The sequence below is a fragment of the Lygodium microphyllum genome, chromosome 9 (genome assembly GCF_053477565.2).
Source record: "Lygodium microphyllum isolate KBCC chromosome 9, Lygodium_microphyllum_v1.1.10, whole genome shotgun sequence".
NCBI classification, from domain to species: Eukaryota; Viridiplantae; Streptophyta; class Polypodiopsida; order Schizaeales; family Lygodiaceae; genus Lygodium; species Lygodium microphyllum.
In genome coordinates, this window is record NC_141143.1 from 151,767,498 (window position 1) to 151,911,676 (window position 144,179).

Here is a 144,179-nt window from a genome sequence, read left to right on the forward strand (position 1 = left end):
TCAATGTCAAGAGTTGCTTGTAAGCATGACCCATTTTGACCCCACCTTGTAAGAATAGCCAAGCAATGATTTTCTCTAAGATTGAAAAGATATTAAATATCATTAAGCAAAACATATATTCTTTTGTTTACAAGGTAACTTGGAAATGTTGGGATACAAAAAAGATAGTATTTTTCAACCTTTGCATTCAAATCTATATACTTTTCATCTAGATTTGTGATGTTCTCACTCTTAAACAAAAAAATATCAAAACCTTGGACCAATTGATTCTCACTCTCCTCTTGAAATATCTTTGCATTCTCTCCAGCCTTTTCATCTAAAGATACATCTTCATTTTCCTCTTGCACTTGAATTGAAGATGAATGATCTTCAATATATTGATGGAACACAAGAAAACCTATCTCCTTCTCAGTAAGAAGACATTGTTGTCATTCATTGTGATAAGGGAAATGAACTTCATACATATTGAACTCTTCACCAAGGAGGTCCCATTTGGTAATAAGAGTTTTCTTAGGAGCATTGGTTGCTCAAAGAATATCAACATAATGCACATAACTATCAATTACAAGACTCTTTATATGCCTACTATAATATTCTCTATACGCTTTAATCTTGTTAGCGAGGTCCCCCACAAGCTCTTAAGATCGAAAGGAACATTCAACAATCTTCTATAGCTAAATTTAGAGAAATTCCTTATTTTGTGAAGTAAATCCAAAAGCCTATGATCACTTGTATCAATATTTTTCTACTCCATCCCTTCTAAGGATAATCTCCCTTTGTCATTTTTAATAACAAACGGTATTTATGTGTTTTTTCTTTGTTTTAAAAAAATCAAACATGTAAGAAACACAAAATTATTAGAAGGAGCACACAACATTGACATAAATTTATGTTTCTTAAGACAAAGGGAGAAAAATGATTTTTGAGTATGCTAAATGGTCAAAATATTCTCGTAAGATGTATGAAGTATCAATGTAAACCATCAATAAGGTAAATCAGACTTCACATTTGATAAAATGACCTAGCTTTTCTTTTAATTTGAAGATTTTTTAAATGTTTGGATGAGAAGTTCCTTTGACACTAGTTTGAAACATGTATTGCAACAAAATAACTTTCCTTCTAGTTCAACATGGAAATATTTATTCCAATGTGTCTAGAGAACAAAAAAAGTTTGATTCATAGCTAGATGAGCAAATACACACACTTGAGAGGAGTTGAAAATAATGTCTTATCTAGAGATTAAATGCCTCAAGTGTGTACACATGGCTATGATGTGTGAGTGCTTGGAAGAAATAAGCTAAGAAAGAAAAATGAGGGTTTATGAAGAAACCCCAAAATAGGACAAAGTATGAGTCATTTTTACCTTGAAGAATGTGTACATATCTGAAAAAGTGATTAATCCTTTTTTCAAATATAGGTTGTTGACCACCTTTTTAGAAGTCTTATATAAAATAGCTCTATATTTCTTCACAAAGACAAGTCGTGTTTTCATAAATGCATGCATACAAATCAATAGGTTTACCGTTCACCTTTCAAGTTTTGTGTACCATTGATGTTGATAATTCTTAAATAAAAGAAATTTGATGGTAAAGAAACCATGATTTTAATGAGTTTGAATAGTAAGAAGTCTCAAGATGCTTGATTTTGATGTCTTTATTTAAAAACTTCCCCCCTCCAAAAGAGCTACGTGGCCAAGCCTTGTCGCAAGAAACCAATCTTTAGCCTATTGGAAATCCTCTCAACCACATTTTTTATCTTTTCTTACAATAGGACCTATAAGAAGCAACTTCAATAAAAAATATTTTTTAAATTCTCTCTTACAATTCTTACTTTTTTGTCTCAAGAAATGCAATTACTATGTGTCCCATTACTCAATTTGCTCTCATTTTATTGCTTCTTTAAGATAGTATACATCATAAGTAAGAACTTTGAAAAAATTTCATATGTAAATTTATAAATCATTTTCAATATAGCAAGGCTAAAATCAACTGCTATGAAGCACAAGTTTGACCCTATGTAACTACCTCAAAAGATTCACCAAGCCTTAAAGCCAACCAAACTTTCTAGGCCAAGCAAACTAAAGACCAAGGTTTTATTAGGTGGTATGACAATAAAAAGGCAACTCTTGAAGGCATCCAAGAGACCACAAAGGATCTTTTGATTGAGTTTTTCCAAGATGCCCACATTTGCAATGTCCATGCACATAGATCAACTCTCATGGCTAAGGATATAATCATGTTAAGAAGACTAAGATAAATATTTTTTATATTCGTAACCTAATCCCTTTAATAGATAAAAATATGCAACCAAAAAGCAATAAATTTTGAAGAACAAGAAGTGGAGCTAGATTTATTCAAAAGTGAGCTTCCAAGTTTGCTTACAAGTGTTAATCTAGAAGGCTTTTAAGAATTGCTTTGTGCTTGATAACATAAGTAAGAGAGAGGATCATATAACCTCGTAGAAAGGCACCATTGTGCCCTGCAATTCAACAAGGTTAGCAAAAATATTGTTAACAATAAAATAGAGTGCTCTATAAAGAAGGTTTCTCAAAACTACATTTAAAAATCCATATTTAAAAAGTTAAGCAAATGATTTTTTACTTTTTCAAAAATACAAGTTTTGTTACGAAGACAATGCTCCAATAGGTCCAAAGCTCGCTCTCTCTCTCTCTCTCTCTCTCTCTCTCTCTCTCTCTCTCTCTCTCCCCTAAAAGGTAGACTCAAGACCTCAAGACTCCCCTAATGCATAAGGTTTAATCTTAACCAAGTCAAAGTATTGTCCACTAAAGAAAGTCTTCAAATTCAAGGCACTCTTGCCAACATAAGTAGAGATGGTGCTCAGTGATGGATAGAAGAGACATGTGGAGTACAATTGGAGGTTCACTCTAGAACACCCACTATGTAAAGAAAAAACATACATAGTTAATGAGGGATAGAAGAGGCATGTGGAGTACAATTGGAGGTTTACTCCAGAACACCCACTATGTAAAGAAAAAACATAAATAGTTAATGAGGGATGTGGAGTACAATTGGAGGTTTACTCCAAAACACCCACTATGTAAAGAAAAAGCATACATAGTTAATGAGGGACAGAAGAGGCATGTGGAGTACAATTGGAGGTTTACTCCAGAACACCCACTATGTAAAGAAAAAACACACATAGTTAATCTAGTAGGAGTTTGAAGAGGTTGACTAAATAAGGGTATGTAAACTATTTGAGTAGCCAAAGAATAAGAGATAGGCATATAAGAACAAGGTAGACATCTTGTCTGAATGGTTGAGAATTAGGTGTAGTGTGCATGAGTAAAATGCCCAATAAAATAGCACTAAGAGTCAAATTGGCATTCACTTGTATGTAGATGGAAATTACAAGATGGAGAGTACAAATCCTAGCATAAGGTGGTACACACCTAAGGGAAGAATGAAACGTTGTCATAACACCTAGAAAAGGACCTAAGTTAGTCTACACAAAAGAAGAACCTAGAGATGAAGAGGGATCTAAACTTATTTTAATAAGATGGTAACAAATAAAACCTTGATGCAAGCTAGAGAAGAATTAGAGTAGTAGGGTTGAGAATTCAAGGCACCATAGCCATGCTCATATTTTAAAAAAGGGGCTAACTTTTAAGGGGAAAATGTCTAAATTCTTTGATCAACAATGAGAGAATTTGGCTCATACAAATCAAGGCACCAGAAAATGGTTACATGCTCTGTTGCTTGTTTCACCTACTCACAAACTCTCAAGGCACCAGAAAATGTTGGCAGTTGGCTCCTACATATAACTAACTAAATGCATGCTCTTACGGGCGGGGGCGTTCTTCCAACTGCTCTACAATACCTCTTTTGTTTTTTGGCCGCAATCAATCTCGTATTGTCTTGTACAACCCTCAACCGCATATAAGTATATATATATATAGTTTTTGATGATAACCTATCTTCGAGTTGCAGCACTGGATCCTCCAAACCAACATAAAATGTAAATGTCGTTGAGCTTTCCCCCGCCCACTCTCTTTACGATGCCCGTACTGTGGCAGCCAACTCTTTGATCTGCTCAATCGTCTGTATACCAAAAACGTTATCGTCCGTCACAGCCTTGATCACAGCATAACCAACATCATCAACACTGACAGGAGGAGCCAAGAGGAGATCTGACGCAGGCAAAGAGCTTAATGGCCGTGTCAGCGATTGCGTTGCAGCCAGAATCTTTTCGAATGGCTCCCCAAGAAGATCAAGGGGTACCTCAACGCCATTTACTCGCCTTTTGCCATAAATGAAGCCAGGTCGCAGTACAGTGCCTGATTTTCAACGTCAAAGTTTACAAAAGCATCCCAGGCAGAAACTTCAGTACCACGATTTGGGACCAAAACTTTATTAATAAAGCAACTGGCAACAAGCGCCTCACTCTGCATTGCTGCGAGCACGTGCTTTATAACAAAAAAGGGTAGCACTACTACCTGTGGTAGTGAACTTAGCAAGAACCTCTGCCTCTGCTCGCTTCTTTCCCGTGAAGTACCCACTGTTCTTGAATATATCTGGTATGTTGTAGTCATGCACTGATATTAAGACGAACTTTTGAACACCTAGTTGGGAAAAGCACGTCAGTTCTTTGGCACCCTACACAATGATAAAAGCCTTAATCCCTGGACTCTTAGATTCTGAGTCCTGACTAAAGATGCAAATGCCCATGAATCAGACCAAAAAACCACAATAAAACTAGCCTAGTATGCACATTCGCTCCTCATAGGCATTGAGGTAAAAGGGTGCTATGGCAGCCTCAGTCTCCCAATAATCATGTTTTCAAGGAAGCCCATAGCACAAGTTAGGGCCGGAACATTTCATATACTCTCTCTAAAAGAATGAGGACTTCCATATATGGACTGAATTACCTGCATTGCTTGCAGCATTGATTGCCAGCACATTTGCTTCACCATTCAGCTTTTCCATTTGTTCATTGGTTCCAAATCCACCCAATGTGGAAACAACAGCAGTTGCACCATTAAGAAGCCCATCCCAGTCCGCATAGAACACATCACCTATGACATCATACACCTTCCTAAGCTCAAAACATACATTGCATCAAGGTAGGTAAAATGAACAGCAAGGCTGTGTTGATAAGCATGCCTGCAATCCAAGTCACTTGATCCACCCATGCATCACCATATGAAGGCCGCCCTGACCTGCAGCTCATCATATTGTCAGGATCTGTCCACCAAATACAACCTAGCATATGTACAGTCTTGGGAATGTTCTTTATACCTGCTAAGAGAGACAACATCAATCCCTTGACTGATGGCAGCTTTACATATAGCAGTTCCAACAAATCCACTACCTCCAAGTACAACTATCTGCAAGTACAGCAGAGAAGTTATTTCAGGCACGTTTCAGATAGCTGGCATAAAAGAATCCGTAAAATCAACAAATGTCTTAACAGCCAGAAATCCTGATATTTAAATGAAGAACGGACAGTGAAACACAAGTTGGGGCTATGGTCAGTTATAGGCTTTATAACATTCTCCGATCCATTGGGAAATGAACAACCAACAGGGTTCTGTATATGAAAATTTGAGAATATGCTCCCAAGGCATGCCTTGTAATGTGGTTAACCAGCATGCATAAAAGGGCCAAAAGGATTATATCATGTAAAGCAAAAACAATGGGAAACTCCACATGCATCTATCGCTTGCTACAATTGGAGGAACCCTCTCCTTTCAAGCTACGGCATACAGGGCAATGTGAGAGTTACTAGCATTCTGTTCCGACTGCAGTAAAAATTTGGAGGTGATGCATGTGTGACTGTCAGTAGCAGGTCCTCCAGTGCTGAGTGGTCCAATCTAAAAATCCCAACCTGTTTGACGGAATCAAGGGAAGGGCAGCATGACCACAAATTGGCTTGCAGTATTTGCTTTTGAAAATTTGGCCTGCATAGTACCTTATTCAAGGGCTTTTAACAATCTAAAGCCTGGTAGCCTCACTCTCCAGGGGTCTCCACCATTAATCACAAGCAGCTTGTGTTTGTGTGCATACGAGTGTTTTCAGATCAGTGCACAGCAGATTTGGGCATCATCAGCCCTCTTCTGTTTCTCAATGATTTCTTTTGTGTGTACCCATCCGCTTGGAGTGCCCCCTGCCATGTGGGTAGCAAATTGCAATCCTTTTCCTTGCAGTGTGTACTCGTGTCCACGGAGTGTTCCCAGATGAGTGTTTAGCATATTTCGGCATCAGCCCTCCTACTTCTAGTTTCTCAATGGCTTCTTTTGTGTGTGCAGGCTCAAAGTGCCCCAGATGTTTCATGCCTTCCCAACCTTGCATATTGCTCTAGCAACAAGCTCAAAATAAAATGTCAGCAAAACCACAGAAGTCCTGTTGAGCCACCAAAATTAGAGGACTGCATTAACGTACAATTATCATCCAGTTTGTCCTCATTTAGATCCATCAAAAACAGCCCCAAAAAGATTTTTTCTTTAAATTGCATTTTATTTTGGTAGTAAGACAAATGCCCAAAAGCCTTCTGCCTAAGGAAATGTTGTGGCCCGTGGGTGTCCAGAATAATCCCATATCCATACTGTACCTAGTTCCTGATCATCATTCCTCTTCATCAGGCTGCTGCCCTGCCTTGGAGGTTCTCTGACATCTTCTCCAGCATCTGCAGCAGTCGCCTACTCTCACATCCTCTCAAGTTTGCTGCATTTTGACTGCCAGCTGCTGCACACACCATTAGAGACTGTCCCCAAGGTGTATACTGCTGCATTTGGTCATTCTAGCCCTGAGAGTGCTGTGTTTTGACACCCATCCTATTTCCCTGCTGTCTTCAGCTCTTTACATCAGATTTCTACGCCAACATTGGTTGTTTAATGCACTCAGGATCCATTTTCAAAGGACAACTCTCTCCGACACTCCCCCTCAGCCCATCCCTGTGAGAGACAATGATTGTTGTCCTCGGGCATTCTTCATCAGTATCTATTTCTTTCATTCATTCAATCAATTAGCATTCATTCATTCATGTATCGATTTCCTCTTCTTTTCCTTTTGCACAAATCAGAGCCATGCTCTTCTAAAGAGTATCTTGCACAGGTATCATGGAAAGGTTGGTTTGCCCAAGCAACACAGAACTAACTGATAATTCTTTATCTTGGGATCCTATGGTATCTAATCAGGCACTCCATTTGAGGCCTTTATACAACATTATAGGGTTGATGTGGAGGACAAGGAAATTTTTGCATGCGCAAAGGAGTTTCCACGTCTCACAAATTTAAGTGCAAGAAAGAGTTCCCCTTGGATCCTCATTATTTGTAGTAATGAGCTTTCCCATACCGTATGTCAATATGGGCTTTACTATGGATGCTTGAAGCATATACTGAACAAAAATTTCATCCATGGCAAAAACTTTCCACTGTATTTGTATCATGGGAGTAAAACTGCAGGACGTTGAAGTATAATGTTAACAAGAAGAAGAGAGAAACTTAAAGTTGTCTCAAAATATCAAACAGTGCTGCTCCCCATATTCAAGGGTCTACCAACCCACAATCTTAGGTATTCCATTGCATTTTCTGATTCACAAATATCCTAACATACTACCTCTATCTTCTCCACTTAAAAGTGTCATGAACATGACAAGAACTTGATGAGAATGAGAATTATAGCTTGTACAAATCTTCTAGAGATACAAGATAATGACTTGATGGAGAATTGACATATCGAGATAAAATCTAAGATCGTCTTTTTGATTACAAGATTGATACACAAAAAGAGAAATACAAGACAAGACTCAGACATACAAGACTAGAGTACAAGACATGAACTAGAAGAGGACTTACCTTGCAAGAGCCTAACAACTAGCATTGGCAAGATTGAAGGGCTTGTAGCCCAAGACCCTATTGGTTCTAATGGGTGGGAAGCTTTTAGATAAGAACTGGCATAAGCAATGACACAAGCATTGATGTGAGCCTTGATGAGATCAGCAATAACACGAGCATTATTGATATAAGCACTTACATAAGCAACATTCTATTGACTTCTACCAAGGAAGCTACTATCAATTTCTCCTAGAATGTTTTAAAACTTTCTATGGCAATCTAGAACCTTCTAGAATCTACATTTTGATGACATTACCCTCCGCTAGCAAAGAGTTCCACAAGGAGTGGTGCTGCTTTTTTTCTTAAGAGAGTAGGTTTTGATGGATGTTACCGATAAAGGCCCTAATTTTAATAGGTGCTTGTTGGAGGTTGGAGGAAGGTTCCCACATTGTTCGCATGCATCATAGCCTTTCCAGTGCACAAGGTACTAGAGTCATTCATGTGACATCCTTGAATCAAGCATTTTATCAACTCCATATTTTAGATGGCCATCCATCTATATGGCAAGCGGTGGTTGCAAGAATCTTCTTGGGATCGTGGACATGATTCCAAGATTGAAACATGGAAAACTAGATGAATCTTCATAGAATGTGGTAGTTGGAGATGGTAATGAAATGGATTGACTTGGCCAATAATCTTAGAAGGTTCTGGTAGTTGATAATGCAATTTCTGGGATGGATGTGCTGAGTGTAGATACTAATGAAGAACCCAAACTTAATCTCCATCTTGTACAACGCATGTTAAATATGATGGCGATCTTCCAAGATTGAAACATGGAAAATTCGATGAATCTTCATAGAATGTGGTAGCTGAAGTTGGTAATGAAAAGGATTAACTTGGACAATAATCTTAGAATGTTCTAGTTGTTGATAGTGCAATTTCTGGGATGGATCTGTTGAATGTAGATCCTAATGAAGAAGCCAAACTTAATCTCCATCTTGTGCGGCGGATGTTATATACAATGGTGATCTACATTGTGCTTGTATTTATCTTTGGCTTGTTTGATATGTATGCCTAATGCTTCATGAATATTCAGTAACTTTCATGCTAGATTTGTGACGGTTGGATGCTTTATCTGATGATATGTGTGAATTGAATGCTATAATGTTGCCTGTATTGGCAATTTGCAAAGAATGGGGTATGTTGGGTAGAAGTACAAGTACTATTGTGGTAGGCAAACATGGCTAAGAGTAGCAATTCCATCCAATCATCTTGATGGTAGTTGATTGTGCAACAAAGCTATTGCCCTAAGACTTGATTTGCTGAGATATCTCATTTTGTCTATCACTTTGTGGGTGATAGATTGAAGAGAAATTGAAGACATTTGGCAGCAGTAAACACAGCAATGTGGATGTGGGAACAATGACAAATAGGCAAAGGAGAGAGAAAAGCTGCTAACACAACCTACTGATGGTGTAGAGAAACACAGCCTTCTGGTGGGTGTGTAGGGGCTGGCGGCTGCAGATCAGTACCAATTGGCAATCCATATAGGTACAACAGCGGCAGACACAACCTGCACGCTGTTCACCAAGCTGAAATGCAGCCTCTAGAAAAATTGGTGGCAGTTGGCGGCAACAACTATGGGTGTAGGCAGCATCAAAGGGTTGGAAACAAGTGCCAAGTGGATGAAGACAATGTTGGGCAGCTTCAATTGAGATATCCTCCGCAAATGAGGTGTGGGCAATGAAGCTAGAGCACTTGAAACCTGATAAATAAGATTGGATGAATGGGAGGGCAGGCTGTCTATTTATAGAAACTTTGGGACCTCCCAAATTAGGGTTTACATGTGGGATGCTGAAACTCTCTTGAACCACTCTTGGTTTAGATGAATGGTTAAATTTCATTAACTTACTTGAGTTTTGGGGCTGTTTAACACATGCTAATAGTAATTTGCTCAACATCCCCTCTCATGTCTAAAAATGGAACCAAAAAGAGACTGTGAACACGCCCAAGCCCTTTTTCTTTTCTTTTCTTTTCTTTTCCTGAAGGTGTTTCGATCCAAAGCAACCACAGCATCAGAAAAAGTGTGCACGAGGGAGCCCAAGTGTTCACCCTAGAGGGACAAAGCATTGGAGAGTGTGCGCATCACCTACCCAATGGCCTACTAAGTCTTGCAAAGGAAAATGGAAACACACTACATGATCTTTTTTATTTTGAAGGGCTTTTGCTTTGTTTGTCAAAAGTTTTATCGTGGAGTGAGAGTTTTCAAAAAGGCTTTGATTGATTAAGTAACAGTGCCCCAAGGGAAAATAGGGATGGTCACCCCAAGACCTTCACAAAACAAACAAATCTATCCCAACTACTACTGGGTATTGATGACCAAGGAAAATAGGCTATGTGGGAAGAATCTATAGTGAGTATGTGGAGAGGCAAAAAAGAAGTGAGGAAAGCAAACTAGACAAGCTAAGCAAGCAAGGGAGACTACCTCAAAGACTGCCACGTGCAATGCCACAAATATGGTGGATCTAAAGTCCACCACTCCAAAGGCTAAAAAGGGATGAATGTGCACAAATGCATATTTACAATAACAAAATGCCAATGCATTAGAGTTATACAAGAGTCCATGCAATTGTGATCATGCTCATGTAAAATGCGATGCACCAGTGTCACTTAGACAGTGCCCTTGTAGGGAAATTGTTTATTTGCCCAAGCGTCTTTTTACAATCGTGATCATTTTGATGATGGGGATGAAGATACAAAGTACAATATACATAACGTCTAAATCAAAAGTTGTAAACAACACCCTGTCACTATCAACATAAGAAAGCTACTCCCTCTCAACTTGGAAGGGAAAGTTGGAGGGAAGCACCTTCTCCTCGTCAATCTGAAGTAGAGAAGGGTGTACCCAAGCTGATCTTGTCAAAGTGCAGCGATGCAAAAGCGTAGGACAAAGACTAAGAGAGAGTGAACACAGAGAGGAGAGAGAGAGAGAGAGAAAAGGAGACAGTGTAAACGCAGAAAATCTGCAATGTAGTATGCTGTATAAGAGTGCAGAAATACACGAGGGGGCAGAGGAAATATCTCGTATGTCTCGGACTTGATGACCTCGATCTCCGTCAGCTTGAGCACAGTCTGTCTCAGCCAACAGATCTCAAGATCAGAATCTGAAATAATGAACGTTGGAGTGTGCCACCAACTGGCTATAAATAGCCAAAAAATAGAAAATAAATGCACCAAGTCGGCTGCATGCAATCGGCTGCATTACATGCAGCTGACTGCAGTAAAAACCTTTCCAACTGTAGTAAACTGTTCGACTGCAGGTGCTGATGTGGCATTGCCGTACTCACAATCTAAGAAATGACTGGCTAACACCCCCTCTCAAATCCTGGACGGGTCAAAAGACTGAGGGATCTGGAATGCTACCGAAGAAGAGCTTGGGGAAGCACCTTCGTAAACAAATCTACAAGATTATCCTCCGTCTTGAAATACTCCACATCAATGGTCCCATCCAGAAGCTTCTCCCGAATGAAGTGATACTGGATCTCAATGTGCTTTGTCCGGGCATGGAATACAGGATTCCGTACCAAGGCAATGCAACTCTCATTGTCACACCGCAAAAGAGTAGGACGATTTTGGGGGAAGCCAAGCTCCTCCAACAATCTCAGATGCCACACGACCTCACATGTGGTGAAAGACGCAGCCCAATACTCTGCCTCAATAGAAAAAAGGGCTACCGTGGGCTATTTCTTGCTACTCCAAGAGATAACACCTGTACCCAAGGTAAAACAGTAGCATGTAGTAGACCGTCGGTGGTCCACATCGCCAACCCAATCTGAGTCACTCCAACCTGCAAGAACCAGATCTAAAGCATCTCAACCTGCAGGATAAGAAATCCCTAAGTCAGAGGTCCCCCTCAAATATCAAACAATCCTCATGCCAGCCTACCAATGCACCTGTTTGGGTTCAATCATGAACCCTGCCAAAAGACCCACACATCAAAACAAAGATCAACAAGAGTGTTAAGAAGCCAAATCAAGAATCCAATCAACTGACGATAGCATGAAGCATCCATCACGGGAGAATCTGAGTGTGAAGTGGCCTTCCAATTCGGATTCATAGGAGTAGTAATTGGCCGACAAGTCTCCATCTCAAAAGTCACCAAGAGCTCCTGTATGTACCTCTGCTGAGAGATGAAAATCCCCCACTGAGACTAATAAATCTCGTGACCCAAGAAGAAATTAAGAAGCCCCAAATCCGTCATCTCGAATGCCTGATGTAAAGCTATCTTGGTCTCTCGAACCTTCTCTGCATGATCCCCTCTCAGAATCAAATCATCAAGATATAACACAAACAACACACAACCAACCTCGAAAGTGTGCACATAAAGCTGCTGATCGGCCTTAGAGCGCCGATATCCCAACTTCGACTGACGAAACAGGTCAATCTTCTCATTCCATGCACGCCGAGCTTGCTCAAGGCCATACAAGGCCTTCTTCAACCTATTAACTTTCCCTTTTGAGGATCCAAAGCCAGGAGGCTACTCAACATAGATCTCCTCCTGCAAGTCACCATTCAAAAAGGCCGACTTCACATCCAACTAATACATAGGCCATCTCCTATGGCCAGCCAAGGCAAGAAAAGCTCGAATAGTCACCATACGAGCAGCGGGGGCAAAAGTCTCCCTTGGATCTCCAAGGACGGGGTGCTCCTCACCCCTCTCTCTGGCCGGAACTTCCACGAACCGCACATCTCGGCTCGTGTAGACATCCAGCTTAACGGGATCAAACAAACGATAACCTTGGGACTAGGAGCTATAGCCAATAAAAACCTGTCGTCGGGAAGCCGCCTCAAACTTATCACGCTGCGTCTTCGGAATGTGCACATAAGCGTCACACCCAAAGATCCTGAAATAAGAGACATCAGGCTTGGTCCCGAAGTAAGCCTCAAAAGGTGTCATCCTGTCAACGGCCGAAGTGTAAGATCGATTGAGGATATGAACTGCGGTAGCCATTGCCTCGGTCCACAAAAATTGAGGTGTTTGTCAGTGCTCCATCATGGTGCTCTGGTGAATGCCCCTATCTGCACAAAAACGAGCCAACTCATTAGACATAAATTCACCTCCCTTGTCTGAACGCAAGGTCTTCAAAGAGAAGCCAATCCTTAAAGTGAGAGAAAGCCTCCGACTTCTAAGTCAAAAAATAGGCCATGTCATCCTGCTGTAGTCATCTACGATCAACATGAAGTACATGCTCCCCTTCAGGGACTCAGTCCTCATCGGGCCACAAAGATCCGTAGATACAAGCTCCATGGGTGAAGTAGACCGCCTAGAAGCTTTATTGGGAATCGCATCCCGATGCAAATTCCCACGAATGCAAGAGACACATGGCTGATGGCTCACCACTATGTTCAACAATCCTCAAACAAACAATCCTCGCAATGCCTTTCGAAGGTACTCATAGTTCAGGTGGCCAAAGCGACCATGCCAAACTCGGACTGTGTCTGAGAAGAAAGAAGAAGAGAAATAAGAGCTGAAGAAGACTTTAATTTATAGAGGCCATTCTCCTCATACCCTGCAGAGAGAACCTTCCTCGATCCACGATCAAGGACTTGAACAGTATCACTATCAAACTCCACCAAGAGGCCAAGAACACAAATCTTATGGACCGAAAGTAAATGATACCCCAAACATGGCACATGCAACACCTCAGAAGTGTGGGTACCACCATGTCCATCTGGAATAAGCTGCATCTTACCCCGCGCAGCAATAGACACAGAAGAGCTGTCTCCAATGAGAATCTTCCCACGCGAAGGTCGCAAATGGGCAACACCAGCGGAAAAAGCAGTCATGTACCGTAAGGCACCACTGCTCACAATCCACTCTCGAGCTTGGGGAGCCGTCATCGCAGCATCAAAAGTCTTCGATGTAGAGTCCTCAATGACTACTAAGTGTATAAAAGCAGCTGATGAGGGTGCAACCACCGCTCCAAAATTCTTCGTGTCCTTCTTCTTGGTATCCTTCTTGTCTTTATCGGGGCAATCTTCTTCCAGTCACCGGTCTTTCCACAAATATGGCAAGTCGATTCCTTCTCCTTGTCCTTCTTGGATTTGTTGTCCTCCTTCCTTTGGTCCTTCCCCTTCTTCTGAGAGGCTTGACCAACCAATGCCTCTGATTTGAAAGCATTCTGGCCCTTTAATTGTTCCTCCTGGTCCAAAACCATAAGAACCAACTCTTCCCACCGAAGAGTCTGTAGCGCGACGATCATGACCAAGCACCGCCAGGCAATGACCAAGCGATGACAGCCGTCAGGGCAAGGTCAACAAACTCCCCTTTTTCGTGACTTCGTCAATTTCTTTTTAATAAAAAGAAATAAAAAATTTCTTTAATTTCAAAGTTACCTTCTTCCTCTTAACAAGGGTTCACCCGCTGGAGGCACAGAGCTCAGATTTGTGCAGGTTTATGCCCAGAAATTTGGGGCTTTTCAGATTGAGTGTTGCTCATGCAAGATCGAGGCATCTGCATCAAAAATTGCAGACATTGTGCGCATTTGAATTGGGGATTTCACCAAATTTACTGAAATTTTACTCATCCAAGCGAAATTTCTCAACCTTGGACCCATAAAATTTGGGACTTTTGCTGTATTGGCGAAATTTTGGTCAGCTGAGTCAGATTGGCTAACATTGGTGCACAATTGGACCCGAGAAATTTGGGGCTTTTGCAAAATTTTGTAAAATTTTGCTAAATTTGCCCGTTTTATGCTTTCAAAAACATGTATTAATGCAATCGAGGCAGATTGTCAGTGAAATTTTGGGCTTTTTACTGAAATCTGTGGATTTTGGCAAAGTTATGCATGAAATGCACTTTGGGAATATTTATGAAGCAATCTTCTTGCATTAAGGAGAGTGATTTGAGCATTTTTATCTCCCGCTTGTGCGATTTTGGAGAAATTGCAGAGAATTCTTGGTGTTTTGGGGTATCACAAGTTGATACGAGCACATATGTATGTAGTACACATGTTGGGCAGCTCCCATTGAGTTGATGTATTGCTGATTATTCATGTTGCAGCAGTCTTAGTGATCATTTGCAGATCTAGGATTGGTGCAGATGTATTTTTGGTGATATTGCTGAAGTGGGAGTTATCTGGTAGTGATGTATGCATTTATTATATGCTGAAATTGCAGTCATACTGCTGAAAGTCATTCATTCTACTGCTGTACATGTACTTGGACTGAATCTTGCTATTATTTGCTGAAAAATTGGCCTGAATTTAGATTCAGGTCATTTTTGCTGTCATAAATTGCAGCATTGAATTTTTGGTGTATTGCTGAAAAATGGCTACAAATGCTTCTAGCAGCAATGACACAAAATCCCTCTTTGAAATCAAGAGGTTTGATGGCACTGGCTTTGACTTGTGGAAGGATAGGATGCAAGGCATTTTGTTTCTCAAGGATTGTGAAGATGCTCTCTTGGAGACTAAGCCTGCAGCTATGACAGATGTGGATTGGGCTAGACTTAATAAGAAGGCCATTGCATACATTAAGATAGCAGTGTTTGATTATGTACTTACAGACATCAAGTGTCTTGATACACGTTATGCTATATGGAAAAAGCTTAAGAACACTTATGAAAATACAACTCCTGTGAATCAAGTGCATCTTATGCGTAAACTTGTGAACATGGAGTTGGATGAGTCTAAGCCAGCATCTGAGCATTTGAATTTTGAATACTTTCACAGGGGTTTTGAGTCAGTTGCAGGACTCTGGTTTGACGGCTTTTGATGATAAATTGAAAGCTATTTTCTTATTGATGACTTTGCTTGACACTTGGGAATCTTTAGTTGTATCACTCACCAACAACCCCACTTTGACTTTTGATGGTGTTAGAGGTTCAATCCTCAATGAAGAAATCGAAAGAAAGTCTAATGGTGAAAGCAGTGGCTCCACTTACCATGTAAAAGGCAAGTCTGAAAAGAGGGGTAATGCAAGCCAGTAAAGGTAAAAGCAGAAGCAAAAGCAAGGGCAAACAGCAGGATGTCACATGCTATCCATGTGGGCGTAAAGGGCATAAAAAGCCCGATTGCTGGTACTTCAAGAAAGAGCAAGAAAGAAAGAAACAACAGGGTAAGAAAAAGAAAGATGATGATAGCTCTTCCTCAAAAGCAGTTGCAAAGGCAAATGTTGCATCCAATGTGGTCATTGAAGAGCTTCCTGACACTGAAGAGATACTTGTTGTAGCCTCATCTAATGATGCAGATATTATGGCAGCAACAGGTGATATGCACATCACCAAAAAGGAGGTAATTGATGCCTTACTTTCAGCTCATGATGGGCTGTCACAATCATGGATAGTGGACACCAGTGCTTCTTTTCATGTTACCCCCTCTTTGGAGTCATTTTCTGAATACACTACAGGTTGCCTAGGCAAGGTTTACTTGGGTAATAACTATGCATGTGAGATAGAGGGTGTTGGCACCATTCACTTGACTCTTGAAAATGGCCAAGAACTAATTTTGCAGGATGTCAGATTTGTACCTAGCATAAAGAAGAGTCTACTATTAGTTGGGCAGCTTCATGCTAAAGGGTACTTTACTACATTTGGTGGTGGATCTTGGAAGGTCCATAAGGGCTCTATGCTGATTGTTAAAGGCAGCAAAAGGGGGACTTTATATTACTTGCATTGTAAAGCATTACTTGGCAAGTTCTTGGCTGTGGCTGAAGTCCATTCACAGATGGAGCTTTGGTACAAAAGACTTGGTTATATGAGCTAGAAAGGCCTTCAAGTTTTCTCCTCTTTAGGGAGATTTGATGTAAAAGGCTCTAGTCTCGAATTTTGTAATAATTGCTTATATGGAAAAAATGTGAAGTCTCCTTATTACTCTGGTGTCATTAAGAAGTCTAATGCTCTTGACTTAGTACACTCTCATGTGTGCACTATACCTGTTAATTCGTATGGGGGTGCACGGTACTTTGTTACTTTCATTGATGATTTCGGTAGAAAGTCATAGGTGTATGTACTTAAGAGCAAAAAGGAAGTAAAGGATTCTTTTAAAAATTTTCATGCTTTTGTTACCACACAAAAAGGGCTTAAGTTGAAAGCCATAAGAACAGATAACGGGGGTGAGTATATCTCAAAAGAATTTAACAAGTTTTGTGAGATGCATGGCATTAAGAGGGAGTTGACAGCCCCTTATAATCCTGCATCAAATGGCGTGGCTGAAAGATTTAACCGCACACTTTGTGAGAGAGTCAGATGCATGTTGTCCACAGCTAATCTCCTGCACCAGTTTTGGGGAGAGACTCTTAAACCTACAGTTCATATATGCAATCTCTCTCCCAATCGTGCATTGGAAAATGGCATTCCTGAAGAGGTTTGGTCTGGCAAACCTACTTCATATGACCATTTGCGTGTCTAAGGCTGTGATGCCTTTGTGCATGTACCTGTAGAACAAAGAACCAAACTAGACATGAAATTCATCAAGGGCATCTTCATGGGATATGGAGATGAGGGAGAAATGGGTTATAGAGTTTGGCTTCCTCAGGGCAGGAAGATAATATGCAGCCGAGATGTAGTATTTAATGAGGCAAAGTTGCTAAAGAATGCTACACATGGTGATCTTGATAAACAAAAGGTCAAATTTCGGCATGAACAGCCAACCATTCAGCAACCATTAGCTGAAAATTCTGTCCCTTTTGATGCTAAAAATGAACAGCAACCTATTGTGCTACAATCAGAAGATCATGGACAGCAAATAGATGCACAGGATGAAATAGGACAGCAAGAAGAACATGTTGAAAACAGATTACAGCAGCAAGAAAATGCTGAAAATCAGCCACCTGGTGATGGTGTACACATTCCTCAGGATGTAGGCCCACTGCCTAATAATACAGATCATTGGGTAAGACGGTCTACACGTGTCAGAAGGCAGCCACAAAGGTTTCAGCCATCTTTGGATTGCATTTTGTTGACTGATGAGGGTGAGCCTCTGACATTTAAAGAGGCACGGTCATGTGAAAACAAGAGAAAGTGGGAGCTTGCTATGCAAGAAGAGATGAAGTCTCTACATGAAAATAACACATGGGAGCTTGTACCTTTACCCAAGGATAGGAAAGCTATTCCTAATAAATGGGTTTACAAAGTGAAATGTATTGATGGGACGCCCAAGTATAAGGCACGGCTGGTTGCTAAGGGCTATACACAAAAGGAAGGCATAGACTTCCAGGAGGTCTTTTCACCAGTGGCAAAGATGACTACGCTCCGTGTTTTATATGCTCTCACTGCATCCTTGGATTTAGAGCTGGATCAAATGGATGTGAAGACTGCTTTTCTTCATGGTGACTTGGATGAAGAGCTATACATGAAACAGCCAGAAGGATTTGCTATTCCAAAAAAAGACCATTTGGTTTGTAAGCTGAAACGCAGCTTATAAGGGCTGAAACAAGCCCCTAGACAATGGTACAAAAAATTTAATACCTTTATGCTCAGCCATGGATTTAAACACAAAGGATTTGCTATTCCAAGAAAAGAGCATTTGGTTTGTAAGCTGAAACGCAGCTTATATGGGCTGAAACAAGCCCCTAGACAATGGTACAAAAATTTTGATACCTTTATGCTCAACCATGAATTTAAACGCAATCATGCAAATCATTGCTTATACACTAAAAAGGATGATGATGGCAGCCTTATTGTGCTGGTTTTATATGTGGATGACATGCTGATTGCAGGACAGCATAAGTGTAACAATTCCAATCTCTAAACCGCACTCCTCACGAGAACCTCCACTTAGGAGGCCAAAAGGATAAAATTTAGGAATAAATGGCAATTTTTTTTATTATTCCCCTTTTTCCCCCAGCCGACTGTCGGGCTGGAGGAGAGGGGAATAGCAAGAGTGAATAAGCTCCTTGCTGGAGCTTGCAGGGGGGGTGAATGCCATGCAAAATGACGCATGGAGGGAGGAAGGTACCTCTCCCTCTCCCATATAAACCCCCTGTGGAGAAGGGGAGCAAGGATGGTGGTCGTGTGAAGAGGAGAAAGGCTGTGAGAAAAGACGTGACGCTGCCCAGGAGCTTGAAGCCGCCACACTGCCAAGAAGGGACGTCGTTGCAAACGCCGTGAGCTGCCGCCTGTGGACCAAGCGTCGCTACCATCCGTCAGCCGCCGTCATACGCCACTGCCTGCTTGTATTGGCCGCCGTCCTCAGTCTGGCCACGTGCTGGGCCACAAACCTTAGAAGCTTCCTAAGGGGAGAGGGGGGGGGGGGGGGGGGGGGGGGGGGGGAAGGGGGTCCTTTAAGCCCCCTTCCCCCCCCTTTTGTCCACCAAGTGCGTCCTAAAACTATCCCCTCCCCGGGATTTAAACCCCATTCCCGTGGGTTTTCTCCTCCCCCCCCCCCCCCCACACGAAAATATCCCTCTTTAAGGTCTTTTACACCCTTTGCCCCCATTTTTTAATCCGCCAAAGTCCATTTAGTACCCCCTTTGCCGTGGAGTCCTATCCGAGGCCTTTAAAAAGGCTCGTTAAGCCCTTTTTCCCCCCTCAAATTGCCCACAAGCTCCTAATAGCCCGAGTGCTAAACCCCTTCCCGTGGGCCTTCCCTATTGCCCTCTCAAGCGGGTTCTTGTTACCCGGGTTTTTTTTTTAAATTGCCTTCACAAAGCAAATCTTTTACATCCCTTCTTCCTTGAAGTTTAAGGAGGAATCCTATAAAGCCTTCTAAATCTGGTTCCAAAAGACGGAGAAATTAATCAAGGAGGCCAAATCACAAAGGAAGTTCGCGTGCGAAGGAGAAGGCCAAGATCATAAATCTGCATCCAAGACGAAAAGGCCGCATTCGCGATGGCTCCTAAGAAGGCACAAGGCACAACCGCAAGAGGATCGTCTCCTAACATCCATGTGGACATTTCACCACAAGTCCAGGTTCTTCTTACTAAAATTGATTAACATCGTAATATTTCAATTATGCATGGATCATTTGAGGAATAAGGATACATGGTTTTTCAATTGAAAATACTTTGGCTAATAGATCACAATTGAGAGATTCGATCATTAGTATTTTTCAATAAAACGAACAAAATAAAGTGAGCATAAGATTTCTATGCATTTCTAGTAAGTCGTTTTTATGCATTGCAAAGTAATGAAATTAGATTAATTAATGTCCATTTTTACAAAACGGAATTATGATAGTACACTTCAATTAAGCATGAAAGGAATAAACCGCATATCGCATTATTAAAAATCTTTTTTTGAAATGATTCTTAAAGAAAGTTACTAGCAACTGTAGGAAATTGCTAGGGCTGCATGAAGAAGATTTAACTCTAGGCAAGTGGCCTAAAAACTTAAATCAACGAAAGGGTGTGTAGGTTCAACATACGACAAATTCATTCGGAAAAGAAAGTAGAAAAAGACTGCATGTTTAAACATAAAATCCTAAAGCTTAGTAGCATGAATCTTGTTTGCATGTTATAGGATGATCAATTGGAATTATACTATAACTTAACCTATGCTTTGATCTTAACCCGAAAAGTTAGGGTTTGTAAATCAACTTATACGTAGACAATGAATCATGTGGTTACGGAAACGGTAGCGTAATTATCTTCAAGAATAGACAAGTTAAATTGGTTTAAACCTAAACACCTAAAACCGCAAGGTACTCGTTTAGGAAGGGTTAATTCAATGCAACATATCCCAAAGAGCTAACTAATGTTAGCACGTTGAGGACATTACCTAATTGCTCTTATTGCCAAAGCTAAAACTCCTATATCCTAAAGACTTGCCCACATTCACGGAATGTAGGGACAGTAGAACATACTTGCGAGAAATGATCTAGGGTTTTTACCCTAAGGATCTCTCGCTAAAAAGATAAAACTCTGTTTGACTTGGAACCCTAGGACCGACAATGTCGGCCTAATGCAATCAGGAACAGATTGTTATATCTAATCATGATTTCGTGATTATAAGACTCCATTCGAAGGGTAAATAGTCCCATAGTTTTGATGCGACACTTGTGCAACAAGTTGCAGAGTCACATGATCTTGTAATTTGATCACAAGGGAATGGCCAATTCCTCGAAATGAGATTGGCAGATTCTTACGCAAGTTATCTTGCAAGAGGATGAATAATCATCCTGATATAGTACCTTTCTTGGGTAAAGTGACCAAGAATACGGGGATTAGATATTTGCTTGGAAGCAAAGGACAATCAATAAATTGAAATAACATATTTCATGCTAATAGCACTTAAGGTATTGGTTAAATCAGGTTAATAGGGTAGGGCCCCAACCCAAGGATAAGGGTTAACAAACAAACCCTCAAGGATCTTGCCAAGTCGCAATTGACCCCAGATCGAGTGCTGGATGCATTCGGAAAGAAAGATTCACTCCTTAGCAGTTGGCTAAAATAACGACCACTGGAAATGATTGTGCTTGTAACAGTTTAGAGAGCACTGTTTTGCTTTGTTTACTCAAGGAATTAAAGGATGAAAAGATATCTAATGCTTCAGGTTGAAGGCCTGAAGGGAGAGGCAGTTCAGTTACCCCCGACTGCCTGCCTGACCCTAATCAAGGGGGTTATTAACCGCGCCGGGAAGGTGGACTGAACCTACCGCGAGAGGTCTCTCCGTTGAGCGCTACTTAGAGGAGGAGAACGCTTGGGTGCCAAGGGAGGCTCTGGCCATAAATCCCTCGCCTTCCGGGCCCTGCATAAGAGGCTAACATGACTCGGGATTGGATCTCGAGGCCCGCATGCTAGTCTACGGGCGGAACCTTGAATTAGTAATCCCTGTGGATTGTTGGATAGCCTTCGGGCGGATTATGGATAAGTCTACGAGCTAGACTTTATGTATTTCAAAGATAGATATGATAACCTGTTGAAAAGGAACTTGATTGACATTGCTTTTTTATGTCAAGTGCTATGATTACGTGAAGGAACCAGTGCCTAATGGGCTAATTAAGGAAGCTGATTGATACATGTCCAACTAAACGTGTTAGGTAATTAAATAACTAAAACAACCTCAGGAAAGTGCGGAGGATGTGGCCATGGGTCCGTCCTACGAATGGGTGGTCGCGGTTGGCCAGTAACTTTTCTCAAATCACGACGGACAGCAAGAAGATCGTTTCAAAGGATACGAACAACAAGGGTGCTGACCTAGAATCTAAGTTATAATAATCCCGATTTACGTTGTTTTAGGGGAACGGAATGGAACTATGCCTTATGGCAGAGAGGTCGAGCCTTGCATCTCTCTCATTTCCCATTCTCCTTGAACCAAGTGCAGCATGAATCCGCTTCGGACCTGGCGTTTTTGCGTAAAGTAGTTCGCTGGAGTTTGACGCCAGTTGCCGTTTAGGAAATGACCAATAGGAAAAACCCTGATTCAGGTCGGTCTTAAGTGGAAACGGCCAGAATACTTCCACTACGTGGCAGACGCGGAACGTCCTAGATCGCAAATCCCGTAACATTCCATGGGAATGCCGGGCGGAGATTTCTAAACATCCTTTCCGATGGACTGCTAAGACGTGTCCTGAAGACAACAGGTAGACACGTTACAGTTGGTATCAGAGCGAACCAACAAAGAATTTGTTTTTAAGAAATCTTAATAAGATGAAGTAAAGCAAATGTTGTTGTTTCAAACATTTCCTTACTTTCAATGCTGTCTTGCAGAATTATGAAGCATGGAACAAGTTCTTAGTGTTCCGAGTCATGTGTATGACTGCGATGCATTCCCTGGATTATCGACAAAGGGTGGAGATGATGAACATCCTAGAGCGTATTTATAACCCATCGCCTTTGTATATGGAACGAAGATGAACGGGTGCCTCAGGAATCTACTATATAGCTGCCCACCGGTTTCCATACCTTCAAACCAACCTAAAGAGGATCAAGTGGTTGGAAGACCTAAAAGTCGTGAAGCTGTTCATTTTTGTGGAGGCTCATGTAAACTTAACTTTACATATTCAAGGTCGAAGGGTTGAGCTGAACTCATATGTATATGAGGAAGTAACCTGTGTAATCCCCGCCGACAGGATCAAAGTGCTGGGACGTTATGAGAAGAATGGGTTCTAAAGGAAAGGATACCCTGATCTTCCAATGACTTGCCGATTCCTGAAGATCCATGATCCGAAACTATACTATTATCCAATTCCTATAGATAAATGTAATACAACATTTTTCTCCCCAAACTAAATGTATACATTTTGCTTATCATCGCCAGAAATGTTGTATTCCGAAAGGGCTATGTCCATATAAATACAATAAGACTTTTTTTTATCAATGTTTGTTTGTTCATGAGAATCGATAAGAAGTTAAGTGGTTAGATTGCTTGGTTGATAGCTGAAATGGAGATGAAATATAAATCGTAACGATTAACGAGTAATAACGTTAAGAAACCTTTATCCAGGCACAACCCCAAGTACAGATCCCCAGTTCGCCTCCTACATCAAGTACTGCTGTAATCAAAGAGAAGAAGTTTCTTCTCAAGCAGATTAAGCCGCTCGAATTTGACGGGAGAGGCAGGTCCGTCCAAGCAGATGCTGAAATTTGGATTGAATCCATGGAGGATTACTTTGAGGCAGCCGGTACTGCACCCGCCAACCAAGCTATGCTCGCCAAGCTGAAGCTCACCGGTGAAGCCAAGCTTTGGTGGAAGCAATGGTGCAAAGATCAAGGGATCGCGGAAGGTTCCGTTACCTGGGAGAAGCTGAAAAAAGCCATGCAAGAAAGATACTTACCACCTGCGTATCGCACGTAGAAAATGAATGAGTTCTACGAGCTAAAACAGCTGGGACTCACTTTTGATGCATACTATTCTAAATTCGTCTCACTTCTTAAGTATGCGCCACACATGAACATGACACAGCAGGTGTCAAAATTTTGTGCTGGTTTAAATCCTCCTGTGAATACCCGTCTTGAATCTATGCGCCCATCAGATCTACAGGACGCACTCATTCGAGCTGCACCTATAATTCAGGAGGTACAGGTTAGACCAAGAGGTAATAAAACTTGGCCTTTTAATGACCCGAACAGAGGAGCATTTAGGCCTCAAATGAAGAGAGTTCAAGGTCAGAGTCAGGGACAAAGAAAGAAAGCAAGGACTAATAATGTCAACAACTTTGTTCCTACCCAAAGCAATGGCTGGAACTTCCGTTGTTTCCACTACAACAAGCCAAGACATTTCAAGAGGCAATGTCCCAAGCTTGGAGGAGGACATCGCCAGGCACCTTTCCAAGGAACTGGCCGTGGCTAGGGAGCCGCTCACCATGTCTTCAAAAGTGATCACCTTCCTTGCATTTTGAACCTGCATTTGAGGTTGCCTCAGTTTGTTGATATGCTCCCATATAGAAGATGACTTGTTGACACTCATGGTCCGCATCTACACTTTCAAAGAAACTCGCTTCATGAAAGTCATCCAATTGTACATTTGATCAAGCTCCATTCATATCTCCTGGGCCACCATCAAATGCTCAATATGAGAGAGAACAATTGTAGTACATGAGAGAAATAAAAATAAGTGAATGCAAGCATTGAGTTTATCCCAATGTGCTTGAGCCTTTGTCAACTCCACCTTATCACTGGAAGAGAGTCTAGACTCGTCTTGCGAAGAAGGATGATGAATAGCCTTCGTAACAAGCTCCACCAAATCATAGGACTCCAGAATGGCTAGCATCTTGACCTGCCAAATGTGGTAATTCTTGCCATCGAGCTTTTGATCTGATGGAAGAGCTGGTAAGACAAACACCTGATGCTAAAGGAAATCTCTATCAAGGACCAAGACCAAAAGCTATACGCTAAGTATCATGATTTCTCTATCAATAGTGGACTTGTCTACTATAGGACGAGAGTATGTATACCGGCAAGCCAGTCACTTAAGCAGAAGATATTGTGGGAAGCTCATGATTCCCCTTTTTCAAGACATCCTGGCTATGCCAAGACTCTCAATGCATTTAGAAAGAGCTACTATTGGGAGAGGCTTAAAAGTGGCGTGCTCAAATATGTCACTGAGTGTTTATCTTGTCAACATATCAAAGCCAAACATGTCAAGATGCCAGGGAAGTTGCAACCACTTGACATTCCCCAAACGAAATGGGAATTCATTAGTATGAACTTTGTTGTTGGCCTACCCCAAGTTCAGGGGGGATACAACTCCATCATGGTTGTGGTTGACATGCTTACTAAGGTTGCACACCTTATTCCAGTAAAGACAAACTATAAAGCCTCAAACATTGCAAGGTTGTTTATCAAGGAGATATTCAAGCTACATGGGTTACCCATAAGAATCATTAGTGATCGTGATTCTCTCTTCACATCACACTTCTGGAGAGCTATCTTTGAAGCTATTGGGACTCAACTCTCTTTTAGCACAGCATACCATCCCCAAACTGATGGTCAAACGGAGTGAGTCAATCAAGTCATCGAGGATATGCTTAGGGCACATTGCTGTCGTGAGCCAAAAAGGGTATGGTAATGACTGTTGAAGTCCCCTAAACTTCTCGGATCCAACCTTGAGGGTTGAAGCTTCAAGGCACATGTTGGAAGAGATGGATGACCAAATAAAGTCAATAAGACAGGACATCCGAGCCGCCAAGGATAGACAGAAGGCATACGCGGATTTAAAGTGTCAAGATAGAATCTTCGAGGAAGGAGACATGGTTTTCATTCGCGTACGCCCAAAAAAAAGTTCTCTATCCTTAGGGGATTGCAAGAAGCTAAGTCCAAGGTATTGTGGACCATACAAGATCCTCAAGTGCCTAGGACCTAATGCTTATAGACTGCAACTCCCTGAGGACCTAAAGGTTCATAATGTATTCCATATTAGTCTATTGAAGAAGTATGTACCTAATCCTAACCATATACTTGATGACCAACAAGTTGTAATGTCTAGTCAAGGAGTCCTTGAACTAAGGCCTGAAAGGATCCTAGAAGTTAGGGAGAGACAACTGAGATCCAGAACCTTGAGAGAATGCCTCGTCCAGTGGAAAGATTATCTCGAAAAGGATACCACTTAGGTAGATGAAAGCACTCTCAACCATCAATATCCCCAGTTTATCTCGAGATGAGGACATCTCGATTCCTCCAAGGGGGAGAAAATGTAACAATTCCGATCTCTAAACTGCACTCCTCACGAGAACCTCCTCTTAGGAGACCAAAATGATAAAATTTAGGAATAAATGGTGATTTTTTTTATTATTCCCCTTTTTCCCCCAGCCGACTATCGGGCTGGAGGAGAGGGGAATAGCAAGAGTGAATAAGCTCCTTACTGGAGCTTGCACGGGGGGTGAATGCCATGCAAAATGGCGCGTGGAGGGAGGGACGTACCTCTCCCTCTCCCATATAAACCCCCTGTGGGGAAGGGGAGCAAGGATGGTGGTCGTGTGAAGAGGAGAAAGGCTGTGAGAAAAGACGTGACGCTGCCCAAGAGCTTGAAGCCGCCACGCTGCCGAGAAGGAACGTCGTTGCAAATGTCGTGAGCTGCCGCCTGTGGACCAAGAGCCGCTGCCATCCAACAGCCGCCGTCATACGCCACCGCCTGCTTGTATTGGCCGCCATCCTCAGTCGGGCCACGTGCTGGTGGGCCACAAACCTTAGAAGCTTCTAAGCTTCTTAGAAGCTTCTAGGGTCGGGCGGGGGGGGGGGGGGGGGGGGGGGGGGGGTTCCTTTAAGCCCCCTTTCCTCCCCTTTTGTCCACCAAGTGCGTCCTAAAACTATCCCCTCCCCGGGAGGAGTGGGTTTTCTCCCCCCTCCCCTCCACGGAAATATCCCTCTTTAAGGTCTTTTACACCCTTTGCCCCCCTTTTTTAATCTGCTAAAGCCCATTTAGTACCCCCTTTCCCGTGGAGTCCTATCCAAGGCCTTTAAAAAGGCTCGTTAAGCCCTTTTCCCCCCTCAGATTGCCCACAAGCTCCTAATAGCCCGAGTGCTAAAACCCTTCCCCTAGGCCTTCCCTATTGCCCTCTCAAGCGAGATCTTGTTACCCGGGATTTTTTTTTAAATCCCCTTCAAATTGCCTTCACAAAGCAAATCTTTTACATCCCTTCTTCCTTGAAGTTTAAGGAGGAATCCTATAAAGCCTTCTAAAGCCGATTCCAAAAGACGGAGAAATTAATCAAGGAGGCCGAATCACAAAGGAAGTTCGCGTGCGAAGGAGAAGGCCAAGATCATAAATCTGCATCCAAGACGAAAAGGCCGCATTCGCGATGGCTCCTAAGAAGGCACAAGGCACAACCGCAGGAGGATCGTCTTCTAACATCCATGTGGACATTTCACCACAAGTCCAGGTTTTTCTTACTAAAATTGATTAACGTCGTAATATTTTAATTATGCATGGATCATTTTAGGAATAAGGATACATGGTTTTTCAATTGAAAATACTTTGGCTAATAGATCACAATTGAGAGATTCGGTCATTAGTATTTTTCAATAAAACGAACAAAATAAAGTGAGCATAAGATTTCTATGCATTTCTAGCAAGTCGTTTTTATGCATTGCAAAGTAATGAAATTAGATTAATTAATGTCCATTTTTACAAAACGGAATTATGATAGTACACTTCAATTAAGCATGGAAGGAATAAACCGCATATCGCATTATTGAACATCTTTTTTCGAAATGATTCTTAAAGAAAGTTACTAGCAACTGTAGGAAATTGCTAGGGCTGCATGAAGAAGATTTAACTCTAGGCAAGTGGCCTAAAAACTTAAATCAACGAAAGAGTGTGTAAGTTCAACATACGACAAATTAATTCGGAAAAGAAAGTAGAAAAAGACTGCATGTTTAAACATAAAATCCTAAAGCTTAGTAGCATGAATCTTGTTTACATGTTATAGGATGATCAATTGGAATTATGCTATAACTTAACCTATGCTTTGGGGTTTTTACCCTAAGGATCTCTCACTAAAAAGATAAAACTCTGTTTGACTTGGAATCCTAGGACCGACAATGTCGGCCTAATGCAATCAGGAACAGATTGTTATATCTAATCATGATTTCGTGATTATAAGACTCCATTCGAAAGGTAAATAGTCCCATAGTTTTGATGCGACACTTGTGCAACAAGTTGCAGAGTCGCATGATCTTGTAATTTGATCACAAGGGAATGGCCAATTCCTCGGAATGAGATTGGCAGATTCTTACGCAAGTTATCTTGCAAGAGGATGAATAATCATCCTGATATAGTACCTTTCTTGGGTAAAGTGACCAAGAATACGGGGATTAGATATTTGCTTGGAAGCAAAGGACAATCAATAAATTGAAATAACATATTTCATGCTAATAGCACTTAAGGTATTGGTTAAATCGGGTTAATAGGGTAGGGCCCCAACCCAAGGATAAGGGTTAACAAACAAACCCTCGAGGATCTTGCCAAGTCGCAATTAACCCCAGATCGAGTGCTGGATGCATTCGGAAAGAAAGATTCACTCCTTAGCAGTTGGCTAAAATAACGATCACTGGAAATGATTGTGCTTGTAACAGTTTAGAGAGCACTGTTTTGCTTTGTTTACTCAAGGAATTAAAGGATGAAAAGATATCTAATGCTTCAGGTTGAAGGCCTGAAGGGAGAGGCAGTTCAGTTACCCCCGACTGCCTGCCTGACCCTAATCAAGGGGGTTATTAACCGCGCCGGGAAGGTGGACTGAACCTACCGCGAGAGGTCTCTCCGTTGAGCGCTACTTGGAGGAGGAGAACGTTTGGGTGCCAAGGGGGGCTCTGGCCATAAATCCCTCGCCTTCTGGGCCCTGCACAAGAGGCCAACGTAAGTCGGGATTGGATCTCGAGGCCCGCATACTAGTCTACGGCCGGAATCTTGGATTAGTAATCCCTGTGGATTGCTAGATAGCCTTCGAGCGGATTATGGATAAGCCTATGGGCTAGACCCAATGCCTAACGGGCTAATTAAGGAAGTTGATTGATACATGTCCAACTAAACGTGTTAGGTAATTAAATAACTAAAACAACCTGAGGAAAGTACGGAGGATGTGGCCATGGGTCCGTCCTACGGATGGGTGGTCCCAGTTGGCCAGGAACTTTTCTCAAATCACGACGGACAGCAAGAAGATCATTTCAAAGGATGCGAACAACAAGGGCGCTAACCTAGAATCTAAGTTATAATAATCCCGATTTACGTTGTTTTAGGGGAACAGAATGGGACTATGCCTTATGGCAGAGAGCTGGAGCCTTGCATCCCTCTCGTTTTCCATTCTCCTTGAACCAGGTGCAGCGTGAATCCGCTTCGGACCTGGCGTTTCTGCGTAAAGTAGTTCACTCGGGTTCGACGCTAGTTACCGTTTAGGAAATGACCAATAGGAAAAACCCTGATTCAGGTCGGTCCTAAGTGGGAACGGCCAAAATACTTCCGCTACGTGGCAGATACAGAAAGTCCTAGATCGCAAACCCTGTAACATTCCATGGAAGTGCCGAGCGGAGCTTTCTAGACATCCTTTCCGATAGACTGCTAAGACGTGTCCTGAAGACAACAGGTGGACACGTTACAATAAGAGTACTTTGAATACTCTTAAAAGGCAGCTGAGTTTAACCTTCTCTATGAAAGATTTGGGAGCAACTGAACACATTTTGGGCATACGCATTAAAAGAGACAAAGGGCAGCATTTGTTGTTTCTCTCACAATACAAGTACATCAACAAAGTACTTGATAGGTTTAATATGGCTGATGCTAAGCCTCTTGGTGTGCCTTTACTGCCATATACAAAGCTTAGCAAAGCTAATTGCCCTAAGGATGATGTACTTACTAGTGCCATTGGATCTTTGATGGATGCCATGGTTGCAACTCGCCCTGACATTGCTCATGCAGTGGGAGTTATTAGCAGATTCATATCTAACCCTGGCAAGCCACATGGGGAAGCAGTAAAATGTATCTTCACATACTTGAAAGGTACACAAGAAAAGTGTATATGTTATGGAAAGGGTATACTAGAGTTGCAAGGATTTTGTGATTCAATTATGGCAGGAGATCTTGACACTAGGAAATCTATCAGTGGATATGTTTTTACTTTGACTAGTGGGGCTATCTCTTGGTAGCAGAAAATTGTGGCACTAAGTACTACAGAGGCTGAATATATTTCAGCCATAGAAGCTTCTAAGGAAGCTATTTGGTTTGGCCGTTTCGTCAAGGATTTTGGTCTTTCTTCACGTACTCCAATGCTTGGTTGTGATAGCCAAAGTGCAGTATGTCTGGTTAAGAATGCCATGTTCCATGCACGTACCAAACACATAGATGTTCGGTATCACTTTATTCGACGGGCCTTGGATGATAGTCTTGTCACACTGAATAAGGTCAAAACCCAAGATAACCCTGCATGTTCTCACTTATTCTCTTGCAAAGTCTCAGCATGAGCATTGCATTCATTTAGTGGGAGTTAGTTAGCTTAAAGGTACCACTTCAGGCCTTCAAGTGGAAGGTTGTTGGGTGTAAAGTCCCTTCGTCTCCGTGTAAATAGACTTACGGGTGTGAACACACCCTCAATGTACCCTAACATATAAATACATTCTTTTTATTCTTTGGGTACCATCACGTCGGTACACCTATTTTTTCTGCATTCACTCTTCCTCTAACTCTGGGCTCATCTCTGCTCTTCAGCTAACGCCTTGACCCTACACACCATTGCGCACTCTCACCCCCTTCAATATCTATGTTTTTGCATTAAGGTATTTATTTACATCGTTTTAGAGCTATGATCTCTTCAAAGAGACATAAGTATTTTATCTAAAAGCCCTTCATAAGAAGCAAGAACAACAGGAGAGCGAAATGACTTTAAACATGATATCACCATTTCATTCTCTAAAGCCAAATCCATTGAGAAATGAGTGGGAGTGGGCCACACAACTTGCTCCTCTATCCTCCAACATGACCGGAGAGACTTCCAACTACCATGGAGTCCATAAATTATACAAGATTTCAAGAATGAATACGGTCTCATCCTCACGTACAAGCTCAAGAAGAAATTCAAGGTAAATTTGAGTTTTTCCCTATAGATTTGGTGCACTAGTCTAATGATTTTGCAAGAAGGATGAAGGTTCCACAATGGACTAGCAATTCTAATATGGAAACTAACATAGAGTACAAACCTTTCATCTCTTTACCACTTCCATCTCCATCACTGCCGCCGTCATCTATGCCATTTACATCTCCATCTTCATTCACTCCTATGTCAGGTACACAAAACATCACTTCTCCATCTTTTGCATTTTCTTCCTCTTTTCATCAAAATATAGGTGATTCTCATGAAGAAGGAACTATGCAAACACGGTATTGGTTTATAAATCCTAAAAAATATCAATTTTTGTTTTGAAACATGAAGAAAGGTGACGAGTCCAAAAGATTAACTCAAACACTTGTAAGTTCTCTCCCTTCTTTACTTTAGCTTTTCCTTCTCAACATCATTTTGAAATAGATGATGTTGAGAAATCACAAATGATGTATGCTCCAAGAAGAGATGTCTTGAATCCCATATGCACAGTGAGAAGAGTGGAACAACCCAACTTCTGTAAAGCATTATACTTGACTATCACTTTCATAATGATGAATACAATATCATGATGCTTTCCTCTTTCAGTTAGTGTCATTGTCAATCCAATACACAAGATTGTCTTTATGAGTCTAAGATTCCGTCCTGGAACCTAATTAACTTGTGTAACAGTTTCCTACTCATTGTTCATGTCAACATGAATTTAGTCTTCATGTTCCAACCTCCATAGCTCCTGCCATGCTCTAGATTTAACATTCTAACATGGTATTAGAGCTCAACTGAGCATGGTCAGCTACTCACTCTACTTCTCCACCTCTCTTTCACTTCTGCCTAGCTTGGTATCAGCTCAAGTCTTCATTTCCTACTCCAGCTTCACCTTCACCTTCACTGGAGCTTTTATAGCTGCCATGGACAGCAGTACCCTATCTGCTTGCAACACCTAGATCTCTCTCCACAGTCAATATCTCCACATGATTTCTTCTGGAGATCTTTTCCTCTGCTCAAGGCCCACCATCCTATCACTTCACACATCGACATTGCGTACTGCACAAGCCGGCATTGTCAAAATTTTTCCTTGCTATCCTAAACTACGCCCCTGCTGGTCGTATGGCTGTCATCATCTCCACACTGCACAATCTATGTGGCCACCATAGGGCTCTGGTAGCCCCCCAAGTGGGCTGACCTCACCCAAGAGGGTTCCCCAAAATACTCTCTCTGTTGATCACAATCTGAGAAACCCTAATTGTCATCTCTATGGGCAGCCATAGCCATTGACCTTCAAGGTCATAAAACCTTTCATTTTTTTACTCATCTCAGTCCATTGAAGACTCTATCACTCTCGTCTTACTAAGCACTTAATTTCGAGCAAAGCATCACACTAAATCAGCAAGCAAGAAGAAGATCAAGCATCAACATCCGACATTGAGCTCCAAGATAGTATCTTTTTAATACTCATACAATGTTGTTAAGCACTAATCATCTTGTGTCTCTTGACACATTGAAGTACAACTCTTTTGCTGGCTGATTTTATGCTTATCAAAAATGGTAGAGCTCAAACAAATAGCAATGTTCGATGGAGAAGGCTTCCATGCTTGGAAGAAAAAGACCATGTACCACCTCATGAGGAAAGACCTTTGGGATCTCTTTGAAGATGATGAAGGTGATGCGGATGGCAGGAAAGAAGATTCAAAAAGTGGGATCCTTGTAGTAGCTCCACCAAAAACCAAAGAATGGAAGAAGATGAATAACAAGGCACTAGGAATCATTGCCTCAAGACTAAGTGATGATGTACTATATCATATCTATGGCATCAGAGATGCTAGAATTGCTTGGGAGGAACTTGATAGGATCTTTGTTATCCAAGCAAAGAATTCAAAGGTAAAGTTACTCATGCAGTTTTATCAACAAGATATAAAAGATAGTACTTGCATGACCATACACATTAACAAGTTCAAGAGCCTAAAAACCCAGCTTGCAACTCTTAAGAAGAGTATTGATGAAGATAAAGCAATAGTTATACTGCTTGCAAGTGTAAATAAAGATCCATATGAGAATCTTCTGTCCACCTTAAGTAATGTTCAAGTCTCTCACTTAAAGATATTGAGCACTCACTACTTGATGAAGAAAGCAAAGTTAAAAGCAAGGATACAAAGGAACACGCCACCAAAAACAATCTCTTGTACACCAAGGGCACTTATGGAACAAAAGGCCGTGGTTGAGGACTCAGCACCAACAACAACAAGAATCGGATTATATATCATTATTATGGCAAGACTAGCCATACAATCAGTGAATCTTTCCACAAGAAAAAAGCACAACAGATGCAAAACGATCACCACCAAAACTGGTTCATGAATGAAAAAAATAAAGAAGAAGAAGATACTTCCGCTACCATCAAAACTTTGACAGATTGTTCTAAATAATTTTCATTGTATCTTTCACATGTTTTTCCCACAGTGGATCTCTATATTTCCCTTAATGGATTTGCTTTGTAAAAACCCTTGCCAAAGATGTAAAGTTTCAAGCTTTAACTTGACTAGGCTGCCTATGAGAGCTAGTCTTCCAAGCCATGTCACCATGTAGAGGGGACAAAAGCCAGCAAGTGTAAGAACTCATCATTTGAGGAGGGGTGTTGAGAAACAACAAATGATGTATGCTCTAGGAAGAGATGTCTTGAATCCCATATGCACAGTGAGGAGAGTGGAACAACCCAACTTCTATAAAGCATTGTAGTTGACTTTTACTTTCATAATGATGAATACAATATCATGATGCTTTCCTATTTCTATTAGTGTCATTGTCAGTCCAATACACAAAATTGTCTTTATGAGTCCAAGATTCCAACTTGGAACCTAATTCACTTGTGTAGCAGTTGTCTACTCATTGTTCAGGAATTTAGTCTTCATCTTCCAACCTCCATAGCTCCTACCATGCTCTAGATCCGACATTCTAACAGATGAACCATCTTCATCTTCATGTATTACATTTTATGAACAAAAGAAACGAAAGTCATTTCCAACAACTACATCAAATAAGCTATTTAATCTACTACCAATCCCACCCTCTACTTCCACTACACCTTTCTTTTCATTTGCATTAAGTGCACATTATATGTCTTCTTACCTCACATTGGAGGGACTTTTTCTTCGATGGGTGTGTACACATGATGGAGGCTCGTTCTCCATACCCCACACTTTCAAGATTTTCACAAACTAGGAATGCCACCTAACCATTACTCAGTGTAGATCAATTGGTTCCACAGTTTGCCTCCATAGCATTACCTAGTGGGCCTTTTGATCAGCCAACATTTGGATACACTTCAAGTCTCTTGGTGCCTTTACCTCCACCGACACCTTATGGAAACATTCATGTTCCACTGCCTCTGCATCAATCAATGCCCATTGGATATTTCCAGTCTATTTTTGTCTATCCATCTCCTCCTCATATCCGCCTCCACCATCACCTCCTTATCCATCTTATTCCACTTATTAGACACCTCATGGTTCTTCGTCCTCATCAACCAAACATGCCTTCAATGACAAGACTCGTTTCAACAAGTCAAACTTCACTACTTAGTCCAATCTGATGAGCCATATCCTTGACTCCAAGAATCTGTGAAATATTCAAGGATTGCAACCCCAACCCAATCCTGCACTTGCTCTATATGAGGTCGTCCGCTCTTGGAAGGCTAGGAATGCCTCCACTATTGTTGAGCTGTTGCAAGGCTTATTGCTTGACTTTCATTCTTAGCTTCAATATTTTGATTTAGTGTCCAAGCATTGGGCACACTTGACTCACCACTATGCGGCTTAAGATAGGACCCATCGCATAATATGGACCATAAGCTTCAAAGCTTTAAATTCAAAAACCGGGATAAATTGAAAGTCAAGTTGGTTAAGTATCAGCAACTTCTCGCCGAGTTCTCTACCACAACACTTTCTAAGTCCTCAGACGATCATGTCACTTTGCTCCTTAACAAGCTGCCACAAAATATTTCCATTTTGTGCAACAAGTGATCTCACAATCCACCATGCCCGCATTCTATGAATTTGAGTATCAGGTAGTGCGTTACACTCGGTTGTTTGATTAGTTTTATAGCATGACCTTCATAGAGGAAACTCTCGTTGCTTCTTCTTAGAAGAGGCACCAAGGCAAGGGTAAACAAAATCAAAACTCAAATCAGAATCAAAATCAAAATCAAAACCACGCTAGTGAGACCCAAGGAAACACCCGTTTTTCTCTAAAACCCAGTGGCAGAATGTACCTAAAAAGAATAGATATTGTCAACACTATCAAAAGGCTAGCCACTTTGATGATAAGCATCAATCAAAGGCAAGAGACACAGCGCCAAAATCCAAGACTTAGACTCCCACCCTCCAATCAAGCAACCCCCAACAAGCCAAGCAAGGTGGTGACGACCCTCAACAAGGACAGTGGTGAGGCCACACCCACGTTGCCACCGATCAGCCATCACAATCTCCATCGTTCTCAATATCAAAGGATATGTCAAATTGGTCTACAAATAACCACATCGAGGGCAAGCAAGGTGGTGGCAACCCTCAACAAGGGCAGTGGCGAGGCCAAAGCCACGTTGCCACCGATTAGCCATCACAATCTACATTGTTCTCAATACTAGAGGGTATGTCAAATTGGTCTACAAATGCCCACATCATCTCCTTAGAGACATTTGAGAATGTGAGTCTAAGGTAACCACAAGACATTTCACCCTCGAAATGTTTTATTCCTAAAACATTATATTTTACCCCAAACATTTCACCTTTGGGTAAGCCCTAAGCAAAACACCAAGTGAAACGGTTGAATAATACATATGAGATAGTTTTCTATATAAACAATGAGTTACAACTTACACATTTATACCATGTGAATCCTTTCATATCAACAAATCATGTGTATTCTATATATTGAGTGTCCAAAAATCCCAAAAGAAAGAAAAAATAAATTTTTCCATTTAATAATCATGTTTCAATCAATCGTTTCACTCATGGCGTTTCGCGTTTCAGTGAAACATTTGAGACATTTCAAGCATTTTGCATTTCAATGCCAACAAAACGCATTTCCCCATTACTATATACAAGTCTCATCCACATCTGCGAGTTGCCTTCCAATAAGGTGACTACAAAGGCCTACTTGTCACAGCCGAGTACTTCAACTACTACTTGGATTGTGGACAGTGGAGCTACTCATCATATAACCCCTGTCTCGGATAATTTTATCTCCTAAGCCCCTGCAATCGAGATAGTGCGTGTCGAAAAAACACCTCAATCAAGATTCAAGCTCATGGTTGCGTTGGTTTTGCTAATGACCAGGCGCGAATCACACTACGCTAGATGATATATACTATATCCCTCAACTTGGGATGAACTTGTTATCCATTCAGCAACTTTGTCGATTGAGATGAGCAATCTTCTTTACAGCCACCGCAATCGAGCTCCTTGACTCTCAAACTCATTTAGTGATTGCTCATAGTGAGGCACATCCTAGTGGAAAGTTCACTCCCTGAGTTGATCTCTTGATTTTTGTAAGTTGCTCCTCTAAGGTGAAGGCCAATCATTTGTTCGATACCAAGGTCACGTTAGGAGAGATGTGGATTTTAGTAAGAGGGATATTGTGTAGTCTTCTACACCGGAATCTGCATGGTTTCGTTAGATTATTCTCAACTTGGAGTAAACTTTTTATCCATTTAGCAGCTTTGTCAGTTGGGACGAGTAATCTTCTTTATAGCGACCACAATCGTGCTCCTTGACTCTCACTCATTTAGTGATTACTCATAGTGAGACATAGCCTAGTGAAAAGCTCACTATCCGAGTTGATCTTTTGATTTTTGTAAGTTACTCCTCTGAGGGAAAGGCCTATCATTTGTTCGATCCTCGAACAAACAAGGTGATCATAAGGAGAGATGTAGCTTTTGACAAGAGGGATATTGTGCAATCTTCTACACTAGAATCTATGTTGTTTCAGCCATCGAAGTTAGTACCTTTTGAGGGGAATCTATTACCTACTCTTGACCTTCCTGCAACTTCTTTAGGTCCCATGCCCCCTCCACGAGACCTATTACCTCGTTGATACTAGCCCACCATACAAGGTTTGGGGATCCTTTCATCAAATTCCACTCTAGAGAGCCCTAGAAGATCTATTGGACTTGCACCTGAGACTTCATTTGCATCATTATTTACACCTGATTACATAGCGCATTCTGAACCAGATAGTTGGCAAGAGACTCTTCAACACCCCCAATGGCGAGAAACAATGACAAAGAAGCTAGAGAGTATTGACTGAAATTAGTCTTAAACTTTGGTGGATTGTCCAAGTCACAAGAAATTCATTGGGGCAAAGTGGATTTTCAGGACCAAGCTAAAAGTTGATGGGACTTTAGACAAGAACAAGGCTCGCCTTGTAGTACAAGGATTTTGACAAAGCAAGGCATTGACTATGAAGAGAACTTTACTCCTACCGCACGGTTGACATCATTCCATTTATTGGTTGCGCTAGCCGCTCACCACACTTGGTTGATCTATCAAATGGACATCATAAGCACCTTTCTGAACGGTTATCTGAAGGAGGAACTCTATGTGGAGCAGCCACCCAGATTTTCTAATAACTAAAACAACAAGGCCTTTCACTTGTGGAAAGCTCTTTGTGGTAAACAACAAGGCCTTTCACTTGTGGAAAGCTCTTTGTGGGCTAAAGCAAGCATTCGGTCTTGGTTCCAAAGGATGGATGAGTTCCTTCAAATTCACAGATACCATTCTACTCCTTATGTCCCAAACTTATATGTTGGTATCACTTCATAGGAGTAGCTATATCCTGTTGTACGTAGCTGACTTACTTATCACTAGTTTAGATTCTGTTGCCATAGCAGAAATTAAAGCCAAGCTTTGTGCTACATTTGAGATAAAAGACCTCAGTCTCTTATCTTACTTTTTGGAGATGGAGATAGTTCGATTTGGGCGTTGTACTTTTGTGTAAGGTGCCAATGAAAAAGCCCTTTCAAGCAGACTATGTAACTCTACACTCTTGATGAAGCTTCAAAAATGAATGCATTTCTCATAGTGCATATGTGCCAACCACCTCAGAAGCGTAAGAAATAAAGCAATACTTTCATATCAGCCTGCACATGATCCACGAACCTGGGATGTCCAGGATCCAGTCTTTGGAAGCATCGATAGCACTCGGGACCGAATGGCTGATAGTAGTGGCCAAACCTTCTGCACCATGGGCAAGAAAGGAACTGATGGTGGGGGGTTTCTACAAATGTCTGACAAAAGAAACATCAACCATTGGAAATGCACCACTTGGAAATTGCCAGATGGCAGCAACAGCCATCTGGGGCTGCCAAACAGCAAGCAACAACATTTTGGGGCAAGCAGCAGATAACAGCATTTATGAGAGGCTGATCAGCAGAGGCCACCCAATTTTTGGCCCCTAATCAGCAGGTGACAGCTGGTTGAAGATTCCTCTAGTATCAGATTGATCATCTTTTTCCTCTGCTAATTTTATCTGCTGCTCTCAACAAATCCGTAAATATACAGCACTGTTTTTCTGCCACCAAACCTGATTACTGCTGTAATTAGTTTTCTCAACTACCTCGCGAGATTGTGCCCACAAATTGCATCCCAAAGGTCGCCATAAATCAGAGAATTGCAGCAAATCTGAAGAAGATTGCTCATCTACAGTTGTGGAGACCTAAGTGCAAGTGATTAAGACCAACTTGTGCCTGAATGTGCATTGGATCAAGAAGCAATTTGGGGCTTTATGTTAGCAGCTACTGGTCACTTATGACAATTCATCATTCCTGAATTTGTAGAGAGATTGATTGATTGGTTGAAGAGATCAACCTCCGTTTACTACAAGGTTTGAGGAATACAAGTTAATGAATCCACAAGAGGCACCAGTTTTGGGGCCATTCGAGTGTCGGCTCTCTCTTATGAAAGTGCTAAACTGTTAATTTCAGTCTTATGAATTTATTTCTTGCTGTAATTATCAGTTAGTCAGGTTATTTACTACTCTATCCAAGAAGGCTGGTTTCAAATGATGCTCAAGAAGCAAGTCTGCATTTTTATTTTCAAATACATCCTTATAATCAAGATACTGAGATGGTAGTGTTTCTATGCTCTTGTTCATGGAATAATCAATTGGCAAGTTTCCTTTTAGCTGCACACAAAAAGACTTTGGCTCCAGCATAAAGTGGTCACACATGCTTCTTCTTATCACTATGTGTCAGAGTGCAGCGATGTGGAAGCGTGGGACCAAGACTGAGAGAGAGAGTAAACACACACACACACACACACACACACACAGAGAGAGACAGTGGAAGATGAAGATCTGTTGTATAAGATGTGCTGTATACAAAGATATGCAGATATATACAAGGGCGCAGTGCGCGGGACTCCATGTCTCCACCTCAACAATGCAACCTGCTGTCCACCTCGAAGTACGCTGCAGTCTGCACGAATCTCCAGCCTGAAACTTGCAAACAGAAGTGTGGAACAATGTGCAGAATGTCGGCTATAAATAGCCAAAAAATAATGTGGTCAAAAATGACAGGTCGGCCGCATTAAATGCGGCCAACTGGTACAGTCCGACTGTACCAAACTGCCACGTGGCTGCCTGCTCCGCCAGGGGATGACTGACAATCACTAACACCCCCTCTTAGAGCCTAGACCGGGCAAAAGCCTGAGGGATCTGGCATGTCTCCAAAGTAGAGCTTGGGGAAGCGCCTTCGTAAACAAATCTGCAAGATTGTCCTCCGTCTTGCAGTACTCCACAGCTATGGTCTCATCCAGAAGCTTCTCCCTGATGAAGTGGTACTGGATCTCTATGTGCTTCATCCGGGCATGGAAAACAAGATTCCGTGGCAAGGCAATGCAACTCTCATTGTCGCATCGCAGAAAAGTAGGACGAGTCTGGGGGCAACCAAGCTCCTCCAACAATCTCCGAAGCCACACAGCCTCACATGTGGTGGAAGACGCGGCCCGATACTCCACCTCAGTAGACGAAAGGGCTACCGTGGGCTGCTTCTTGCTACTCCATGAGATAACACCTACACCCAAGGTAAAACAATAGCCTGTAGTAGACCGCCTGTGGTCCACATCACCAGCCCAATCCGAGTCGCTCCAACCTGCAAGTACAAGATCTGAACCACCTGTGCCTGCTGGATAATGAATCCCTAAGTCAGAGGTCCCCCTCAAATACCGAAGTATCCTCTGGGCAGCCTGCCAATGCACCATCTGAGGTTCACTCATGAACCCTGCTAAGAGACCTATAGCAAAACAAAGATCAACACGAGTGTTGAGGAGCCAAATCAATGATCCAATCAACTGAAGGTAGCGGGAAGCATCCGCCAAGGGAGAATCTGGATGTGAAGTGGCCTTCCAGTTCGGATCCATAGGAGTAGATATGGTCCGACAATCCTCCATTGCAAAAGAAACCAAGAGCTCCTGTACATATATCTGCTGAGAGATAAAAATCCCCCTCTGAGACTGATAAATCTCATGGCCCAAGAAGAAGTGGAGTAGACCCAAGTCTGTCATCTCAAACACCTAATGTAAAGCTGCCTTCGTCTCTTTGACCTTCTATGCATGATCACATGTGACAATCAAATCATCAACATACAACACAAAAAGCACACAACCAACCTTGGAAGTGTGTATATAAAGCTGCGGATCGGCCTTGAAATGCCGATATCCCAACTGTAACTGAAGGAACAAGTCAATCTTCTCGTTCCATGCTCGCGGAGCCTGCTTGAGGCCATACAAGGCCTTCCTTAACCTGTAGACTTGCCCATCGGAAGATCCAAAGCCAGGAGGCTGTTCTACATAGATCTCCTCCTTCAAATCACCATTGAGGAAGGCCGACTTCACATCCAACTGGTAGACAGGCCATCTCCTATGGCCAGCCAAGGCAAGAACAGCTCGAATAGTCGCCATACAAGCAATGGGGAAAAAAGTATCATGACAGTCAATCCCGAGGCGCTGTGCAAAACCTTTAGCAACAAGGCGAGCCTGGTGCTTGTCCAAAGAACCATCGCTAAGGTACTTGGTCTTGAAGACCCATTTGGCGCCAATCACCTTCTTATGAGAGGGGCGAGGCACAAGGTACCAAGTGCCATTCCTCTCAATAGCCTCCAACTCGGCTTCCATAGCTTTCTTCCATGGGGCGGACTATAAAGCCTCCTTCACAGAGGTGGGCTCTCGATCCTGCGTAACACGGGTCATCAAACAATAGTTAGAGCAAACAAGCTGCATAGAATGTGCCTGGTACCTCCGTGACTGCCGCGGACCATCCTACGGTCCCCACTCCTCACGGATCCCCTCGATCCCTGAATCTCGGAGTGTGTCACGGGCCCGACGAGGAGGAGGCCGGACCTCTCCTTGTTGCTCTCCATCAGCTGAAGACGCTGGGATATCCACCGGTGGTAACTCCTCGGGGGTGACCAGTGAAACAGTGGACTCTGTATCGGAAACAGAATCGGAATCAGAAGGCGCTGGCTCCAAAGGAACTATCTCGGGAGCCCAAGTCTCCCCTGGATCTCCAAGAACGGGATGCTCCTCACCCGCTGCTATGGCCAGAACCTCCACGAACCACACATCTCGACTGGTGTACACATCCCGCTCAACGGGATCATACAAATGATAGCCTTGGGACTGAGAGCTGTAGCCAACGAACACCTGTCTTCGAGAAGCCGCTTCAAATTTATCACAATGAGTCTTGGGAATGTGAACATAGGCATCACACCCAAAAACCCTAAAATAAGAAACATTGGGCTTAGTCCCAAAGTAAGCCTCAAAAGGTGTCATCCTATCAATGGCCGAAGTGGGGGATCGGTTAAGAATGTGGACTGCAGTAGCCACAGCCTCGGCCCACAGAAACTGAGGTGTCTATCGGTGCTCCATCATGGTGCGCGCCATCTCGATCACACTTCGGTTCTTCCGTTCAAGAATGCCATTTTCTTGAGGAGTGTTGGTGTTAGCAAACTCCTGGTGAATGCCTCTACCTGCACGAAAACGAGCAAACTCATGAGAAACAAATTCACCACCCTTGTCGGAGCACAAGGTCTTCAATCGCCGGCCCGAGCAGTTCTCCTCAAAGAGAAGCCAATCCTTGAAGTGGGAGAATGCCTCTACCTGCACGAAAACGAGCAAACTCATGAGAAACAAATTCACCACCCTTGTCGGAGCACAAGGTCTTCAATCGCCGGCCCGAGCAGTTCTCCTCAAAGAGAAGCCAATCCTTGAAGTGGGAGAATGCCTCCGACTTCAACGCCAAGAAGTAGGCCCAAGTCATCCTGCTATAGTCATCTACGATCAACATGAAGTACGAGCTCCCTTTCAAGGACTTGTTCCTCATAGGGCCACAAAGATCCGTAGATACAAGCTCCATCGATGAAGTAGACCACCGCGAAGCTTTGTTGGGAATCGCATCCCTATACTGCTTCCCACAAATGCAGGAGACGCATGGCTGCTGGCTCACCACTATGTCCGGCAACCCTCGAACAAGCTGTCCACGTGACGCCCTCCGAAGATAATCATAGTTAAGGTGACCAAACCGAGCTTGCCATAGCTCTTGACTGTGTCTGAGAGGTAAGAAGAAGAGTAGGGAGAGCGGTAGAAGACGTCAATTTGTAGATGCCGTTCTCCTCATATCCTGATGAGAGAACCTTCCGGGATCCACGGTCAAGGACTCGCACCGAATCACTGTCAAACTTCACCAAAAGTCCAAGTGAACAAATCTTATGAACCGAAAGTAGATGATACCCTAAACCTGGCACATGCAGCACCTCTGAGGTATGGGTACCACCACGTCCATCTGGAATAAGCTGCATCTCACCCCGTCCCGCAATAGACACCAAAGAGCTATCTCCGATGAGAATGTGCCCACGCGAAGGTCGCAACTGGGCAACACCAACTGATGAAGGAGTCATGTGCCGGGAGACACCACTGTCAACAATCCACTCTCGAGCCTGGGGAGCTGTCATCGCAGCATCAGAAGCCTTCGGGGTAGAGTCCTCAAGGACTGCTAGATGAAGAAACGCAGCTGATGAGGGTCCAGCCACCGCTCCAAAATCCTATGAGTCCTTGTTGATGTCCTTCTTGTCTTTGTCGAGGCAACCCTTCTTCCAATGGCTGGTCTTACCACAAATATGGCATGTGGATTCTTTTTCCTTGTCCTTCTTTGACTTGTTGTCCTACTTCTTCTTCTTTTGGTTCTTCCCCTTCTTTTGAGAGGCTTGACCTGTCAAAGCTTCTGACTTGGAAGCATGTTGTCCCTTCAGTTGTTCCTCTTGGTCCAAGACCATAGGAACCAACTCTTCCCATCGAAGAGTAGACTCACGCCCCGAAGCAATAAGGACGGAGTAGAAAGCACCGAATCGTGGCGGCAACTAGGACAAGAGTGTGATCGACATGTCTTCGAAGGAAATCGGCTTCCCCACATTCTGAACCTGCATCTGAAGCTGTCTAAGCTTATTGATATGCTCCCGCAACGAAGAAGACTTGTTCACGAACAATGTCCGCATCTGCACCTCCAAAGAAATTCTCTTCATAAGGGTCATCCGGTTATACATCTGGTCAAGCTCCAGCCATATCTCCCGAGCCACCGTCAAGTGCTTGATGTGGGCTATCACGGCTGTAGTACAAGACAGACAAAAAAAAAACGAATCCAAGCATTCAGTTTGTCCCAATGAGACTGTGCCTTGGCCAACTCCGCACGAGCATCGGAAGAGAGTTTGGACTCATCTCTCACCAAGGGCCGGTTGATCTCCTCCTGCACAAGCTCTGCCAAATCGTAAGACTCAAGGATGGCCAACATCATCACGCGCCAGATGCGGTAATTGTCGCCATCGAGCTTTTAATCTGAGGGAAGAGCCGGTAAGACAGGCACCTTTCGATCCATGATCGTCTGGAACTCCAAGTCAATCTCTGCAGACATCTTCACCTGTAATGCCTACACAAACGCAAAAAGCAGCCCCCTCTGACTGTGTAAACGCAGCCTGCTAGGGCTCTTTCTTCCACGTCCCGAACCTTCTTCACCCGCCGGAGGTAATGAAAAAGTAAAAACTGCACTTGAAAGCTGAAAACACAGCCTTCCTCCTTTTCAAACAGCAGCAAACAGCAGCAAATTCACCAACTAGACTCCTTTCCCGCGCGCCCACACTCGCTTCAGCCTTGTTCCGATGCGCAGCCCTCCCACTCGCCCTCGAACGCTAGAAACGCAGCCTTGTGTCACGATGGAATCTCCTCTCCAGGTAGGTTCTTCACTCAGTCAGCCCTTCTTCACTGCTCTGATACCATGTCAGAGTGCAGCGATGCGGTAGCGTGGGACCAAGATTGAGAGAGAAAGTGAACACAGAGAGAAGAGAGAGAGAGAAAGAGACAGTGGAAGATGAAGATCTACTGTATAAGGTGTGCTGTATACAAAGATATGCAGATATATACACGGGCGCAATGCGCGGGACTCCGTGTCTCCACCTCGACGATGCAACCTGCTGTCCACCTCGAAGTACGCTGCAGTCTACACGAATCTCCAGCCTGAAATCTGCAAACACAAGTGTGGAACAATGTGCAAAATGTCGGCTATAAATAGCCAAAAAATAATGCAATCAAAAATGACAGGTCGGCCGATTGGTACAGTCCGACTGTACCAGACTGCCACGTGGCTACTTGCTCCACCAATGGATCACTGACAATCGCTAACACTATGTCCTTGTCTACCCTTCGAGATCTCCAATCAATGTCTGGGTTGTGTAACTCAGGGCAAGGTACACTACTAACAACTGGATTTGTTGGGTAGCAAATAATAACAATAACTATCCTAGATGCTTGCTTACTCAAGGTTACCCTGATTCTCATTGGACACCAACAATTCACAGTTACTTAAATATAGAGATAAAGAAGATGCAATGGAAAATAGATAAGCCTTATCATGCTTCAACTTCCACTTGACCATTTGGTGTATAAATTGTTACTAGTATGATGAAATTAGGTCAATAGCTAAGAAGAAACCTTTATTGATCTGGGAATATGCACAATCCAGCTGCATAGTCTCCATTGATTCTAAGCATCCATGTTTTACTGGCTGATGGGGTCGCATTGTGCAATGCTGTGCATCCTGATTTTCCTCTATTTAGGACGATTTTGGGCAAAATGTCAATGTACCTCGCAATACATACATAAGCCATACCTATCATCATTATTTTCTTGTGCTGAAAGTGGCTTGAACCAAGCTACATCAATCGCATGGGTTCACTATCAATTTCTCCACTTCTTTGGATCTTACAAGTGGAAGAAGAAGTTGTTAAACTATTCTTGGAGATGCTCCAAGTCTCTTCCTCTATTGCTTGGACAATGAACTCATTTGGTGTAGGAACCTTTGTGTATAGTAAGCATGAGTCTTTCACATCATCCCTTGAACCCCTAGGAATGTGACAAATGAAATAATCATCATATCAATTTAAGTCACGAGTGAGGTGCCGAAACACAAAAGCATAAACTGACGCAAGGTACAACCCTTGCCGTAGGTTTCAAAGCTTGGTTTCAGCCACTCTTTCTCCATCTACTTTCTTGAAGTTAGCAAATAAGTCTTGTACAAGGGCTTCAAAATCATAGAGTAGCCATGATTCTTTCTTGAGCAAATAAGCAAGAAAGGGTTGTACCCAAGAGGAGTGCAGCGATGAGACCGACTTGGAAAATCATCAAGATAACAATCAAGCTGCATGCAGATGAATAGTTGAACTTGTAACAAAAAGCCTCTAAACTATGGTCTCGCCCCATCAAATTTCTCAAGCAATTTGACTTTTGGCTCCTTGTTTTGTTCTACAAAATTGATGGATGTTGTTGCTTGGCTTTGCCCCTATTGGCCTCACATAGTTCTTGGACTAGACATTGGAGCTATTGCATGACTAGACTCACAAATTCAGGTTGCTCTATTTGCAATACCATTGCTTTCAAGTAGCTCTTATAGTTGCTGTTGTACCCTTTGCAAGGTGGCAACCGCACCTTCCAACAACTAGGCAAGACAAAAGTGAGAGTCTTACCAAACTGTGATAAGCATAACAAGTACTTGACGAGAGTGCGAATTATAGCTTGCACAAGTCTTATAGAAATATAGGGTTCTAACTTGATGGAGATCTAATGTAATGAGATCAGATTAAGAATTCACAAGATGATCGTGAATATGTAGATTTTAGAGGGTTCCTTATTCACAAAAGTTCTAAAATATTCTAGACGAAATTTCTAGAAGCTTTCTTAGAAGAAGTCTCTAGAAGGTCACTTATGTAAGTGCTTATGTCAATAACCACTATACCATTGGCATCTACATATTTGCTTATGTCATCAATGGTTGTGTCATCACTTGTACTAGCGCCTGCATCCAAGCTTTCTACTATTAGTATAAGTAGGGGTGTTGGGGTACAAGCCCTACAAAATAATACACTTCGAGTTCATGTCTTGTACTCCAATCTTGGATTGTACCTGAGCCTTGTCTTGTATCTCTTTATTGTATTCTTATACTTCAATCTTGTAATCAAATATACATTCTTATACTTGATCTTCTTATATCAATTCTCCATCAAACCATCATTTTGTATTTATATAAGGTCTATGCAAGCTATATTCTCATTCTTGTCAAGTTCTTGTCATGCTCGTAACAAAAAGAAATGAATCATCTTGTTGGATAGGCTAACAAGATTCTAGAGATGTTAGTCCTTTTTTGATCCTTTGGAAATCCATGCATAAAACCCATGGCAATTCTTGTCAAAGATTCATGGGGATTTGTAAAGGCTATCAAAGTCTCGAGTCTTTTCCTATAGAGTTTACCTTTCAAAGACAAGTTTTCCCTCACAAATCCTTAATGTCATTTTGCATTCTTTCCAAAAGATCAAAAGGACAACTCTTCAAAGTGCTACATGATCACTCATATAACAATATGATGAACTAAAAAAATATACAAAATCCTAGATACTTCAAAGTGGCCAACTAATCTCAAAATATGTCTAGACCCAATGAAAAGGGGCTTAAGATTCAAAATAAACAAGTTGGAGTTGATGACGTCTTATTTTTAAAAATGGAGACCAAGAAAAAGAACTTCAAAAAGGTACAATATTCTACAAAAAGGGCTGCTCCTAAATTGTAGACTTAGTATGGTCTATCGAAAGAAGGAATGAACAATGCCTCCTCTCGAACTTTCAATAAATGATTGCCACTGTAAACTCTGAACTGAAAAATGTTTGACACCAATCCAAGAGAATGTTGACCACTTCAAAAGTAATCCCATCTTGCTATTAAAGTCTTCATCGCAAATGTATTCTTTGGCAAAAAACACCATGGAAAACTGTGTCTGAACAACAAATTCTACAAAGGTCAAGCATTTGTACACCAAAGCTGGACTAAGATATTCACAAAAAAGTCACCCCCTCCCCTCAACTCCCTCCACCATATTGCACATTTTAAAGCATTAGAATATTTGAATATCTATCAAAAGATATTCATTGGCAAAAACAAGCAGTTGGTTAAGCCATGAGTTATCAAAACTTATGGATTGGGAGGCAAAAAATGCAAGCAAAGACAAGATTATGCCGATCCCGAGCGACCGTTTCACCTTCAAGCACATTCATGCCACATGGCCATAGTTTGGAACAAAGTCGTACAACATCACAATGGGTGTAGGCTATAGCATTGGAGGGCATCAAACCCTTCTCCATGCACTCAAGAAAATGATCAATGTGGCCAATTGTGGTGATAAAATACAACTTGCCCCCTTTCCTTTGCATTAAAAAAGGGCACATGATGTTGTGTTTATTGATCCTGTGTAAACACCAACTAAAGGACATGAATGTATATTTGCAACATCTTAATTGATGACCAGTAGACTTTATGGAACACGTTAGATGTGGTTGATGTGTCCGAGCCCAAAGGTGAGCAAAGCTTCAATACAATAAAGAACAAACAACTAATTTCTTCAACTATTTCTACAAAGCTCTACTAGATATGGAGTTGCAATTAGTTGCCACATTATGTAGTCCACAATGCTAGCATTGCATCACTCACATCAATCAATGCATGTGTCTCAAAATTCTAGTACATTTTTTGAGGTGATTTTTATACAGGTTATTAGGATGTGCAATTTTGCTCCATAAGCTTACGACTAGTGAAGGAGTCTTTTCACCAAGTTACTAGATATCAGCCTTGTTATCACAATAGCCTCGATCAAGCTGACTTGAACTATTAGTAGCTAGAACTCAACTGCCATCCACATTCTAGTATGCAAACCTCATTGATATGTATTTATGTTTATCAATAGAAAATCTTTTCTTTGAAACCAAAACAGCATTGATATTTTTCTCTTGAGTCAAGACAAGGAAACACATGATTAAATTCTTTATAGCAATTAAGATATTGATGTCTAGCTCTCCTTCAAGTTTGAAGAAGGAACGTGTCTTGTGATGGGCTTAAGGTTTGGTCTCCCTAGGGCTTTCCAGGCCTAGAAGGAAGAATATAAGCATCATAGCTACCACTATGATAGGCTACCCTCACATAAGCATTTTTCAGCCCCCTTGCTAGCGAACTCTATGGTTGGCACAAGGGTGATCCATTGTCAATGAGCCTTGGGGCTTCTTTATGACTAGTTCATGGGAATTTCCTTTTGTGGACTATTTTTACATACTTTGAGAGTTTTATGTGCACAATGACAGTCATTGGGTTCATCCAAGCTACATTTTATTCTCTATGGACCTCGAGCTAGTGTTCATCATTTTTTATTCAAGATCAAGGGTTTGGAACTTTGAGGTGGATGCCTCGTTGTGGATAATAATCTTGTTTGTGAGGTCATTTGTTGTGCCTCTTTCGTTTATTCCCTACAGTTCCAACTGTTCACTTGCAATTGAGGCTTCTGATTGTGTTAACATAGGTTTTGGGTTGCCTTGAGCACCAAACACCATTTTTATCACTAGTACAAAAGCAATCACCATGATAGTTTATAAAAATTCATTTTACAAGGGCAAATACTTCCATCTGGAACCATCCTACTAAAAATTCATCTGCATGGTGCTATTTTTATGTCATGCATGAGCTAACTGGTCATTTCTAGCTTTCTCTTTCACGCCTTAGACCTTGTGGTGCAGGCCTTATTCAACCTTCTATTCTACTGCAGAATTACATTCAATGTTCATGTGTAAGGCCGACACAATGGTTTAAGGAGAAAACACTCTTTTATTGCCAAGCAATCAAACCTTTCTGTTGGAGCGTTTAAGTCACTTAGAACATCTGTTCTTTGGGCCAAATCTTGTGGATGTCATGAAGCATGATTTAAGCCATGCATCATTTCGAGGTGGATGTATTCATCATAAGCTGCTTCCTGACTTGTGCAGTTATGCAACAGAATAATTTCTTCATCCATGCTTAACTGCAGTTATGGTTCACTATTTTTACAACCAATTACAGAGCATACATCTTGCAAGACCTCGGTGTACACCAAGAGAGGGAGGACTAAAGGGGGGCAGTTTAAAGAGGATAACATCAACAATGATACCACACAGCCAGCTTCTATGCTAGTCTCTCAGCTAATCACAGTTTTCATGGGTTTGTAAGGCATTCTTGACTTCTCCTTACACAAGAAGACTAAAGACTTGACAAATTTGACTCAAAGCAGGATGTCCATTACTAACCAAGTTATTAAGACGAAAGAAGATGTAAGATTGGGAGAAAAAATTATCCTGCTTTAAACGCCACAACATCAAAGAGAATTGCAAAAAACGGATGAATAAAAAGAAACAAGAGTATGCTAAATGGAGTTATCTCATAGAATTCAAAAAAAGAAAGTGGACTAATGTCATTAGTCAAGGAGGCGAGAAGCAAAATTCCATCTTCAATATCCTTGGATTACAGACAACAGGAAAATAGGCCACATGAAGCTTATATAAGTCAGTATTGTTGCTAGTAGATACATCTTGAATAAGCTCTCTTTGAAGTCCTAAATACCATACAACTCTTGTGAAGGTTAATATCCACATCACTTATGCTCAATCACAGGTAATCTAAAACTATGATTAAGTAGATAAATTATATTTGTCAAATCCCTAGCCCAACTGGCACATACAAATGACACCATGATAAGATAATCTCAAAACTTCAACTCTTAAGTATTATTTCCCTTACGTATGACCTTCTATAATCTTGCAACTATTTATTTTCATTCATCACAACACATCATAATCTCAGCAAGAGCAGCTACCTCTCCTAAGCATGATTTACCTTATGCATGGCCTTCTATAATCATGCCATCCTTAACTATAATGTATTATAACATACAATACTCTAGGCAGGAGCAGACACCTTCTCTGTCTGCACCTTTGCAACCACATCTATAGGATCCGATTGATACTCAGACCCAATTCCTCCAGCAGCATAAGCAGAGCAGATTGGCCTTCTGCGCAGCAATCAATGCAAATAATCAGAATATTGCGACATGTTAAGGTTTATGCTCACCTACACGCATATGAATCCAGAAAGTTAAATCACAAAAACACTTGGCAAAAACCAAACAATTGTGGGGATACATAAATAAGATAAATCTCTGCAAGTGTTAAAGGAAAAAACAATGCAAGCAACTACTTGCAGACAAATGGCTGAAAATAATGCTCCTGTGTCATACTCCCTCATTACAGTACACCATTATGGTCCATAATTTAGCAAGAGTCAGCATTTCCTCTGTCTGTGCAGCTTTTGGGACAAAACGCAACATATTGTGGATAGAAATTTCAAATACTTAGTACAAGTACATTTGCAGATTCACCTTTCAAATACTCCATGCAAAAGTATATAATGTAACTTGTTCCAAAATTGAACCAGCAAAAGCATGAAGCCAGCAATGCTAAAATCCTTCAACACTTGCTTATGAGATGGCCTAAGTTGATAAGCCCATTTCTACATACTCTTTGAATCGTTAGCTCTTAAACACCAAAATGTCAATCTTTGAAACATTGAACACATTGAAACATCAATCTTTGAATCATTAGCTCTTAAACAACAAAATATAAGCCGTGTGATAATCACAAGTTTAGGATCTACATGAAAATGTGTTTGATAGTGGGCATAAGTGCCAAATACAGGTTGAAGGTTACTCACAACAAGGTTGTTGCAGCCTATGTTCATTCCTTTTGGGCATTGATGTTAGATATACTCAATGCCCCACCCTCATAAGGTTGCACCAATGATCCATGGTGCTTAAAGTCATAAGGCCCCCATTATGAGGAGAGGCTATGTGTGAGCTTAGACAATTGATTGGGTCTTAACTTGTATGTCAGATGAGATCTATGTGACTAGATGGCAAAAAGGTGACTTTTGTGGGTCTAGCCTTTGGATTAAATAGAGTAGTTAAGCTAATAGTAACTCAAGGCACATCGCATCGAGTTGTTGTGGGAGTTATCAAGGTCCTCTATTTTGGGATTTGAGGGCCGCAAAAGCAACCCTTGGCTAGGGAGGCCTTAGAGAGGCCAATGGCCACCCTAATGAGGGTCTAGGGGCAACGCCCTCAACTTGACAGCAAAGGAAATAGTCCTTACAATATTTAGAATATTTCTTGGCCGACTAAAAAAGGTTCTTAATATGGTCGAATAGGCCAATCAGACTACCTTCCTAGGTTACAAAAGGAAGACCCCTCCAAAGCCATCACCAATCTCATCTATCTTTCACTCAATTAGAGTTCTTCCAGCTAGCCTTAAGCTCTTTGCCTATCATTTGTCTAGATCACCATCTAAGCTTCAAAGTGGAAACGCATAGGTGGACAAAGCCGTCTTTGTATCAATTTGTTTGGAAATAAAGAAGTTTATGTTCTTCTCATATTTGTTGTGTATTGTCTACTCCTTGCTTAGATTCTATTCCATTGTGCCATGTAATTTTGACCATTAGTGTCTCAATAGCTGCAGAATCACCAATACCACTTGTATACGAACATTAAGCAAACATCAATCTCACATCTAGTCAGGCCAATGAGCCAATGACATACCACATCCAGCTTTCCACATCATCAATTCAGGTCAACTTGGTTCATTAAGCAGGTTAGCCAGACAAAAGATGTCTGAGACTGATTCTAGCATCTCACCATATTTATAGGCCCTTCATGGTGAAGTTCAAACACCCAACCCTTCTCATGCTCTCTCACATAGTGGGAGAAAGAGTTTGAGAATGGAAAGGCTAAGATGAACAAGCATACAACAAAACAACCACCACTTTTTTATAAGGGGGAACTTCCCACCCATACAGTGAGGCATATAATCAAGATGACGAATACAAGTGCAATAGTACACTGCCTACAGAATTATAAACAGGCTGTGAATGCTGAAAATAAATCATAATAGCCCAATAATCAGGCTGACCTGAAACTGACCCAGCCTCCAGAATGTCTGACCCAAAACTGGTCTGAGCTGGACACCTGAGTCCTGCCCAACATCAATGCCGTTAATCCCTCATCTACTCTGAAGCAACCTCCAATATCTCCAGCTGACTGCTGTCCCTGCATTTAGATTCTGTCGCTAAAATGTGCAGACTACCTGGATGTGATCAACCCTTGATGACCCACACTTAAAATACATAATCTCCCCAACTAGAATTGCATCTATCCCCAGTCACAAAGTCTCCTGTTAAGTCCAAAGAAGTGGTAGTGTCCACAAACAATTGACTCTCCTCAAGCCAAACTCCATCCTGCACTAGATAGCCACATAGTGAAGCTCAAGTCACCATGCCCTCCTCTTGTAGTGATGAAGTACCACTTGTTAACCTACTCAGAACTAGCCTCACATTTAAGCTCCTTTTATTGGCTGAATTCCTTGAGCCCTCATACAGCCCCAAAAAGAATTCCTAAATTAAATTCAACAAAATGCATTTCTAGAACTTTAGTAGAACAATTGGCTCAAAAGTTCTATGAAATCAGGGGCATTGCCATTCTCATCATGGTCTACGTCGTCAAGTGTGTCAGGCTACCGTAGCTGAATTTTTCTTCCAGCCTCATCTATTGCTGCCGCCCAGCTGCCAGGCTCAGTGTTTGCTGGCCACCACTTCCACACGACTGCATTTAACGTCTGCATCCCTCTCCTGTTCCAGATCTTTTACGTTTGGCATTCATTCCAGCCATCTGTGCTGCCTCAGCCCTCTTCAGCAGATTTCAAAATCAAGCGTTGGTGATTTTCAACACTCGGTATTCGTCACAGTATGCCACACTCCTCCATCCCTAATGCCACTACCACAAGAGACACAAACTATTGGACAGCACTCTGCTCCTCAAGCATCTATTGTGTCATGCCTCACATACTCTGTTTGTTCATTGAACTTCTTTCCAGCGTTCATCATTCGACTGCATTATAGTGTCTAAGTTCACGTACACTCTCGCATACTCAGTTTGTTCATTGAGTTTCCTTTCAAAATTCATCATCCGTTCTCTTTCTTCTTCATTTGCTTTCTTTTCTAAGTTCATTTGTTAGTCATGTTCATGCACTCTCTATGTTTTCTCTACAAACCCTAGTGTATTCCCACGTGATAGCAAAGTTGGTGTTCTTTCAAAGCGTATATCGAGCAAGCATGAGTGCTAGATTGCACAAGTGACACAAACTAACTCATAATGTTTCATCCACCTTCACCTTGGGAGGGCCTCGTTATGGCACCCCTACTTCTTCTCTAGAGGCTTTGAGGCAATCCTATTCTCTCCACATGGAAGACAAAACTTCCTCATCTTCTTCATCTCGAATAGGCTTTTGAGGATGACAGAGGCGGAGTACTTGGAATACATCCAAGCTTCATTCCTTGAGGCTCAACTCTACTCTTCAACCTATTCCTTCATCTACTTTGACACGACTAACAAGGTACCCTCGACTCACTGGAAGTCATGCCAGAGGGAGGTGCACTCAATCATGCCAATCAGCTGGTGAGGATGCCCACCTCTTGGCTAGGGAAGTGGGGGAGAGCAAACCATTTCTGGGCCCAAATGTTTGCAATGTCTCAATGTTTTTAAGAGGGGATTATCTACTTTTGATATCTCTAATTGAATTTTTATGTATGAAGTTCTCATACTTAATGATGCTGTGAAAACCGAATGACTTTGTAAAGCATGAAGTTGATTGAGAGTGTTCAATTAATAGCCGTACTTAGCATGCAACATTCTTGCATGTGACATCCTTTAGAACCACTTTGGTCAAACCTCAAAACCAATAGATTCACAAATCCTTCAATTTCAAAAAGGACTGCTCTTCTAAAGGAGATGTAAACAACAACTTAAAATAAAAAAGAGATGCCTCTCTTGGCTCCTTTTTGGTCAGAGCTTCTTTACCATAGTCAAGGAAAAGGGGGCCCCTTGAAGGGGGGCAGCGGCATGGTTGGTTCCTATCTCCCCCTTCCCCACTTTTGAAGCTTTGTAGGTATACTTTGGTGTTGGAGCCAAATGCACCTGTATGCAAGTAGTGGTGCACTCAAGCAAGGCATCCTACAAATGATATCCATACTATGTTGAACCCTCATATGTGCAGCATCAAAAGGATGTAGTCCAAAGGTGTGCTCTCTGTGTTGTACTTTTCCATTGAATAATACAAGGATTCCCTATTCATACATTTTGTATCCTTTTCCACGGTGCCATTTTTAGGGTTCCACTCAAAGTCCGGTCCATAACACTTGGTACCCAAGTGACTTTGTCTAGCTTGATAGGAGAGCGGGCTAATGGCCATAAGAGGAGATCCTAAAGGAATGCAAAGTCAACCTTGATGTGCCAACCAAGCTATGAAGGAGTCAAAGCTCAATAGGGGAGCGCAACATACCGTTTGAGACCACCACCAAATGGAACGACCTCCAACTATGAAAGGACACCTCATTCAAGAATCAAAGAGGAACCTGAGCTTTATCACTAGCTTGAAGGTGCATACAAATAGAAGGAGCTACTACTCATAGATTCAGCATATGGAAGATAATCACAAAAATTAAAAAGGTTAACAAAGGAACCAAGGTGCTGAGAAGTATCAAGACTAAAGCTGAAGATCTAGATGAGACTCTTACAAGATCAACTACCACCTGATCATGGTGCAAGAAAGAACTATAGCAAGTAAAGTAGGCCTAAGATCTCAATGCAAAGCTACAAGGAGACGTTTCCCTTGCATGGGACTAAGAGACTACCTTTGTCCAAAGAAGCACAAGATCGAGCTAACCCATATCTAAAGCAAATGAAAGTAGACAAGGTCCAAGAGTTGAAGACTCAAACCACGCCAATGAAAGAAGAAAAGAAAAATGAAGGTAAGTCAAAAGGAGACAAAAGGAAAGAAGAAGGTGACATTCAAAGATAACTACAAGCCAAAAGGAGAAGCAAAAGAGTACCAACAGCCAATAGCCAACTACTACCTTGAAGTTTACTAGCCAAAAGCTAAATATCCACCAAAAGAATATCCAAAAGAGTATGATCCCAACGACCACGACCAAGAAAAAGAAGAGTTCTATCCCAAAACTACCCCATCAACTACCAACCTGAAGGAGAACTCAACCAAGTTGAAGAAGAAAGAGGGGTTTGTTATCATCAAAAGAGAGAAGGAGCATAGTGATGCTAGACTAAAGCTAGAAGACATCACAAAGAACTTAGGCTAAAAGAAGAAGAATGAAGATGAACGGACGTGGGAGAAGGATGAGCCCTCGCACCCACATGTTGCAACCCAACTTGAAGAAGAACCAGTTTTAAAGAAGCAAAGATGAAGAAAAGAGAGGGCACCGATGACTGCCAGAGTCAATAAACACCTCTGCCCATAGAGATTGAGGGTGACGCCATGACAACACCCTCCTTTGAGGCGCAAGATGCCTTTGATGAAGATGTTGATGAAGTAGATAAAGAGTTCGACTTAGAATATGAGAATGGAATGGTGATAGCACCTTGTGATGAGAAACCAAGTTATTCAGTATATTTTCCTCTCCTCAATTTCTATATTGGTTTTATTTACAACCCCAAAAAGGCTTTCTGGGGGCCTTCCAAGAGAGTTGAGGCACCACACAAGAGACTCCAATGGGCACCACTCGAGACAATCTATGCCTATAAATACCACACTAACTCCACCCATTTGTCATCCCACACATTCATTCCTTCCAACATTCTATTACTCTCTTCTATCCTGCCCACTCCTATGCACACCCCACCGGAAGACATTGTAGTTCATGGTCTCCATCTTCCCCTGCACCAGGCGCCTTGTCTTCCACACCTTCCAAGTTGCGTTTTGGGCTCTACAGACACTCCCACTCCCCCAAATCTCAACATCCATCACCTAGCAACTCGCTTTCTGCCACTGGCGACCTGTGTTTCCTACTAGCATCAACTTTCCATGCTCCAAACATCTACATTTGATAGGTTGTAGCCTCTACAAGCTGCATTCACCAGTCCATTGCTCCCTCATCAAGTAACCTTCCTCATCACCAAACAACATCATCCCAATCAGCATTTTGCTCTCTGGACACTCCCTGGCATCAACTTCACCTCCAACAAGCACTTGCTATTCCTCCTACACTGTGTTTTGCAGTTCTTGGTTTGTCTCGGTTCAAATTCCTTCATCTAACGAGCTGCCCTGTGATTCATCATCCTCTAGAGTTCTCGTCTGTAGCTGGTGATCTTCTTTCTCGACTCTGATGACACCAAAGGATTCTATTCTGCTTCCTTGACAACAATCTTTCATCTTCACGATTACCTTCTATACCCTATTTTCTAGAGGAATGCGTTTCACTCCCTCTACAGTGCAAATTCCCTACAGGTGTTGCTGTCTAATCAGACAAGACATTGTAGTCACCTTCACATCTTCGGCTCCACTATATCAGCTTCATTCAGTTAGCATGATTGAGTGATTCATCATCATCATATTCTTCTTCTGTGTTTTCTCTGAGTTTCTTCTTCTCTAAGTGTTTGTCGTACACTCTGTTTCTCTCCACAAATCCTAGTGTCTCTCTCACATGGTATGAGTACATACCATTGTCACATTATTTTGACATGGTATCAGAGCATACATGTTATTTTGACAAGGGAGAGGATATGCCCTATCCAAGTCAAGAAACACCTTGTCCCCAAGAATAAGAGCTAGGAAAAGAATAAGAGAAAAAGAAGGGAGAGGATATGCTCAATCCAAATAATGGAAATCCTCATCCCTAACAACCCCAACCTCAACGACTGACCAACCCAAACAAGTTCAACTACAATGGACTAGAAGAAGAGTTCAAATATAGGATCTTAAAGATATGGGAAGAGATAGAAAAACGTGATAGAGAAGAAGAAAAAAAAAGTTGTTAGGTGGAGCCTACTAAGATAGAAGAAAAGATGAGATTAGAGAAACGAAAAAAAGAGGTTGAAGAAAAGATAAAAGTTATGGAAGAAGATAGAAAAATATAAGAAGAAAAGAGAAAGCTATCGAAGAAGATAAAAAAAGATAAGAAAAATGAGTGTGTGTGTGTGTGTGTGTGTGTGTGTGTGTGTGAGAGAGAGAGAGAGACTAAAAAACTAAAAGCAAGCAAAAAGAAGAAAGTTAGCAAGAAGAAAGACCAAAGAAGGCAATCTAGATGGGAGAGTTTGCAAAGCTAGAAAGACAAGGAAGAAAGCTAAGTTTGAAGAAGAACAAGAAAAGATGGAACTAGGCAAGAAGGGCAAGGAAAAGAGAATAGAAGAAGAGACAAACATAGAGAAAAAGATGAAGAAAGATGAGAAACAAAAGACAAACTTAGGAAAAGAACACCAAGAGGAGGAAGGAAAGAAAGAGATGAAGGAAGAAGATAATGAGAAGATCAAGGTGAAACAAAATGCCAAGAAATGGAGGCAGGCAAAGGCCAAGTTGAAGGAAGAGAAAGAGATTGCCTTCACAAACCTCCAAGCTATACAAGTCGCTAAGCATGGACAACCAATGCATTCGATCCAAGACCGCACCTAACTAAATCAGATAAAGGAAGTAAATAAATGCACTTCAACCTTGAAGTTGCAAGCCATCACTCCTTTGACCTCGATAAGGTCATCCCAACCAAATTTTATCAAGGTAGGAAACAAGTGCGCTTCAACAATAAAGTCACCATTTGTCACGTGGATGTGAATCTTTTAGATGCTTTAATCTTACCGATAACATTTGATTAAGTTATTAATCAAACATGCAAGAATCTTTAAGTACATGTGATGCACATGGCAATTATTTCATGGTAAGAGGCCAAGGACCCCGAGAATGCAGTGGGTGTCAAAGGCAAAAGTTGTGATAAGTAATGCCAGCTGGGCTTTGGGATCGGTTGGTATCAAATTTGACCTTGGGACAGTTATTTGGCCAATAAGTGTCAATGGTGATACTTAGGACTAGCACTAATTAATTAATTAATGCATGTCTAAGGGTCAACAGAGGTTGGAAACCACTCTAGGTTGCAAATGGCCAAGCCAATTTACTTATGTACGAGCACATTAATTTTGGGCAAGGTCAAAAGGGTTGAAATTAATTTTCAAGATTATTTAATTTTGAAAATTAATTAAATGGCTAGATAATGCTAAAAATGAATTCAGAAGACTACCACTTGGCAAAAATACCCATGCAAACTAAGAAAACGTTTTTGGGGGGTTGGATCTCAACCATTCAGTTAGTTTATAGCTTGGGGGGGGGAGAGAGAGAGAGAGAGAGAGAGAGAGAGAGAGAGAGAGAGAGTCTGGTCCATTTTCTAATCAGAGAACAACAATTTCCTATAGAAGATAGCCATCTGGGGGCCTCAATAGGCAAAGGATAGTAGGGAGTCAACTTCTAGGGGTTGGCAACAGCATTGCTTATTAGGTGACAGCATTTTGGAGGTGCCTGACAATAAATGACTGTATTAAATGCAGGCTTGAGCAGGCACATGCAGAATTTAGGGTTTTCTCGCAAAGGAAATCAGATTTCCCTCTCATCTTGCTTTCTCTCACTTTCTCCGACCCTTTCTCACGAGATCTCAGCATTTCTTGGCCATTTTGAATGAATCTCAGCCAAATTTGGTGGACAACATAGAGATCTCTGCTGTAAACCCTAAATTTCTGCAAAAATTAGGGTTTGACAACAACCTTGAGACCAGTGCCAATTCGTGTAGGCATTGTGCACTGAATTCAGCACCTGAAATTCGAGTAATTGTTAGGGAATTCAGATTGCAATCCATTCATTGTAATTTGTTGTAGCGTTTGGCCAGTTGGTGACTCCATTTGTGCAAGTCCTCGGTGAAAAATCAAGGGGCAATTGGCCCAAATTGATTCTTGATTGTTGCTATAGCAAAGGGGCTTTTGAAACAGTAAAGGAGATTGTGAAACTCAACTTGTACTCATTCCATCACCAATCAAGTTAAAGAAATACAGAAAGGGGTGCCAATTTTGGGGCTAACAAGGTGTCCAATGTCCGAGATTATTAAGGTAACTTGTGCAATTCAAGTTATGTCCATTTGTTGATTGTTGTAATTAAGTGCTTGATCAGGGAATTACCACGCTTTCCAAGAAGGAAGGCTGGTTTTGCCGTCTACCCCCTCTCAACAAGGTAAGCCCTGTATGCTTGAGTTGATGGAATCCAAGGAATAAGCCTCACTGAAGGCAAAGTAAAAGGGAATGCTCTAAAAATGTTCTAACCAAGGTAACTTAGCCACATGAAATAGAACCTTACTAGTTGAGCCTTGGAGAACCCTCCTACTCACACTTAAAGGTAAACGTCTTTGGGCCATGAAACCCATTGGGACCATACTCAATGTTGGTAAAGATTGAGATCTCAACTTTCAAGCCACAAGCTTTATGGAACTGTGATACCCCAAGCACTCCAAAAAAGGGTATCACCCTAAATAGTCCAATGATATCTTTACTTCCAATGCCAAGAATCCAAGCTAAGTGCGACACCTTTGTCTATATATACCTGAAAGACCTTCAACTCCCACGATTGAAGCTAAAAAGAGCCTAAGAATGTTAGCAGATATGTCAACTCATGTGTTAGTTTATGCATGCTTTAGGGCTGGGCATTATTTAGGATATTTTACTTCATATTGATCACATTTAGTATTTATTGCTCGCTGAACAGTATTAAATGCTGGCTGACATGATCATTTTGAGGACATATTTTTGTCATGTTTATTCAGGCTCTTCCTCCTCAATTAGTCACTCCCTCACTCACCATCACACATGTGGATCTTCTACTGGGAGAGGAGCCAATGTCGATGCACATAGCCCACGACTCACTGTTGTATGTGACTCTCTCGTGTTGGATATATGGATTTCATTTCTCGAGCATACATCTGAGTTCTCCTCTGTACTGCATTCTTCAATGTTCCTTCTTTCCTTTCTCTTTTGTCTTGTGTTCAGCAATTTATTTCAGCACATGTTTATGCTTCCATTGCTGCATCCACTTCTAACATGGCATCGGAGCTCAGGTTCTGTACTCTTGCTGTGTTTTCTTTGCTGATTTCAGGACTATTTTGACCATTGTTGATCAGGCAATTGCTATTCCAACCAAGCGCCCTGTTTACCTGTGTTTTTGCTGACGTTAGCATTTGTACTGCGTCAGCCCCTCTACTACCTACGCTTCTGATCCAGCCTCTGTTTTGGTGTCTCTGTATCTCCTCCTAGCTAGGCAGCAGCATCATCATGCCATTTTTGCTGTTTCAGGCAGTTTCTAGCTGATTTCTTGCCTTTTCGCAGTAGATTTCTTCTTGTTTTGGTCAGATTTGTGAATATTCCATGTGAACTCTCATTTTCTGCAGTTTATGCTTGTTGTTTGGCTATGTTTCCTCTCCAAATACTTTATTTTCTCTCCTTATCTTCTTATCCTCTACAGATGGCTCCTACGTGCACATCCACTAATGATAAGTTACATGGACCTGACTATCTCACATGCAATGCTGTTATGAAAGCTTGGTTTGTGCAGAAGTGGTTATGGTACATCGTATGTGGAGCTATTCCTCGTCCTCAGCATTCTACTCCGACATCGGATGACTTTGATGAAGACAACCATGAGGAAGTGGTGCTTACATGGAATTCGGACGATGCATGTGCCTATTCCGCCTTGCTTCAGTGTATTTCTAAAGAAGCCCTCCCGGCGGCTACCTCCTGCAACTTCCCCCATGACGGCAGTCATCCTTTATGGACAACTCCAGCAAATTACGTTCGACGCAAAAGATATTGTCTAGTATTTTCTACTTTGTGTGACTCAACTCCAAGACCAGCTTCGGCAAATGCAGTCTACCCTTCCAGAGGCACATCTTATTGGACTTGTACTCTTCAAACTCCCTCAAGTGTTTGATGGAGTGGAGAATGCTTTGAGGGCACAAATATCATCCACTCCTACCACTTTTACACATATGACCTCGATGCTACTTGAGCATGAGGTGTCTTTGCAGTTACAAGGGAGGCTTTTGCCATCTTATAGAGGTTTCAGTGAGGCTTTTGCAACTTCAAAGAGGGGTTCGAAGTAAAAGGCCCAATGTTACCACTATGGAAAGAACGGTCATTTATGGAAGAACTGCTGGACCACAGGCCCACTTCGTCTCGATAGATACATCAGAGGATATGAGCTTAGTCCAAATTTGCAAGTTATCTCTTGACAAGGCAATCAAAGAGGCCCATTCTACCCAATCGAGTACCTCTTCACCTACTTGGATTGTGGGTAGTGAAGCCATACATCACATGATCCCCATTCAGGACATTTTTGTCACTCAAACCTTGCAACCAAAAATGTCCAACATGAAAATAACTCCTCAATCAAGATCCAAGGTCTAGGTTGCATCAAGTTAGATATTGATAAGGACCCGGATCTCACTTTACTGAACAATGTGTATTATGCCCATTAGCTTGGGGTGAATCTGCCATTCCAAAAACCCTCTTGTTTCAAAAAATCATGGGTTCAATTCTCTCCTTTTCGTCATTTTGGCTTCCTTTCTTCATTATGGATGGGTAATAAAGAAGCGATACAGAGGCTGGAAATCCCCCTTCCTCATAAGAAGACTCTTTTCCAACTCTCATTAGAGAGAAAGGATTACCCGTTTCATGGGTTCCAAAAGAGATAGGGGGAACGGAAGTTATTTTGACTTTCTTTCATCCTAGCATCGAGTTATTTTTTCCACAGGGCTCCCCCTACAGTATCATTACCATGTAAGTTTCACCACCAAGCTTGGGTTCGAGGGGCATTTCACCCCTAACCACAACTCATCCGCTGATTTTTCAACATCAATCAGTTTGGACCTCCACGTAGTTTCGCCAAAGCTTTATCTTGGTCATGGATAGATCACCCAAGTTCGAGTCCATAAGTAGTGACAATTCCCTAGTAAGACTCGCCTTTCCAAAAGCTTTGTTGATTGAAGCAAGTGATCTTTTTCAACACGACCACGGTTGAGATCATTGATTCTCAGACTAGTTTAGTGGTTACTTGTGACAAAACACAATAATATGATGACTCGTTTCCTTTCCCAACCGACTGCTAAGGGATGTGAGTTCCATTGCTTCTAGGCTTTAGTCACTGCATGGAAGCCTAGGAATGATAAGCATCTTTGCATTTCTGCTTAGGACACCTTGGGTATGACTCTCTTTATGAGTTGTCATGCCGTCAAATGGTTGAGGGCCTTCCCCACCTAAATTTTTCCAAGGATGTCTGCCAAGCTTGTCTGCTTGGAAAACAACACCGCACACCATTCCCTTAACAAACTTCTCATAGAGCTAAGAAGCCCCATAGATTGATTTGCATTGACCTTTGTGGGCCAATATCCACTATCGCCATTAATGGCACATTGTACTTCTAATTGTGGATGACTTCTTTCACATACTTCTAAGCCTAGGTGCACATACTGTAGAATCATACCAATCATTGTATAGGTACTATAAGGAGTAATAGTGGTGGTAAATTTACCTCCCACGAGTTCTCCAAGTTCTTAGAAGTGCATGGTATCTCTCTCTAGCTTACCTCTGCCAACTCCCTCTCTCACAATAGAGTCATAGAGCATAGGAACCAGACATTGATGAGCATGGCATGCTCTATGTTGTTTTGTAAAATATTACACGGCGCAGCGAACAGAATCTGAGAAAGAGATAGAGAGTACACAACAGATAAGAGGAGAATCAGTAAAATTCTTTAACTCCAAACAACTGATACAAAGATGGCTCTGTCCACCCGTGCGCTTCCAATGAATGAAGCTTAGATGGCGATCTAGACAGAAGATAGGTGAAGAGCTTAAGGCTAGCTGGAACAACAACTCTGACTGGGTGAAAGATGAGAGTAAGATGGCTGCGAAGGGGTTTAGCTTTTATAGCCCGCGAAGGTCGTTAGGTCGGCCTGCTGACCGACCTACCATATGAGCCTCCACTAGTCGGCCAGGGAATATTCCAGGGAATATTCCCTTTACCATCGGGCCGGGGGCGCTGCCCCCGGACCCCCGCCAGGGGGGCCGCTGGCCCCCCTGGGACCCCCCAGCCAGGGGCCGCTTCCGCGGCCCCCGGACCCCACAATAGGGGCCCCTTTTAACTCCCTTACCACGCAACTCAATGCAATGTGCCTCGAGTTGCTACCAGCTTAACCACTCTGTCTAACCCAAAGATTAGACCCACAATGGTCACCTTTTTGCCATCCGGTCACATAGACCTCATCTGATATACAAGTCAGGACTCCACCAATGTCCGGGCTCACACTTGGCTTCTCCTCATAATGGGGGCCTTACAACTTTGAGCACCATGGATCATTGGTAGTACCTAATGAGGGTGGGGCATTGATCATATCCAACACCCCCCCTCAATGTCCACCCATAGGTGAACTATCTCCTCGGCCCAATGCCGAGTCTCTGAAGATGAACTTGAAGCAGATCCTTTGTAAGTACTTTGGTGAAGATATCTGCTCCATTCTCCTCTGTTGGACAGTAGACCAATTCCACTATCCCATCCTCCATCAAATCACGCACATAGTGATACTGGATCTCTATATGTTTGGTGCGTGCATGAAACACTGGATTTTTGGCAATGGCGATGCAACTCTGATTGTCACATCTCAGCACAGTTGGTTCTTCATCCTGCACTCCCATATGCCATAGAATCCTTCTCAACCATACGGCCTCACATGCAGCAAAACAAGCTGCCTTGTACTCTGCTTCGGTAGAAGACAATGCCACTGTTGGTTGCTTCTTACTAATCCAAGAGAAAATTCCTGAACCCAAAGAGAAACAATAACCAGAAACTGACTTCCTGGAATCAATGTCTCCTGCCCAATCTGAGTCACAGTTCCCCACAAGAGAAGTTCCGAAACTGTATGTGATACCATAGTCAAGAGTTTTCTTCAAGTATCTGAGCACCCGCATCCCAGCATTCCAATGACTCTCATGAGGTTTGTTTGAGAACCTGCTCAAAACACCAACAGCAAAACTGATATCTGGTCTGGTGTTACACAAGTAGATTAGACTGCCGACCAACCTCCTATACCTCCCAATGTCTGCTAGTGCTGATGTATCCTCAACGGATAACTTTACATTCACCTCCATAGGTGTAGCTATCTCCTTGCACTCGGTCATGCCAAATGCCTTCAAGATCTCCCATGCATACTTCTTCTGAGAGATGAAGATCTTTCCTGGCTCTTGCCAGACTTCAATCCCCAAACAATAGTGCAGCAAGCCCAAGTCTGTCATTTCAAACTCAAAACTCAAAGCCTTTCGAGTTTGGTTGATCATATCTTCATAGTCACCTGTAATAAGAAGGTCGTCCACATATAGGACAATCACTACAGACTTTTTACCATCCCTGTAAACATACAAGTTAGCATCTGAGGCACATCTTTTGAAGTTTAGGTTTAAAAAGAACCTATCTATCCGCTGGTACCATGCTCTGGGGGCTTGTTTCAGCCCATACAATGCCTTCTTTAGTTTACACACTTTGTTCTCAGAATGGGGGGCCTCAAACCCTGGTGGCTGAGCCACGTACACCTCCTCCTTGAGGTCACCATTTAAGAACGCTGACTTAACATCCATTTGGTACACTGGCCACTTCTTGTGGGCAGCCACTGCAAGTACCGTGCGAATAGTGGTCATTCTGGCAGTTGGGGCAAATGACTCTTGAAAATCAAACCCTTCAACTTGTGAAAATCCTTGGGCAACCAGTCTAGCTTTGTACTTTTCTAAGGTACCATCAGCCTTGTACTTTACCTTCCAGATCCACTTGGTGCCAATAATCTTCCGCTTTGCTGGCCGATCCACTAGCTCCCAAGTGTCATTCTTCATTATGCTGTCATACTCCGCCTGCATAGCAGCCTTCCATGATGGATCTGCAAGTGCTTCTTCTAAGTCAGTTGGCTCCTTTACTTCTCTCATAATCTCAACCATCAAGGCCATGTTGACTATGTGAGCAGAAGCCCTCCTTTGCTCCTCTATTCTCTGAGACCTCCTTGGTCCGTCTGCCTTCTCCTCAACAGATGCAGGCATAGGATTATTGTGGTCATAGAGCTGCTTCACCCAGCGCGGCAATGGCTTTTCCGGTGGAGTGATGTCAGGTTGGTGAACTTTTTCCTCATCATCTGAAGATGATGCTTCCTCCTCCTTAAGGATAGGGATAGCTCTCGGGACAGGTTCATAGTGGACTACTTCTTCGCTTGATGATAAAGTGGAAGACCTTGCCTTCTCCTCCTCCACTGTATGCGGCTCCTCCTTGAACACCACATCACGGCTCGCGATGATCTTCTTTGCCTCTTGGTCATATAACTTGTAAGCCTTCTGCTCATCACTATAACCCAAGAAGATACATTTTCTGCTTTTTGGTTGTAACTTGTTTCTCTTCTCATCTAGAACATGTGCATAACATTCACATCCAAAAATTCTGAAATGTGAAACAGATGGTTTCTTACCAGTGTAAGCCTCATGAGGTGTTTTTCCCTTGAGAGCCTTTGTGTAGCTCCGATTTAGAATGTAGACTGCAGTATTAACAGCTTCAGCCCAAAAATGGTTAGGCAATCCCTTGCCCTTTAGCATGCATCTTGCCATCTCCACAATGGTACGATTCCTGCGTTCCACAACACCATTCTGCTGAGGTGTGTGAGGCGTCGTCAATTGACGCTTGATCCCTTTGCTCTTGCAAAAGCCTTCAAACTCCTTTGAGTTGAACTCACCACCACCATCTGTTCTAAATTTCTTCACACTTTTCCCTGTTTCATTCTCAACAAGTATTAGCCATTCTTTAAACTTACCAAAAGCTTGAGCCTTATCACGAAGGAAGTACACCCACATCTTCCTACTGTAGTCGTCGACAATCAACATAAAATAAGAAGATCCCCCCAAGGCCTGTGTAGGCATCTTACCACACAAGTCAGCATGCACCAACTCTAGAGGAGCATGTGCTCTATTCTTGCTTTCTTGTGGAAATGCCTTTCTCTGTTGCTTGCCCATCATACAAGCTTCACATGGTTCCTTCAATTCAGTTATTGTAGGTAGGTGAGCAACCATACCTTGCTTTTGCATCTCCTTCAATACTGCAAATCCGATGTGTCCAAACCTTTCATGCCAAAGCTTACTTGTGCCCACTCCAGTGGTGGCTGTAAGAGCACTTAGCTCATACAGGTTGTTCCTTCTTTCTCCTTTGCCAACAATTGTGCCAGCACTATCAATAATTTCTGCACCTGTCTTCTTGAACCTCACTTCATGACCAAGATCAGTTATGGCAGCAACTGATAAGAGATTTCTCCTGATTTCGGGAACATACAACACATTTGAAAGCTTTTTGACTTCACCATTTGCAGCAACAAAAGAAATAGTACCTGTGCCCGCAGCAGGGCATTTAGCATCATTTCCAACCGTCACAGTGATGGATTCTTGTAGAGGCTGCATAGAACTGTATAGACCTTTCTTGTTGGTCATGTGACGGGAGGCCCCACTATCCAACACCCAAGAGTCAGTGGTAGATTCTTCTTGCGCCGAGGAGCACACTTCCTCAATGGTCGCCATGAATAATTCCAACTCTGCTTCAGCCGTATTGGCTGTCTCTTTCCCTTTAGTTTTAAGGGTACCATTCTTTTCATCTGCCTTCTTGACACGACAATCTGCAATTGCATGTCCTTTCTTCTTACAGTAGAAGCACTCTCCTTGAAACTTCTTCTTGCCGCCCTTTTTCTTTTTGTCACCATCATTTTTGGTGGAGGAAACACCTTTGCCTTTTGCATTGGCAGAGAATGCAGCATCTCCATTGTTGCTTCCTTCTCGGGCTTTCAGCCTCAACTCCTCCTCCATTAATAATGCACAAAACTCCTCAAAAGTCAAAGCTTGAGGTCTCACCTGAGTATTAAGGGCAGTTACTAGTCCATCAAACTTTTGTGGACAAATCCGAAGACACCTCCGAGCTAGCTCTTCGCTAGTCTTTTGTATCCCAGCGCCAGCCATCTGGTCGCGCAGATTCTTAATCCGAGTGATGAATGCTTCAACCGTCTCTCCTTCAGCAAACTTCTCCGCTGCTAGTTGATTCTCCAAGTTTTGAATCCTTGTTTGGTTTCGTGTTTCATACTGACTCCTTAGTACATTCCAAGCCTCTGACGCTTTGGTTGTATGCTGAATCAGAGTCAAAACACTGTCAGAACAGCTTGTAACTAAGGCACACAATGCATCTGCATTCCTTCGTTTCCAAGCTCGTAGAAGATCTGCATTCGGAGGAATCATCACACTAGGATTTGATGGGTCGGGGGTAGGCTGTGGTTCTGCGTCAGTCCCCAGCATAGTCTCCAGAAGCTCATAAGAATCAAGGATAGTAGTAATTTTGAACTTCCACAAGGTGTAGTTTGTACCATCTAACTTGCCTTCGCTGAAGGTTGGTGGACGAATCCTCAGTGTTTGAATAGCCGGTACAGCAGCACCACCTCCTGCACCGCTTCCTGATGCGCCAGAACTGCTTCCCGGAGTCGACATCGTTTCTCTTTGCTGTTGAAGCCTTTGCCTCTTGCACGCTCTCCGATCTCTAGAGCCCCCTGGGCTCTGATACCATGTAAAATATTACACGGCGCAGCGAACAGAATCTGAGAAAGAGATAGAGAGTACACAACAGATAAGAGGAGAATCAGTAAAATTCTTTAACTCCAAACAACTGATACAAAGATGGCTCTGTCCACCCGTGCGCTTCCAATGAATGAAGCTTAGATGGCGATCTAGACAGAAGATAGGTGAAGAGCTTAAGGCTAGCTGGAACAACAACTCTGACTGGGTGAAAGATGAGAGTAAGATGGCTGCGAAGGGGTTTAGCTTTTATAGCCCGCGAAGGTCGTTAGGTCGGCCTGCTGACCGACCTACCATATGAGCCTCCACTAGTCGGCCAGGGAATATTCCAGGGAATATTCCCTTTACCATCGGGCCGGGGGCGCTGCCCCCGGACCCCCGCCAGGGGGGCCGCTGGCCCCCCTGGGACCCCCCAGCCAGGGGCCGCTTCCGCGGCCCCCGGACCCCACAATAGGGGCCCCTTTTAACTCCCTTACCACGCAACTCAATGCAATGTGCCTCGAGTTGCTACCAGCTTAACCACTCTGTCTAACCCAAAGATTAGACCCACAATGGTCACCTTTTTGCCATCCGGTCACATAGACCTCATCTGATATACAAGTCAGGACTCCACCAATGTCCGGGCTCACACTTGGCTTCTCCTCATAATGGGGGCCTTACAACTTTGAGCACCATGGATCATTGGTAGTACCTAATGAGGGTGGGGCATTGATCATATCCAACAGTTTGCGATAGAGCTTCCCACCTCAATCGTTGCCTAATTGCAACAATCCCTCAAAAGATCCCCTTTGAAGTATTCTTTGGCACTTGGCCTCTCATTTTCTACTTTAGGGTCTTTGAGAGTTGTGCTTCCATTCACACTCCTAATGATAAAGTAGAAAAGCTCAAGCCCAAAGCTGATCTCTTGATCTTCTTTGTAGATTACTCCTCTCAGACAAAAGCGTATTGCTTGCTTGATCCTAGGACAAACAAAGTTATTACTTGAAGATGTAGCTTTTTATGAGTAGGATATCATGCAACCCACTGTATCGACCTCAAAGCCGATTTCTCAACCTACATTACCTAAGATAGTGTCATCTGAGCCGAGTCTAATGCCTACTCCTAATCCACCTGTAGAGTCTTCCACTCCCAAGCCTCCTCCCAGAAACCCATTTCCTTGCTAGTACTAGCTGACCATGAGAGACTCACTATCTCATTTACATTTGTCTTTGTGGCAGATTACATAGTGTACTTTGAGCCAAAGAATTAGCAAGAGACTGTATAGGGTTCCCAGTGGCGGAAGACCTTGGAAAAACAGCTTGAGAGCATTGACTGGATCGGAATCTAGACCTTGGTGGATCGTCCAAGCAACAAGGTCATTGAAACTGAGTAGATCTTTAGAACTAAATTGAAAGCTGATGGGACTTTGGATAAGTATAAGGCTCACCTTGTGGTGCAAGGATTTTGATCAAAGCACAGTATTGACTATGAAGAGACCTTTGCTCCAATTGGGTGGTTGACATCATTCCACCTGTTAGTTGCACTAACTACTCACCACACTCAGCCTCTCTATCAAATGAATATCAAGGGTGCCTTTTTGAATAGCTATTTGGATGAAGAAGTCTACGTGAAGCAACCTCTCGGTTTTTCTTGTTCAATCAATAAGGATAAGTTCTTTCGTTTGCAGAAAGCTCCTTATGGGTTGAGATACGCACCGCATTCATGGTTCCATAGGATGGATGAGTTCCTCAAAACTCATAGTTGTCATTACTACCCCATATGATCCACATTTGTATGTCAAAACCACTTTAGAGAGGGTTAGCTATATCCTTTTGTATATCGATGACTTATTCATTATACAAGCTTAGATTTCGCTACTATTGCACATATAAAGGTCTAACTTTGCAGCATATTGTAGATGGTTGACCTGGGTCAATTGTCCTATTTTTTGGGCATGGAGGTTATTCCATCTGGAGATGAGATATTTGTATTTCAGCACAAATATGCCTTTCAATTAGTTAGTTGAGCAGTTTCGCATTGAATAAGTTAGTTGAGCAGTTTCGCATTGATCAAACATGGCCTATAGCCATGCCTCCAAATTCCATTGTAAAACTATCTAAGAATCTCCAAGGTCAGCCCTTCAACAAGCATACTTATAGATCTATGGTTGGGAAACTTCTACAATCAATTCATACTTGGCCAAACTCGACTAATTCAATTTCTTTGCTCAATCACTATTTCAATGCACCTAAAATTTCACGTTGTATTGTTCACACACATATGTTGAGATATATTCAATGTCCCTATTTTTATGGACTAACATGTGGTCGTGGTTTGATTTTACAAGGGTATATAGATTCTAATTGGGTAGAAGATCCTCACACCTGGCATTCCCATGGCAATTATATGTTCTTCCTAGGTACAGCTTCCATTGTTTGGTCCAACCATAAACAAGCCACAATAGCTGCATCAACCACCAAGATGAAGCACATAACTCTCTATGACAACACCATATGTTGAGCTATAAAACATGCTTTATAGCTGATTAGCACCTTTAGACAGCCCCAAAACATGCTTAATTAATGAAAAACGCAAATTTAATGCGCAGTTCAAGAGAGTTTTAATGGTCCCCTAAAACCCTAATTTTTTGGAGTACCCTCAACATCTATAAATAGACAGGCTGCCCACCATTTAGCCTCATCCTTTTGTACACGTTTCTCACTCTACCGTGCAAATTTTCAGCCATCAGCCACCTACCATCTGCTGTCCAACCATCACCAACTGCAGCCCATCAGTATCCAACCCTAGGTGGCCTATTTTCAGCCATCACCCTATTGTTTGGAGGTCTCCGTCTGCTACATCATCATAGCGCATGATCGACCTGCATTTTCAACATCTCGTGCCATGCGACAAGCTATTGCCATCTCTCCCATTAGGTGACTACTGCAGTACCTGCATTTTTGCTGTCTAGCAGGCCATCTAGATCTGCAAACATCCCTCCTATGCCGTCTAACAATTCTCCACCTCCAATGACCAATTTTCAGCCTTCTCTAGTGGTACACTGCTGTGTTTACAAGATTTCAGCCTCCAACTACTGTGTTTTGGTGACCAGCTTGCTACCCTTCATTATTCAACACACTCTCGTCTCCGACTAGTGGTTACTATACTTGGAATCCATCTCCAGTGGACATCACTCTTCAACACTACATTGCTTTGCCCTTGGGCATTCTTTACAATCTTACATTCATTTACAGCATTTCACTTCAGAGTTTCTTCTCTTGGTGTTTGTCTCTATGCTTGAGTTTTGAGTTTTTTGCATTTTGCATTTTGCGTTTAGGGTTTGAGTTTTGCTTGGTTGTACATGATGTGTTTCCTCAATGCAAACCCTAAGATATCTTCACATGGTATCAAAGCCAATGCTCTTCTAGAGAGTATCTTATGGTGATTGTGGAGGCCAGTATTCGTGCAAAACTCACACGCGACTCGATTCTGACTCATAATGTCTCAAGCATCTTCTTCTAGGGATCCTATACACTCTATCAAGATTCTCCATAATTAGAGGCTCTGAGAAGGCATTATGACCTCAAGAAGGAGGTAGACACACCTTCACCTTTATCATCTTCTTCTTCTCATTTTGTTCATCTTACGAATGAAGAGTTTGAGGAGTGCTTACGCATCACGTACAATTCGGTTTATACTCCTTTACTCCGTCTGGACTAATTGGTGAGACTGGCTCTCTCTCTAATCTTGGAGAGATTATGACGTTCGGCGCGTCTAACGATCCATCTCCTTCATCACACCCAGGCCTTATATCAAGTTCGTATAACCCTTTTAAGTCATATGAGCCAAAACCCTTTCTTGTTTCTTTTTTTGTTATGTAGGATCCGAATGATTTTTAGTATGTCAACTTTAATAGATAAGGCTCTCAATGTAAATTCCCTTCATCAGGCATTTCATTTGATTAAGTAAACCACACTTCTCAACTCTCTCCCATCCCATCACTATCTTCTCCACATTCTGATCTACTCACATCTTCATTCCAAAATCTTGGATTACACCCCACTTCCGCTCAAAGCACACTAGGGGTTGGATCCTCCATCTTCGCTCCTAACACTTTCTCTTTCTCCATCCCACCATCTACCTACCCTCCATTCACTCCACCCCTTGGTGCATTGTTAGGGGAAATGCCACCCTTTAACAATGCACCTTTCACATACCCCTACTTTACCACATCCTTGGGACGGCTGTAATGGACATCCCCCTCACTACCCCTAGACACTCACAAACCCCCCACATGACCTTTCAAATGCGGGAATATCCATCCTCTGCTTATGGACTGTCGTCACACATCCCTTGGGTCAATCCTACACAAGGATTTCCATCCTCTACTTCCCATGTTCCTATCCCTCCACCTTGGGCTCCACAAGTAGTTACCATGCCTATACCCAATCTACCCTTGCCCATGTTTGGGGCCACTATGCACACTTCTCATATGCAAGGTGGGCACTCTGGGATTCCTTCCCAAGTGTACTCCACTCCCCCACCCTAACCCCCCTATTCACCCTACCCACCTTCTCTATCTCCTAGTACCACCACTCCTATTGTAACGGCCAAGAATACCTTCACGGATAAGACACGTTTTAATGGGTCAAATTTCACCACTTCATCAAACTTCACACAACAAGTGCTTAAATCTCAAGGACCATGGAACCTCGTCATTGGTACATGGCTTATGCCAACGGACCCTCGATTGGCTCACCCTGATCACATCCACAATGGTGAGCCCACAATACGACAGCCAATGTTGAGTTAATGCATGGATTGCTTTCTGAGTTCCACTCTCAATTACAGCATTTTCCCCTTGCATTTGATCATTGGAGTCATCTCATTGACCACTATGCAGCTCAAGATCGCACTCAATATATCAATCTCAACTTTAAGCTTCAAGAGTTTTCCATTAAGAAAGGGGATGATCTGACAGTCAAGCTCGCCAAGTATCGGCATTTACTAATCAAGTTTGCCACTATTGGCTCCCCAAAGCCAAACGATGATCAAGTCACGTTCTTCTTGAACAAGTTGCCCAACAAATACTTCCATTTTATCCAACACATTATCTCACTCCCTAGATTGTCAACCTTCTATGAGTATGAGTGTCAATTCTTGTATTACACGAGGTTGGATAATCAAGTCCACAAGAAGTCCTCCACATACACTTAGAGGCGCGAGGATCGGTTGCCTCTTCCTTGGAATGGAAAACCACCAGTGGCAAGAACTTGCAAGATGCGAAGACAAGCCAAAACAAGGGTGATACCACTTCCTCTAATGGAACCAAAGAAACGCGACCCCTTTGGCAACAAATTCCTAAGAAAAATAGATTTTGCACACACTGCCAAAGGTTGAGCCATGTGGACGAGGAGTGTCCAAGGTCTTTCTCCTAGAAAACCACCACAAATTGCTGCAATTGCCTCCACTTCAGCTTGCCAATCCAATGGGGCTACACCTCCCGTTGCTCGTGGCTCACCTATTGCACTTTACACATCCATTCCTACAACATCCACCGCATATTCTAGGATCACTTTCCCACCTCGCTATACATGATGATGGCCACACGCTTAGCATTTCCCCTTTTAAACTTCTGCTGCATATTTACATACTCATTGCATTGCACTTAGCTTTGCTTTCTTTTATTTTCAATTTTTTTTTAGAGCATGTCACTACTCATCTTTGTGGTTGCAGATTTTTTCTCTCTTTTGTAAGTTTTGTATTTCATTGTAGGGCTAACATGCAAGCTTGCACCAGTCCTTCCTGAGCTAGAGAGAGGAGATGCACGCCCTTCCTTTCATGGTTCCATCTACTTGGAGTTTTACTCTTCTACCAGCATGGAGGCTTCTCCTCCCATTCAACCTCTCTCTTGATGCTACTTTTATCCTTGCTCTTCTAGTAGGGATACTTCATCATCTTCAGCCACATGGTTCTCGGCACCACGAAAAAGACCAACATCCTCAAGCTCCCCTTCCTTCTTCGGTATTGACATCAAGGTTGAGAGAAGGTTCCTACCCTTGTTAGTATTCTATGAGTTTCAGCACTTGTCATTGGCATCAGCCTTTCCCCTTTGTTGTACCTTCCCCTATGCATTGCATGATTTCCTCATCTTTATACTAGGACGCTTGGGCAAGTGAACAATTTTCCCGTAAGGGACACTATCCGAGTGGCACTTGCAGCATGAGCATTCTTCAACAAGTAGCACACTATGCATCCCATTGTGCAAAGCACCACTTGATGGATCCTAAGTTGTTTCCATTGGTGGATTACACCACTGTCCTTCTTCACATGTTGCTTCATCATCTTTCTCTCATTATCGATATCCTCAAGGGGATAGGTCAACTTGTATTGTTTTGTGATGAGTTAGATGTACCATTCCTACTCCCGTCTTCTGGTTCACTGTTACTTAATCGGCCGCCGCCCCCTAAAATTAACTTTCAAAAAAAAAAATTTCCAGTGTGGTTCCATCTGCCTTTGTAGAGCTTGGTAGGCCAATGGGCAACCAACGAGCACCCTTTATCCAATGCCCCCTCCTCTTTGGAGTAACTACTTGGACTCCCTTCGTAAGATAACCATCACCTCTATAGTCTTGGTAGCCCACTAGGCAACCGGCATGCACCCTTTGTCCAATGCCTTGGCTGCTTTGGGGTGGGACGCCTTGGGGTAAATATTGCATGCCTTCCCTTTTAGGCTCCATTTTGGAGCTAAGGGGGGATATTGAGCTAAAATATACTTTATAGCTAACTACCATCTTAAAACAGTTCCAAAAGACACTTAATTAATGAAAAATGCAAATTTAGTGCATGGTTCAAGAGAATCAGTGGTCCCCCAAAACCCTATATTTTGGGACACCCTTCAACATCTATAAATAGACATGTTGCCTACCATTCAGCCTTATCCTTTTGAGCACATTTCTCACTCTAACGTGCAGATTTTAGCCACCAGTCACCTACCGTCTGCAGTCTAACCATCACCGATTGTTGCAACCCATCACTATCCAACCTACCATCTCTATTGTTCAACCATCAGCCACCTACCGTCTGCTGTCCAACCATCACCGACAACAACCCATCACTATCCAACCCTAGGCGGCCTATTTTCAGTCATTGCCTTGTTGTTTGGAGGTCTCCATCTGCTACATCATCATAGCACCTAATCAACCTGCGTTTTCAACATCTTGTGCTAGGTGATAGGCTGTTGCCATCTCTCCCATCGGGCGACTACTGCAATACCTGCGTTTTTGCTGTCCAACAAGCCATCTATATCAGCAAACATCTCTCCTATTGTCGCCTGACAATTCTTTGTCTCTGATGACCAATTTTCAGCCTTCTCTAATGGTACACTTCTGCCTTTACCAAATTTCAACCTCCAACTTACGTGTTTTAGTGACCAACCTACTACCCTTCATTATTCAGCACTCTCTCATCTCCAACTGGTGGTTATTGTACTTGGGATCCATCTCCGGTGGATGTCAACACTGTATTGCTCTGCCCTTGGGCATTCTATACACTCTTACATTCATTTACAGCATTCATTCACTTCAGAGTTTCTTCTCTTGATATTTGTCTCTATGTTTGAGTTTTGAGTTTTTGTGTTTTGCATTTTGCGTTTAGGGTTTGAGTTTTACATGTCTCTCTCTCTAAATCTTTGTGTTTCAATCTTAGTTGTACATGCTATGTCTTCTTAGTGCAAACCCTAGCATATCTTCACACCATAGAGGTTTTCTACTTAAGAAGCTTACTAGCGGTACTTTAGTTTCCACATGACATTTTGATCACGATCTTCCGCAACCAGAGTGCTATCACACTAGCTAGTAACCCCATCACCAATCCACAAATGAAACATGCTAGAGTATACTACCACTTCACCAAAGAGCAGGTTAAGCTCAGCACCATCCACCTAGAGTTATTGCCTTCTTTGGATAATTTTGTAGACATTTTGACCAAACCGGTCATTCGCCCAATTCTTTATTACTTACTATCCAAGATCAGTATGGATGCTCCCTTCCCTTAGCCTGATGGGGAGGAGGATTTTTCTCTAGCTTTCCCTTCCATCGTCCAATGGTGAGAAGCGACAGCTTTCTTCTCTTACTATTTATAGGATTTTAATTTATTTTGCTTCATGGACATTATTACTATATTTAGTATCATTATTTGTATCAACAAGATAGCTATGATTGTAAAAGGGTGCTTCGACAAGTAAACAATTCCCCTATGAGAGCACTGTCCAAATAGTACCATTGCACAACATTTTGCTTAAGTATGACCTATTGCATTGCCCTTTGCATTATCCCATGCATTGTCATTTTGTTCTTGTAAGCATGCATCTTCGGTCAAGTGATTGACTTTGGATCCACCATGTTCATGGCAATCCACATGGTAGTCTCCCTGGCTAGTCTCTATGGTACCTTTGCTTACATAACCCCCCATACTTTTCCTCTTCACCTATACCTACGAGTGGTTGAGCTAGCTTGTCTATTTTGTGGTGTGCTAGATCTAACCATCCCTTTCATTTCCCCTTGGGGCACAGTTGCTTGATAGAGTAAAAAACACTCGATCAAACTCACCAAAAGAAAAAGCATTCGAAGTGGTTCCCTCCTTCTTTGCAAGTCCTAGTAGGCCACTGCGCAATCAACGAGCACCCTTTGTCCAATGCATTGGCCTCTATAGGGTGACCCTTTGGGCTCCCTTGGTAAAATAATCACCACCTCTATAGTTTTGATAGGCCACTGGGCAACCAACATACACACTCTGTCTAATGCCCTACTTGCTTTGGCAACGCCTTAGCGTAACTATGAGATTGAGCTATATTTACAATCCCTTTCTAGTTCTAATTATGTGCCTAAGAGGGAGTATTGAGCTAAAAAATGCATTATAAACTAATTAGCTCTTTATTACAACCCCAAAACTCAATTATTACCAAACTTTCATTAAAAAGAAATGTATTCTTAGAGAGTGTCTATGTCCCATAAGTCAAACCCTAATTTGGGAGGATCCACTCACTTATAAATATACAAGCTGCCTACCACTTAACCTATCCTCGTTTTGCAGATTGTTGGTGCTTGTTCTCTTCTACCCACACCCTTCCAATAGATATCTCAATTTGAGCTTATTGTCTACAATCTGACACTTGCATTCAGCCCTCGATCTACTGCATATTGTTGTTGGCAAAAAAATTTCAAACTACTACCATTGTTTCCAATCATCGCCATCAAATGAGTAACCTCCATAGGTTGTGTTTGTTGCTATACAACCAATTCTTGTTTGCGTTTTCTGCATCCAACCAATTGCTAGCCTGCCATGTCATTGTATACTTGCTGCATTCTCAGCCTGTTGCAGCTGCCCACATCATTCTAACGCTTTTCATACAACTACCTATTGGTCTAGCTGTCCCAAACCTATCCGATATCAGTCCAAATTCTCCAAACCTACATCTATTGCTGTATACTTTCAAAGGCTGTCTACTATGTTTTAGAATCCACACAGAGGACGACACACTCTCCCTCAATCCTAGAGACATGGGAGTTCGAGATTTTATATTCACCCTACATAATGTGTTTATTGCATAAGCATTGTATTTATTCATAATTCTTCATTCATCTTCTATATCCATTGTCTCTGAGTTACCCTAACCCTATTGAGTTGTATTATCAATATGCTTTGTTATACAATTATGTGTTTAAACTCTAGACGAGTATTTCTTTACACGTCTATCTTCTTGGTATATAAAAGTAAAGCTTACGCACCATTCTCCTTAAAGACAATATCACGCCTCACCAAAATATGCTTAGTTTGAAAATGATATAGCCCATAACCTTTGCATTCAATACTATAACCAACAAAGATACATTTCACAGCCTCATCATCTAATTTTGTGTATTGTTGCACATATATTAATACATAAGCCAAGCCACCAAAAACACACTAGTGAGCAACAAATGGCATTTGCCATGCCAAGCCTCACATTGAGTGATAGTCTACAATGCTTTGATGGGACACCTATATTTAGTACATAAGTTGTGTGCATAACAGCCTCAAGCCAAAACCATGTGACAAAGCTTAACTTTTAATCATATATCATGCCATCTCCATCAAAGGTCTATTTTTTCTCTCAGCTAATCATTTATTGTGGTGTATACGATTTTACTAATCAAGCCAATCTTAGTAAGTGTAGAAACTCAAAACAAATTCTTTTTAATCTTTGGTACATACAAAGATGTGAAAGTACTACCATTTCTAACCATCAAACAATTTTGTCAACTCCTCTAACAAGATATTGTACTTGTGACACTACTACCCTAAGAAGCAAACTCAAGAGAAGTGAACAAACTGCAATGAGAAATAATACAGTTAGTGGCACAACTATCAAAGTACTACACATCTAAATCCACAACAAATATGCAAACATTGTGTAAAAAAGAGTCATCACTACATTGCGCACTACCTACAATTTATCTTGCACAACATTTGCAAATTCTCATTTAAAAGGAGAGGCATCTACAATAGCCATTCTAGTCTCTTTCTTCTTATCCTCTTTCATAGCCACAACAGGATACTTCTTAATGACACGATCTCTTCCCTTATAATACTTGCAATCAATTTTACTATCATTTTTTTTCTCATCCTTATTAGTTTTATTTATCTTCATAGTATCTGCCAAATTTTAATCCCTCACACTGATTTGTTATGTAATGGTATCAGCCCCACTTTCGATTAGCTCTAACTATAACGTGACACGAATACATTTCCAAGAAAATTCTATTTTAAATGCCTTAAGCAACTTGGCCATGCCATAGTTGGCCAATCCCTTTTATCATGGAATGGCTCATGCCAACTTTGCAAACCCCTTATAGTATAGTCCATAGCTGTATGGATTAGGGTTTTCAGCATTCTTTAGACAATAATGTACCACCAAGATAAAAAGCAAAACCTACATGTCAATAATTCTCTACTACCTTAGCTCAAATCTATTCGATGTGCCACATAGTTCCCGAAATAAGAATTCATATGGTATTCCTAACATTTAATGACATTCCTCCTTCATTACAACTCTACTTTCATGCTACTCCCAAACATACTTGCAACACTACGCCATATGAACTTAATTACTAGCCTAATTGCTTTGATTTCAAATATGAAAAGGCATGAACTAAGATCCTATACACTTTAAACATCTTCAACTCGTTCCATCTCAATTTTACATCATTTGTGACCTTATGCACATCTATACATCTTCAACCTTATTCCACCTCGATGACCTTTAGTAACATCTCTCCTTCACCACAATTCTACATGCTGAGCTACTCCCAATTCCAAACTTGCAACACCACAATATATAACTTTCATTTTCTAATCCAGTTGCTTTGATTGCAATCATATAAAATTACTGACATTTAGTAACATATTTCACTCATTGCGATTCTATTTGTCGTGCTACTCCCACTTTCCGACTTGCAACACCACAACATAGATGTTTGATTTCTAGCCTACTCGCTTTGATTCTCAAAAGGTACAAAGGGATAAAGTGATGTGATCCCATGTACTCTCTATATATCTCTTCGATCTTGTTCCACCTCTATCTGTAGTGCAAAAGATTGAGAACGTAGAAATTGAGCAATCTTTACAAAATGCAACTTGGGGAAAATGCTAAAAGATGGCTTAAACAGAAAAATGAATGTAAGCTGATTTTACAAAATGCAACTTGGGAAAGGACAGCCAAATGTGGGATGTCATACTCGTTGCACTAAAATGGCCAAGCAATGACCGAAATGAAATCATCCGGAAAAATGAATAGTCTGCTGCAAGAATAATTCTGTGAGATGAAGAGCTAGACCACCAACTTTGCTGAAAATGAAACAACTGACTGGCAGGAAGTGCGAAAAGGTGAAAGATGGTAATTCAACGATAGCTCATAACAAAGGCTTTGATGTTGCTCAATGCTAGGACAGAGTTTCGTAATAAGTTCAGCTTATCGAAAAGGATGGAATAAGGAGCAAGCTCACAAGGACGTATCTCAATAATGCTGACGTACACGATTGACAACCCATCTTAAAGTGATCAAACAGCTTAGCGTGATCAGTAAGTCGTCTACTGGATTTCCCTTTTCAAACAAATCTAATGTGATTAACAACCACTTCTGACTTTCCATTTGGACAGGATGAAAGCAAGATTCTCTAATCTCTGAAGGCCATCGCAAAGAAACAATGCTCGTCTTGAAGGGAGATTAGTGATGCAGAGACCGTTGGGGGCAAACAATAATGTCGAGTATACAGCTCACTTACTGAAAACGGAACGATTGCTGGTGATGGAAGTGGTCGAGGTCTCGCTCTTGCTGATGATGGGTGCAAGCGACGGCCGGGGAACGACCTAAGGGGAGAACATGAAACTGATGGGCCTGAGAGAAGAATGTGGCAGCACGAGGAAAAGATGGGACAGACGATGATTGTGCAGTGGCAGCGGGCGCCATCGCTCCTGCCATGGTGGCTCTCCCACAGACACAGACGCGGAGACAGAGGCAGAGGCAGAGAGAGAGAGAGAGAGAGAGAGAGAGTCGCAACTCGCGAGTAAGCGAGACTGGCAATCCCCAATTAATATAATTCAGGCCATATAATTTGTATGGCTTTGGCTTTGAAGTTCCATTTTATTGTTTTAACTGTCCAAGATATCTATTTCCTTTTTTTTAACTCAAACTTTTTCCCCCGAGACCATTAGTTGAATCTTTTTGTTCCTTTTTACTAAGAATTTGTCTTCGATTTTGAAGACTTCGTAACTGCATCTTACAGCCGACTTGGATTTTATTTTTTAAATGCGGAATATGTATGAATTTGTATTATTCAGGAAGGTGGAATGAATTACAGCTTCCCTTTACTTTTGACCCTGCTGTAGAAAAGCTACCATGACTTTTGATTAATAGCTCCAAAGAAAGCTCTTTTTCTATACTTTTAGCTATATAGATTGCTTTTCTTTGTAACAAATTCAAACTTTATAGTAGCTCTTTTATACTTGGGCTTCTTCCAAGGATTATCCTTTCCAAGGCTTCCCAAGGGTAATCACTTTTGACCTATATAGATTGTTGTTCTTTGCAATAAATTCAAAATTTATAGTAGCTCTTTTATACATGAGCTTCTTCCAAGGGTAATCCTTTCTATTAATATTGCCTTGAAACCTCAAACTAATTAGGTTTCTTGAATATGTCCATGCTTCGACAAAGGTGCATGTCATACATTTTCGGCTCATATATATATATATATATCTATTAGTAATTTGTGAGCATCCTACACTCCACCTAGATCAAGAGGGAAGTTATCAAAGCCATCAAGTGGATCATAAAACTGATCCATGCCATCCTCATCATTTACATCGTTATATGGAACTAAAGAATCCATTGCCTCGTCCTCCAAATCACTTATGAGTATGCTATTGACTTTTGCCTTATTATGGATGAACTTAGAAGTTAGAAGCATATTGCATGTATTACTCTCCATATTTATAACTTAGATATTTATTATCTTCTTAAAAGTTAAGCAATTTTAGGTGTAATTTTGTGAGAATGTGAGGAGAAAATTGGATCAAATTCACGAGGAGGATCTAAAACCTAACATACTTCCCAAACCTTGAATGGTTTGACTTCATTTTAAACAATGTATTTTTGGACATGAAATAAATTGTGCCTTTGGGGAAGCAAAACCCAATGTTTGAACTCACATACCCATGACACTAAAACCACTAGGCTACAACCCCATTAGTTTAAACATTGTATTTTGCTCAAAAGTAAATTCGTAACTATTATTACCACTATAGAACGTGTTTTATATTTTTTGTGTTTTCTTTAACACTTCAAACACCAACTACAATTACAAAGTTACAATATGTTTGTCCCTCCTATTCACATCCAAAGTTACAATAAGTTGTACGCAACTCAAAACAATAATATTTTGCACTATAGAGAAAACATGGGCTCAATTCATGAAAATGAACCAAATGTCTTGTACTGTCACTCTAACTAGTCCTAATCTCAACTACATCCATGCTTCATCTTTTCTTAATGAAGCAACCTTTAGACAAACACTTTTGTCGGCCATACAAAAAGGGTTTGCAAAGAATGGATGTAAATGTACATTCTTAAATATTGTTGGCCAACATATAGTCTTTACAAAAATGGGATACTAAATTACTCATAAGAACTATATAACCTAACTACATAGCCTATACTAAAATTTAGGAGTGGCAAATTACCTACAATAACCTATGTTGACTTTTCCATAGAGCTTCTTCCTTAGGGATGAAAAAAGGCGAGTAAAGGAACTAGAACTTAGCAATTTCGAAGGTTGAAATGCTACCGATGTGACATATCTATATACATTTCAATATTTGTTGCTTACATAAGCCAAAACAAAAAGATACACAATGCTCATAGCTCAATTTGTGATTACAAGATTCCATTCCATTGCTTTTGTATCTAATAACTAGAGAAGACACAATCTTGCCACCTATAACTTGTGATTTGGAAATAATAGCACGAATAGGAGTATAAGCAACATGTATTTGTATTTGTTGAAACCTTTGGCAAGGCTCTTGCTAACTTGGATTGCTTCATGGGCTCTCTTAGATACAGTGGAAACAATCCATAAAGGGATCTATAACTTGATATATGGGATAATGAAATGACTGACTTTCATTCACATGAGGAGATAGTACATATATATCATAGTAATAGAAAATGAATGGCTAGCTTCCATCATGGCAAAGAGGAGAATAGATTAGCCTACTTTGAAAACCCCCCTTCAAACCAACATACCAAAAGTTATTGAAAGCCCAACTATCAAACAACTATGGAGATATAGAAAACCTGAGGGATTTAACACCAAAGACTTGCGGTTCATCACTAAGCTCAACTTGGCATGGAAGGATAGATTCCCATGTAGCACTTGTCTTAAAACGTGGAAGAAGACTGCCCACAAAGTTTGAAAGGCAACACACTCTAGATGGACTAACCTCTTCATGTGGAAAGTGCTTACAAACAGCTTGTTCCTACATATACACTAGACAAGGCTCTTAAAAAGTCACCACTCTACACATTTTGCAACAACAAGGAGAGGGAAAGTAAAATACACCCTTTTTGGGAGTGCAAGCAAGTAAAGCAAATTTGGAGGAAACTGCGCATCCAGTTCATGATGCTCAATTGGACTCGTAAATCAATTAGAAGCTAGCACTTTTTGGGGATGCCTCATAGCTCGACTAGGAGTCATTAAGGATATGGAATGTCTTAAGGGGCACCACACTTGAATGGATATGGAAGGAAAGGAATGCTTGAGCATTTGCTAGGAAATCAAGGAGGAAACAATAGAATGGGCTAATCTACATGCCAATATTTAACTATTTGATCACAAGAAGTAAGGAGGTTTGACTATCAACAAGAAGAACATTGAGAAATTAGTTTTATTTAGAAGAAGACATCTAAAGATGATTTCATTTATGATATACCTTTTTCAAAAGTAGTGGATGGACTTCCCCATGTGGTTTTGTAATTCATGATAAAATTGAGCAAGACATTACTTTTCTCTGTGTACACTATTTATTTTCCATAAGGGGAGAAGCCATTAAAGTAAATCAAAAGTAAGACTATCATCAGTTTAGTTTTGTGGGTTTATAACTCAAAATAAACATCACTTGTGGTAATTCATTACTAATAGCATATTGTTTCTTAGTTGTAGGTGTCTTTATCCATGGGTTTTGATTTTTTATTTTGTAGTCTTTGAAGCGTAAACATGCCCTTTTATAAGCAAAATACTTCTATATCTTCAAAAGGCTACTTAAGAATAATGATTCTCACAAGTCATCAATGTCTACATCTTTTCTACATGGTCCGATGCGATCATGTTGACTTTCCAAATTTTGCGTGCTTGACTATATTCAATCATCATGAAAAAGTGGTAAAATCCAAAGTTTTGGTAATAGAAATTTTCATAACATTAGATTACAAAGGGCACATGCAATTATATGCACTGTTTGTTTTATGCAACTTTAGAAAATGGGACTAAAGAAGAAGGATGAAGGGCGAAATAAGTGATATACCATCATAAGAAATAAGAGCAACTTAAAAATCTCTATTATGTATAGTTTGTGTTTCTAGAGGCAACAATAGGAGAGTGAGTGAGTGAGTGTGAGTGAGTGTGTGTGTGTGTGTGTGTGTGTGTGTGTGTGTGTGTGTGTGTGTGTGTGTGTGTGTGTGTGTGTGTGTGCGCGCGCTCGTGCGCACACATGTGCATGCACGAAAGTAAATGTGTACAAGCATGAGTACTTGTTACTATATACCGTGCAAAGGTTTTGAACCTTCGCTCATGGCCTTAGTCAAAGAAAAAAGAGTGAGCAAGTATTAATACAAAGAGAGTTTGTGTGTGAGCAAGTGATTGATTGAGAAAAACATGGAGTAAGCAATTATTTGTATGTGTGTGTGTGTGTGTGTGTGTGTGTGTGTGTGTGTGTGTGTGTGTGTGTGTGTGTGTGTGCGCGTGCACGTGCGTGCGTGCGTGTGTGTGTGCGTGTGTGTGTGTGATTACTATTTACTCTGCACTGATTTTAACATGTGGTTTTGTTAGAGGAAAAAGAGCGAGCAATTGTATGTATGCATGTATACATGAGAGCTAGATTTTAGGACCTGATTTGGACCCGTTCTTGAAGTGTTGGAGCTCGTTTTTTGAGCCGAAAAGTGCTCAAGAGGTGTTAAAGAGCTAATTTTCATGAAAAATCAAACAATCACAGATGGTCGAGCTAGAGTTTTCCTAGATGCATTTCGACGTCAGGAAACCAATGTAAGTCTCAATTCATCGATTGGACCCCCCATTTAATCCCCGCAAGGTCTGGCGTTGTAAAGCAGCCATTGGATATGAGAGCCAAAAAGTGTGTGATAGGGCCCAATATTATAGATTTCAACGTCACGAAGCCAATTGTCCAACAGGATTGCGAATCAGAGTCCGTTTGCACCCCCGAATAGGTCGAAACCCTTCCGCGGCAATGTGAAAGTGATTTTTTTGAAGTGGACATTTTATAAATGAAATGAAATGAAACTCGAAATGAAAAAAACATGCAAAAACATGTCGAGATGCAGGGAGAGGCGTTTTTTGATTGACGTCCCATTTTTTGGGGATTTTTGTGCCTCTTGGATGCTCAATTATGTAGAGAGAGAGAGAGGGGGAGATTCATGATCTATGCAGAGAGGACAAGATTTTGATGGTAACCATGTGTAATATGATGAAGGGAATAAAATTCTGATTTTTAGTCTTTCTCTCTTCTCCTTCATCTCTCCTCTTGTGGGCTGTTCATATACATCAATGAAAGAGAGAAGGCAGTGGGAGGTGATGATCATTTTGAAGCAAATGATGCTAATGGAGTGGTAGAGGACGTAGATCAAGGTTGGAGAGCGCATCATCAACCTTTCAATCTCGGGATATGCGGCTTGAATACGTGGGTTTCTATGAGTAAGTGGTATTTTTCTTTGTTTGATGAAAGATAATTGAAGGAAATAATTGATGATGATTGATCTTGGTTGCATATGCTGAATTATATTTGAAATAAAAGAAAAAATCCAAAATTTTGATGACATAATAAATTTTCCTCAAAATGCATAAAACTCGCAAAGTGTAGTTTTTGAAGAAATCATGGAAATTGAGGGTTTTAGTGAGTGTTTTGAGTTTCCATGGAATAAAAATAAATTTTAAAATGAGACTGAGTGCTTTTTATCAATTGTCATGAAGGAAAATACAACATTAATATTTGCACCTTGGATTAATTCCAGCCTTTGTAAATTTAGCCCTAGCCTATGTGTACATGTGTGAACAGCCCTTAAGTTTGGAAGAGGGTTAGAATAAAAGGGACTAGAGGCCAAAGGCAAGACATCTTTTGATCATTCAATAATCTTGGCTTTACCATTTTCTTGGAGTTAGCTTCTTCTTAGCTTTGAAGCACTCAGTCATGGCCGTCATGTATTCTTGAAACCCCAACCATTAATACATGATGAGGATGTCTTGGTGCAATAGATTTGTTAATTATTTGTTGTAGCTTAGTTAATTTTTCAATTTTAGTTAGATTTCATTCCATGGTTGATTGCTTTCATTACATTGGTATCAGAGCCATAGCTTAGATCCTTGCAGAAGTCATTTTCAAGTACTAGATTCAGTTTCCTAGGCTAGAGAGAGCAAACCATAGTTAGGAATTTGAGTGACAGGACTTGATAGGACATGAAGGCTTCAAACCGGAGTTACATGTGAAAGTCTGCTACAAACAGGGATGAAGATGGTGATTCTTGGCATTAATAATGGAAGAAATGGAGGGCTCCAGCCAAAATAGCAGGACGTGATCAAGATCTAAGCCAAAAATTGGGGTAAGTGGACAAACTAATGGTTACAGGACACTTTGACTGTGGTTACTTTTGAGAAGGAAGGGTTTCTTCTTCTCTTTCCTCATTCCTTCAAGCTGCCATACAAACTGCCATGGACATTTCTTCTCAGATCTTCTTCCCACGACCTCTAATGCTCAAATGGCTTATGTAAGAGTGTAGTATGGGTCTTAAGCTACCTATTGAGTACCTACATGCTTCATATCCACCACGTTTTCATCACGTGATGTAAGAGGATGTACAGCAGCAGTTTGCGTTGTTTTTACAGCCCCCCCCCCCCTTCTTGATCAGCAAACGTGAGGCAATCAGAGCTTGTACTCTTCATGGGATAATCAAATGGAGTGCAACTATGAGTATACATCATCTTCTACTTGATCTTTCACTCCTTTTGGAAGATGGGAGCTTTCTCAAACCCTAGGTATGGAGTTTTATGACAGTTTTGGATAGCACTCAAATTTCTCAAATTTCTTCATCAAGATCAAAGGGTTTTTGCTCTATTATACTCCCTGAGGCTTCTACATACATCCTAGTACCAACATTGATTGATCTTGAAGCTTGAAGCTTTGATGGAGCTTGGATATGGAGATTGCAAACTCTATGTATAACAGTTTGGGACAGCATTAAAGATTCCTGAAATTTTTAAAGCAATTCATGGGGCTTTTGTGGGCAAAGCACCTCTGAAGCTTCCTCAACCATTTTCCCTCAAGAATCCATCAACATTGACTGACATTGAAGGAGATTGAAGCCAATGGAGGTCTAGGTGTTCAATGGACAGCATGAAGCTTTCATGCCATTAAATTTTGGCATTCCCTCTCAAATTTCGGGATCTCTTGGACACATTGAAGGCCTCTCTATTACCTATTGCAACCTACTTCAAGTAGAGAAGGTAATTTGTCTTCATCAACCCTCATTTGGAGCATTCATGGAGTCATGGAGCTTTCATGGGATTAATGAAGCTGAAGCTTATCACGGAAGGGATTATTCTTGAAATTTGAAGATCTCTTGGACTGATTTTAGAAGGATTATCAAGCTCAACTCACCTATGTCAAGCATTATGGATCGAAGGTCATTCCATCAACAATACTCTTCTCCAATCAATCAAAGGTACTCTAATCACTCTTAATTTCTCTTTACATCCAATTGCTGATCTCATTTCCAATTGTTAAAGAGAAATAAGAGGATTAATGAAGCTTTCATTCATAGCTTAATGCATTATATGAAGCCTATAGGTTATGTCAGTCATTGTCTTTACTAAACCTCTTCAATTTACTGAAATGGCCATCTCTAAATGTCTCAAACTTTTCCTTAAAGAATGAGCATTACCCATCTACTTTCATTCACTGAAATCAGTAATTTCTTGAGCTTCATTACTCAATCTTTATTGCCTAACCCTGACATGAAATTGATTGCCTATTTTGCCTCTTGATCATAAGAAAATCATTACCCAATTGGTAAGTGAGAAAAGCTTTGTAAGCAGTGAGTCACTGCTGAGGTAAATACCTCTCCATTTCTCATTTACATTTCAGCCTTTTCAATTCCAATCTTGCATATCATGAAAAGGGCAAATGAAAGGCAATTGTATTTCATTCCTATTCCATGCATATCATACTGATTTTTAGAGCTAGAATTCACTTGCCATGTACTTGCCCACGAGGAAAAGTGGATGCCGGGCGAGTCGGTAGGACAAAAGAGAGGTGACCCTCCCCTACCGACGAGGACCCTGAAGGGGAGTGCAACCCGGCCCGAGAGGGAACTTTGCAAACCCCTCGGGTCTTGGATCCCACGTATTTTCAAGTTTAGGTGCAAGTACAAATCTCAAAGGCACTTGAAATCAGCCTACAGCATGAGTTATGGGTAGTGAGTTCTTGAGATATTGGCAAATGTATGGTACTCATGAATGTATGGAAAATGTATGAAGACATATGGCTACAGTAAAATGTATGCATCCTATGGTAAAGACACTATGGTTCAGCATTAAAGTTTGGAACAGAGTATGTATACATACCCTCATTAAAGATTGCAGTCTACATTGAGTTAGACAGCCATTTTACTGGTTACAGAGGTCATTTTCAGTATGGGAAGACGTATGAGACTCTCCTACAAGGTTATGAAGATGGTACATGCTTGGTATTGATGGTACAAGCCATTAATTGACTAGAACAGGGTATTCACTGCCTGTAGGAATTTTCAGACAGCAACAGAAAATCCCTTACAAAAATTTCTGTACTCATCCATTTTCTGCACTTGATAGATCGTTAGATAGAGGGCTCTTCAAGATTTGAACAGAGCCAAAGACCTCGTAATTTGGAGCTCTAGAAGTGAAGATAATCAAGTTTTTCTACTACAGGAAATTCAGGACAGAAATCAACCCATGGCTAGGAATAAGAAGAGAGACCCTGTTTTGGATACTATCAATGAAGAATTGAAGGAATATCAACAGGAAAGGGATGAACATCAACAGGAAAGGGGTGAACATGACACTTCTCAAGATGTCATTTACCGAATGCATTATGAGAACGATGAGGTCGATGCAAGTTCCACCCACTCCCCTACCAATCAACCCATAGAGACGTCTCATATCTCAATGAATTCAAACAGTTTTCAACAATTGTCAAATGACATAAAGGATATGAAATCAGGTTTCGAGGGTATAAGGTTGGGTATTGACAAGCTTGTAGCACTTATTAGTGAGAAAATGTTGCCTACAGCTGGTCTTAATATCCCACATCCTCATAGGGCTGAAGAACCACCTAAACCACCTACTCCTAAGGTGGTAGGTCGATTTGAAGTTGGAGAATCATCTAAAGCTAAGGATTTTGTTCATCCCACTTCACTTCAGCCACAATTCCATCAACAAAAGGGTCACTTTTAGCCACATGGGCAAGATCTTCAAGAAAGAGTGCAAACAAACTCAAAGCATGATGAAGACATCCATGTGTGCAACTCTTTCTACAAGCAATTTTACCCTCAAGTAAATGTTGGTGGCTATGAGCAAGGGCATGTTAATTCAGCCCCAAACTTGTATGGGCAGCCACATGGACATGTGAATTCAGCCCCAAATGCTTTTGGACAGCCACAACATAATTTCTCTACTCAAGTGCAGCCCAATAGGCCAAGTCCCATGTTAAATCATGGTTGGAATCAGCAAAATAATGGGCAGCAACCACCTTTCAACTCACCTATGCATGGACAACCTCCCAATGTGAGCAACATATACTTTCAGCCTCAAGGACATTGTTTCCAGCCACAAAGTCATGGTATGCATTATGGACAGCAAACTCCTTATGCGCAAGGGCATGGAAATAATGAATATCCTAGGCAAGGACCTTTTGGCAATTCTTTTGGGCCACAACACCATAGTGGGCAGCAGCACCCTAATGGACAACCTCCTCAATACGAGAGAGAGTACAAGGAGAAAATAATTATCTCAAACTTTAAGGGAGAGAACCCTTCACCCATGGAGTTGGAGGAGTGGTTTGACAAGTTAGAGATGCATTTTTCCCTTTACCCAAGGCCCGAGAATGCTAAAGTAAAATTTGCAGCCCTTCATCTAGAAGGCTACGCTCACACTTGGTGGAGATATATGGTGAGGATGGGACATGACTTCTTGTCTTGGGATGCATTGAAAAATGCTATGATTGAAGTCTTTGTTTCTCCTATTGAAAAAGAGTGGTTAGAGAAAAAGTGGTATGCGCTTGAGCAACGTGGTCTCTCAGTTAGAGAGTACTCAAATCAGTTTTTGAACCTCTCGATGTATGTTCATGGGGTTTCCGATAGTGCCAAGTTGAATAAATACATATTTGGTTTGAAACATATTCTTTCTTCTGAAGTTGGAGCCATGAATCCTACATCCCTACAAGCTACCATTCAATTGGCTGAACGTTATGGGCAGAAATACAAGGGTTTTCAGCCAAAAACAGGGCATTCTTTTCAGCCTACGCAGTTCCCAAGGACATCAGGCCATTATGGGCATGCTAAAACTGATTTTCAGCGTATTGGGAAGCCATCAAATACTTTCAGCAATACCTACAGCAAGATACCCACTTTTCCTACTGTGTTTGGGTCAAAACAAAGTAGTAATTTCAGACCTAATGCTGAAAATAGATTTGATGGAAAGAGGACTGATATAAATGCCAAAACTTTAGCCCCTACTCAAGGCAAACATGTATCGAATGACAAGCTCAAAGATATGTATGCTAAAGGTCTATGCTACAAATGTGGAGAGAAATGGTCACCCGATCATAAGTCCAAATGCAAGGCCAAAAATATGAAGATTAGCATGATCATCGAGGATGATTCCGATGTTGAATCTATTGAAGGAAGCTTGGCTCAGCTTGATGTCACAACAACTCAAGAAGAGGCGTATGAAAATGAAGAGAATGGCCATGATGAGTTCTATGATCCGATGGATGGGTTTCCTTTCGACCCGGGTGGTCATTATTTGGATGATTCATGGACTGATTTACATCCATCGCTATGTGCCATATCAAGTGATGCATGGAGTGGTTCAAGAGGGGATAATACCCTACGCCTTAAAGGTCAAATCAAGGGAAGGACCGCTCATATACTCATAGATACGGGAAGTACACATAGCTTCATTAATGCTAAGTCACTCAATGGGCTGAAATTGAATATGCATGAAATGCCTACATCACTCAAAATCCAAGTGGCAAATGGAAATTTTGAGATGAGCAATCAATGCTGTCCAAATGTGCCTATCACCCTTTCCCCATTGTGCACTACATCAGTGAGCCTAATTGCATTAGAAATGGGTCCCATTGATATAATACTTGGCTGCAACTGGCTGAAATCTTTGGGCAGATTTACCATGGATCTTAACAACATGGAAATGGAGTTTAAATGGTGTGGACAACAAGTAACACTACATGGAGCTGAAAAGAAAAGAATGGAGATGATCAGCCCCAAGAAAGTTAAGAAAGAGATAAATGCAAAGGCATGTATGTTCACCATTCTTCTTTCCAAGATTGAAGAGGATCAGCCCTCTTCTCCTACCAACAATATGGACCCATGTCTTTGTAATTTGCTGAAAGAATATGATGATATTTTTCAGCCACCTACCTCTCTTCCTCCCAAAAGAGAAGTAGATCATCCCATTGACTTGCTGCCCAATACAAAGCCCATCAACAAACCACCATATCGCCTCTCCAAAGTGGAAAGAGAAGAGGTAGAACGCCAAGTCAAAGAGCTTTTGGAAATGGGTCTCATTAAGGCAAGCCAATCACCTTTTGCTTCTCCAGTCCTTCTTGTGAAGAAGAAAGATGGCTCCTTTCGAATGTGCATTGATTACCGCGATCTCAACAAGGTCACTATCAAGAATAGGTATCCAATACCTAGAATAGATGATCTCTTAGATGAATTGAAGGATGCCAAGGTGTTCTCCAAAATTGACTTGAGATCGGGATATCATCAAATACGCATGAAGGAAGGGGATGAATTCAAAATAGCCTTCAGGACGGAGAGGGGTCTTTATCAGTTTATGGTTATGCCTTTTGGGTTATCAAATGCTCCAGCCACATTCCAGTCTCTCATGAATAAGATACTTTAGCCATTGCTCTTTAAAACAGTTTTGGTATTCTTTGATGACATTTTGATCTATAGCAAGAATAAAGAAGACCATTTGCAGCATGTAAAAGAGGTCTTTGACATATTGAGGATACACAAACTGTTTGCCAAGGCCACTAAATGCTCTTTTATGACAAAGGAAGTGGAGTACTTGGGTCATATAGTGGGAGAAGATGGAATCAAAGTGGATTTGATCATAGGGTCTTGAGATATTTTCTCTCGCAGCCCAATCTTTCTCCCAAGCAAAAGAGATGGTTGGCCACTTTGCAATCATATGATTTTGAAATATCATACATGGCTGGCAAGGATAATGTGGTGGCTGATGTGTTATCAAGAATGTGGGCATGCAGTCTATCTACTGTGTCTACCATCTATAAGGATTGGATTGAAGACATTCAAGAGGAATATGTGCTTGATGAGCATGCTGCCCATATTTTACAGAAATTACAGCAAGGGTGTGATGCTGAATTTCCTAATTTTAAAGTGCATAATGGCCTCTTATGGTTTAAGGGTAAAGTGTACTTGATTCCCAGCAGTAAATTCAAGCTGAAAGTGCTTCAAGAGATGCATTCATCGCCAATGGCTGGTCACTTGGGCCTTTTCAAGACGTTTGATAGAGTTCATCAAAGCTTCTATTGGAAAGGTCAATGGAAAGATGTTAAAGAGTATGTATCTCAGTGCTTGGAGTGTCAGCAAAATAAGGATTCCACTCTATTACCAGCTGGCTTACTTCAACCTTTACCCATACCTACGGGCAAATGGACAGATATTTCCATGGATTTCATAACGAGATTGCCTACTACCAGTCATGGATGGAACAGTATCTATGTGGTAGTTGATAGATTGACCAAATCAGTCCACTTTATCCCAACTAAAGTCAAATATTCAGCAAGGCAAGTCGCCGAGCAATTTATGGAAGGTGTGTTCAAACTACATGGTATGCTTATGAGAATAGTATTAGACCGTGATTCGAAGTTTATGGGCAACTTCTGGAAAAGTCTATTCTCCTCTATGGGTACTTTCCTCACTCCTAGCACGGCCTATCACCCTCAGACTGATGGGAAAACGGAGAGAGTTAATCATTGGGTGGAAGTGTACCTTAGGCATTATTGTCATGACACACAAGCTTCATGGGATCGTTGGATCCACCTTGCTGAATTTTGCTATAATAACACGCATCACATGAGCATTGGGATGTCTCCGTTTGAAGCTCTTTATGGGTATAAAGTCCAACTTCCATCAGTTTTATTCCATGAAGACATCAACCCACAAGCAAAGGAAGAGTTGGAAAGAATGGAGTTGCTCATGAGGCAATGTAAGGACAGCATAAGGAAAGCACAAGACGTAATGAAGGTCTATGCTAATGAGAAAAGAAGACATTTAGACTTCAAGATTGGAGATTGGGTATTTCTCAAAGTACCCAAGACGCATTATGCTTCATTAAAGGGTGGGAACAACAAGCTTGCTCATAGGTTTTATGGGCCATACTTGATTTTGGACAAAATTGGAGAGCTTGCTTATAAACTTCAGCTACCATCTTCCACTAGAATACATGATGTATTCCATATTTCACAGCTGAAGAAGTATGTTGGGCCTGATGTACAAGTATTGGAAGAGTTACCACCATTGGATGAGGCAGGACTGATCATATATGAACCTGAAAGCATTATTGGAAAGAGAGAGAAAGTTCTCAGAAATCGTACTCTCATTGAGTATCTCGTTAAGTGGAAGAATTTGCCCATTGAAGAGTCTTCTTGGCAACCATCCACTTATGTCAATAACTTTCCTTGGTTATTACAGGATGATATATGATGCAATATGCAGTGACTGTGCAGAGACAACTTGCTGTATGAAATTTCTGCAGATAATAAAACTGTCCTGACTTCATCAAAATTTGATTTTGATGTTATGGGGTGATGCTTAGGAGTGTATACTTCGTTTCTACACCTCATACGCCTTATTTGGACCAATATATCAAAAGTTATGGCAGTTTTAGTGAATCAGCCCTGTTTGGACAGCAGCCAGTTTTCTCACAGTTTGGCATGCAAAAAGGTCTTCTTTTCATGGACAGTGCTTTCTTATCATTGGGAAGATGAATGGGCATGATTACTATCATCCTTGACTTGGATTGTCCATTACTTCTTGGTTTTGAGGACAAAACCATCTTCAGGACGGGATGGTTTGTCATGAAGGAAAATACAACATTAATATTTGCACCTTGGATTAATTCCAGCCTTTGTAAATTTAGCCCTAGCCTATGTGTACATGTGTGAACAGCCCTTAAGTTTGGAAGAGGGTTAGAATAAAAGGGACTAGAGGCCAAAGGCAAGACATCTTTTGATCATTCAATAATCTTGGCTTTACCATTTTCTTGGAGTTAGCTTCTTCTTAGCTTTGAAGCACTCAGCCATGGCCGTCATGTATTCTTGAAACCCCAACCATTAATACATGATGAGGATGTCTTGGTGCAATAGATTTGTTAATTATTTGTTGTAGCTTAGTTAATTTTTCAATTTTAGTTGGATTTCATTCCATGGTTAATTGCTTTCATTACATCAATGGGAGCTCATAAGTTTGATTTTTTATACTTTTTGAAGAAAATAAATATAGAAAAATAAAAAAATAGGTTTTTCATGATAAATAATGAGAAAAAAATATGGTTAATGTTTGTAGATGTATAGCAAGGTTGGGGCATGAGGTATAGCCTCAGCTCATCCTTGTTTTTTGTGTTTTAGTGCATTTTTATTGCTTTATACATTAAAATTTACAAAAAATAAAACCCTACACCTATGCAACGATGCAACAAATAAACGATAGGGGAAAAGAGGGGTTGTGGAAGCGTTTAAGGGCTGAAAATGAAGTAAAATTCTGATCTTTTGGTTATGCACGTCATATAGGACGATCTTTTGTTTAAGGTTAAGCGGCTAGTAGCACAAGGTAACTCGGTGCTAGTCCCCAGCAACGCAGCAACAAAGTATAGATTGAAAATCATTGAAGGGCTGATTTTTACACTCCACTTTGCTAATTTGTTTTAAAATAAAATGTTGGAGGTAAAGGCGCCTATGCCTAGCCGCTCGTGTATTACTATACTGACAGTCACTGCCACTGCACACTGCAGGTGGTGGGCACCTGTTGCCGTCACTTTATTCTTTATTATTTTAGTGACAAATTGAATAAAGGAAGGCCTGGTCACACATTGTGACTATTGGAGTTCCCATTTCTAGTCTCTCACTTTCTTGCTCTTACTCTCTCGCCATAGCTCTCGAGTCCAACCTTCGATCTGTCGCTCCCTTTCAATTGGTATCAGAGCTTTGCTCTCTGACTCTTGAGCTTGGTTCGTGGCATTCTCAGCATCCCATCGACTCCCTACTTGCATTGGGTCTCCTTCTTGGCAGCCATATTCGACTCCTTTGAGCTCCCGTCACTCCCTGGCTTCTCGAGCACCTTCCCGGCATTGTTGGGCACCTTCAGGGCATTACACCACAGGTATTTGATCATTTTCTTCAAGGTTTACTTTAGTTCTCAGGTCTCACATGCTATAAACAAGTTGTGGGCAGCCATAGCTCACACCTCTTAGAGCTTCCTTCACCTGGATCTTGCTTCCAGCCTATCAAGGCTTGCTGAGGCTTGGTGTAGGCCTTCTTTGGCCCTCATTTGTATCCCCTTTGGGCCCCATTGTTGACACGTGGGACAGCAAACCCCCCCAGCCAACTCACGTTTTTTTTTTGCGCATGTTTCAAAATCTAGCCCAAAAATCACTCTTTTTGTCATATCTCGAGCATTCAAAATCCGATTCAGGCAAGGTAAGAGTCTAAGTTGGAATATTGGCATGCTTTCGGACGCCATGGTGATGTCGAATTTGCCAAATTCTGATGATAGAATCTTCAGCAATAGATTTCAGGCCTGAGACAACATGTATTTGTATGCCTATACTTGTTTGGGCATGACTACATAACCGGTTTGATGCCTATTGCATCTCGATTGATTGGGGGATTGAAGCTACATATAATGCTATGATTTTGGCCTGATTTTGGGTTGGAAATACACAGTTTATAATAGTAAATGCATACTGAATACTCTTGGATTGAAGCTATATTTCATGCTTTGACATATGCCTATTGGTTTCGGATGTATATCTTGGGTTATGCTATGATGTATTGATCATTGAGGGATGACTTTGAGCTTGTCATTGAATCCGGATGCTTTTGGAAGCTTGAGCTTATTTCAGCCCGCACTTATTGACTTTGGTATATGCTTTGACAGTGATGCTTCTTGGGTTTATGCATACTCGTTGCCTACGGCTTGATACTCATGTCATGGTTGATTACCCTATGCATACGTTGAGCTTGAGTGCTCATTGAAGCTCCACCTTGGATGCATTTTGGATTATCTGGAGTAGTCTTGGATGTTACTTGGCTTGTCAGAGTTTGGATTGGGATGTATTTGATATCTTACATGCTTATGGATGTTGCATACGGATGCTCTACCGCCTACATGTTCGGGATGTGCTATTGATGTATTGTCTTGGACTTATGTCATTGGCACTGTGTCTTGCCTTGTCTTAAGCTCTTGAGCTTGTACATACAACTTTTATGCCAGTGGGAGCATTCTTGAATGCTTATCAGACATTAAGCATGCGGTACTTTTATGCATTGAGCCATTCTATGCCATTGAGCAGTTACAAACACTTGAGGCTTTGGGACTTCTTACCTTTTGGGATGATACATCATATGTCTTGGTTCACTGTATGCTTATGAGCTAAGTCTCAGTTTTGGATCTGTATCTTTGTGAACTGACACCTACTTGTGTCAAGTTTTGGTAGTGGGAGGAACACTTTGCCCCGTTGACTGGGGGGTGTGCCTACTCACTAGAAAATGTTTGTATGATATACTTGGGTGTTGGATTCATGCTTATCGACCGTCATATGCTTATGCTATGCCCGCATGATGCCGGCTTTGGTCTTGGCAATATCTGATTGCCTTGGGATCCGATTTTAGCACTGTTAGCATCTCTTTTACTGAAATCTGAAATTTATTACAACAAGCATATATATGGACTGACATGGATTTTTTATGCTGAAACACTCTGAAATGATGTACTTTCACTAGTACTTGGTGGGCAGTAGCTTTGGTTCCAATTTCTTTGCCATTTTTCCTCGATTTTGGTGATTTTTTGGTCATTTTCTACAGTAAACATCAAGTAGTTTTGAATTGTCTATAGTCTTCCAGCCTGCATTATGGTGAGTTCATCCAATGATCATGCTATTTTCAACATCATTAAGCTTGATGGTACAAATTAATCTTATTGGAAGAGCCAGATTTGGCAAGTGTTGGTGCAAAAATCACAGATCAAACCTTTGAGGTTAAGCGGGCATCCGCCTGCAACTATGCCAGATGAGGAATGGCTTGAGCTTGACGAGTTATGCAAGTCCACCATTGTATTGTCTCTCACAAAACATATTCACTACAATGTATTTGAGGAAGAATAGAGTGTATGGCAATTGTGGGATAAAATCAAGAATCTCTATGACAAGAAAAGTCTAGCGAGTCAAATGTATTGGTTGAAGTAGCTTATGGATCTGTGCATGAAGGAGAATGTGAGTATGTTTGCTCAATTGAGCCAGTTCCATGCTATACTCAAGAACTTGACTTCACAAGACATCACTTTTACAGAGGATGTCACTCATCTTTTCTTGCTTGGTACTCTTAATGAGTCATGTGATGTATTCTGCACTGCATTATGTGCCTCTACTGCTACCTTGAAATTATCTGATGTTGAGAGTGCTCTTTTGCAAGAAGAGGTTAACCATAAGAATTTGGATACTTCTTGTGTGTCGCATGCTATGACAGTTAGAGGCAGGAATGATGGATATGGAAAGCATGGTAGTGGTTGTGGCCGTGGACGGGATTCTCAAAAATCTCGGTCCAAGTCTCGTGGGAAATCACGTAGCAAATCTCGTGGCAGGAATGCAGATGTTACTTGTCACCATTGTGGAAAAAAGGGTCATATTTGGCCACAATGCCATGAATTGTGCAATGAAAGGCGCAAAGATAAGGGGAAAGACAAAGTGCAGGATAAGTCTTCTGATCGCATCATAGTGCCTGCAAAGTCCAGTGTTAAAATTGAAGAGATCAATGTTATGCAACCTGAGAATGTTGATGATGATGATTATATCCTTGCAGCTTCTTCTAGTGCTTCGCAGATGACAGAGATACACTCTATGTATGCACAGTGTTGGCTCTTGGACTCAAGTGCATCCTTTCATGTGACACCTTGCCGAGAGTGGTTTCATTCATACTGTACTATTTTGGGTATTGTGCGCTTGGGTGATGACAGCTCTCTTGACATTGTGGGCATTGGTGATGTTAGGCTATAGTTTCCTTCAGGATGTAGTTTTGTTATGTAGGATGTACGCCATGTACCTGCTTTGATACGTAGTCTCATGTCAGCTGGATAGCTTGATGACGCAAGTTATCTTGTATCTTTTGGAGACTCTGCATGGAAGATCACTCGTGGCAGACTTGTGATTGCGAGAGGTGCCAAGGCTAGCAGTCTCTACCCCTTGATTGTATCAACTTCTTCCCTTGATCATGTTTTATCTATGGGTTCTATCCCACATGTATCTCTTTGGCATGCCCATTTGGGCCATATGTCTTTGAAGGGAATGAAAATGCTTTCTAGTTTGCAATACTTACCGCCCCTTGATTATGCATGTTTTGATTCATGTGAGCATTGTCTTTATGGCAGGCAGACTAGGTCTACGCATAAGAAGTCTGGTATGCCACGCATGAGTGAGCTCTTGGCATTGGTACATTCGGATGTCTGTGGGCCCATGCCTTGTCAATCTATGGGTGGTGCAAAGTATTTTGTTACATTCATAGATGATTTTTCACGAAAAGTTTAGGCTTATCCCATTAAGCTGAAATCTAATGTCTTGGCTATGTTTCAGAGATGGCTTATATTGGTTGAGAACTAGTCTGGGTATAGGCTAAAATGCCTAAGGATAGATAATGGGGGTGAGTATGTCTCACGTGCTTTTGAGCAATTATGTGATGAGAGGGGTATTAAGTGTTAGTTGACTGCCCCCTACACCCCCCCCGGAATGGTTTGGCTGAGCGGATGAATGGAACCATCTAGGAGCGTGTACGCAGTATGCTTAGCCATGCAGGTCTACCACAGAGCTTTTGGGCTGAGGCAGTTAGTACAACTGTGCATGTCATAAACAGATTACCTTCTAATGGTTTGGATTTCCACGTTGCAAAGGAGGTATAGATTGGAAAATCCCCCTCTTATGCGCATCTTCGTGTCTTTGGATGTGAGGCATTTTTCCATGTGCCCAGGGATAAGAGAAGTAAGCTGGATTCCAAGAGTGTCAAATGTATTTTCCTTGGTTATGGGATGCAGGCGAGATGGGTTACTGTCTCTGGGATCCGCAAGCGTGGAAAGTCATCCACAGTCATGATGTAGTCTTCCATGAAGACAAGATGTATAGGCAGTCTGAGAGAGTTGTTGAGATCTGTAGGGTCATATTTCAGGAGGAGCCGAGAGCTCCCGCACAGCCAGTTGGACAGCCTACAGCTGTAGTAGATGCTCATGGTCAGGGTGTTGGACAGGTAGCTGGGCAGGCAACAGAGCCTGTCGTGAGACGGTCTACTAGAGACAGACGTCCACTAGATAGATTTCAACCCTCAATGCATTATGTCTTGGTTACAGATGCAGGAGATCCTTTCACTTATGATGAGGCTATACGCAGGGGTGACAGTCACTCCTGGGAGAGGGCTATGCACTCTGAGATAGACTCCATGCATAAGAATGACACTTGGGATTTGGTTTCCTTGCCTACAGGCAAGAAGGCTTTGCCATGCAAGTGGGTGTACAAGCTAAAAAGTACCCCTGGACATCCCAAGCCGGCATACAAGGCTAGATTGGTAGCAAAGGGTTTTAAGCAGGAGCATGCTGTGGACTTTGATGAGGTCTTTTCTCCTATGGTTAAGATGACCACCCTGTGCTTAGTCTTGGCTTTGGTTACTCACCTTGACTTGAATTTATACCAGATGGATGTCAAGACGGCTTTCCTATATGGGGACTTGCATGATGAGATTTATATTGAGCAACCTAAGGGCTTTGCAGAATCTGGGAGGCAGCACCTAGTGTGCAATTTGAAGAAAAGTCTTTATGGCTTGAAACAGGCACCTAGGGAGTTGTATCATAAGTTTGATGCCTTTATGTAGTCACAGGGCTACAGCCGGAGTGCTATGGATCCATGTCTTTACACGTGATGGTTCTTTATTGATTTTGGTACTCTATGTGGATGATATGTTGATAGTAGGGAAAGCTCGTGATAAGCTAGATGCTCTTAAGGCTCAGCTCAAGAAGAGCTTTGAGATGAAAGATCTGGGACATGCCACTCACATACTTGGTATGCGCATTGCATGCGACAGGCATCAGGGACTCCTCTACTTGTCACAGAGGAAGTACATTCATAAAGTCCTTGAGCGCTTTCGCATGCAGGACGTAAAGCCTATTGGCTGTCCTTTGCCTTCTTATGTGAAGATATCACAGCCTAATTGTCCGCAGACAGATGAGGAGAGGGCCGGAATGGCCAAGATTCCCTATGCATCCGCAGTGGGAAGTCTTATGTATGCCATGATAGCCACTTGTCCAGATATTGCCTTTGCAGTTGGTGTTGTGGCACGCTATATGGCTACGCATTGGGATGCCGTGAAGGGTATCATGAGGTACCTAAAGGGCACTGTAGATATGTGCATATGCTATGACAGCCAGGATATAGGAGTCGTGGGGTACACTGACTCTGATTATGCAGGACATGCAGATAGTAGGAAGTCCACTTCTGACTATGTATTCACCTATGTTGGAGGTGCTATTTCTTGGATGTCTAGGGTGCAAAAATGCACGGCCCTTTCTACTACAGAGGCCGAGTATGTTGTAGCCACTGAGGCTTGCAAAGAGGCCATTTGGTCGGCGGGTCGTTTAGTTGCTGACCTTGGTATTGATGCTATCCCTACACTGCATTCGAGTTCTATGAGTGCTATTCAGTTAGCCAAGAATCCGGTCTTCCATGTGAAGACGAAACACATTGAGGTGAGGTATCACTTTATATGTGGGTCGTTAAGGACAAGTCAGTTGATCTTGTCAAGATCTCGACTGACCAGAATCCTGCAAACCTGCTCATGAAAAGCCTCTCTACAAAGCGCTTTGCCTTCCTCAGGAGGTTGATGGGCGTGGGATGAGATGACATATTTCCTCATCCTGTTGCACATGTGTACATGTTGTATTGTCCTTTTTCTTTTTCTTTTCACTCCTCACTGGGGCAGATTCGCCTTTAAGTAGGAGGTTATTGGGGGTAAAGGCGCCTCAGCCTAGCCGCTCGTGTATTACTACACTAACAATCACCACCATTGCACATTGTAGGTGGCGAGCGCCCATCACCGTCACTTATATTCTTTATTATTTTAGTGACAGTTTGAATAAAGGAAGGCCCGGTCACACATTGTGACTGTTGGAGTTCCCATTTATAGTCTATCCCTTTCTTGCTCTTGCTCTCCTGCCATAGCTCTCGAGTCCAACCTTCGATCTGTCGCTCCCTTTCATAAAATATTTATGCACAATAAGCATACACTTTTGCATTTTATATGCCACATAGTATAATCTCCTAGACACATAGCACTTGATTGACTAAATAAATGACCAACGCTAAGAGTGTGAGGAAGCCCTTTGCTAAAGATTAGACGAGCGGTTCCTTGGGATAAGTTGAGTGAGGAAATATCAACTCCTGGATTGTTTGATAAATCAAAGAGTGAAGCTTGTACGTTTGTTCTTTATGTTGAGGCAGTGCATCTTGGGGCCAATCCCCTTGATGTAGGAGAGCTACAGTGAGGCACGGTGTTTCAGCCGAGAGGTGCTTCCCTATGTTTGTGATACGAGGTATTATGCCTATATGTTATGGGATCTCCCTCTGAGGAGAAGGGAAAGTAAACATTGGACTATGTCCTATTACAAATGCAAAATCGATATCAAAATTTAGTGTAGTGTGAGTCTTAGATGCTGTTGGCGGCGAGGCCATGTGGGGTATCTTCTGTGTCTTTGTGGTCTGATTAGTGCTAGAGAGCCAGTGTCGGTCCCGATAGGTGGTGCATTTGCCGAGAGTTGCTTAAAGTAGCGATTTTCAAATCTAAGTTGTAAAGGGACCTAAGTTTATAATTTCCATTAGGAGTGTGCTAAGCTAACCATCAAATGGGGTTTTTTCAAGGATGGAAAGCCTTGGCTTTCCCTATACAAAACTTAATGATGGACTTAGTTAGTTATGTAGAGCATGAGTCCTCTACATAAGATAATCTAGGTGATGAGAAGAGTAACCGGTTAGTGGTTACCTTATCCTCTAATGCGATGGCATGGGCTGAGGTTCGCCTTGATGTGGTCTCTACCTAAGAGAAATCAGGTATAACCATCCATCAACCTAGAGGGCATGGAACAAGTATGTTGGAAGCTATGCTAGTCATTACATCAACAAGTGATTATGCTAAAGCCGTAGTGCCATGGGAAAAACTCGACCTACAGTGGAGTGCAATTATGGCTGAAGCATCCCATGTGGTGGGGCATCGTGCCAAAATTTTAGGTATCACAAGGATGTTAGAAGCCCTAGATGTAAAGGGAAAACCGTTGCTTAAAAGACACGGTCCTTAGGTCTTAAATGCTAAGGATAAGTTTGCTTTTAATGAGGGGAAAAATCTCCTAGATAAAGGCATCATGGAACTGCCTATGAAGGGGCAAGATATGGAAGATCCTATAAGAAAGGATCGGAATGACATGCTAAGAGCTATAGGCCTCCCTAGACCACTTTATGAGTTGGCAGAAAGGGCCGTTAAGGATGGTATTAACCTTCCTACACCAATAAAGGTGGAAACAGAAGAGGTTAGGGACCCTAAGATGTTGGAGCCAAATCATGATTATGAAGATTTTAGTGACCCTGTGCTAATCCAAAAGGAGAGGATCTCCCAATGTTTCATGGGCTAGTAAATGGGGATCCAATGGTGCACTTAAAGGAATACAACATAACTTGCTTTGCAAGTGGGTTCGATGATATACGTTGGATGATCGTATTCTCAAGTACCCTAAAGAGAGAGTCTAGAAAATGGTATTGGAGCATCCCAAGAGGGTCGATTAAATCATTCGAGGAGTTGCACAATAAATTTTTAGACAAATATGAAAAGAAGGTGCCTATGACCCAGGTCTTAGGATAGCTTATGCAGATAAGACAAGAGTCTTACCCTTCTGTTAAAGAATACGCTGGAGTCTTTGATCATATCCTTAGGCTTTGGCCAATAAGAGCTACTATGTTGCCTAAAGTTGTGCTATGTGAGCTCTTTATGAGCGGCTTAGACATTAATACACAAATCCAAGTGAAGATGTGAGATTCTAAGTCATTAAATGAGGCCAAGAGGCATGCAATTGACTATGAGCAGTATATTCAAAGATGCTGGGAAAACTTTTGGAGTTTCCCCCGCTCATTGCAAGTGCATCCAAATATTCAGCCAATTTTGCAAATAGAAAATCCTTTCTCTAATACCAAGATAACCTTAACAGGAGATCTTGGTGGTCAAAATCTCCAAGTAGGAAGTGGCAATCCTATGAGGGTTTGCAACACTTCCACGAGAGGTAGTTGCGATGGCAACATTTATAGAACCATTGGGCCTATGAGTGTGGATAAGTGTCCCATTAGTGGTTCTAGTGGTGCTCCTAGTAAGGCTCTTGAGAAGCCTTTTCAATTTAGGGATGAATCATGCTTTCGAGTAGAGGTTCTTCCTTTTAGTAAAAGCATGGTTCCTATGGCTAAGCATTTGCAGAGTGGACAAAGGAAAGGGAAGACATCTCATATGAAGAAGGTGTACCATGCCCAATGTCCACCTGTGCTCAATGGAAGTCATAAGGATGTGAGGCTATCTGGCTATAGCAATAAGTCCGCTTTGAGTCCATTAGACCAATGTGGCAAAATGAGGCAGTCTAAGAATATGAAAAGGAATATGAGATGGGTTTGGAGACCCAAAATTTCTAAATGTGTGGTTGGTGTGCCAGATGAAAGGCTAGGAATTCCATGTGGATATGCCTTGACGATTCTCCAAGTGGATGAGATCAATGGCCATAATGTTACATCTGACAATAGGGACCACCCTGAGTTGCATCTAGGTGATGGGCCTAGGGTTGAAGCTCTACCTAGTTTGGGTTGTACCATTGATACATGTAATGATCGAAATAGGGAAGGGTTGAATGATCATAAATCCTTGATTCTCCCTATAGGAGAAGTTTTTGGGAAGTTGGGATGACCGATCCATTTGAATGACAATCAAGGAGATGAGATACATAAGCCCAATGAGGCCATTCATTCAGCTCATAGTGCCTAAGAAGGGATGGCCCTTATTGATCAGATATTAGTGGAAAGGCTTGGGCTAGTAGATCTACAAAGGGCATAGATCAAGCTTTTAGCTGATTCGCATGAGTAGCATGAGGCTAGTCCTCATATTTTATGTTATCCTTGGTATCTTGGTTAGTTTGATACGATGTGGTGTATATGCCAAGAAGACCATGTATTGCATGGATTAGAATGACCTATCCATTTTAGGCCAAGAGGCCCATTTGTTTGTTTAGTGCAAGTGCGGTTAACATTTTTAATTTTATTGTTGTGCTAAATAGATTACATGGAACATGGTGGGGAGCCTTTGCTACGTCGGTGCTTCTCATGGCCCAATCTAGGTGATATCTTTTCTTTATGAGTACCTTGTTTTTATACTATATACGTCTAGTTACTTATACATGATTTCTTTTCATTTGTTGGGGATCGGCAATCAAGGCATAAAGTCCTAGGTTTAGGTTATGTATGTTTGAGGGAGGTCTGAGTAGTCGTTGCCTCTTGTAAATGCATTGTCAGGCACTGAAAGACCTATTTTAGAAGGTAATCCTAGTGACCCTGTTTTGTTGACACGCTAGGAGTTTTTGCTAGTTATGAGGCAATTAGAAAAGCCTGCTAGACAAAATGATGATACAAAGAAGAAAAACCCTAAATATCTGAAAGAAAATATATAAGCATACAAAGGTATGTAAAAAGGGATTCTAACCCCTATAAAAATAGAACATGAAAGAAAGAAAAATCCTTGAGCAGTTGTCCATCACCTTGCAAAGGCCTAGTAGGTTCATGGGGACGAGTCAGACTCAGGGCCAATGCCATGTCTTCCTAGGAGTGGCATCTCATTGAAAAATAAGAATAAGAGAAGGTTGGAGCAAAAATAAAAGTGATCATCAGAAAAGGATTAAGTGTCGCCTCACGAGGGCTTGGTAGGTTCTTGGGTACCAAGACAAGACCTAAGGCCAATGCCGTGTTCTCCTTGGGTCACTACGCTCAGCTCTCTCCTTTTTACATGCATGAGTATGAAAAATCAAAACCTAAAAGGAAAATGTATTTTAAAAAAATTATTTCTTGCTCAGGCTATAGGAGTCCTCGCTTAGGAGGAGCTCATGGTTGAATTGTCCTTAGTCAAGACGGTAGTTCAAACCACCACTTAGGATGACCTCTCTGATAGTTCTTTTTAGCTTGGCCATATTGGAGCAGTTGGTTAATGACTAGCTTTGGACTTTCTGTCAAATTATACTCGACCTAGTCCTCGTGGATTTCATGCCCTGGTTGTGATAGGGGATAGGGTGAGAGTTGTGATGTGTTTTGTTGTGCATCTATTTTGTATCAGCTTGATGCTCTTTATGATTGTGCATGGGCAGATTCGTTCTTGGGATTCGATGGGCTAAGTTTCCCTACTCGTGGTCGCCAATGAGAGCTAGATTTTAGGACCCGATTTGGACCTGTTCTTGAAGTGTTGGAGCCCGTTTTTGGAGCCAAAAAGTGCCCAAGAGGCGTTAAAGAGCCAATTTTCATGAAAAAACAAACGGTGGCGGATGACCGAGCTAGAGTTTTCTTGGTCGCATTTCAACGCCAAGAATCCAACGCAAGTCATGATTCGTCAATCGGAGGTCGTTTGACCTCCCATTTAAGCCCAACAAGGTTTGGTGTTGTAAAGTAGCCATTGGATTCGGGAGTTGAAAAGTGTGCAATGGGGCCCAAGTTTATAGATTTCAACGTCACGAAGCCAACGTCTAGTCGGATCGCGAATCAGAGTCCGTTTGCACCCCCAAACAGGTTGAAACCTTTCCACGGCAGTGTGAAAGTGATTTTTTTGGAGTGGACATTTTATAAATGAAATGAAATGAAACTCTAAATGAAGAAAACATGTAAAAACATGTCGAGATGCAGGGAGGGGCATTTTTTGATTGAAGCCCTATTTTTTTGGGATTTTTGTGCCTCTCGGATGCTCAGTCATGTAGAGAGAGAGAGGGGGAGATTCCTAATCTATGCAGAGAGAGCAAGATCTTGATGGTAACCATGTGTAATATGATGAAGGGAATAAAATTCTGATTTTTAGTCTTTCTCTCTCCTCCATCTCTCCTCTTGTGGGTTGTTCATATGAATCAATGAAAGAGAGAAGGGGATGGGAGGTGATGACGATTTTGAAGCAAATGATGCTGATGGAGCAGTAGAGGATGTAGATCAGGGCTGGAGAGTGCGTCATCGGTAAGAGGGAAGCATAAACGGCCTCTCAATCTCTCGGGATATGTGCCTTGAACATGTAGGTTTCTATGAGTAAGTGGTCTTTTTCTTTGTTTGATGAAAGATAATTGAAGGAAATGATTGATGATGATTGATCTTGGTTTCATATACTAAATTATCATTGAAATGAAAGAAAAAACCAAAATTTCTGATGATATAATAAATTTTCCTCAAAACACATAAAACCTCGTAAAGTGCGATTTTTGAAAAAATCATGGAAATTGGGAGTTTTAGTGAGTGTTTTGAGTTTCCATGGAATAAAAATGAATTTTAAAATGAGACTAAGTGCTTTTGATCAATGGGAGCTCACAAGTTTGATTTTTTATAATTTTTGAAGAAAATAAATAGAAATAAATAGAGAAAAAGTTTAAAAAATAGATTTTTATGATAAATAATTAGAAAAAAATATGGTTAATATTTGTGGACGTGTAGCAAGGTTGAGGCATGAGGTATAGCCTCAGCTCATTCTTGTTTTTTGTGTTTTAGTGCGTTTTTATTGCTTTATACATTGAAAATGACAAAAAATAAAATCCTATACCTATGCAACGATGCAACACATAAACGATAGGGGGAAAAGAGGGATTGTTGAAGCGTTCAAGGGTTGAAAATGAAGTAAATTATAATCTTTCGGTTATGCACGCCATATAGGATGATCTTTTGTTTAAGGTTAAGAGGCTAGTAGCACGAGATAACTTGGTGCTAGTCTCTAACAACACAACAACAACGTAAAGATTGAAAATCATTGAAGGGCTGATTTTTACACTCCACTTTGCTTATTTGTTTTAAAATAAAATATTTGTGCACAATAAGCATACACATGCATTTTGCATGCCACATCGTATAATCTCTTAGATGCATAGCACTTGATTGACTAAATAAATGACCAACACTGAGAGTGTGAGGAAGCTCTTTGCTGAAGGCTAGACGAGCGATTGCTTGGGATAAGTTGAGTGAGGAAATATCAACTCCTGGATTGTTCATTAAATCAAAGAGTAGAGCTTGTACATTTCTTCTTTATGTTGAGGCAGTGCATATTGGGGCCAATTCCCTTGATGTAGGAGAGCTACAGTGAGGCGCGGTGTTTCAGCCGATAGGTGCTTCCCTATGTTTGTGATATGAGCTATTATGCCTATATGTTATGGGATCTCCCTGTGAGGAAAAGGGAAGGTAAACATTGGACTATGTCCTATTATAAACGCAAAATTGATATTAGAGTTTAGTGTAGTGTGAGCCTTAGACACTCTTGGCCACGAGGCCGTGTGGGGTGTCTTGTGTGTCTTTGAGGTCCGGTTAGTGCTAGAGAGCCAGTGTTGGGCCCATTTTAGGTCCTGACAATATACATTGTGGTTGTGCCCGGCCCTATAGTCCCTTCAATGCTAGCATTGGCCCACCTCTCTCTCTCTCTCTCTCTCTCTCTCTACACACACACACACACACACACACACACACACACACACAAGGCCAATATGACTAACTTGGCGCTAAGAAATGGTTGCTAACAATATTGTAATTTATTTTCTAATATTGGTTTTGATTAGGGTTCAAAGTGCAACCTACTCATGAAAAGTCAGATATGAGAATTCAATGGCTAACTATTAAATAATCAAAGACATTTCTTTCATTACATTTCAAACGAATGCACGAGGTTCATAATTATGTTACATAACCAACTATCCCAAGTTCAAAGAAAAATAGGATAAAGTAAAATATACATGCTCCTTATCTTTAAAATTTCTTAAGGTGCCCATATTTGGTTTGTTTTTGAATATCGATCATTGAATTGGTCTCTTTAACCTCTCATGAAATAATCACATGCATTGTTCAATTCTGAGGTAGAATAGGATATGAAAGCCTAGATGAAAGCAATAGATGATTACTTTGAGGTTGCCAAAACCACTACTACAAATCAATCCATGATTGCATGGCTTCATCTCACTAGTAAGGCTTTGTATTTATCAATTGTTCTTGCACTTGGGAGCAAATCAAGAAAGTCATGAAAGAATAATACCTATCCCCATCCTTTGAACCCATCAAGATAAAGGAAGTCTATAGCATTTCTTAGCTATACTTTGTCATTAGTCATAGTTTCAGGCTGCTCGCCATGCATCCTTAGTGGCTTGATCTGAGATTTCTGTACCCCAATACCTGCCAAACTTGGCTCTTCCAATAGGCATAATTCATACCATCAAGCTTAGTGATGTTGAAGATAGCACTGCCAGTGGAAGAAGATACCATACTATAGTTTTGACCTCCATTTTTTGCAAAAAGAACACGGTCATGTTGTCACACGAATCAACCAATTATTAGGACTCGTGTTTATGAGAGATTGAGATTTAATGTTGAGTATAAGTTTGGAAATTAGAGACCACTTCGAGGAAGTAGCTCAAAAATATGTCATTTAGCTTTAAAAATCCTCCAAATTGTTGGATATCTACATACAAAAGATGAGCAAAACTTGACAAGACTCTCTATTGTTCAAGAGTGTCCAATAAATACTAGAAGGGTACACATTAGATCCAACCCTTATGCAACCCATCCTTAACACATGCACCCTTTCCATAAGAGAGTTTATCGCACATAGCAACACACATGTACCCATTTTGCATATTTGTCATTTTACTAATCATCATATGCTTATTAGAATCTAGTGACTAGGGATCCAAATCCCAACATGTGAAAAAAGTTGAATTGCCAAAACTTCAAAATATGAAAAGTGCTAAAGGCTTAACTCTCATTAACCACATAGAATTGACTTAGAGAGAGGACATGCACGGACATAAAGGCACGTACATGTCTACACACTCTCACAAAACAACAAAAGGACGGTGAAGGTTGGAGCTAACAAAGAGGTGTGAGTTATAAGAGTCCCTCCAAGCACAAGTTCATCAACTTGCCATGGAGGATCATGAAAGATCTAAGGGGCATCTAATTGTGTTAGGCAAGTGTGGTATTGATGCCATTGTGATATGTCATCAAAGGAGAAAGAAACACCATATGCAAAGAGAAGCCACTTATTGTGAATCATCTCACATATACTTCTAACAAGTCTATTGTTCAACTCAAACACATCTTCCACGCACTGCCTCTCTTTACCAACACAAGACACACATATAAAATTTTAATGTGTGCAAAAGGGCTCTAAAACTCCTACATAATTATTTGATGAACTCCTTAATAGATGCACATGGAATCATTATTTGTTGTTAGGTTAGCATTAAAAAACTAGTAATTAGAATGGTGCCCCACTAAGATTGAAACATATATGTTAAGTATTCTTGGAATGTTGTCAAAACGTGCATGCCACATCCTACTTTTGAACGTACCACCTTACATACACTCACGTGCATGGTACATCATATAAGCTCACTCTTGACTATAAAGCATTAAGGTTGCCCTCTCAACCATCACTCTAACCTAAGGTAGCCCATCTTCTGCCTCTTTTGCAACTTCTTTATTCATGTAGAATATATTCCTGAAATCACTGCGCACTTGCCCATGCCACCTCCCCATAGTAGCTAACTAACATTCCCACTTACATTTACACACACATCCATGCAACATGTAACAAAGAGACACATAGAAAAAAAGAGAGAAAAAAGAGACAGAGTTGCATTTAAACAACTTGTTAGCTACCACACAATCTACTACCATGTCTCATCATACTTTTGAATATACTCCCTTGCATATCCTCATGGGCATTGCAAAACAATAAGCTTGCATGTGACTATAAAGTGTTAAGGTTGCCCTCTCAGTCACACCAATGTACCCCCCCTCCCCCTTTTGCAACTTCTTTAAAGGGCAGAATGTAATCCCAATTTTTTTGTATTCTTATAGCCCACTAACATTCACACTTATATTTATGTATACATCCATGCAACATGTCACATAAACATGTAGAGAAAAAGAGAATGTTGTATTCAAACAACTTGTTAGCTACCATAATCCCCTAGCTTGCCACCTACCCACCACATACACCCTTGATCATCTCTCTCTCTCTCTCTCTCTCTCTCTCTCTCTCTCTCTCTCTCTCTCTCTCTCTCTCTCTCTCTCTCTCTCTCTCTCTCTCTCTCTCTCTCTCATAGCTTTGACTTGATGTCAAACTATTTGTCTTGCATGTTAATGGGCAATGGCAGACTAACACATTGCTCTAGGCAAGGCTTGCTTTTTTGGGTGTTATATATAGGGTAAGGAGGCCAATAAAGAGGCACCCTCTAATATGGATGCATATGCTTTGCATTGTTTTTTGGAAAATTTGTGCATGCTTTAGCAAGCAATCTTAAAGTGGGTGCCAAACTATCATCATTCTTGGACTTGTAATGAAGTTTTCATGTAATTGATCTAATCATGAATTTGGGATTGGAGTTTCTAGATTTTTCAAATCCAAACATATTTCAAATATCCAATTTCATAATAAGTTTTTCTAGTATATCAATTTAGCAATGATCGGGAAAAGCAAATTGAAAAATGTGAGGCGAACCACTTTCCACCAAGTCTACAGTAGCAAAACACAAAAGCTAGTGTTAGTCGTTGGCTTGATGCACTATGTTTGCCCTTCTCATGGTTTAGAGCCTTAGTCTTTACTATTTTCTGTGTAAAGCGGCCCTTAAATGCCTCATGAAGTGCAATTTATAAGCAGTTGTAAAAACGTGATTTGAAGAGGCAACTCATGTTATTCTCATTTTTGGGATCATCTCTGATTTTCACGATGTGTGTTTGATGGATTCTCATTGTTATATAACATATTTGACAGTTGGCACCATCATTCATTATGTTTCTGCTCTATTTCTAGCATGTTCCCTATGTTTTATTTCTGATTCTCTGATTATTTGCGATGAACTATGTGTTCTTATGTCTCCATATGATTATCTTTGAGTTTCCATGAGTTGCCCGATATAAGATTAAGTATTTTTCCTATGAGGCACTATCTATCCTACTATACATTTTGTATATAAATTAGGGCATCAATACTTTGTTGATTCTACCATGCTTTTCTGAATCTCTGGTGTGAAAGTTTAATAGCAAAATGATTTCAATTGATGCCGAAATTTTGAAGCTTTGTAAAAAATGACATTGTTTTAGGGAAGAAAACCTAATTTCCTATATGGAATTTGAAAGGTTTTTTGGGTGTAGAATTTGTGTAGAGACTTGAAGCAATAACTGAGATTTGTGAAAAACAACATTGTTTTATGGATGAAAAATGAACTTGTTGTATGGAGTTTGAAGGTTTTTTTTTTTGTATACACCCTACCATTGATTCTCCATATCTCTGGTTTAAAACAATCTTGCATGAAACTGAGTTCTTGAATGATGCAAATTTCATACATGAAGCAAAGTTCTTGTATGAAGTAAAATTTGAAATTTGTGTCAAGACCTAAAGCAGTGGTAGACTATCTAAAGCAATGACAACTACACCAAGCAATGACAACTGCTTGAAGCAGTGATATATTACCTGAACCAAGATGATACATTTCACAGGGTTAAATTTTCCTTTCTTCTTGTATGATGGCCAATTACTCTATTATTTTGTCTAGCCACAAGTCTCGAGAATTGTAGAAACCATTCGTAAAGCTACAGCAGTGGGAGTATCTGAAAATTGCAGGAAGAGAAGCATGAAGATTTTCAATCTTGGACAAAAATAGAGACATATTGTTCACAAAGATATTTCAAAATGGAAGCACTATTGCAAGAATACCATATTTGCAACAAACTTCGGCTAAATCTAGTGAGAAAGAGGAAGCACTATCTTTTGCCTACTATAGGAATAATATGGAGGATTGATGAGAGAGCATTCATGTTTCACTTTTAGTTTTGAAGTTTAAAATTTCAATATGATTAATTGCAATGGGTAAATGAAAGGAGAATAAAGAGCGGTGTAGAGTTTACTTTGAGTTTGGACATACTTCAAAGTGTTGTTCTTATGTTCATGGTCTTGTGAAGAAGGAAAATCTAGCAAGTTTTCTGCATGCTTGATTTATACAACGAGTTTGATGGTATCTGCAATAGATTTTCATCAATCGCTGCAAAGAAGAGTTCAACTTCAAAGATGGATAAAGCATGGGAGAAGTTGGATTCTTTTGAGGATATTCTTCATGATGCTTATGAATGGCATAATGATCATGAAGGCAAGAAAGTCAATTCTTGTTCAACTGTTAAACATATTGGGAGACTGCTTATAGTAGTTGAAAAGCTCAAGGAAATATACGAAGTTGTTTTGGATTCTGATTCAAGTTTAAGTGATGATGATGATGATTAGTGCTCTTTACCCATGGTTTTGCCAAAGATTGAGGTAAAGGGAGCAAGAGAGGACAAGAGCCAAAGAAGCCAAGAATCCTTGAGTGCCTCAAACCCAATAGAGCAACTTGCCAATGGGAGAGTGGATCATCACACTCTTTGTATCAATAATCTCAAGGTATTTTGTAAATTTTTATAATCAATCTCCAGCCAACTTTAATCAAGAAGAAAGTAAGCCACCAGTTATGAACGATGAAGATGATTAGATTGGTGATCAAGAATATTAGTTATGTATTCAAGAAGATGATGCTGTTATGGATGATAAGTTTCAGGATTATGGTTGTTGCAATGAGGATATCATTGTGGATGATTTTCTTGGTTCTCTTATCGATGCTAACGAAGATAATGTAGCTACTAAGTTGGATTTCAATGAAGGAACTTTGCTAGAACTTGAAGAAGTACCACTACTTTTAGTGCAAAATGCACCATCTTTGGATGTATTTGTTCAAGATATCCATGTGCAAGATAATATTTTAGGTAATTGACATTACTCTATTTGAAGAACAAGTCAATCTTTCGCTACAGGAATTGTGGAATTCCAAGATTAGCACTGTAATTCCTTTGTAGGAAGAGCAAGATTGTAAGATTTGCACTACATTTCCTTTGCAAGAGCTGGTTGAATATGAAGCATTGCAAGATGCTGTCAGTTTGCATGGTTTTTATAAAGTTCCACATGAGGTGCACTCTATGATTCAATCTCCAACTGAGATGATTCGTTGGTTTTTTGTTGACCTTGAAAAAAGGAGAGAAATGCAACCAATGTTGCAACAATTGAAGCTTTGTTTCTTATTAATTGGCTTCAAGAGAAGAAAGCATTTCTATAACACGAGGTTTCTCAATTGAGGAATGTAATGGATTTCCAAGTTTCTCATTGTTTTGAAGTCATTAATGCTCTTGAGGAAGTTGTTCTATAGAAGAATAATGAAATTGTTGATTTGCATATACAATTGATATGTTCTCTCCTGATTCAAGTCAAGATGTTATTCTTGTATGCATTGAATGATCAAGTTGTTGATGTTTCCATTCAAACCGATATTTCTGAAGTTCTTGAGGACTATGATCAGTCTATCACTGAAGTTGTAGTATCTAGAAGTAAGCAAGTATATTTGATGGATATCTATGTGGTTCATATTGCGATAAGAATGGTTGACGTTATATATGTTGATTGGTTTTTCACAATGATAGTGATGATGGTGTATGAGGTGAATGCTTGTAGCAAGTGTATGCTACAATTTTCTGTATCGAGAAAGCTTCAGAATGATGTGCATGAACCTAAAATTTAGCTATTCATGCTGTAGGACTCTAAATTCCTGCAACAATATCTTGACTTTTTGCAACAGCAACCAAAAAATTCATACAACAATTATCAAAATTTCTACACCAATAGTTTGTATTTTTCTTGTACTTGCAACAACAAGCTGAATTTCTATAGTATCTATAGTAGCAAGTTGAATTTGTGAACTTCCCACATCAGTAAAATGTACTACAATAAGCTGAAAAACAGTCACAGGTGCTACAACAACCTCAAAAATAGAAAATACAACAACCACATGATGATTACTAGTTCCAAGTATTTGAAAATTAGCAGTTACAAGTTGTTGTGGATTATCTTACATATTTCTTTCAGGATGCAATGTTTTATTCAAGATCCAAATTGGGTGGTACATTGCCATACATTTATTATGATGAAAATGCTCGAGCATCATTGATATATTTTCAAGTCAATGCAATTATTATTTGCAGTTGGAGTAGTAATCTACTTATTCTGTTATGGTTCTATATCTTTATTCTCTATGATATGTTATGGATGTCATTGTATGTGATGAGTTATCAACCCTAGCATATTTCATTGAAACGGTTGTACCATAGAACTATGGCTAATTAATTACCTATTAGCAGTTGTAGATACTTTCATTCTGGCTATAATGCAAGGGCAAATTATTAAAATTGCAATTAATGGATTTAGGCTCCGAATGTTGATTCAAGTTGATTATGATGAGTCACATAAGGATTCACAGGTTCAGTAAGTAGGTGGAATCAATTTTATGCAAGTCATTCTTGTAGTGCCTGAAGTAGCAATAGTGCTGATTTCTATGGACATTATGGTTATTTGCTAGTTTTATTAGATATATAGTTCTCAAACATTGACACTATCTCATTGTACTTATGTTGGTGATATTTTAGTGTTGGTAGTAGTGTTTATTTGTCTTGAATGGGCAAAATAGATGTCATTCATGCTATATGCTACAATCTTGATGAAGGGTATTGCAAGCTTGCGCAATGAGAGACCATAACACCACTATAGGAAACAAGGTTACTATAGCAAGAAACAAGGTTACTGCAAAAGAAAATAAGGTTTATCGCTACAGGCAACATGTTCAATGTTGCAAGTGACAGTTGACCTGATATAGGAAAGTGGTGACCTGATGATGTAGAAAAGTAGCTTTTTGGAGCAAGTAACCATTAATACCATTCAACAAAGTCAAGATATTGATGAAAGGGTTAAGACGTTACATGATTTGAATGTAGATCCTGATAGATCAATGTTTATGCACATTGTTGTTACCATGATGAAGAATGCTTTGGTTAAGGTTATGTATGATCAGTGGATCGTCATTATAGGGAGAATGTCTCAGGTTATTTCTTAGCCTTATGCGGTGTTGTGAAAGTCATTTGTTTCTGAAAATGTGGAATCATTGATGCATGAACATGATACGCTTGAAGAGAAACTTGATGGGATGTAGATTGAGTATCATAGACTTGTTGAAATGGTTACTAGGTTGCCAAAAGTGTTAAGCAAATTGATTATGCTAGAAATCAATTTTCGAATGTTGATGTTGTCAAGGCTGATATCAGTGATGTATTGCATGATATCAATAAACATGTAACAATCAAGGAGCTTACCGTTGATAAGATTCATGACATGAATGATTTTTCTCTCGTATCTCATGAATAATATACACAATAGTAATCTATCACTAATTCTCATGATGCTCATGACCCTCACAACTCATGAGACACTCTCTTGTTCCACTACCAGATTTTGTTTCTTTTTTCCATTATACTTACTATGTATGCCTTTATATTTATCTTGAATGTCTTTTTAGGGGATTATGCAACCATATTAGAGGGCTATAAGTATCCTACTATAAAGGCTATACTTATTGTTTCTCTTTGTGGCTTACTTCATGATGTAAGGCTGTGAGCAAGGCATAAATTTCCTCACTAGATATGTCTATATTTTTTTAAAATAAGGCATTTGACACTATGATTCATGTGAGGATTCGGGTCACAACTGTGCTAGCTATCCACTGAGCTGTGCCAAGTGTTAGCCGTTGGTTGATGCACTATCTTTGCCCTTAGCATGGTTTAGAGTTGTAGTCTTTACTATTTCCCATGTAAAGTAGCCCTTAAATGCCTCATGAAGCTGTATTCCTCATGAACTCCAATTTATTGTTAACCCTCAAACAAACAAGGTGGAAAATCCAAAAAATCTAAAGCAGAAGACAAAGCCAAGGCAAAAGTGGAACGGAGAACAAAGGCACGCCAAGAAAAATTGAGAAATACAAGAAGTGTGAAAAAGTCTTAAATCAAGGAGAGGCACTTAAGAAAAAGCACAAATCAATACTTTTGTAAAAGAGCGCAAGGTGCACTGTGATTTATTTTAAGAGCGTCGGGCAGCTCTGACCTGTGCAAATTGTAAATATAGATGGGTGGTAGGAAGGAAGCTAGGAAGATAGGAGAACAATGGAAAAAGTGGCCTAGGCTATGGCCGGCCATGTAAAAAGGGGATGACCGCCCAAATGGGATTTAGGGCTTTGTATATAAAGATCAAAAGATGAATGAGAGCTCGTTATTTGGTGTGTGGCAAAGTGGACTCTTCTTCTTCTGTCCTTCTCTTCTCTTGCTTGCTTGTGGGTGCTTGAGGGAGGGAGTGTGAGGGGGTGAGGTTATGAGAGTGAGGGATCTTGGAGGTGAAGCTCTCCACCATCTCCTCGTTTCTTCTTCTTCTTGTATTGTCTTGTCTTCTCTTGTCCCACGCGTGCCTATGGAGGATGGAGCTTGGAGGAGGAGGCTTGAAGATGCTTGAGCTTGCATCAAGAATCGTGGAGCTATTGGAGTGCTTGAGAGAGGAAGCAACTCAATTGGGCATCAAGGTAAGCTCACTACACTCATAGAGAGGGATAGTGCGTCGGCTATGTGAGAGGTAGCCATTAGTGCTCACTTGAAACGCTTGAACAATAAGTGGTTAGTGGGTCTTAGTGGTTGAGCTTGAGCTTGCATCTACATTTTGGTTCTGTTGCCGAGACTAACGGATTCAAGCTTGAGCACTTGCATGCTTCAAATCGAGCATCAAAGTAAGGGTTTCATCCCTAAACCGGAGCTTGAGATAGATAGAAGATTTTGGGTTTTAATCCATGCTACAAGTATTTCTAGTTTTTTATGATTGATTGAGTAGGAGAAATCCATTTAGTACCCTGCTTTTGATTTTTGTCACATTTAAAGTAGGATAGGTAGGAGAAATAAGAGGAAATCAGAGAGGGAGCTTGAAGTTCTCTACTGTAAAACAGTCCTTAGAAAGGCAACAATAGGGGAAAATGAAAACAAGTGCTCAGATATGTTGGAGTCAAAGGTCGAGTGATTGGGAAGGCTCTAAGGTGCACGCCAATGAGGGCTTAAGGTCCTAGGTGACCAGGGAAAACCTTATTTACAGTTATGGCTTTGTGAGATAGAGAGAGAGAGAGAGAGAGAGAGAGAGAGAGAGAGAGAGAGAGAGAGAGAGAGAGAGAGAGAGAGAGAGAGAGAGAGAGAGAGAGAGAGAGAGAGAGAGAGGAGGCTTGCAGGTCTAGGACTACCTTAAATCGATCGGAGCATATCGGGACTTCAGTGAGATTCAGGTATGGAATGCCCTTGGTCTATACTCCTCCTTGATTCTTGGAAGTTCTGGTAGCTACTAGCAGCATCTACATTTGGATTTATGGCAACTAAGTGATCGACACATGTTTCGGTCGGTGGAATCGGACTCCACCCACAGTGTCCCATTCCTAGAATTGGATAGACTAAACCATCAGATTCCCAGAGTCGAACCACTCAGAAAAACCCACCTGGTTTGATCGGACATCCCAAAATCGGACAACCCATAATCGGACCACTCACACTCGGATTGTCCAATCACGATGATCGGTGGACCATAGAGTCGAACCAACACATCTTGTCTAGTCGGACACCCCAAAATCAAACACCTGTCAAATCGGATGTCCAATTCCTAGTATTGGACTCCCAGAATCAAACACATGAGAATTGGAGCGCAAGAATCGGACCAACTCTAGCTGTCCGATCGGTCCGATTGTGACAATCGTACCCGAATGTGGTCCGATCCCCAGAATCGAACATTGATAAATTGGACATCCAATTTTCAAAACAGGACACTGGTAAATTGGACACAGCTTGAGAAGGAAAACCTGGGAATTTGATGAGCCCTGGCTAAAGAAAAGCATGACCCACACTAAAAGAACCCATCGAACGTCTCACATGTAGTTACAAACCTAGAGAGTGTGGTTGAACAGACTGGAAGGGAGTTTGGTATTGTGGGCTAAACGAGATAGCGCAACACAAAAACCTAGAAGCTAGCGAGAACATTTAGGAACCAAACACACGACCTTGCCATGCCCACTCGTAGACGGGAGCATTGGAGCTACACACACTTTGTTTTTTCACTCACTCCGATTTCTATTGCTCGAAGCTCAATTAAGAAAAGCTAAAAGCCTAAATTTGCATAATGCATAGAAAGGAGAGGACACACGCACCCACTCATAGATTGAGGGTAAGTTGAGGGTTGATTGTAAGTAATAAGGAACACACTTGGACCTAAGGACTTGAAGGAACCCACCAACAAGAGAAGACCCAAGGATATAGAAGGGATATCGAATCCCCAAAAGGTAGGACCAAGCGGAGAACACAGCCAAAAATATCTAAATGCCATAAGAACGAACAATACCGCAAAAGTGGATCTGCCTGGACTTATGAACTTGATCGACAACTTGGTAGAATAGGAAGTCCTAAACATGAAAGGAGGCAAATTAGGCTGTAGAAGCGATGAGGAGCTTAACCTAGGAGACTTTCCTGAGGTTGTCAAACAGCTAGTGTACAAATATGACGCTTAAACCCAGCTAGAACATCTTGGCAGACGAGTCGAGGACATCATGGCAGACCTAGAGGAGGAAAGAAAACTAGCCCGTAGTGCTCTATAAGGCCTAGCCATGTACAACCAGGATCAACAAACTAGGAACTTATGCCAGATCTTAGAAACGTGAGAGATCTAGAGAGTGCTAGCCTTAGCAGACAGGAATCCGTCAGAGAGTGAGAGAGCTCTAGAAGGAGATCTCACATTGAGCGAGCTCCTGATGAAGCGACTACTAGATAACATAGTTGTAAAACAAAGTGCCACAGCATCAGCAACATCACTACTGACAGGGTTGGGAGTCAACCAAGGCTCTAGGAGCCAATCGAAAATCCTTGTGGTAGCAAAGCAGCTGGATAAATACCAAGCAATCAATGACCAATACAACTTTGAGGAGTAATTTGAGTAGATCTGTAAGGCCAACGGCCTCATTGATCCTACTCAACGCTCCCAAGCCTTTGGATTGTGCTTAGGCGAACCTAGTACACAAGTCTAGATGCTGCGGAGTGTGCCTATTTCAATGGCATGAAAAATCCCTTCATTAAGAGATTTTCAAAATCAGGATACTCTGATAACCTCTTAGCGCAGCTTATGAACATCAAGCAAAAAGAGAGAGAGGACATTTGAGATTATGCGACCCACGTAAGGAGCCTCTTCAAGAGAATTCCCCTGGGTGAGAGACCAACCAAAAGGGTGGTATCCACAGTATTCATCAACGAAATACAGGGCGAGAAGCTCTACAAAGCCTTGGCCAGCAACTCAAGCTTGAAGTGAGATGCACTGGCAAGGGTCTTTGAAGAAGCTATTAGAGTGGACGACCAGCTCAAGGAAAGAGGCACTCAAATCAAGAAGAGTCTAGTACCAGGAGGGAGCCTCAACACCGCGTGAGAGAATAGACTCAAGCACTCAAGACAAAGGGAAGGGCACTGAGTTGGGACAAGAGCTAGCAGAGATTAGGATGGACATAGGCAAACTACAGGAGATGATGAGATGACCAATGCACCCACACATCCAATGTGTGCATTGTGACAGAAACCACTTGCGAGTTGAGTGTCAAGACTCTAGGTTATGACCTTGTGCTAATTGTGGTAGGTTCGGCCATGACACCATGCATTATTGATCACCTTAGAGGCTTCCATACCCGCAACTTTACGTCCAATCCCACCTTGCGAATAGGCCACCAAACTTCTTTGGCAAGGGAGCCCCATTGGCTCTTTGGCACCAAATGATGCTAAACCTACCATCCCTAGGATGGAAATCAATCCTACAGGTTTCCCTAGACCGCTTGGACCCTATGTGACCCATCCACCGAGTGATGCCTCGGTCCACTATGTGGACGAGCCTAGCAACGATGAGCCATATGTAAACCCATATGTGTCATACAATGAGGAAGGCAATGCTATCCTGATGGACTATCGACCAGTATCGGTGATGGCGTTGGGAAGAGGGAGAGGCAGAGGCTTAGGAGGGCAAGCCCAAGAGCCAATTGCATGTTGGACTTGTGGTCACCTAGGACATATTTCTTCGTGTTTCCCCGAGAGAGAGCAAGCGAATAGAGATAAGATTGATCTAAGATGCGCTAAGTGTGTAATCACTCATCTCTTTGTCGACTGCCCTAGGTAGAGACCATCCTCTAGTTTAGCAAACGAGCCATTGGTCCCATTGGGATTGTTCAGTGTCGAGACACTTGATGGGGAGGCCACACCTATCCCCTTACATGCCATGACCCATGCGCAAACGAAGTAGGCCGGCACATCATTGCCAGGGCCTAGCAACCTTGATACAACCTCAGTTGGAAAAAGGAGTTAGAGACGAAGGAAGAAGAGACCACATGCTAAGGTCACCCTCAAAATCGAAAGTGCCATGACTTTGCCAGTTGTAGGGAAAGTCAGTGACGCAAAAGAAGAGACATCGGCGCTGTAGATGGCTAAAAAGGGAAGTGCTAAGGTTAAGAAGTACCCCAACCCGAAGTGCCAACTCAAAGCCATCAAGAAGGTGAAGGAATGGGTAGGGGAGGCCCAAGAGCACCTAAAGGATGTTGAACCCATACTAGAGGACGAGATCGACGATCTCTCAAGCATAAGCACGCCAATCCCCCCCTCCCCCCCATGATATCAAGGGAGGCGATGGCACACCAAACTAGGCAGCGTAGACAAAGTCTAACTACTTCAGGCCAATAAACCAGTCAAGACCATTGGCCGAGAATAGCAAACTTAGGAGAGAGACAAGGGACTAACGACCTCCTCAATATATTGGTGGCCACCCTTGTAACTCTAAGCTTAGGCAATCTGCTTCGGCAGCACCCAACGCTATGGCTAGAGCTAAAACAGTGGGTTGAAGAACCAAATGAGCCAATTGTCGCAGACTTGCCTGAGCATGATGTAGAAACTCAAATACCGAGCCTGACGCTGCACTCCATGCCTAAGTCCCTGCACATCAATGCCTTTTGGGAAGGCACGAAAAAGCATGCAGTCCTACCAGTCTTAGCACAGGGGGACATCACCAAAAAGGGGATCATGGATATGGGGGTAGGAGTGAGTGTGCTGAGTCAGGCGATACTCCAAACTTGGGGTAACCCACCAGTCGAGTTTGCTAGATTTAACATCACACTGGCAAATGGAATGAAGTTGAAGCCGCTCAAAGTGTTTAAAAATTGACTAGTAAAGATCGCAGAGATCCGGTTCTCTGTTGACTTCATAGTCATGAAGCGAGTGGACTCTAACATTCTGCTAGGCCGACCCTGGGTGCACAACGGGAGAGTCATAGAAGATTGGGGGAACAGTCTTATCTTCTTAGGCAATCGAATAGAAGTTGTGAGAGTGGAGATGGACACTTGGAAGATTGCACTAGTCGACTTAAACACCATCTCCACCATGCTGAAGGGTAATGGATAGACTAGGGAATCCTATGGAGCTCTTACCAAGTATATCCCATGCCTTGAAGACGAGCGAGAGTGGATGCATATTCTTGCCACCATCGATCTACCATTCTTAGACACTGAGGAGTACGAACAAGCCACCAAGGCAACCAACAAGCTCAAAGGACACACCTTCAGTGCCGATCTACATGATGAATGGAAGTCTATGTGGAAGACCCACTCATGTTGCATTTGGAGTCCCAAGCAATAGACACGAGCTCCAGGAGATCCTAGGATACTTAACCAACAAGTTGGCTGGCAATCCAGCGACGAACCTTAAGCCACTCCAAGATCTCTTAGATGAGCTCGAATGGCGATGGTCCAAGGTGCACGATTGGAACTTGAAGTACAATTGGGCCTTACTTCTCAACCAACAAGAAGGGAATAGTCATAATCAGGAGAATCAGGAGCAACCGGACAAAGACAGCTCCGATGATGAATATGAGGACTGTTGTTCCTTCAGTAAAGAGAGCGAAGAGGAAGTTGATACCCTAGAGTATAACACTGGGGGCATATGATCGAACAAATATGAGTAGACCCCAAAGTACATAAGCAGAGTGCACTTAGAGTAGGAAAAGGAGTCAAACATAAGGACTACGATCAAACTTGGTTGGAGCACATGGGTGCAATTGACTACGAGCAAGCAAGCATAGCCCAACCAAGTGACACACCATTGCTGTAAATGGACTCATCTTCTGAGCTACGACCACCAGGAGAGAGCCCCTCTTCTAGCAAAGATGGAGAGCTCAATTCCGAGTCCGATGTCAGCTCAGATAGTGACCCAGAAATACCTCGGCCTCCCAAGACTAGATGCACTAAGGGGGACCTACCCGTCCACCTATGACATCGACAGTTAAAGGAGGAATGACAATCACTGAGCAAAGAAACATGGACAGACAAACAACAACAACCATAAGACTACCAAAACGATTCACGAAGTTCAAAAAGGGAGATAAGGTGGTGATCTTGCTGGGAGCCAAACGATAGGGACAAGCAAGCGAACGCATCGAGGGACCCGCCAAGGTTAAGGAGGTCAATTTAGCTAGGGAGGGAGAGACTCCACAACCTATCTTTATAGCCAATGACTTGGCTAAGTAAGATGAGGCAGGTCTCTTTACTCTCTTGTGAGAGTATGTAGACATATTTGCTTGGTCCGTAGAAGAGCTCAAAGGGATAGGCCTGAGTGTAGTGACTCATAACATATCCATGACACCTGATGCAACACCGGTCAAACAATGACCATATCCCATGAATCCAAAGCACGCCCATGCTGTCAAGGAAGAAATCAACAAGCTAATGAGAGCAAGATTCATCTACAAAATTGAACACATGGACTAGGTTTCCCCCATATTCATCATATTAAAGAAGAATGGAAATATTAGAGAGTGTGTCAATTACAAGAAGGTAAACATAGCTACAAAGAGAGATAATTACCCACTGTCGTACACCGAGCATATGCTAGAGAGAGTGGCTGGCAAAGAAGCCTATAATTTTTTGGACGGATTCTCAAAATACAATTAGGTGCAAGTGCATCCTAACGTTAGGCATAAGACATCATTTGCCATTGAATGGGGAGTCTGTGCCTACATAGTCATGCCTTTTGGATTGACTAACACACTAGCCACTTTTCAACGACTGATGTGCACAATATTCAAAGACATGCTAAGGAAGGAGTTAGAAGTTTTTGTGGCGACTTGTGCATTCACTTTGCTTGGCGAGAGCACTTACTTAGATAGGCTCCAAGCAGTTTTTGAATGATGCCGGCTATACCACCTCTCATTGAACCCCTTGAAATGCTAGTTTTGGGTGAATCATAGATGTATCCTAGGACACGTGGTGTCAAGGAATGGCGTTGCCATAGATTTCTCAAAGATCAAGATCATTGTCGATCTTTGATCCCCAGTTCATTACAAGGGTGTTTTGTGCTTCTTAGGACATACCAAGTACTATCGACGATTTGTGTTAAACTACGCATTAATTGCTAGACCTCTATAGAAGCTGTTGATTGTATTCGAATGGACCATAGAGTGTATTGAGAGTGGAAAAAGACTGAATTTTTGACTGATTTTTATTGTTTCTAAGGTCAGAATGATTGATTTTTGATGGATTTAGAGTGATGTATGGTTGTTAATGGAAGTGTTTGAGAGTGTTTTGGATGATATTGATTATGTTTTGGAAGTTCATGATGATTTTTAGTGGAGATATGAAGCTTTATGATGTCCTAATAGGTTCTATTAAGGTCATGATTGGTTCTATATACCTTCTGTATAGCTTCTGTTTTGTTATGATTGTCTTCTATATGAAGCATAAATTGATGATTGATGAAGATTGAGATCTTTTGGAAGCCTATTGAATAGTTTTTGATAGTATGGAATGGTTTGAGTATGAGTTATGAGGTTCTGATGACCTTCTGTAACCCTCTGTAGAGCCTCTGTCTTTGAACTGTCTCTGTACTATAACTATAATGTAGCTGCTCTGGTACTATACTGTAACTATTCTGTAGACTTCTGTACGTGTTCTGTAGAATGTATGTGTGACTTTAGAAAAGTTTTCTAACCTTTGGAAAGGATGAATCTAAGTTCAAAAGAGCTAAAACAAATGGAAGAAGCAGCTGCTGAAGACTGAAGAGAAGACTGAGTGACAGTGACAGTAGTAGTGAGCTGTAAAAAGACACTGTAGTGGCTCTGGTGACTCTTCATATCAGACATACCTCTTGGGAGGTGCATCCACGACCTAAAAAGGATTATTGAGAGTTATTATGAGAGTATTGTAGTGAGGATAGGATGTATAATTGAGAGAGAGAGAGAGAGAGAGAGAGAGAGAGAGAGAGAGAGAGAGAGAGAGAGAGAGAGAGAGAGAGAGAGAGAGAGAGAGAGAGAGAGAGAGAGAGAGATAATTCTATCAAAATAGTGTAATTGTATATGAGAGATTGAGAGAGAGAACTATGAAGACATTGAAGATGAATAATATGTGATTGATTTCCATTCAAAGATGGTGTATTATTTTGTGTTTTTTGTTATATTGATGGATTCTATAAAGATGTTAAAGATTATGGTTGATTCTATCAAATCTGTGGGAGATATCTACTATTATGCTATGTGAAGAATTGCTGTTTTCTTTGTTTTGATGATCAAAAGAATGAAATAAAAGCTTGTTGATGTTACAAGATAGATTTTTTTGCAAGAGAATTCCCTTTTCCTTGGTGTTCCTCTTGGGGCTCCATGTTTTTGGTGCGCAGCTGAGAAAATATTGCCATCAACAAGCACTAGAAGAGGCTGAAAATGAAGGAAATGGCATTGTCAAGAAGAGGACCTTGGATGCTCAACAGCAAGATACGTGGGATGCTTGGTGCACTGACAATCTTCTGTTTGTCCAATTAGCAACCCACTGGAAGTTGGTAGACAGAGTGTTTTTCACAAGATACACTGTTGAAACCCTCAGAAGCTGGCATTATTATAATGACACAACAACAATCCTAAGAAGAATGAGTTTTGATACTTTCAGAATGGAATATCTCCCCCTTTGTAGTGGTTTGAAAGCCGAATTCAAAGATGTTGACAAGAAGGAAGTAGAAGAGATGTTGGCCAGAGAATCCCTCAGAGACTGAAGCCCTCTCTGATACTATCCTATTGAGTACAAACCAACTGGTTGGAGCCAACCTCCTGATGAATGATGCAATAAAGAGGCAAGCATTAGAACGAGTCCAGAGGTACATGAGAAGAGAGAAAAAAATCAAAGCTGAGAACGAGCTTGCAGCAGAAGCCTTCTTTGACGCCCTAAAAGCACTCTTTATTACAGAAGTCTCCATGGCAACTCAAGGTCCCCTTTCTAGTCAGATTTATCCTAGAAATATTGATGACAGCAAATGTAGTCCCATTGCCAATTTTTAAGGGAGAGTACAATGAAGACCCTGATCTTCATGTAGCAGAGTTCATGGTAGCATGTGTGGCTAATAATGCTAGAACCCCTGAGCACTGGCTAGCAATCTTCCCCGCCACTTTCAAGGGTGCGGCATTTTAGTGGTATGAGAGAGAAGCAGCAGGAACTTTTAGGACATGGGATGACCTGAAGTTGGCATTCCTCACTAAATTCAGATGTGAAGGTTTCGAAGAGTGGATGCAAGAGGAGTTCATGAACCTAAGTCAGTCCTTTGCAGAAACAATAGAAGCTTATGACTCGTGAATGGAATCCATCCTGAAGAGATGGACTAACCATCATCTAGAGGAAGGCATTCAAAAAGGAGTGTTTCTCAGAGGCCTACAACCAGAAGTTCACAAGTTCGTGGAATTGAGAAGACCAATCAATCTGCAAGCTGTAGTGGAAGGTGCAAGATTGTATGATGAAGTTGAATCAAGGCTGACTCCAGGAAGAGGAGTCTTACCTCCCCCCATGCCAGGAATGGTATACCCACCAAATGTAGTCCTAGGGACAGTTCCCTATCCCTATCCCAAATGCAAATAGTGTCGTAGTATAATGCACCTAACCCACTATGGTCACCGCACACGACAGTGCCTCAAATGATGATTCAACCACAGCAACAGTGGCCTCAAATAGTTCCTCCAATGGCGACTCAACAATAGTGGAATCCTACCAACAAGTCACCAATCACATTGTTTGCTCGATTCTGACAAGAACGATTGCTACACATCGTCGCGACTAGGACAATCAACTTACAGAAGCCCTCTGGGCATACAGAAACTCCCGTAAGGCAGCTACAGAACAAACCCCTTTCCAGATAGTGTATGGTATAGAAGCCATCTTCCCTGTTGAGCTGGAATTGCCCTCTTTGCAAGTGGCAGTTAAAGAACTCTTGGGAGATGATGAGTCATTGCAATGTCATCTCTTGCACTTGGAATGCTTGGATGAGATACGGCGGATGGCCCTACAGTGCATGGAAACTACTCAAGCGTGACGCAAGGCCTATCATGACAGTTTCATCAAGCACAAGAGTTCAAAGATGGTGATCTTGTTCTAGCCTATGATTCGAGATTCGGCAAGTTTCCTGGCAAGCTTCAACAACGGTGGATGGGCTCGTACAAGATACTTGCTGTCAATCCTAACGGCTCTGTTCAAGTATAGACCGTTGATGCTTCTGATGATCCTTTCCTGATCAATGGTTATCGCTTGAAGATGTATTTTCCTCCCTGGGGATCTTGACAATCACAGTTGACCTACCTTTTCCCTTTTGGGAGGCGCACTGTCATTCTCGTCATGCTTCTGATAGCCCTTATGATTCTCCTCATGAGGCGGTCTCGTTTTGCTATCCTCTTGCAGAAACATCTCAACCCGATCTTGTTCTCTTCTCATCTAATTCAACAACGGTGGCAAGGTTGGTCTTGACATATGGTATTTCTACCATTCTTTTTCTTAATGAAAAAAATAAAAGAGCAAAATAAAAAGAAGAAAAGAAAAAAAAAGGAAAAAGAAAAAAAAGAAAAAGAAAAGGAAGAAGAAGAAGAAGAAAAATACAAAAACAAACAAAACTGTTATGGTAGAAAAGGAAGAAATTCTCTATCATAACAGGCCTCGTTCCAAGAAAAGGTGAAAACACCCTTGGGCGGGAAGTTGAATGTGGAAAAGGTGATAACACCCTGTAGTTCAGGATAGCTAACTCACCAGTAGAACCTCTTCAGAAAGTAATTTGAAGCCACCTTCCTTGGTGAGCTATCTCTGTAATATCAATCCGTCTGCTCTTCTTAACAGACGACCTTTCTTACCAATCATTGAAGTATGAGATTTGTGGGCTGTCTCCTTGGGTACGCCTCCTCCTCAAGATCCTAATGACAACAATAGCCGACATGATCTTCATCATCAACCCCTTGAGTGATGTGAGCTTTTATCCTAGCAGGATGGAGACGTGAGTATGGGATGTCCTCTGTATCTATCAGAGCGTGAGACAGAGGGTGGGGTGAGAGACCAGTTTTTCACTTCAAATCAAATGAGAGGTGAGATGTGTGAACGGAGTGTTGCACGTACGGGATGGGCCTCTCAATGCACAATGCACAATTTGTTCCTGTGCACTGCATCATAAGGCTCCCTGGCCTTCCTTCTTGCACTGTATGCCGGTACAGGGTGGGATGTACAGTTGCACCATTAATTGCGCACAAGGCATACAACCTCTGCACAAGTGACAGTGAGGATTACATCAATGGGTTTCAGGAATGGGTTGCCCTCTGTATCTATCAACAGAGCGTGAGACAGAGGGTGGGCTGATTGTGACTGGTGTTCTTCAATCAATTATCGAGAGGTGAGGATTGAGGGACGCAACGACAATTGGAGTCAGGTACGTTCCCGTTTCCCTATGTACCCATGGGATGGGTTTCTACCATCAGCACATGACATGTCACTCTGTTCTGTACATGCACTATAAGGCTCCATGGCCTTTCTCCTTGCACTTATGCTAGACGGGGTTGGACACATTGATACACCATTAATTGTGCACCCTAGCATACTCTTTCTACACCACCCTCTTGTCGATTCCTAAACTGGGTGTGGGCTCTGGGTTTTCATCATTATTTTCTTTGAGTGACGTTAGTAATGGGGCGAGTGACTGCTCTTTCAATCCATTTGAGTGATCGTGAGTTGACTGCAATATCCTTCGCCATCGACGAATTTCATGTGATTCCTTCAACCACCTACCTCCTTGGGTGATGCCGCATGGTCCCCGCCATAAAGGACATTGGACGAGTGCTATGAAGATACCTTGTTACCTCCTGTAGGCGACAAGATACAAGACGCAACCTCGATAATCGACATTCCTCCTCGGCAATATGGGCTAAGTTTTTCTAACCCTACACTTTCTGTTTCTTAGTGATGGCTCTATCTTAAGTGTGGGGACGTTCGTGGTTGGTCCGATGTGTGGTACTAGGTTCTTGATGTTGGATTTACCCTTCTTGCTAAGGTCTTAAGTGTGGGGACATGTCCATGCGCGTCTATGTTGCATACCCCCATGCATATACGCTGCTATGATCATGCATCTATGTCATGACTTCATTTTACCCTGATGAGGTCCCTTCTCCCCCCTCTACCGTTCTATTTTACCTTGTCCTCGGGATTGTTCTTTGACCGTTTTCCTTTATCCTTTGTTTTGTGACTTTTCAATGTGAATGCACCTTACGTTCACCGGAATCCCAATCCAACCTTACAGCCCTATTCGTCCCTTTGAACGGCCTATTTTTTCTTTTTATCGGCCCCTATCCCAATAGACAATTCTTAAGTTATTAATTTTTGAAAAAATTCACGTAAAATTGATGGTTTTCCATGTGAACGCATCTTTATTGCTTCAGAACCCTGATCTGATATACCAGCCATGTTCTACCCATTCCCCGTGATATTTTTCCTTTTTATTCAGTGTCCTTTCGATGCACGGCTCATCCGTTATTATATTTTTCGGATTTTCGGGCCTTTTTCGAGCCTATTTTTCACATTTTTTCCATGTGAACCTGCCCTATTTTCATCAAAATTCGAGTTTAATTTGACACTCGTGTCCTGTCAATATTTTCCCACTTTTTTTTTTTCTCCTCCCTCTTCCAGCTGTCGGATTTTAAGTTATTAATTTTTTTGAGTGTTTTCAGATGTATTTTTTGTGTTTTTTCCATGTGAACCCCTCCTAATTTTCCCCCAACTGAGTTTTGATGTGCCAACCTTGTGAATCCTTTCTTTTGAACATTTTTTCTTTTTACTATCCTCTATTCTCGCACACGGTTCTTCCCGTATTAATTTTTGAGTCCATTTTCACGCCCATTTTTAGGGGTTTTCCCATGTGAATGCATCCTATCTCAATCGAAATTGTGTTTTTTATGATAAGTTGTTGGCGACTTTATTTTGCACAATTTTCCTTGTTTCTGCACTTCATTCGAATGCGCGGATTTATCGATATTAATGCATGTATGTGTTTTCGGGTTTTTTTTTTGCGTTTTCCCCATGTGAATACCTTGATTTTGCCCCGGAACTTGTGTTGCATGTTTCCAACATTTTCTCATTGTCTTCGGACATATTTTTTCTTTTTATGGATTTTCGATTCGACAAACGGTTTGGATTTTATTAAATTTTCTTCATTTTTCCCGTGTGAGCGCGTTTCTTGTATTGCGCGTGAACGTGCCTGTTTTTGGTTTTATGCGCCTTGGTACGCCCCGTGGCATGAGTGGCTTGTGCATCACCATCCTTGCTGGTTTGACCCCGTCATTGCAAATTTTTTTATTTTTCTATTTTTCCTTTAAAAACAAAAATAAAAAAATAAAAACAACCACATAAAAAAAAACAAGGAGAGAGAGAGAGAGAGAGAGAGAGAGAGAGAGAGAGAGAGAGAGAGAGAGAGAGAGAGAGAGAGAGAGAGAGAGAGAGAGAGAGAGAGAGAGAGAGAGAGAGAGAGAGAGAGAGAGAGAGAGAGAAATCCTTATAATACTTAACTCTTTACAGCTTCTAGGAAGAGCTCATTACTTGTCTAAAGAAACAAAAAAAACAAACATCTAGAAAGAAACAAAAAATAACACCATCTCATTACTTGTCCAAAGAGCTCTTTACAGCTTCTAGGATGGTATTAAAAGGAGTGGCTATTGATTGGAGCACTTACCTGCTTACAAAGATGGATCAACATTTTGTCAAAGTAACCAGAGGAAATGTCACAAATGTTGCCTATGGTTCCTACCTGTATGCTTTCTTGACATACTCAGGCCTAAAGAAGGGTGTGCTTCCACCTCCTTCATCTGATCCTGTACCTCCCCCACCACCTTCAAAAGAGTCAGAACCTATTGACATAGAGGATCTTGATTCCCCTCCTCCACTGGTCATTTAGTGAAAGCGCTTGAAGCATGTGGTAGATAAAACTCCCTCAGTTATTCCTTCAGTCACAATTCCTGCTACTTCTAGCAGTGACCTCCCTGCTTATCTCACATGTAACAATTTGTTCAGAGCGCATAGAGAGGGTTCCTTGGACATATCAGTCCCTTCCTTGAACAATTTAGTGTCGAGAGAGATGCCATTCCATTCCTCTGTAAAGACATCCAGAGTTCAATTGAACTTTCAGTGACAGCCTGTGTTCAACAGTTGTATGCTTCTTTCTATGAAGAACTAATGCAGTCCAAAGACCAGTTGCATAAGGCAACATCAGAGTTAGTCTCTGCTAAAGACACACTTGCAGATCTATTTAAGCATATGGAGCAACAAACCCCAATGATTGAGGCTCAAAGAGAAGAGATATCTTCTTTGAAGATTCAGATAACTCAGTCAGAGGTCACTAAAATCTCAGAGGAGAAGGAGAGGATGTCCAAAGAAGCTCAAGAGTTTCAGACTCTTTTAGATGCAAAACTCTCAGCCTTACAGACTACTCATAACACAGTGGAATCACAATCTTCCCAAATCAAGCAGTTGCAAGACCAACTGACGCAGTCACGGTCTGCTTCTCCAAGCCCCAATGTTCCTATGATTCCTTCTATCTCTCAAAGAAGGACTTGGCAGTTCTCTAGAGACAAGCCACATTGTGTCCATTATTCCAAGATAAAGTGGAAAGATTGCAGTCCCGGATGGATTTGTTATGGTCTACATTCAAGCATTTCCAGGAGTATGTTCCTTATGAACATTCTTTCTTTGTCCACTATCAATTGTAGAAGTTGGCCTTCTACATGAAGCTTTCAACGATAGATCTTTCTCTTCCAGAGGATGGTTGGAGTGGGGCTTTGTCTCCTATTGCTGATAGAAGTGGTTCGTATGGTGTTTGAAGATTCTGTGACGACGGATACCATGTTGCTGTCTTATATGTATCTACGGGGTGATCTATTGATTCCAGATGAAGTAGATATGGCCTGGTATGTGGGAGATGTGGTTTTGCAAGCTGTTTTGTATGTCAACTATTTGGAGTTGTAGATAGATGACATGTTCCAGTGTTACTCCTCAAAGGTGGCTACTTGCCCTGATAATTCCTGGCACTCAATGATTGATTATGTGGTCCTGAATCAACGTCAAAACATAGTTTCTAGCTATGTACAGAGCACTAACCAACTTAGGGTGGATTTAGGGTGGATCTCTTAGCTTACCTTTCCAAAAACCATCCATTTGATTCAACATTTTTTTATGCCTATTAGATAAGATCTGTCTTAGGTTCCTTTGTTCCTAGCCTATTATATTACCAACAATTGGCTCATTGCTATGATACCTATCTTTCCCTTTATCAAACCAATTCAACAACAATCTTACCTCTTCTTTTCCAACCTCAATCTTTTCCTCAAATTCCCATATTTACATATTGTTCTTTTATCGAAGATAGAGTATTTTCTCCTTCTCCACCATGCCCTTCTCCATCTATCCATATACCTTCTACTTTTTCTGTTTATCAATTAACACCTTTCCTAACTGATTCCCTTAAATTTTTAGCCACTCCTTCTTTACCTTATTCCTCCTTTTATGATTTTGCCTACCCATCTCTTCATCATCTTTTACTTATTCCACTTCCATCTCCTGCCACTTCTATTTCTCAACCCCGTCAGTTGGTTAGTGAGTACGAAGGATTTGATCAGTAGATTCCGAGAAGAAGAGGATGGAGCTCGACTGATTCTCTTACAGGACCTCAGATAAATTGGCCAATAATTCCAGGAGATTGGACAACTGCCACTCAAGCATACCAGAACTACCTTCATTTTGCTCACCAATATTCACAATCTCTAGATCCTTCAGTGAGATTGATAGCTCATTTTGCTTGGTATCTAGCATACATGCATAGGCATTCCCATAATGATCAAAAGGCCATTCCAAAGCTTTGTATGAATGTCAATGTGAACATTGACTCCCACGAGTTGGATGTCTTGTATTTTCATGCCCTATGTCTACCTAGCAGATACCCTATTTTGCTAGAAAGGATGTGCTGCCTGCAGTTCTTTCAAAATCCTCCAAAGACATTTGTAGATGAGTCCTTCTCTATGGATCGTTTTCGAAACCACCAAGCCTTCAAAAAGGATCACCTTCATTGATGCCTTTGCAATGTATTTTGGATGATTCTTAATGGTATATATCTCTTTTTGGAGGTGTCTTTTAGATGGTTGTGCTAGTGCATATGTGTGTGTGTGTGTTGTAATAATTGTATGTGATGAGTTCGTGTTGATTGAGAATAATTTGTTTGAGAGATCTTTTCAAGCTATTGATGGTGGATGGAAAGCCTATGGTGGAAAGTTGAAGAGAACCTCTTATATCCTTTACAAAGTTGTTATGACTTTTTAAATGATTATTAGATGAGTTAATGAATAACGAAGTTTTCCTTTAGTAGTATTTTTCTATCAGATACAGGTAATAAGTTCGGGTCGTAGTTTAGCGAGATTATTGAAGATCCGACGGAATATAAAATTGAGCTCTTAATGAACTTATATTCTTCTTTTCCTTAGGTTGTGAGGACGCTTCCTTTCTAAGTGTGGGGATATATTGAGAGTGGAAAAAGATTGAATTTTTGACAGATTTTTGTTGTTTTTGAGGTTTGAATGATTGATTTTTTATGGATTTAGAGTGATGTATGGTTTTTAATGAAAGTGTTTTGGATGATATTGATTATGTTTTGGAAGTTCATGATGATTTTTAGTGGAGATATGAAGCTCTATGATGTTCTAATAGGTTCTGTTAAGGTTCTGATTGGTTCTGTATAGCTTCTGTTTTGTTCTGATTGTCTTCTGTATGAAGCATGGATTGATGATTGATGAAGATTGAGATCTTTTGGAAGCCTATTGAATAGTTTTTGATAGTATGGAATGGTTTGAGTATGAGTTATGAGGTTCTGATGACCTTCTTTAACCCTTTGTAGAGCCTTTGTCTCTGCTCTGTCTCTGTACTGTAACTGTACTATAACTGTTTTGTAGACCTTCTGTAAGTGTTCTGTAGAATGTATGTGTGACTTTGGGAAAGTTTTCTAACCTTTGGAAAGTATGAATCTAAGTTCAAAAGAGCTAAAACAAATGGAAGAAGCAGCTACTGAAGACTAAAGAGAAGACTGAGTGATAGTGACAGTAGTGAGCTGTGAAAAGATACTGTACTGGCTCTGGTGACTCTTCATATCAAACATACCTATTGGGAGGTGCATCCACGACCTAAGAAGGATTATTGAGAGTTATTATGAGAGTATTTTAGTGAAAATAGGATGTATTATTGAGAGAGAGAGAGAGAGAGAGAGAGAGAGAGAGAGAGAGAGAGAGAGAGAGAGAGAGAGAGAGAGAGAGAGAGAGAGAGAGAGAGAGAGAGAGAGAGAGAATTCTATCAAAATAGTGTAACTGTATATGAGAGATTGAGAGAGAGAACTATGAAGACATTGAAGATGAATAATATGTGATTGATTTCCATTCAAAGATGGTGTATTCTTTTGTGTTCTTTGTTATATTGATGGATTCTATGAAGAACTTGAAGATTATGGTTGATTCTATCAAATCCGTGGGAGAAATCTACTATGATACTGCGTGAAGAATTGTTGTTTTCTTTGTTTTGATGATCAAAAGAATGAAATAAAAGCTTGTTGATGTTACAAGATAGATTTTCTTGCAAGAGAATCCCCTTTTCCTTGGTGTTCCTCTTGGGGCTCCAGAGTGCCAACATGTGTATAAGGAACTAAAAAAGGCTCTAAACACCGCTTCGATACTATGAGCCCCAGATTTGACACTCACGTTCCATGTGCACATTGATGCTTTGAAAATCATTGTAGGAGCAGTGTTGTGTCAACTTGGTGAACACAACTTGGATTATCTAGTGAGCTTTGCTAGAGCAGACAAATCACTGAGACTGAAATGAATTACTTGACAACGGAAAGAGAGGGCTTGGCCATGGTATTTGCCATGAAGAAATTGCAACATTATCTTTTGGCTACGTCTTTTACTTTCTTTGTTGACCATCAAGCCTTGATGTATCTAGTTAATAAATCATACACTACAGGATGCATTGCTAGATGACTGCTTTTGCTTTTAAAATTCAACTTCTCTGTGTTGGTGCGTAAAAAGGGAAGCAACATTATATGATTGGACAAGGCATTGTGGACGAACTGATAGATGCACACCTATTCCGCTTATCCAATGAAAAAGATTTGTTTAAAACTAACTTAATGCCATATTGGGTAGACGACATAGTTCAAGTGCTTCAGCACGGACTACCGAAACGACTAATAAAAAAGGCCCGCCTTAGGTGGCTTATCCTGAAAATCCAACCCTATTAGTTGATAGCTGGCCAACTTTACAAGCTGGGTTGCTGTGAAGATGCGTGTGTGAGCATGAGATGCATGACGTACTAAGAGAGCCACATGGTGGAATCGCAGGAGGATATTTCAGTGGAGATGCGACAACCCACAAGGTGCTGCAGTCCCAACTATGGTGGCCTATCCTCTTTCGAGATGCGACGTGATTCGTGAAGCATTGTGATGAGTGCCAATGAAGTAAAGTCCCTATCCGTAAATATCGCATGGAGCTAACCCCAATTATCACACGACATACCTTCAAGAAATGGGGGATTGACTTCATTGGACCCATTAGTCATGCGGCATAATATTCACAGGCTAAATACATCATTGTGGCCACCGACGACTTCATTGGACCCATTAGTCATGCGGCACAATATTCACAGGCTAAATACATCATTGTGGCCACCGACAACTATCTAACTAAATGGGTAGAAGCATGAACTACGAGAAAGAATGATGCTAGGACCACCACTAAGTTCCTATGGGAGCAAGTGATATCACGATTCGGCTACCCCATCGAACTAGTCAGCAACCAGGGCACACACTTCATGAACGAAGTAATAGCTCACCTCTTGTTCTCCTTCCTAATCATCCATCGAAAATCCTCACCCTATTACCCACAGGAAAATGCTCAAGCTGAATGGACAAATAAAATCCTAATAAATGTCATGACCAAGGTTATCTCTGCTTCATGCAGTGATTGGGATAACAAATTGATGGCGGCCTTGTGGGCCTACCGCACAGCTTACAAGACAGTGGTAGGACAAACCCCCTTTAGATTGATATATGGTATAGAGGCAATCCTTCCCTTGGAATTCTTCGTACTAAGCCTCAAGATCGCCTTTTAAGAAAGATGGGATGGGAAGGGGATATAGACGGAACACTTGATTGAACTTGAGCGCTTAATGGAAACTCGGCTTCTAGCCACCAAAGTGCTCATATGTGAGAAGGCAATATGTAAAAGCTAGTTTGACAAGCATGTCAAGTAGTGCAGCTTCGAATAGGGTGACTTAGTATTGTTGTACTCAGTCAAGGGACATAAGCAAAAGTTGAAGTTTCGAGGGTTAGGACCTTTTAAGGTTCAAAAATCAGCCACACTGCCAATGTCGAACTAGAAACCCTAGAGGGTGAGGGCATATGCTTCTTTAATCGTAGCTACATAAAGAAGTATTTTTCTCCCGTGTACCCATTGCATGAGCCCCCAATGCTAGCACCCCCCATCCATGTACGAGTAGCCACTATCACTAAGGTGGATGGTGAGGATGAGGAAGTAGTACCACCAGCTTACCTACGCATGATGGTCATTGCTAAACACACATGCACCATCAACGATTGATCAATGAGGGAGCTGATTTTAATATCTTTGACTCATGATCATTCGTCCCAAATTGACAAACCGCAATTGTAGCCCACTATTGGTAATCTCACCCCTTATGGAGGCCAACCCTACATGCTTTTGGGAAATTGTAGGGGTTGCAGTTTCTATTGAGTGTGAAAGCATGCCGATAATCTTCAATGTGTTGCCCAGCACTAAGAATGCAAGCATGGAATCACTGTTTAGTACGAACTTTCAAGAAGCAAGCCGCTTGCCATGTCAACTACGAGTCACAACTATCCACCTAGCCGTGGGTAAAGTTTGTATAGTCATAGCTTTCAGCAAGTGTGGTGTGACTCTTTCCAAGTCCATAAAGCCATCCGTATAGAAACCCATTGCCAAGTCTTAGGAGGGGGGTCGAGACTTGTCACAAGCTAGCCAGCCTCAAGGCTAGAAACCCACTAGAACCAACATTAAAGCCCATGAACCCCGGTTCAAATGGGTACCTAGATAAAGAGTGCAACCTAGGAATAGAAACATGTGGCCTCGTAGGGCTAAGGATTTGCACCCGAAACCTAGGAGGCCGAGACAAAGCTATAAACATCTGTGTATGGCCAAGCCATAATGGGTCCCCAGGGCCTTGTTGCAAGTGCAACGCTACTATGCAGGTAACACCTGGATTTGGCTACCTAAAGCCCAAACATCCAAAGGCACTACTCAAATGCCATCTTTAAGCTTGCCCACATGAAACTTCTCGTCAGAACCATGCAAACCACAAGCGACTCAAGCCACTAAATCCATGGAACCTCTAAAGCCTAGCTCAATAGGGCATAAGCCAATATATTGGCCAAAATCGCAACTTGTTACTAACAAACCAACCACATCTAGTCCCGATGATGCCCCCCTCAACTCTCAAATGCACCAAGTAGTACATCACTTGTAGCCACAACCACGTCCATCGAACATAAGGCCAACCACCAAGTAGTACGTCACTTGTAGCCACAATCACGCCCATCGAACATAAGGCCAAGGTACAAACTCATGAGCAAACCAAGCGACGACCATTAGCTATTGACCTCTCTAGCACTATCAAACCTCAACCACCTACCAGGCTTAGATCCTCTTATGAGCGGTGCTCAATTCTAAACTTGCTTGCAGATTTAGCTGAAAATACTGGGGATGACTGGGTTTCCTACCCCAGTTTAGTATTGCAATGACCTAATTATACTTAGCCGTTATCATAGCAACTCACGATCCTCATGTACTTGATTCAAGCCTTTACTCCTACCCTTCCAATTTCACAAATTTTGTGATGGAAAAAAAAGTACAATTTCCTCTTAATGATGAATATGCTTAATTATTCTAATAACCCATTTTTTTCGGTACCTTTCGAGCATGGCAATGCTAGTGCATAATCTAAAGCACTACAAACACACTCAATAAAGTCCTTGATTTTTAGTGTGCATGAATGCAAAATCTTTTATGCAATTAATTCGTTCAAAACATGCCAAAGTGCCATAAACCACAATTTTCAACATGATTGAATAATGCAACCTAAATGGTGGTTAGTTATCATAGATTTTTGCTCGAATACTTCTCCCTTCCCAATGAATTCGATTTACGTTTTTAAGGGCTCCCAACAAGGTAGAATTTATGGGACGTACCTGGTTACCAAGCATCACGGTTCCTTGACTGGCAGCTCCATCGGTTGAAGTGGGATTTGTGCTCGATTGAACCTTACTTCGCTTGGGAGGCATTGATAACCAAGAAATCAATGCAAATAAAGGCACCAAATTGTACTCAACATGGGAACATATTTTGCAAAAATACATTTTGCTTTTGTACTCTCTTGTCAAAAAAACCATTTATGAAGCAATGTAAAATGTGGGTCCTTAGGCTCACATCTTAAAATATGGAAAGGAAAAGAAAGGTCAAACACCTTTTGTCCCATTTCAAAAATTAAAGGGTCTTTTAGACCTTAGCCAAAATGTATGCAACCCAATTTTTATAATATCAAGAAAGGAAAAGGAAGAGGCTTGTCGGGTGATTTGAGGAGGTGGGAGATTAAGGTGGTTACACCCTCTCTCTTCCTTTATCTTCTCCTCTCACGCTTCATTTCTTTCTCTCCCATTTTGGCACAACTCTCATCTTTCTTGTTCTTGCTTTCCTCTCTTGTGCTTCATGCTCATTTTTATGGAGAGCGAGGAAGCGGAAGAGGGTGAGGATGGAAGAATTTCTCTCAATTTCTTGTGTGCCATTCACTTGTGTGTTTTGAAGGCATGGTTCTTGGTGAGGAAGAAAGGTTTCTTGCAGGTTTTTGTGGCCAGCAAGCTATTTGCAGCCTCTACCTAGCCGGTTCGTGGTTCTATTTGTGCCGTGGCATGGTGTTCTTCAGGCATCGTATAATTCGGCTTTTGCTTTGCGGCTACGTACCCAAGCTACAAGAGAGATGATTCCTTGCGGGTGGAGATTGTTCGTGAGAACCCTCTATAAGGGAGGGAAAGAAAGACAACAAGCTTGGAAGCCTTCAAAGAAGGAAAAACTCCCTTCCTCTCTCTCTCTCTCCCTCTTTTCTCTTACTCTCCCTTTCCCTCTCTCTCTCTCTCTCTCCCTCTTTTCTCTTACTCTCCCTTTCCCTCTCTCTCTCTCTCTCTCTCTCTCTCTCTCTCTCTCTCTCTCTCTCTCTCTCTCTCTCTCTCTCTCTCTCTCTCTCTAGTCAGACAGTGTGTAGGAGCCACGAATCCTAATCCCCTCCTTCTCTATGCTTAGGGCCTTTTATAGGGTCTTGGGGGGGGGGGGGGGGGGGGAGGGGGGAGGGGAATTGGCTAGGTATGGAGCCCCCCTCCGCCCCCCCAAATTCCCAACAAGGTGGCCAGCTAGATGGCCGTCATGCAGAGAATGGGGGAGGGGAAGAGGGAGTAATCATTACCCCCCTGTCCATGTTGTCCTCCTTCTAGTGTTGGAGCTCCCCCCCACGTTGCTCGTCATCCATGGCAGCCCCCCCTTCTGTCAACACACGGTAGCCCCCCCCCCCCTCCGCCAATTGGTGGCATGAGTAGAGGGGTGAATTCTTCTTTCTTAAATTTTTTTTTGGTTTAATTAGGGGGGTCATATGGGAGGGAAATGTTACATTCTTCCCCCCTTAAGGAATCGAGATGTCCTCATCTCGAAAAGAATTGGGGGTATTGCTGGTTGAGGATACTCTCGTCATTCCATGTGGCATCTTCTTTTGGAAAGTCCTTCCACTAGATGAGGTACTCCTTGAGGATTCTACTCCTCAATCTCCTTTCTCGAATGTCTAGGATTCTAGCTGGCTAGAGCTTGAGGATTCCTTGGCTTGGCATTACAACTTGCTGATCATCGAGTACATGGCTAGAATTGGATACATATTTCTTTAGTAGGCTAAAAAGAAATACATTGAACCTTTACGTTCCCAGGGAGTTGGAGTTTGTTAGTATTGGGCCCTAGGCATTTGAGGATCTTGTAGGGTCCGCAATACCTTGGACTTAGATTTTTAAATTCCCCCAATGATAAGAAACTCCTCTTGGGTCATACACGAATAAAAACCATGTCTCCCTCATTGAAGAGTCGCTCTTGTCTATTTAGATCCACATGGGCTTTCTGCCTATCCTTGGCGGCTCTAATGTCTTATATGATGGCCTTAACCTACTCATCCATTTCCTCAAGCATTTCCTTAGAAGCTTCTACCCTTAAAGTAGGATCTGAAAAGTTCAATGGAGTATGGCAATCATGCCCATAAAATGCTTCAAATGGTGTCATTTGAATGCTTTGTTGGTAGGAAGTGTTGTAGGCGAACTCAACTAATGGTAGATACTAGATCCATTTCCAGGGTTCGCGACAACAATAAGTTCTAAGGATATGTTCAATGACTTGGTTGACCCTCTCTGTTTGGCCGTCAGTTTGGGGGTGATATAGGCTGTGTAGAAATAGAGTTGAGTCCCAATGGCCTCGATTATCCCCCTCCAGAAGTGAGATGTGAAGAGGGAGTCGCAGTCACTAACGATCCTTCTAGGCAACCCATGGAGTCTGAATATCTCCTTGATGAGTAGTCTGGAAATATCTGAAGCTTTATAATTTTTCTTGATAAGAATGATGTGTGCAACCTTGATGAGTATGTCTACTATAACCGTAATTGAGTTGTAGCCTCTTTGCACTGAGGGCAACCCAACAACAAAGTCCATCCTAATAAATTCCCACTTCATTTGGGGGATGTCAAGAGGTTGCAACTTCCCGGAAATCTTGACATGTTCTACCTTAATGTGCTAGTAGGACAAACATTCTGTGACATATTTGAGCGTGTCTCCCTTAAGCCTTCCCCAATGATAGCTCTCCCTGACTGTGTTGAGGGTCTTGACATATCCGGGGGGATGGCCTGAAAAGGGGGAGTCATGTGCTTCCCAAAGTATTCTCTATTTGAGTTTCTTGCTTGAGGGTATGCATAATCTTGTCCTAAAATAGACAAGTCCCTCGTTGACGGAGGCTTCTTGATATTTGACCTTGAGTTTGGGGTTTTGGTCCTTTTCCAAAATTTCCTTTATCATCTCTAGATATTCTGGATCATGGCTAGCATCTTCCTTGGCTAGTTCAAGGATAGGGTTGCTAGGCATTGACACCATAGTTGCCAATGATTCGGCCATTGAGGGTTCCTCCATGATAAGGGAGTTGAGGAATGCCTTGCGACTTAGGGTGTCGATGACCACATTCTCTTTGCCAGGTCAATGCCTCATCTCAAAATCATACTCATGCAGAACTTCTATCCAATGACGTTGCCTCATGTTGAGGTCGGCCTGGGTGAAGATCCATTTAAGGCTCTTATGGTCTGTGACCAAAGAAAACTTGTTACCAAGCAAGTAATGTTGCCAAAGTTTGAGGGCATGAATCATTGCTAACAGCTCCATGTCATGGGTGGGATAATTCCTTTCATGGGTTTTTAGCTTCTGCATGGAATAGGCTATAGGATGACCTTCTTGCATTAGTACATAGCCCAACGCAAGTGTGCTAGCATCCGTGACAACTTCAAATTTCTTGCTTAAGTCAGGGAGCTTCAGAATTGGTGTTGTCACCAAGCTATGCTTGAGTTGATCAAAACTTGCTTGTTCAGAGGGCGTGCACACTATGGCAACTTGCTTTTTAAGCAAATTTGTGAGGGGTGTTGTGATTAAAGCATAATCCTTAATGAAGATCCTATACCAACCTTTTGATCTAAGAAATCTACGCACTTCTTTAATAGTAGTCGGGGGAGACCACTCTTGGACATCCTTAACCTTGGTAGAGTCTATAGAGATCCCTTCATTTGATACAGTAAATCCAAGATATTCAATCTACCTTTTGAGGAAGGCACACTTTTTCTTCTTAGCATAGAGCTTATGAGTCCTCATGGTCTCAAGGATGATGCGAACTTGGGACTCATGATCCGCCTCCTCCTTGGAATAAACCAAGGTGTCATCAAAGAAGACGAGTATGAAATCATCAAGGTATGGTTTAAAAATGTCTTACATTAGCCTGTTAAAGGTGGTAGGGGCATTAGTCAATCCAAACGACATTACTATGAATTCAAAATGACCATATCTGGTATTGAATGTCGCCTTTGGAATATCCTCGTCCTTGACACGGATCTAATAATACCTTGACCTCAAATCAATCTTGGAGAAGATTTTTGCTCCCTCCAATTGATCGAGTAACTGTTCTATCCTTGGAATGGGGTATTTATTTTTTATGGTGAATTGGTTCAGGCCTCTATAATCAATGCAAAGGTGAAGTACCATCCTTCTTCTTTTGGAACAAGACTGGAGCTCCCCAAGTAGAACTATTGGGACGTATGTACCCTTGGTCTAGTAGATGTTTGAGTTGTTCTTTTAACTCAATGGCTTTAGGAATGGACATCTTGAAGGGCCTTTTCACAACTGGCACAGTTCTTAGCATTAGCTTAATCTCATGATCCACTTCCCTAGGTGGTGGTAATTCCGTCAATTCTTCTGGGAGCACAGCCATATATTCCTTTAACCAAGATGGTTCTTCATTGGTGTCCTCTACATGATCTAGTTTGTTTAGCTTGATCACGTAGATGGGTAATCCCTTCCTTATTCCTTGAACTATTTGTGTTGCCTTATCTAGTTGGATCTTTGGCTTACTTGCTTCTCCTTGTGTTGTAACTAGCTCACCCTTAGGATTCTGAAAGGAGACTTGACCCTTTCCACAATGAATGTGAGCATCATTGGGGATTAGCCAATCCATCCCGAGTAGGCAATCATGGACTCCTAGATTCATTATCGTGAACTTAATAGTTGTGGGCTCGTTTTCAAGTAGGAATTCTCCTTGGGGAGCTCCAGTCTTGTTCCAAAAGAAGAAAGATGAATTCAAAATGACCATATCTGGTATTGAATGCCGTCTTTGGAATATCCTCATCTTTAACGCAAATCTGATAATACCCTAACCTTAAGTCAATTTTGGAGAAGATTTTTTCTCCTTGTAGTCGATCAAGTAACTCATCTATCCTTGGAATGGGGTATCTATTCTTAATGGTTACTTGGTTCAGTCCTCTATAATCGATGCAGAATCGAAGTGTACCATCCTTCTTCTTTTGGAACAAAACTGGAGCTCCCTAAGGAGAACTGCTGGGGTGTATTTATCCTTGGTCCAATAATTGTTTTTGAGTTGTTTCTTTAACTTAATGGCCTCAAGGATGGACATCTTGTAGGGCCTTTTGCAACTGGAGCAACTCCTAGGATTAGCTTAATTTCATTATCTAATTCCCTAGGCGGTGGTAATTCATTCAATTCCTCTGGGAACATATCCACATATTCTTTTAGCCATGATGGTTCTTCATTGTTTTCCTCTACCTAATTTGGTTTGTTTAGCTTGATCACGTACATGCATAACCCCTTCCTTATTCCTTGAACTATTCACGTTGCCTTAGCTAGTTGGATCTTTGGTTTACCTGCTTCACCTTGTGTTGTAACTCACCCTTAGGATTGCGAAAGGAGACTTGGCCCTTTCCACAATAAATGTGAGCATCATTGGGGATTAGCCAATCCATCCTCAATAGACATTCATGGACACCTAGATTCATTACTATGAACATAACAGTTGTGGGCTCGTTTCCAAGTAGGAATTCCACCTTAGCAGTTTGTCTAGTGCAAGTGACTTCTCGCCCATTTGCTATTCCGACAAGGAAAGTGGGTGTAGCTACAGTGACTATCCCTAACCTTCTTGCACACATTGGTGAAATCAAAGAACGAGTACTCCCACAAACAATCAGGGTTTTGAATTCCTTACTCTGGTAGTTTGATGAGTTTGAATCACCGAGAATTGGCAGTTCGGCCCCTTCTTATGGATAGTGGCATGAATGGTTGCCCTCTCAATCTCGGCTTCCATGCACGGATCATCTTCTTCATCTAATCCTTTAGTGGTAATATTGGAATTTTTTGCCCTTCCCAATGCTGCACGACCGCGGTTATGGGTAGCCTTGGCTTGGCCTCTTCCCCGCCAAGTTTGGGACATTCCCTTTTGAAGTGCCCATGTTCATTGTAGTGAAAACAATGCAGGCTTTGTTTACTTCTTTGAGTGGGAACAAAGTCATTGATTGCATTTGCTATTGGCTTCTTCCGTTGGCCTTGACTCTATCCTTGCGCCCATTTAATTTCAGCTTTTGACATCCCTAGATTGTAGTTTCTGTAAGGTCTGAACTTTGGCTAGGCTTCTTGGGCAATAGGTCGTGCTCTTATCAATGCATCTTGCAAATCCAAAGGTCCCATTGATTCCAACCGAGTGTTTATTGGTGGATTCAACCCATCACAAAACTTTGAGACTTATTAGGGGATACTCATTGTTAGGGCATATTTTAGCATGAAAACAAACTTCGAGTAGTATGCCTCCA

The 144,179-nt window shown here is 41.5% G+C and overlaps 1 protein-coding gene across 4 annotated transcripts; it reads right to left on the reverse strand.

Annotated features, from left to right (window-relative positions):
• Positions 1-3,623: 3,623 nt before the first annotated feature.
• Positions 3,624-80,329, reverse strand: LOC148031723 (NAD(P)-binding Rossmann-fold superfamily protein). 4 transcript variants are annotated; one of them, XM_087685304.1, is made up of 7 exons: positions 80,023-80,329; positions 50,118-50,193; positions 5,256-5,344; positions 5,121-5,176; positions 4,886-5,032; positions 4,454-4,579; positions 3,624-4,294 (listed from the first exon to the last, which is right to left on the reverse strand). In XM_087685304.1, exons 1-7 carry the CDS (start codon positions 80,217-80,219, stop codon positions 4,011-4,013), a joined length of 975 nt encoding a protein of 324 aa, XP_087541430.1. In that variant the 5' UTR covers positions 80,220-80,329; the 3' UTR covers positions 3,624-4,010. The 4 variants fall into 4 exon arrangements, with proteins under 4 accessions (XP_087541430.1, XP_087541428.1, XP_087541429.1 ...); XM_087685302.1 differs by having other exon boundaries at positions 50,103-50,193; positions 80,023-80,328; XM_087685303.1 differs by having other exon boundaries at positions 50,118-50,196; positions 80,023-80,328.
• Between the last annotated feature and the right edge of the window lie 63,850 nt (positions 80,330-144,179).

Excerpts from the sequence above, each read along its gene's own strand:
- LOC148031723 (XM_087685301.1), bottom strand. The coding sequence starts at position 80,219 with ATGGCAGGAGCGATGGCGCCCGCTGCCACTGCACAATCATCGTCTGTC. Across the intron at positions 50,197-80,022 it reads CAGCAATCGTTCCGTTTTCA|AAGGCCAATCTGCTCTGCTT; the intron begins GTAAGTGAGCTG and ends ATTGCTGCGCAG. Across the intron at positions 5,033-5,120 it reads TCAAGTGACTTGGATTGCAG|GTGATGTGTTCTATGCGGAC; the intron begins GCATGCTTATCA and ends ATGATGTCATAG.